The sequence below is a fragment of the Melanostigma gelatinosum genome, assembly GCF_949748355.1.
Source record: "Melanostigma gelatinosum genome assembly, chromosome: 12".
NCBI classification, from domain to species: Eukaryota; Metazoa; Chordata; class Actinopteri; order Perciformes; family Zoarcidae; genus Melanostigma; species Melanostigma gelatinosum.
The window spans coordinates 5,614,482-5,758,660 of record NC_136645.1 but is presented as its reverse complement, the minus strand read 5'-3'; the positions used below and the strand labels follow the sequence as shown (position 1 = coordinate 5,758,660).

The following is a 144,179-nucleotide window of genomic DNA, read 5'->3' as shown; positions in this document are numbered from 1 at the left end:
AGTGACACACCCACAGGTGTCATTGATGCTTGTTGCAACCAGAAAAGTAAAGGCAACAGGATCAGAACCTGGGTGGAGCTGAAATGAAAAACTGGAGCAGTGTTTTTTGCAACTTTTCATGGTGACTACCGTGGACAGTGATGTAATGGGCAGACACCATGTGACCATGATGCCCTGGGTTCAGCTCAGGTCAACCTCCGGTGCTGAGAAATGAAGCCAACACAGAAGTGCAAAGAACTGAAGTTCATCAAAAAAGCAGCTGAGACTGCCTCCAAAAGCAAGTCAATCCCCGCAGACCTCTTTGTTAAAATGTTCAACTCTACAGCAGAAGTAAACACGTTTACAGCCTGGTTTACGACAACTGCACGGGGAGTGATTTATATCTCTAACTTTCCATTTTATTTATATTTTGTACAGTCTATGGCTCAGAATCAATACCCTTTCTTGTGTTTTTTCTTTCACAACAGAGTAATGTCTCAGTCCCATAAGACTAAAACTAATTTGGTCTTTTTTTTATTTGTCAAACAATCCTTCAAACTGCAGACATTCCAGCTCTGAGCTCTGGGCTGTTTCCAGTGTCTTTAGTCCGGCCCTGAGGACCACACAAAGACCCATCACTCATCATCTTCACAAACCACCCTACGGCTCAGTTCCCATCCCCAACTATCAAAGCAATTGCTTTTTAAGTATTTCAGACACTATCCTAAAAATAGAAAATAAATCTTAATCAGTCATGAACATTTTGATATCATCACATCATCGTATTCAGTCTAAGGTTGTAGGATAGGCAGCACGCCATACAAACTACGTTCCATATCTACCTTTTTCCATGATATGTATTCAGGTTGTGTTTCATGCAGTACCTTGAAGCAGTGCAGTGGAAGCCACCATGAAATAGTTGCACTGAGTTGGATGGAAATGCATGGAATAAATTGTAAGGCTTTGAAGCATGTGGAGCATGTGGAGCATGGAGGCTGAAGCTGCGAGGTACGGAACAAATTTCTGCTCTCGTATGGAGAATTATTTTTGGGGAAAAAGTAGTGGATCAGGAGTTTGGTGTTGCTTTCTGTAAGCAGCTACAACTTTATTCTTGCAGGGCAAAGTGCAAGAAATGTCAGCTTCAATGTGGCTCAAGACATCAACATTTAATAGTTTGTGACTTTTATATGCACGCACAAAAACGTTTTAATTCCTTCTGCTAATGTCAACATTTTCCATGACAGTTGGGAATCATATTCAGAAGGAAAGCGCATGGAAAACATCGATAGATGCCATGGAACTTTGGAAAGCAAAGACTTACATGGATCATCTATAATCTCCAAATTATTGCAATTCACTCATTATAGGACTTTGAATCCTGTGTAAATAGTTCCAAGCTTGTCTGTAATTTATTCTCCTGCAAAAGTCCTTAAAACCAAAAGTCTGAATCACAGTGTGACATGATGTGACAACAGAAGACGAGTGTATAATGCCCTTGATACAGTAATCATGTCTGGAAGCCATTAAATGAGTCACTGCTTCCATGAATCCGATGATGGAAGAAATTATTCAGACATGTGAAAAAACAAAACACAACCAAAATCCTTCCCAAAATCCCAGGACCAAGATCAGGATCTACATCTGAAGCTAATCTCTTTTCCATTGGGCTGTGAACTAACTTTCCATCAAATTGAATCAAAATCTGTCGACGGGTTTTTAAAGTTATCCTTAAAGCAGACATCAAATGAGATGGAAACGATGGCTCCTGTCCTCACAGCACCTGTACTGGTTCCCAAGTACAGCGATGATATTTATTGGATATCAGCGACCGGTTGATTACATTGCCATTCGTTTCTTTTTGTGGCGATTTTTTTGACATTTGATGCTGCTAATTGAATGATCTGCCTCTAAAGAATGACTGAGAGCTTCAGCTCAGCAGGCAGCGGGCAAAGCGCTAAATCAAAGTGTACAGCGAGGAAAACCAGCGGGTAGAGCCTGAATATTTTCACATCAAACGCAGGGAATTAAGGGTTCATCATCAAACCAGAGTTGGAGATTGTTGAAACAGTGGGAAGACTACCCAAGACGGTTTTGGTGAGTTTCAATTTGTTTCCGTTGAGTTTGAATGAAGTGCGTTTTACGTTGAGTTAACAGTCTTAGTTTGGTGAAAGAGAGAAACTCGAATTCAGAAAGTGTACGGTTGTATTTTTCTCTCTTATAAGGAGAATAGATTTAAGAATATTTTCTTTCTTGACATTTTGTCAGTTTCTTTTGTTTTTCATGAGACTAAAATAGCTAAGAGAGCTCATGGAACACAGCAAACTCATAGAGAGTCAGAGCCGGAGGTTGCCGCCTGGCTGCAGCATGACCACTTGCTCCTTTGACTGTGACCACAGTGTCTGGTCTGAGGGGCGTCTCTCTGGACATTTCTGTTTCCTTTGTTCAGCTTTCATTCGGCAATCTCGAGCTGTACGGAGGATTGTGCTCCAGAGTAGGTGTCTCTGATACATTAAATCTATGCAATATGCAGTGGTGTGAGATAATCACCTTTCTGCACATTCCTCTGGATTTACACACAAAGTTAGTGGAATTAACATCAGATGACCTCTAAAAATGTATCTCACAAACACTTTTGGGCTCAATACAAAAGCAATAATGTCTCTCTGGAGACTTTCCCAGTCCTTTTTTAAATGAGTAACCAAAGTGGTTCGTGGTTAATTGAAGTCTCATTTCATGCCCCACAGCCAAGCTATAAAACCCAAACCGTCTCCATATTGGGAGGTTTAATGGAGAATTTCAAAGCAGACTAAATCAAATTAGATTCAGCGTGATACACATAATGACTGTTGTCTTCTGTTCTGCAGAGGAGTGCTGGTGTCTAAACTGTGGGTCCTAATGGCTTGGCACGACAGCAGTGCTAATTACCAATCTCTTCTCCCTCACGCTCTCTGTTTCTCTCACAGGGAAAGTCAGTTCTTTGAAAGGGTCAATATTAAGAGGAATTCAAATTTCCCGCCTCACGAGAGATATTTGTTCAGCACTTTTACATCAAAATACGAGTCGTTCGTTTAAAATATCCACATCGTGAGCATGGAGTTACAGAAAACCTTGTCTGAGACAGACTTGCAGGGGCTGAGGGGACTTGCCCTGTGGGCGGCATCCAACACAAACGCTGGCGTCTTTTCATTTTGTCTGTTTGCAATTCAGGCTGTGAATGTCATAATGTTGTGAATTGTATTTTTTTACCCCGGAGCACATGTGGAAACAAAGCTGTGAGAAGTAATTCAAGCAATTAGAAAATGTCTTTAAAACTCACCACGACTGATTGCACTACTTCTCATTTGATGACTATTAATCGAGCATGACAGAGGCACCGAATACAACAACTGCATGACAACCACCAACATGTTTTGACGGATTGGGATCACAAAATGTCTCCGGCAAGTATGACATCCACCGGCACTGCACTCCATGTCGATGGTGCACTAATTAGTGCTCTCAAAAGAAATGTATTGATGAAGGAAAATGAACAAAAATGGATTTTGTCAATGAGTTTTGTGAGTTTATTTTGTGGACAACAAACACAACTTTGGGGCTGGATAACAGTCACAAGTGTTCAAACACTGACACTAGTTGTGTGAATAGCATGTAAATAGCGCTCAACAAAAAATAAGGCTCCCTCTCTCACCCCCTCTCCTTCCATTCAGCCAACTAAACTACTGAACAGCTGACATCCCCATTGCTATCCCCAACACCACGTGACTCAACGACCGCAAGTGTACAACAAAGGGTACACAAATGACACGGGCCATACCTGCCCATACCAAAATGTCTATGTTGTCTTCATCATGATATATATATGAATAATTTACAGTATGCATAACTATTTGCCTCAAGGGCATCATGGGAAATGTTTAATGATTTAAAAAATGATAGGCCTCTGAACACGAGGATGGAGATAATTAGATTCTTACGTTAATTATATTTCAAAAGACAAGCACTTTCTCTTCTGTAGTTCCATCGTCCAGCTGTCTTCAGACCACTATTTTTCTTCACGAACACACTATAAAAGAAGTTCATTGGCTTTCATTAATGATGTCCTTCAAGGTAAATTGATGCTGTTTGTTCGTCGGGCACATTTTTCAACGTGAGTGACCACAATGGTCTTCTACTTTTCGGCTGCACTCCTCTTAAAATCCATATTGATGAGGCTGGGTGCACTAGACATTCTGCCCAGTGGCAACCTGGTTTGCATGCACAGATAACCCTGTGTGCACAGCTGGACTGATGGGTATCAGTTGTTTCTACACACACACACACACACACACACACACACACACACACACACACACACACACACACACACACACACACACACACACACACACACACACACACACACACACACACACACGGGTTCCCTAGCACTACTACAATAAACTTCTAGTGGGTGATGTTTATATTGTATTCTAGATTAAAAGCCTGAGACCCAAACAGAATTTACACGAGTGAAAACCAGAACTGCAGACTTGAGACTTGAACTTGAGCCACATTTAAATCACAGACATGAAGATTTGAGACTTGAGACTGTAAAAACAAGTCTTAGGTTCGTACCTGGTAAAAAAAAAAGGGAAAAGAATAAAACACAAATTTGTGCTGAATTCACAACATAATCACACACCCCAACAGAAAAGAACTAATAATAAAAAAGAGTGAACAAGAAGCAGTCAGATGTGTGTAACAAATGAACTTACGTCACATGAGCCGCAGTGAAAAGACAACACTGTGATAAGTTATGTTTTTCTGCTGCATAATAACTCACCTGAAAGGAGCAGGCAGCGATCCCTCCATGTTTTCATGTTAACCCACTCTGTGTTTCTTACCCAACCTTTGTTGATGAACGCCCTTTAACAACATTAACAACCACCTATGTTTACCCGCAAAGTTTGGCTCAGTAATGTCTCACAACTACAAAACCTCTTTTTCAGAGTTTCCCAGACTTTTTGTGTCTTTGCCTCTCTTGGTACAATTATCAAGTGATTTAAAAAAAGAGATCTGAATGTAATAACCATCTAATGGGATTCATACGTTTGAAGTATGGACATACAGTATGGAACTGAGTTTATGATGCCAATATGAGCACCAGAAGCACAACAACAAAAGAGCAAAGACACAACGTCGATTTAGTAAATAGAATTATTTTATCATTCAGATCCTGTCTTTGTGATTCCGTAATTGTTTCCCTAAAAACTGCTTCAATCATCTTCTGACAACAACAGCTGATCACTGTGTTTTCAATTTGCATGCTTGTTGATCCATAATCATCCATCTTCATCAAGCTATTGTTGTCTCCACCATGTCACAGGCTACACTGTGTGTCCCTCAGCCTCCTCTCTATAACCTTTAATGTATTCCTGTCCTGATTGACTTCATTAGTTTGTTCATTGATTTGATTGACACTGTTGATTGTAACATTTTGGTTCCTTCAATTTTGATTTTCACACTTTCAGTTTCGGAAATAAAGCTCAGTTGACAAAATTTCATTTAAATACATTTATTTGTGATTTGGCATTTCAGTTCTTGGCCAAATCACAAAGTTACTTTCATGATAACACAATTTGCTGAGTTGCTGTTATTTTTCTTGTCTAAATGATTTGAAGAACCATGAATTGGGATTTGGACAACTATGGTGCAGATAGAAAGCACAGAATAAGAGAAAATCAAAACATAATGATAGCAACAAAGGTCACTGAAAAGCAGTCTAAAAAGTACAAGGTACTGCTCCAGGATATGATTCATATTTCATTATTTAGGAAAGCAGGCCACTTTATGGCTCATGATAAGGTCTGGCTTACAGTCGGCGCTCCAGCTCAAAGCGATGCTGGATGGGGTTGAGGTCGAGGCTTTTTAAAGGCCAGGCCAGCTTTTTCACTCCAAACTGGGAAAACATTTTCATATGAAGGCTGGCTTTGTGCCCTACGGCCCAGTTGGAAGCACACTGGGGGTCTAAAATGTCTTTGTATGCTGTGGCATTAATATTTCCCTCAACTGGACCTGTGGCACTTAGCCCAGACCAGGAAAGTCCTCAGACCAAAAGTAGACAAAAGTGCTAGATGTGGAATTGTGTCCGCGTACGTTTGGTCATATAGTGTGATTTTTAAACACAAGAGCTGTTTCAACAGGCATGTTAGAACGGGGTCGGTCAACAGCTTGTCTGTTATTCGCTGGACAGTCGACAATGATGATGGATTTTTTACTATCTGCATCATTTATTTATTTTTTTCTCTGTGGCTCAGTCACTTCTTTAAACTTTTGAATTTAATGATTTGCATAAAAAAGAAAGCAAAATGTCACAGCATGTACACAGTCAACGTGTCAAGAATACACAGCTTTACTGCCCAACTTGATGAAATGACTCAGTGTGTCTGACAGAGTTGTTCATCAAATATTTAAGACTGATTTCAGCAGCAGCTGTTGATAGAGGTCAGATAACTTCATGCTCTTTTAATGCTGACTGATTCTGAGAAACTGAGAGCATGCCAACAATCAGTTTTCCAAGAAATAATCAGTTATCGCTATGAGTCAGTGGAGTCAACGTGTTGCACGCTGAACGCCAGCTGAATCTGTGCTTGTATTTACTCCAGCTGCCTCGTTTGTTCCAGCTTGTTGCACTTCATCCAGACTTCCCTCCGTCTCTATTTCAGCCCCTGCTGCCAACAAGTGCAGTGATGAGAGCTGAGGCAGAGGATGCTGTAATATGTCCATCTCAGCTGACAGGAAAATACTACGTGGCAACATGCTGTTTTGTTTTTTGACCCATCGTTATTCACATTTTCAAGAAGAACACAAAGTATTTTGACACAAGCCCTGATTACAATGACTAAAGTATAAAATAGCAGTGCCATAGCCAGCATTCTAGAAATACACAACTCCACTTCCCTCAGAAAAAATGTTCAGTTTGTACAGTTGCTGTAAAGTTTTTCTTCCTGTATGACAGTTTAAATGCACAGTCACCTTTAAGAACCTCTAAAGACTATTAGGATCCCACCTAACAGGAAACCGCATTGGGAGCAACAGCCCTGATTGCATTACAATGTGACAACTCAACCAAAGATACTCCTTCGTCAGTGAGATAAACATAGGAGGGGTAATATATAATACAACAGGGAAAAGGTGGCAGCTTAAGATCGAGTGGAGTACACTTTCAATTCCCTGAATGAAGTGAAATTGATGCATCATTCACTCTCATATTAGAGACCCTACATACTGCAAGTGCTTCACCATTATTGCTCTCCCAGAGGATCCCAAATAGACCATGTTTTCTAAAGAAGTCATCAGATTGAGCCAGAAGGGAATCTAACCGCTTGTTCTCTCTTCCACTGAGGTCATGAAGGCCTCGGGATGAATTTTTAAAATGCAAAGTTTTGGGTTAAGAGGGACCAGTTTACCAATAATGTAATGAATCAAAGCGAGCCGCTTCTCCCCAAAGCACAGTATCTTCTGACATGCAGTGGGACAAAGAGCCATTGTGCATGCTTCTGGAAACACGATACGAGATTGGGAGCGTTTCCCTGGTCTCTCAATGGTTCTCGACATGGCGTACCCGAGCTGACGGCTTGCAGCTAATGGTGCTCACAGTGCTTACAAAGTGCTGACAGAGCATACAGTGTTTACCTGAGGAGGAACCGGAGGGTGGGTACCAATTCACATTATCGTTTCTAATGTTGTCCGTGTGTGAGCGTTGTTTTTCACCTGACCACTGCAAACACTCTGAACCTGCTCCTCATCCACCACCGAGACAGTCCTGCTTCACAAAGACTGAAACTACTTGCACATTCAGGCTCTTTCTGACAACATGTAAAGTCAATGCTCTACTGAACAACGGGGCCGATGCACTTTGGTTTGTGAGTTACGCTAATTGTTGCCTTCCGGCAAAAGGAAACCCGATTTCTGAGATGCATTCGAAGGAGCCTCTGCGCTGAGAGACGGGCCTCGTCGGCTCCATTTGATGCAGGCAGTGTAGAAATGCAGCGACACGCTCGCTGCCGCCTCACTTCCTACGGGTAATTCAGAAAATGTTTCATCAAAAATGATGTCAATGTGTGTCTAAATATGGGACTAATTGAAATGAATCATAATTAAATGGATTGACAGCCTACGCATGGGCACATTTGTTACATCCGTTGTTGCATAATGACTTCCTCCTACAGTCCTGCTGGGTGACGTGTCTGGCTCAGGCACAGTTGTTGTTTTAACGTCCGGTCCTCTCTGGCAGACGTTGGCAGTCACACACATCCTGATGCATTTTGAGCGGGGATGAAGTTTTGTGGAGAGCGGGATGGTCTCTGCGGGGGCTTCAGACAAATGTCTTGAGATCACGTGGCTGTGAAGTACGAGAGCGTCTTGATGGATTGAGCTGTCGGCGTTCATTGATGACTTGCTCCAATTGACTTCAGCTGATGAAGACGAGTTGCTTTTTGCCTGATAGATGGTCGGTGTAAGATCGACCGACTGCAGACTGTTTTCACACAGTGGAGTTGGTAAGTGATTTGTTCGGTTGTAAATTCTTCAATACTAATCATGGGTGTATTATTAGTGAGGGAGATTTATTCCTGGATGTGAGCAAGTAATGTATTGGTACGTAAACGTGAAGTTACTGTATTTTTGTGTGAATCAGGGGTTTAAAATGATGCCGCTTTACTTGATTTTTTATTTTTGACTCAAGCACGAATTTTCCCATTTACACATTCGTCAATTTTCTGTAAATTATGTTGAATGCGGGAAAATAATATGGTGATGATTTAAGTGTTCTCAGATCCTGGCAGAGCTAGAATAGGAAGTCACCAACAACAGTAGTATTCATCTTCGTTGATTGTAGAAATGTGGAAGTCAAATAAGTGGTTACTATCATCAATATCTGTGACACATTTCATGTCAATCTGGCTGTCAAATGTTGAGATATTGTGCCAATGACGTGTCAAAAATGATGATTGCCTATTTGGGATCATAAAGGCACCAGAGATGTTTGTCTCGTGCAATCAACTCGCAATTCAGTACATCAGTACATATTTTGTTTAAACAGTTGTTTTTGTCATGAGTACTTTTGCACAGAACTCTAATATTGTGCGTCGAAAAAGCTTTATATATATAAAGGTATCAACCAATAAAGGTATCAACCAATCACGTCGTGTGGCACGGACATGATTTGAATGTATATTATGCAAACTTTATTGCTCCGTTTAACTTTAATAAAGGATTCAGGGATCAGTTACTGTCACTGTGCAACATGGCAATAAATGGTTGCTACAAGACAAACCTGACCAAACCAAAAAAAACAAAAGCAGTAGTGCATTACTGTCGTGCATTCCTGTTTTATTTGTCATCAGGAGGAACGTAAACAGCAGCATCTCAACATACCATGGGACAGAATTGAACAACTCAGAAACGCACCAGATATTCAATTCCTCGTTGCTGTGGCTGTAAACGGAATTATGCCATTCATGTAACAAAGCAATCTACCGGGAATTTAATCAACCCTGTATCCTTGAAATAATGTGTGTATACTAATTTACTTTCCCAATTATGTTTTGATTGGAAACATAATTGCTGCATGGAACGCTGCCTTGATGTAAAACGTTTTAGATTTAGACAATAAAAGCACTTTGAGTAAGGTTGGAGAAAGATCGTTGTTTCCATTCAATTAGAATAAAGTAAACACAGGGCTGCACGATCATGGCTAGATCACAATCACCATTATTCTGATCAATATTGAGCTGACTATTATTTATAAATATTAATTATTGATTTAAGTTGGCAGTTTTCGGGATTCGTTCCTATTGATGTTCTGTGCAGCCAAACAGCACATCGAGGATTTAAAAAACAGAATGAATAAATCCTTTACGAATACACTGATACCTAAACTGTGAGCCAGTTTCTTTTAGTATTTTCCGCTTCTGCTGTCATGTTAATCTAACGTTCAATAAGTTCATCTTAATAATGTTTCTCTACATTTTCTTTCTGGGATGTTCGTCTGATCTTTTTTTTCTTGTCTTTTGTTGTTGACACCCCTTAATGTTGATTCTCAGCCCACAGCACAGTATTTTCATATTTAAATAATGTGCACTGTGAAATCAGTCTCTGCCATGAAAGGATTATGTGCAGGAGATATGAAAAAAACAGCAAGTAGTCTGAACGTGAAGAGTTAAAAGAAAGGCTCGCTGATTGAGGTGTATGGGGATACTTGTAACCGAAGTTGTTCTTCTGACTTAAACTTAAGCACTGTTTCACCTTTTCCTACAACACACAAGGGGAATATTTTTGCTGTTGTCATATCAGAATCAGAATCAGCTTTATTAGCCATGTATGCATGCACATACAAGGAATTTGACTCTCCAATTTGGTTTGAAATTAAGAAAACAATAAGATGATGCAAAGGTGCAGAAAAGGGTACAGCTGATGGGAAATGCAGGAAAATAGAAAGACGTAACCATCGGCTGTTAATTATGGTGGAGAACAGTTAATGTTTTGAAAATATTGGAGCCTAAATTCCTCATTGTGTATTCAGTTCAGCCTATATGCAAGTAGTGAATACACACTTCAAGGGGTAAATTAGGCAACTGACTAACAAGGTCAGACCAGGTAAGCATAACGAAGCAGTAAAATGACAAATCCTCATCTTTTCCTGTCAATGCCTTCTGATACTGTATTGGTTGAATTTTATTGACTTAAAAATGGCAACAATTTAGAAGCTTTATGCAGAACGGAATGGACAATAGTTGCTGTAGATTGATATGTTCGCCTCTGTGTTATTGAAGTGTGGGTTCTGCTCTCACCTAAAGGATTTCCTGCCTGTGTGTCTCTCTGCAGGCGTCCTACTCAGGAGTATCTCAAATGCTTAAGGATTGCAATTCCATGCGGGGATTGTCGCTTCTTTTTCAAGGTATTAGCGCAAAACCGTAAACAGTTGATTGTTATTTTTTATTTTCCCCCTTAGCCAATTGTCCGTAATCCCAGTGGAGGAGCTCTAGAGTTAGATTTCTGGCATGCATGGCCTTATCTTTACATAACGGCCACAGACAAACAGAGGGTGTCTCATTTTGACGAAGCCACACAGCAGAGAAGAAACATTTATCAGACGTGTGTGTGACATCCAGTCGATACTACTGACACTTATTTCGGGAACTTATCAACATTGTCATCTTGTGAAATAATTCTTATTAACATCTGAGAGAGTAATGCTTCTATCAATATCCACAGAGGCGGATATCTCCTACCACGGTTCACCTGTTTATTTATACCCTCCCTTTTTTAATTTAAGAATTTATCTTTGGGATCTAAGATCATGACAAAGTTGCTTCCTTCTTTGGATAGTAGCTAAATGCTTCACCACGTTTGGTTCGGACTGGAGGCACAATGAACTGAGATAAAAGGGACCCGCTGAGTTTAAGCCTGTGCTTAAGAGTGGGATAAATATGTTCATCTCTCCAAACGTAAGCCAATTGTGTGAGCAGGGATGGACTGTAGGGATGCAGGCTTGTGCACACATACTGCTGTACTACTGTAGTTGCAAACCAACACAAGTTTGATTTGGTTTAGAGTGTCCAGCCAGTAGCGGCTTAAATGTCATAAAGCTACAAACCAAACATATTCTGGTGGCTGGATATCATCTTGCCTAAAGATCAGCTTGAATTTTTAGAGGCCGGGGTGATCTGGGATTTCTGCCAATAGAGAAGATCAGCGTTCTAACTCTTAACTGTTGCATTCGGTTTGTGTGCTACTGTGAAGGGCCAAAATACAGGATCACCGTGTTGGCTTTCAAACGATAATCAAACCTGGAAAAACAAGACAAGCAGAAACTACTGCCGAGGCTGCAGCTTTATAGGGCAATTTGAAAGTTCACTTTGATAACACTGATGTGTTTACTCGAGATTCTGAAGCAATATTAAACTGCTTCAATCTAATGCAAGAAGTCAACTTTACAACCCACACCAAGGGCCATATCCTCGACCTGCTCTGTTGTTCCGGTTTACACCATAAAATCACCTCTGCTGAACTACTCATCTCAAACCATAAAAGCTGTGCTATTCAACACCAAGCTACCGCTTGGTAAATGAAGGGTGCATTGTATCATGTCATAGCATCAGACATGTTAATCTAGAAGATGTCTCCAGTTTAATTACCTTGAGACCCCTTCCTGTTCCCACCCCCTCATTCCTGTATCTAATGGACTACTGCAGTGATACTTCATCTTCTGCATTGAACACTCTTGCCCCTCTGAAATCAGAGGTAGTCTTATTTGCCCGTACTGCTCCCTGGTACACACCTGAGCTATGTCAGCTCAAGGTGTCAGGTCATCGTCTGGAGACACTCTGCACTAAGACAGGACTTGCTGTTCATCAGAAAAATCATTTTGATCAGATACTCCACTACAGAAATGTTCTTTCAACAGCTAAAACGTCCTATCACGCACATGTCATCAGTACAGGTGAAGAAGCACTTCAACTCTCTTCTACACAGTGAAATGATCAAACCACCTGAAATCCACATGACCAGTAACCTCTCTAATGAGCAATACTCTGCTTATATTAGGTTGTTCAGCTCCAAAGAGGCAGCTGACCTATGCTCACATCATGCAGACTGATGGCAGGCATGGAACTGCCCCCATCCACTGTCTATGAGACTACAGTCCTCCAACTCCAACAGTTATTACGAAGTCCAACACATGTCACCTGGATCCAATCCCCCCAACCCTAGTTAAAGCATGCTTGCTCTCTGTCATTTCCCTGATAACCTCCATCATTGATTCCTCTCTGGTGCAGGTCCCTAACTGAGAGTAATCAGACCAACTTGGTTTGGACGCTAGTGACCGAAACAACTATCGGCCTCTTTCCAAATCAATATTTATCTCCACAGTTCTTGAAGTACCTTCACTGCCTGTCTCATGATCTACAGATATGGATGACAAACAATTACCTAAATCAACAAAGGTACTTCTCATTGGCTCTAAATCTTTCCTCTCAAAAAACTATGTTTCACTCCCCATCGCTGAAGCCACCAGTCTCCACACAGGTTAAGAGCCTTCAACTATAGCAATGAATATCACTCCATCAAAACAGTTTCTCTCGTTTGGGGTTTTGATGCTGGTGGTAGAGAGTTCATCTCACATTGTTGCTCTCAACTCTCCCATAGGTGTTCAGTTGGGTTGATATTTCATGAAGGCCATACTGTAGCATATGATCCTGTGACAGAAAGTTTCTGCTGTTTCGTCCGCCGCAGTGCTTCCGTGACATTGTTGTTATCCTGTCCTTGGATGAATGAACAGATCAGACTTGTCTTTGTGCGCGCCAATATCACACTACTACACACTTCTTCATCAGATTCACGTCATTTTCTCACTCATAAAACTATTCAGTGACCACTCAAACAAATGCATCGTTTATGTTTCTACACATTTATTCAAGCTTTTGGTCATACAACTAAAATTGTTATAGTTTGTGTTTTATTACAACATGAACGTATTCTTTTTGTATTTATTGAAAGTGTAGAGTATAGTGCCGATGGGGATGTAGGTTAGGCTCAACACCTACAGAAAGCTGCCAGGACATCACTATTTTACCTTTTTTATCATTAGTGCTCGGCAGTAAGATCATTTCATCACATTAATAAAAAAAGACGAAGTAGACAGACAAGAAGACAAATGAGTAATAAAACAGTGTGATAGATGGTGCTGCCCGAAACAGTGTGTCTGTGTGTATTTCTGTTTTAATTGGTTCAGCACATCCCCATGAACTGACAGTGAATGTAAATTAACGAAGACCGTTAGAAAGTACGTTAGAATGTATTGATATGAAAACAAACTGATTTCGAGAGATGACTCAGCAGTTTTAGTTCAGAAGTCTGACTTTGGTATATGAGTAGATCATTTTAATGGCATTTCTTGGAAATTAATTCTTCACTTTCAATCACATGAAATATTGAGGAAACGTGTTCAACATACGTTTAACATACTGTGAGAACATTTCCTATACTAGCTGACAAAAAGCATTCAGTGTCTACGTTCCAATTTACACGATAAGGCAGCAGTGCAGAACAGACTGCTCCACCGCTGAGCTCTTTCGCTGAACAAAAAACAAACTGAGCTGAGAATCTAACCGATTGCTCCCGGGAGAGACGATGCAGCATCTGGGGCCAATATCGGAGGGTCAGTCGGGGTCAAAACATGGTGTCGCTGTAGTTGTTCTGGCTCCTCTTTGACATTTCTCAACTTGTTTAGTCCGGGACGGATGGGTAAGAGGGCAAGACAGAGGGGTCAAACATGATGCATGGGTTAACCCGGCTGCTGCCCTCAGTCTGGTCCAGGTCTAATTCAGGTGGAACTGTTTGCGTGAAGCTCTTGATACGCAGCCATCGAGCCCTCCTGAGGCGACAATTTAAGCAGATATCAGCATGTTCTCATTGATCAACAGTTTGCCAGCGAAGTAATGTAAGGAGAAGCAGCCATTAAGACCTCTACTCCGGGAGGAGCTCACTAAAAGTTTATTTTCAATCCAACAATTTGAAACAATAGGAGCCAAAAACACCAGCAACAGTATTTTGCCTCAATTGGATTTTCAATCGTAGAGAGAAAACTTGAGGAGACTGAGGGGGATACTTTGAAACAATGGTCTCCAGTCTGAACTGAAACAAAGTTTACGGCCACATAGCATTATTCCCCAGACTACAACAACTACCCCTCAGAATCTTTCCTTCAGGCCATTTATTGCCATTACTCTGAGCTCTTATTCACTAATTTGACAACTTGTCGTCTGTTTTATTGGACATCACATCTTGGAACAGAATACCAGAAACATTCTGTAGCTTTTAACCCTCTTAGGTTTAATATTGTTTCTGTAAATTACCCATAGAGATGCACATTAAACGTCACGTGACGCACATCTGGCTGTGGTGGCGTTTTAGTTGAACATCAGTGTAGCGCAAACATCAAACCTAGTGAATCATCCATCCGTCCTCCCAGAGCACCGCTCCAGACCCAGTCGCTCCGTTGCACGCGTTCGCTCTCTCCTTACCGCTGACCTAGAAACGCTGAGGTATTTTCATGTGTCTGCACTATGAGTGGAGACTGTGTGTAATTATATCTGGTGGTTTTTTGTGTTAGCATGCTTTCATGAAACTTAAAAAACTAAAATAGACACAGCTAAAGGGTATTTTTGTTGACCATCACGGAAGATGTTACGTCACATTAAGTTGTGTTAATGTTCTTAAATCTTCTCGGTATGGTGGCATGTTGCAATATTTTGCAGCTGGAGCGTTTTTAGAGTTTGGAGACACTTTTTCCATTTGCATGTTGAGAATTATTGTAGTTTTTTTAGGTTGCACTTGTCCTGGTTGAGAATGAGCATCAATAACATAAATAACACATTCTTTATATGTTCAGTCAATGACATTTCAATCTGCTCGACGGCTGCATAACAACAACAATGACAAGAGACTTTACATGTGCGGAAGGTTTTGAATAAAAGCAATAGATTTAAGTTCAAGGCAACAATGTTATTGCACCCAGTTGGCAGTTCAAGAGAACTATCTCACATTATATCGTACACACAGAAAATCAATATATATGATTGAATGTCCTTATTTGTGGACTGTTGCCGTCACCACTGGATCAAGTGCTTCATGGGCTGATGATGAATCAGTGTAGCTGACCGCACGCCTTCGACTCACAATTACAATAATAGCAGTAAATGAGTTGAAGCAAACTACAATATAAGCTGCAAGAAACATCAACAACTGACTTCAGTCTGCGCTTTTAGAAACAACCACCTCACACCGTTTCTATTTACATTTCTGTGGCACTTCAGTGCCAGCGTTGCTCAGAGTTATCACCGCGCATGAAAAGGACAAAACCTGAGTGAAGTTTTGTAATAACTATGGCAGAGTTATTTTCCTTGTTCAGTTGTTTCATGTGAATCATCCATCTTCGTGCAGATCATTGTTGTCTTATCTTTTCACAGAAATCCTCCTGACTTTCTTTTTTTGTTTTTTGTTGACATTTGCGTGATAAAAGTGAAACCCTCTCCGAGTATTTTCTTTCTTGCAAGGCTTTCATCTGCTAACAGCTTCGATTCCATGTTGCAAGGGAAATTAATTTCAAATTTGCAAGATAAATCTTTTGTCTTGACATAATGAAAAGAATCTAATATTTCTGGTCACAGGATAATAAATTACTTATTTTTTTGTCGTGTTTTATGCACTTCCGGCATACTTCTCTATAAACATATTCAAATGCTGCTGAGGATAGATTTCAGAACAGTTTTCCTTCCGGGGGTAAAAGCCATTAATGAAAAAAGTTTCTATTGGTTTTGGTCTATGGGAGGTAAAAACTTGAATACTCATTACCACAAAACTACAATGAACCCCGCTGGAACCTTGTAGTTACAATGCTACAGTGTGACACGTCGTTCTCTCTCTTCCTGTCCCCCCCCCCTTTCTCGCTCTCATTTCCTCTATTCACTGGTTTCTGGGAGCCAGCACAGCACAAACACCATGCAAGTCATTTAGACCAACATGAATGAGTGCATCGGCCCAGAAATGGTTTGAACTGAAATTGTATGTGCATGTGATTCAGAGATAAGGTGAGACCCAGAAACAGAATGAGACATCCTTTCATCCCCATCGGGGACATGTTGTATCTGATACAGACGTATTATAAGTCTGTCTTTCTGTTCCCCAGCACGGGGCCATCGCCGCTCACGGCAGTGATGCTCGACCTCAACGCCTCGCAGATCCGTGAAAACGAAGCTGTGGTGAAATATTACCAACATTTGATTATTATCTCCTATTTACTTGCTGTGTTGATTACAACATACCACTCATCAAATCTGCACATATTCAAAGTATATGTCAACTGCATGTGGCTACAAATGTGTGTGATTTCATTCAAGCAAAAACATGAATTAGACACAAATCTTTGAAAGAAATGTCATTCAGATCACGTGCATTATATCACAGCCCCTCTAACATCTTCTCTCGGCCCCGGGGCTGAGAACCTGCTCAGGATTATCCCTCTGTCTCTGAGTTGTAGTGCCCCTGACCTTCATCAAAGTGTCATTTTAGTCTCCTCAGGCCGAATTCAAAGGTGGATATGAAGGTGGATTCACCCACTCACTCCTAAGGCACTCAAAAAAAATGAATACATGCAAGACAAATGAGGTCCTGTCATCTCTCTAATATGAGTCACAGTGTGTGGTGGTGCTATGCATGTTAATAACAATACCTCTATTTGAATCGCAGTAAGAATACTTCCTGTTGTGTAAACTCACTGGGTGAATAATGGTTCTATTTTAGTCGATGTTAAATATTTGAAAAATCAGGACAAATTTCCTCCTCAGCATAAAACGATACAGAAAAGTCCCATTTAGCTTCTGCATATTCTCAAACAAAACAGCAAATTGTCACGGAGAGTTCTACGGTGAAACATACAAGACACACTCAAACAAATTGCTTTTTGACGACTTTAGTCCGAGTCTGTAGAAGTCTTTGTAAACTTGTGGGATAAATGTTCCAACCTGCCGCCATCAGCCCAACAACCGACAATTGCCGTTCCGCTAGCTCTCTTAGTTTTAGTCTAATAAGTTGACAAAATGAACTCAAATCCAAATGTCAAGAATTGAAATGCTCTTACACCTAACTTCCAAAACTCTCTACATGCTGTTTTGCCCCACTGTCTCTCTCTCTGGCAGCTGAGCTGCAGCTCTCACTCGTTCTTCGGAAGCAGACTATTACATTTACGAGATATAATAACAAAAAGTATCCTTCGATGTTCTCAGCCAATCACAGAAAGTCCATATAATCATCCAATCGAGCCCCCTATTGTATACGTCATAGTATATGTTCAGCTCTGGTTGAACAGAGACACCATGCGTCTGTCATCACTGTCATGCCAAATAAAGAGCAATTAAATCCCTCCGCTTCTGAAATCTGCCCGAGACATGTACATGTCTTCTGTTTTGTTCCGATCAAAAGCTGACGATGTTCTAACTGCCATTGTGAACAGGTGGCAAGGGTTTAAAATACGTTCGAACAAATAGAATAAAATAAAAAATAAACTGTTGTCGACAGTGACTGAATGGTGGGCTGCTGGTCGATCTATTTGGTGTCTGCTTTCACAGTAACAACAATACAGCCACAATGATGGTGAAAGAACGGTCAGCTTTTGAAACCCTGATGTTACCATCATATAGTCAGCCGATCAGGGCCGATTGTGGCACACTGTGTTCCAGCACCAAAATCCATCAGGTTTGTCATCACTTCTACTCTGGATGGTAACAAAAAAGAGCTTCATGGCAGGTTGTCTAGAAGATGTTTTTCATGTTTGATGTGTGGAGCTTAGGGCGAGTGCGTGGCTTTGAGAAGGAACCTCTGCATTGAGGATCAGGGGATATTTTGTCCACGGGTGAGCCTCCTTTACTAAGAGTAGCACCTAACCCGGTCCTTAACCGTCTACATCCTCAAGATGATCAAAAGAGTTTGGTGGGGGGTTAGTAGACAATCTTCCAACCTTGGCAGGAATGCCCCTTCAGAGGATCAGTTGAGCCCCTCAGATGCTTAGTTCAGGGCAAAAACTAAATAGTGTTTAGTGTCTGAAAAATGAGATGTTATGCTGAAGTTACAGGAGGAAAGACGCTACAAATGGAGCTCAAATTCATACACTCATATGTTCACTGAAGTTTAATGTTATTTTATTGCAGGTAATTGTAAAATAATTGAAGTAAATTGATCCCAGCAGATTTGCTGCTTTCACTAATCCTCTCACAGCATCTGAGCTGAAAAGCCTCCAATTAGCAGCGTCTCATTTCAATTACCTGCTAACTTGAGTCTGATATTATGAGGAGTCAGTCTTCACATTCAGCTAATACGCCTTTTATTGTGATGATACAAACAATAAAAGGAACAAATATATAATGTAACATTAATTAACATTTATATCTTGAGCCACAGTGTATGTGAAACTGAAATTGGAATGTCATTGGACCTGTAAAACCTACAGCATTGAGGGATTCGTCTGCAACTACAACCATCAGATGGATCATCTCCTTAACATTGCAACCCCAAGGGACATTTTAAACTCTGTAGGTTGAATAGAAATGAAGAGTTTGAGGCAGTAACCCAATGGGGCTATCCCACTTTCATCCCCAGGTCTCCCACATTCAAACTACTGAACCTCCAGGTCCTGGAACTTGTAAATTATATTACAGGAGCATAGTCTCAACAAAGGTTGAAAAAGTTCCACCCTGATGTTGAGGTAAACCCCTTGTGAAAGGCCTACAGATGAAAAGGATGTGATTGAACATGAGTTTTAGTCCCCATGGACGCTCCCTCCCTCAGTGCTTCCTTCAGAGGGAGATAAGAGTGGAGAAGCAGGGCAAAGACAGAGGGGCAAAAAGATGCTGAAGACTGAAGAGATCCGACTTGAGTCAAGTTCATTGAATTCACGCTTGGAGTCATCCACCAAGGTGACGTTTGACCGCTAGGCCTCATATCTCAGATGAAAGAGGGGAAGAAAGTTGTCGAGCTGAGCTGGCGTCGGCTATTGATTTCTGTGGAGAATATACGAGCGCTGTAGCCAAGAGTCGCTTCCAAACAGGAGGGAAGAAATATGGAGCCGTTGCAGAAGCTCGTTGGCCAGAATGTGGATGAACCATTCCAACCATGCGAACATTAGCTTACTTCTGACACTCGGGTTAAAAACAAAACTATTTCATTCATGTAACAGTGCTGAAAAGAAATATCATGGGAGGTATGTTTGAAAGAGGTTCTTTTTCAAGGGTGGAACATCGGCGTTGCAGCATCATTTAGCCTGGGACATTCAAAAATGTATTATGTGTGAATATGCAGTCGTCTTTGTTACTGTTAAAGTAAATAAGTGTGTGTGTGTGTGTGTGTGTGTGTGTGTGTGTGTGAAGAGGGGGTACGACGGTCAGTGTGCAGAATGAACAACATGATAGAGTTCCAACACATTCAATGCATATGACAGAAATGATTCATATGAGTCAGTCATTTGCATTTCAATCAGGAGAGACAAGTGCATGATTGACGTTTATTATGAGAGATGCTGCGTTAATGAGTTACACAGAGATTCTTTGGCGCTTGAACTCGACGAGGAGATTTGTGATCGAGTTGTGATTGCCCTGAGTGGCAACAATATAAATCCCCCCCCGTGGAGTCCAGATGCTGATGGCGGCTGATGAGGTTGATAGAATGATGAGTTGATGAAGCTGATTAATCTGCAACGGTTGGGCAGAGATGGGGAGGTGGAGGGTTGCGTAACAGCTGCATTCAGAGAGACAGCAGCAAGATGATAGGCCAACGATGTCCTCGTGTCGTTGTGCTAGAGACCAGCTGATCTAGACAGCTGATATCATGATTGACAGCCCCAAACAATAGCAGCAAGGAAATAATGAGTGTGCCTGCATGAGGAGTGATGCAGATGCATGGTAAATAAGCTATGGGCTTAGGCATGCAAGAGTATCGTCTTCCTGTCTTAACTTACGCTAGTTCTTCATTAATGAGCATGAATGAACACAGAAGGCGAGAGAGAGAAGAGGAGAGAGGAGCAGTCCCCCGGCAGTCTAGGCCGAGCAGCTTGTCAAGTATCAGAATACTGCACCTCTGAACTCTATTTCATGTCACTCTCTTTATGTCCTATTTTCTTGTCGAGTTTTAAAAGCGCGTTCTCTATTCTGGAAGAACACTTGAGCTATTGTCTAAATAAAACCATGCTGCAATAGCTCCATTCCACAAAGGTCTGTACTTTGCAGATTTGTCAATTTGGCTGGCAGTGGCAGTTCAACAAAGGCAAATGATTTATTAGTGGTAACATGATTAATTAGAAGTGACATCAAGTAAACAAAGAGGGAATGCAGATTGGAAGCTTATCCCCAACGCCTTATTAACGACGACCTTCTCTCCATTTTGTGTGCTTCTGTTTGGAATTTCTGCGTGTGTGTGTGTGTGTGTGTGTGTGTGCGTGTGTGCGTGTGCGTGTGTGTGTGTGCGTGTGCGTGAGTGTGACATTGCATACTTATGTCTGTGCATGCGCTGATGAGCACGTCTGGAGAGACTCCATTAATGAGTTGCTGCTTAGTTGAGAGATCTGAGGCTCAGATACAGTAAGACAAACTGATTGCAGAGCTTTGGAAACCAACTCATCCTTAAAGCTCGGGTCAGGGAGGAAAAAATTCCATCTTGCCGGATCAGAGACGGTGGACTACAAAGAGAAAAAGCTGTAATTGCTCAGAGGGGGTAAGAGCCTTGATGTGTTTCTTTTTTCCTTTCCAGTCTAGTCAAACGACTTAAATGGAAATTAATTTTCCCTCAGAGGGACTTTATTTTGTATCCACGTGAGCTCAAATGTCATCCTCACTCTGATTCTCAAAGTGAAGTTTCTATTCTGTGTCTTTGTACAGAAAAAGAGGCAAAACGTTGTCTTGAAGTACCTGTGGAGTAGTGTCCCCTCTACTCGTAGGCTGCAGAGCAACTTGGTACTTATATTCAAAACTGCAGTTTTTGTAGCTCCGCCGCTTCTTCTCTGTCCTTTCGTGTGAAGTTATTCATGTTGTCATAGTCGTTCCGTGTATCAATCAATAGGACAAATATCAATATTCCCTCTGGATTCGTAGTTTATGTATTATTTATACAAGACGCTCTGGTTGTAAAAGATTTCCATGCTCGATAACCATTTAAGGCGGATTTAGGCATTCCTCCATCTATTTCATGACAATATGGGAATATACAAAGTGTAAACTAAAGTTTATTGGCAGGTTTCATTTTTCTCTTCAAAAATCCAGCATGACATTACACCAAAATCCCACTTTTCTTGACTTTAAACAGTCAATTACTTTGTCTATCTTTGTCTATTATTCTCTGCAATTACCAGCCAATACTAGTACAAACATACACTCATTCATTTTCCCGTTCAGGACAACCAGATCAAATAAAACCAATAACTTAATTATCCGGGCATGCTCTGGAGCTCCACTCCAGCATCGGTTCTGGCACGAAATCAACCAGAACCCAGGGCACAAATTGAAATGAAAGGATATTAAGTAAAACATATTCTATGCTGATGCTCATGGAAAGGCTCAGCTCACAGTTTACCACAGTCAGCAGCTTCAGTTTCGTCTCATATTGTAGTCACAAGGTGCCATGCTTTTAAAGAACCCATTGTTCAGAGACTTGCTGCTGCAGTGATGAATGTAATCCATCACTGTAAGTGAGGAGACTATTTGTCCTTACATGTGTGTGACTTTATGAAGCCACTTTTCTCTGCAGTTGCATTGAAAATAGTTACATTCTGCAAATATTAGCTCTCAAGAGTTGAAAGGCTGCTACAGAGGGTAAAATGGTGCACAGTGCTGGATTACAAATGTAAACGACTTCATTCTTGTGGGAAATAAACTTAATTATAATAAGTCATGTTAAGAAAACAAGGCACTGACAAACAACTTGTTTTGTTGCTTAGTTCTTGCCGGGAGTTTGAAGAAACCTTTCTTTCTTACTATAGTGAAGTGGTATCATCTTCAGTCGAGTTTTTAAAATCAGTAAAATGTCATTAACCCCACATTTTCCCATGCTCCACTATTTCTCTAAGAACATGTCAATAATGTCAAATTCAGTTCCCTTTATTTGTTAAAAAGGCCTAAATACACATCCCCCAGATATTCAGCCCTCTCTCTGAAAACATATGAAATCAATGAAATGATTTCATACAACTTTGTTTGCATGAGGCACACATCTCTATTGAATATCGTGCTCATTCTTTGAACTTTGAGGAGGTTTCATTTCCCCGCAGCCTTCCTGCCACCTCACTGCTCACACTGATCCCTTGAAGCTCTGAAGTGGGCAGTTAATTTACTGTCGTGGTGCACCAACTAAATGTGTTCATTAATGGCCCTTGAAAATACAATATAATACAATACTCTATGATAAAAAGTGTATTTGCTATGATTAATTCCCGTTATTGCGACGACTTTTCATTCGTACTTGAACTGAAATGTGTTTAGGTACATGTGTGCATCCTCATCCCTCCGCTCTTAGAAACTATTCAAGGGCAACACTGTTATTTTAAAATGACAATGAGGTGCTTTTTCCTGAATGAAGTGTTGCTTTATTGTGATTTAGCTGAAAAGGTTCATCGGTTTGAAAAGCCATCTCAGCATTAACAGTCATTTGTACGGTGGCAATGGCCTGGATTTACAATCCAAAGTGGTATATGGTGAACATTAAGCCAGGTATGGGAGAGCGTTATACCTTTTCATTACGTTCAGCAGTCTGGCCGAAACAGACTATTAATCTAGGCAGCTGCAACACACACACACACAGCAGCAGCAAGCCAATATCACATCCTTTAACAGGCCATAGAAAATGTCTGTTTGTTGACAAGTTGCCATTTTTAAACAGTAAAACGGTGACAGCATCATTGCGTCGGTGAGAACAGAAGGCCGAGCGAGAGGACGAACACACACCAGTGTTAGAGAGATGCTGATCATGGTGACAATGCAAGTGGAGATGAAAGTAGTCGCACACTCGTTGCAACGATGCACAAACGAATGATTAAATGGTTTCCCAATGTTTCGATATTAGAGTCTTCTTCCGGGTATTGATTGCATCATTGTGGGGCTGAGAACCGAAGGCTGTAGCTGGCAGCGGGTTAGGGTTAGGGTTAGGGTTAGGGTAAGAATACGCAAAACCCGATTAAACTGCTGAAGCTCTTAGGCCCAGTAGACGTAGCGCTGCTATCTTATAATCTGCATGTGTGTCAGCCAGAAAAACTCCCGCCAAAAAACTTTGAAGGGGAGAAAAGCCAACGTGACAAAATTACACAAATGTAAACGTAAATGAAAAAATTGGATCTGGAAGGATGTCAAGCAGCTTTTAAGGTGTGGCCAAAATTTAGGAACCCGAGCCACTGAAACCTCACCAATGAAAAACAGTTTCCCACAGTTGTGGTTTAACTGTAGTTGTATAGCGCTGAATAGCTCCTTATCAATGACATAATAATGACTCTGGGCTCTCAGGGACTCCTAGGACAACGATCAATTTTTATTTAAATTTTTGCCCATATTCGGTCACTTTTAACCTCCTGCATATACTGCATTACAAATGAACTGAGATTTGACGTCAGCGTTTCCATTCATTCAGTGTTTATTAACTCTTGGACAGAGGACATAAGGACGTAAGAACCCTCTTTTGCGCAAAGTTGCTCGAAAAAACTGTGGAAAAAATAAATGCATAAATGAATAAATCACCAATGCTGAAGAAATCAACTCTTGCGGTGTGGATGTTATCATGCAGCATATGACAAACAGATATGTTGTTCAAGCTCGAGAGTGACTGACATCCCTGCTGAAGCCACCGGCCCTCTGAAAACACCCCCAGGCCCAAAGGTTGCCAGAAGTTTTAAGAATGGCAAGAACCCTGCGTCCCTCAAACTTTTCCCCCTCAAGAGAAATCAAACTGAATGAGGTTTATCTTGTCCTCTGAATCCCTAAAGAGTCATGTCTGGATGACACATTCGGTCTGATTGCCTTCCACCTTTCAAACAGATGAACAAAGCAGCTGCCAGGCGAGCTCTGAAATAGGCATTCACCAGGCGTCGTATAGTGAGTGCAGTTCAGGGTGAAATCAGCCGTTGTTGCTTCAGTAAATGAGACGGAAGGAGTGCAGAGCTGACTAATCAGTTGTTGGGGTTATTTTTTAAGGTTTTTTAATGCGGAATGACAGTCGCATCACAAAATGCTGCGGTTTGTAAAAAGCAGGTCGTTTAATATGATTGCAGAGAAAAAGAGACATATTTGAGATTAACTGGTAAAAATATCGTCAAGAATGAATTCAGCGAAGGGCAGAAAAGCAGACTTCCACTCGTCAGCAGACTTCCACTCGTCAGCAGACTTCCACTCGTCAGCAGTCTTCCACTCGTCAGCAGTCTTCCACTCGTCAGCAGACTTCCACTCGTCAGCAGACTTCCACTCGTCAGCAGTCTTCCACTCGTCAGCAGACTTCCACTCGTCAGCAGTCTTCCACTCGTCAGCAGTCTTCCACTCGTCAGCAGACTTCCACTCGTCAGCAGTCTTCCACTCGTCAGCAGACTTCCACTCGTCAGCAGACTTCCACTCGTCAGCAGTCTTCCACTCGTCAGCAGTCTTCCACTCGTCCCCCTCTCGGATTCTCACCAAATGGTAAGCGTTGCGGAGATCGAGTTTGGAAAAAATGGTAGCACCTTGTAGCAGCTCAAAAGCAGAGGCAATACATGGAAGAGGGTACCTATTCTTTACAGTAATGTTATTGAGTCCTCTGTAGTCAATGCAAGGGCGCAGGGATTTGTCCTTCTTTCCGACAAAGAAAAACCCCGCTGGAGATGAAGCTGGTCGAATGATTCCTGTAGCCAATGAGTCAGTAATATATCTCTCCATAGTCTTCATCTCAGGAGCAGATAGGGAAAGAAGTCTACCTCTGGGAGGAGATGTACCCGGGAGGAGGTCAATGGCACAGTCATACGGGCGATGAGGCGGCAACGAGGTGGCCCGGGCTTTGTTAAAAACCTCCTTAAGGTCAAGATACTCCTTTGGAACCCCGGAGAGATCTGGGAACTCAGAAGAGACGGGCAGACTCGGGACAGACGATGAGGCAGATTTTAAACAGACAGCATGACAATGAACACTCCACTGTAATACAGTTCCTGACGCCCAGTCAATGTGTGGATTGTGTCTCCGAAGCCACGGATAGCCCAAAATGGCTGGTTGCTGTGGTGCATGGATGAGACAGCATGAAAACAAACTAATATGAAGGGAATTCGTGACAAATAGCACGAAAAGTGCTATGAGCACAGTATAATAAGAGATGTAGTTCAAGTGCTTCACAGAAAAAAGCAGCAAATTAGACGTTAAAAAGCAACTTAGATATATGTGTGTGTGTGTGTGTATATATATACATATATATATATACATATATATGTATATATATATATAAGTATATATATATATGTATATATATATGTATATATACATATATACATATATATATATATATACATATATATGTATATATATATATATGTATATATATACGTATATATATATATATATATATATATGTATATATATGTATAATATTTCTATTCTTGGAATAAACAGGTCGACATCAGGCTGCTCCGCTACATCTTAACATTGCAATGAGTTGTCTGGCTCTATTAATGCTCTAACTTCAGTATAACCTGGGTTCCCGTAGAACCTTTAAATTACTCGTTCACCTCACGTTCTCTCCAGCCATTTGCGGCTGGCCTTGAAAGACAGTATGTAAGGACATTGGACAAATAGGAGTTTTAACTCAAAGACCGAAGGCCTGTTGTCAGCCGTATGACACATTCCTGCTGCATTGTGTATCCCACTCATTTTAAGCTGTAAATCCAGCAGCAGGTGCAGACAGAATCCTACATTGGGACCGAAGATTTTCTCTATTTCTTTCCAAGAATTGACATTGTGGCTGTAATGTCCATGTGTCATCTCAGGAGGGTCGGTGTCTTGCCCAATTGCACATTAACGAGGAAAGAATCCAGCTGTGATCGAGTTCGTGAAAGTCTTTCTAACCAGCAGACGATCTCTACCGCAATTAAATGTTCCTACAAGTTCACCAGAAACGACCCTAACTGGGAATGGCGTTCAAACTAACTCATAGAGCTTAAACTCTTTGCTGTATTGAGTATTGATTTTCAATTTGCAGTGATGTTTAGCAGAGAAGAGAAGCAAATCCTCACATTTTAGGAGTGAGAAAGAGGAAAGTTTTGACATTGCTCCAGCACCTTCCTTCTCTCACTTCTTTCTCTGCTCTGCACTGGGACTGAGTGTTTGTCATTGCTCTGTCTCTCATTAAATATGCTGCTCAGCATGGTTTGGCGCAGTCTCTATTGGAAAAGACATTTGACTTCTCAATGGAGCTAACCTGGATAAATGAAGCTCGAATTAAATTGACAATGAATGCATGAATGTATCATCATCAACCTTTAGTTCCCAGTGTTATAAATGCCCGAACTAATTATCATTGACTACAGCTCTCCTCAAAACTCAGGAAGCACAAAATACTGCACAGGTCGTTTGTAAAACTCCAACCTGAACGAATACACTTGATACAATAAGTTAGTTATGAAAGGATTCGCTGATCGACTAAAACGAATCAAATATTTCTCATTCAACAGGATCTCTGACGACTAAACCATGAATTGATCCATTCGAACATAAATAATCAGTACTTCTATAGAATACACAACAAAATACAAGTTCATAAAGTGAACATATCTCATGCCACAAAAGAGCATTAAAACTGTGCTGTAGATACTGTGGAGAGAAAGCCATAGTCACCTTTGGTCAAGCTGCCATTGGTCAGGATGCACTACTCTGTAGTCTCTCTGCAGGACGATTTCAGGCACCGTGATTACCTGATCTGATCCAGTGACCATCTGGAAAGGCTAACCTTGTGCAGTCCGTACCTGCATAAGAACAGATAAATCATCACTGTTGGTGTAATGAATATTTCCGCTTGAAGAGACCACAAGCAGGGCTCTAGTCCTGGAGTCTTACATTTGTATTAGTCGGCTACCTAATACTTTCTCTTTTTGTGCTGTGTGTGCAGTATCTTAGTTTCGTTTTCACTGCCTCCCAGAAAGGATTTTTTATCATTTTCTACTAACTACTGGACTTAATAAGGGACTTGTCTTATGTGTGCAAGTCTGTGCCATAGACTGTATACAGGAAGTGGACGGAGCCACCGTGACGTCACACATTGGTTTGTGGACCACTGTTTTGATGCATTGAGTTTGGCATTTTGGCTGTCCCCGTCTTGGTTTTTGGACATCACCATCTTCTTGTTTTGCAACCAGAAGTGACACAAGAGGGTGGAGCTAAGTCCAACCGAACACTGAAGACATTTGAGGGTGATCAAAATGTTTAGTGATGTAGGGAATTGAAAACACACTGAAAGGGTTAAAGTTCGAAAACAAAAACACGTACAAATCCCAGACATGGTAAGAAGGTATTTACAGTCTATTTTACTCTAAATGGACCACACTTTATGAAATGAACATCATGTTGTATTGAAGAAGACTTGAAACTCGCGATTGAGACCATGGACTCACGTTTACAATGTTTACTGAGGTAATAAATCAAGAGAGAAGTACAGTCATTTTCCCGCCGACTTCTGTACAATCAGACTTCATTTTGAAAGAGAGAATTATTAGAAAGAATACAAGTTTCATGCAGTATCACACGCAGCTTCACTTTTCAAAACCGGAGGTTGACGCGCGATCTGTGCATGTGCATCGACTTTAATCGCCATCTTTCTTTCCGATCACAACCACAGTTTAGTTTGTTTCTATTTCCCTCTGTCTCCACACTCATCATGATGATGTAGGCAGCACAAGCACGTCGTGTGTGCATTATACCATTGGACAGATGGGCGCACTCCGCCAAAGACAAGAAATAACATAGACGTATTCGATAAGGATCTGACACCTTTTTAATGTGATGTTCTGCGAGTGTAAAAATACACTTTCTCACCCCACTCGAAGCAGCGTACGACACCTTTTATTCACGCCAGCAGCCTGCACTATTCTAGGGCAGAGACAGAAAAAAGGTCAGAGCTCAAATGAAATTGCAGTGATTGAATGCACTGAGTGAGTCACATAAACATTTCGTTTTTCCAAGGGAAGAGTTTTGTGGAGCGTGTTCAGAACCGCAAATTACTCCGATGGAGCTGCTTAAAGTTCATCAGCAGATGATTGAGAGAGGCTTCTTTCTTTCTTTCCACTGTGAAGCTGGATGTTGCATAAAACCAGCCAACTGCCCTGAGGAACATGAAGCTGCATGAACAGAACAAAAAGGAGGGAACCTAAAGTGTTTCGGGAAATCACACTTCAAGATATGTTATGCCTCACATAACATCATGTGACGGGGGGGAAATAAAGCGAGACATGAACATTCTACATTCGCTGACTTTGCTGATGAAATCTGAGGCCAGCTGCAACAACAGCAACAATAAAAGCAACCATTGCTTTTAAGATTTCAAGGGTCAGGTTTTATTCGACATATCTCACATTGCAACAACTGTACTGTACACTCACAATTACATTAAAAGGGACTTTTCTTCCGGACTTGTCAAGTTGATTTTTTTCACAATGAACACCAGTAAAAAAAAATTGTATATTTTCATATCGACTATATTCTTGTAAAAATCTAAAGATTTAACTAATTTGTCAGTACATATGAGACACTCAGCTCTGCTGCTGAATCTTAGCAAATACGACCAAACTATACATTTTATAACACACACTGATGCAGACTGGTGACCAGTGTGACCGACCAGGAGAGACGCTCTGTGGTTTTATGGATTTTATCGCTTCCTATGAGCAGGTCGCACGCTTCCTGTGACCGTGTGGAAATCTGATGTTTCACAGTAACTGACAGAAAAAAAATGTGATTCGTTAGATGTCACGGTGAAATACATAGCAGATGAACACTGAGGTCGTCTCATGGGTGAGGTTATTTGTGTGGAACACTGATGAACCAAACACAGGCTGAAGTTTCTACACCAACCCAAGCACCCGTGAAGGGCAGCGTGGGTGGTGAGTCAGATCGGACATTTCAGTGGAATTGGCTCTTAAGTTTGTGAGGGGAGCGTTGTCACAGCTGATTTCTCTGCGATCCCCAACCCAGCTGCTTGGGTTCCTTTCGCCAATGAGGAGCCCTAAAAAGAAGCAAATTACAAACGTGAAATATTCTGCTTGAGTATTATCTAATCATGTCTTTAATATGTGAGCTTTACTTTCCAAAGCAAACCAAATGACAGTCTAAAAAGTGTGTATGAAAGATGTGACACAAATGAGATGCTGCATGAAAGCCAAGTGGTTTTCTCAGTTTGTCTTTATATCATATCAACATAACGTGACTGTGAATCAAAGATGATACACAGATCACAGATATAGATGAACTCCAGAGTTAAATTGACAAATTGAGAAGTCAAACTTTTCAGCCGAGTTTCTGCTGAGCAGCAGGTGGTCTATCGGGCGAGGACTGTGCTAAGGTCCTGTACGAAGCAAATAAAGAGACAAATGCATCGTCAAAATCAACCTGAAGAGTTAAACAACAATCTACATCGAAATCCATGTACTACACTGCACACATATTTAGATTCGGAGTGTTTTCCTTCGTCTCATGCAAACTTTTCTTTCAGTTGTTTTTGTTACGAAACAAAAGTCAGACTTCAAACGTGCGTGAGTAAAGTAATCCATCAACCACTTCACAATCTATGGACATGTTGGCCGTTATTTAATCAGCTGATCACTTTTAGACATTGCAGAAACGGACAGAGTGAGCTGCAGGTGACAGGCTCTACTTCCAACATGTCATCAACCACTTCACACCTCTTACTTTGCAGTGCTATGGGGGACAAAAAAAGCAGGACGGCTTGAATAGTCGCGTTGCAAATGGCTCCTCTCCGTGAGACTGTCGCCATCCCTGTTCAGATATGAGCGTGGGTGTACACAGGAACCAAAGCACAAGCTCCCTGTCCCGGCTAGATACAAGTAGATATTCTGAGGATGAGGTCCAGCTTTCTATGGCTCCCATCAGAATGCTCATTTCATGTCCGTGCCTTCACCCGCTGATGACCACAATGCTTCAGGGCAGCATACTGTCGTTTCCCTCTACGTGACCTCCATTCCCATCGGTTTTCCTCCATAAAGAGTGTCCGTCCTACTCCAGGGAGCTTGAGAAAGGCTGTGAGGTGGGTAATGTTGGAGCAGACAGACAGATGGAGAGAGAAACGTCAGTGTGTCCGTCAGATGGTGAACTCAATGAGTCTGACAGAATTACATCTCATCCAAACTTCCAAAACATGTTGAAATATATAACAAATAGCAGCCTGTAATTTGAAACTTTTTACTACGATACAAGTGAAAGGGATAATAACTAAATGTTCTTCCTCACCATGTGACAAACTTGAATTTAGACTTTTCCATGGACTAATAACTCCCCGTTCAGTGAACTAATACCTTGAGATGAACTGCAATCGTGTGTAGAATGAGCTCAGTGTCCTCCGCAGTGGGCTGGGAGAGATGATTGACGGCAGGGGGAAATGAATGTGACAAAGGCTCTCTCTCTCTTTGCTGGAGTCGGTTGAGTTCTGCTGAATTCGACGACGTCGGGTTCAGGACAGACCTTCCAAAGACTCCAGTGTGTGTGGCTGATTAACACAGACGGACGGAGCTTCACAGTAGTCACAAATGAAAGTAATTGAGGGTGTCGTTTACATTTCCTCCGTAGCATTACTTGGAGGTCGTTGTCATAGAATGGATAATCCAATTAAGAAATGAAAAGTTTTCTACATTTCAAGACATTTCAGACTTGCAAACGCTAAAGACATCAGTAATGTTAACTCGGGGCCCTGCTGCGATCATTTTAGGGCTCCTCTGTGTTCATAATCCTGTGCAAACCTGCAATCAAAACTATACTTCAAATCATCTACAAGATTTGACCAAACACAGAGCTCGTCTGATGATATTAGTCCTGTTTGAAGCAGCATGAAGGCTGGATTACAGGGCAATGGGCCCAGAGTTTCAGAGAGGGCGAATAGGATTACATTTTTGGCGCCCCAACAGCTTCCGACGAAGGTTTAGGTTTGTCCGCATTCATCAGTTTAGTGTGGGAACATTTTGACTTTATACGACCCCAAACGAGCCCGTGCACGGGTCAGTTGTTGATTACGATGTCGGAACTTCTGCCTCAGCCACATCTATCTGGCAAATATTTGGGAAACTTGACTGCGCTTTAAAAGGGACTAACAGTTCAGAACTATGAGAGCTAGAGTGTCATGTGTTGGAGGCGTGGCCTACGTAAGCAAAAAACCGGCAGCAAGGTATCCTGTTGAAATGTAATGATGGACCAGGATGTGTCCGCTGACTCAATTGTTAGAATTACATCTTGGAGTGGATTATCTAAATTGTGATGATTAAAGAATGGACAATTCCATGCTGGCTATTTCAGCTGGTTGAAGTGCTTTGTTTTCTTTCATATGAGCCTATTAATAATACTGTTTTATAAAAATGTGTAAGTAACTAATCTCCTTAGTGTGCGTGAATAAATCACAATGTAGAGTCTACATTGTAGACGATAGTCCTCTATCCAAATTTGCGGGAACATCGAAGGAGCATCTTGGCGATGGCGTCTGAAGAGCTAAATAACAACAACATAAGGCCACTGTTTCAAAATCAAACAATACATTTATTAATCAGAGCACATTTCTGTCGTAAATGTCGCAGCCAGCTAGAACCGCAGCAGGTTGAGCGAAGCGAGCCGGGCTTCGCGCCTGTTTGTGGACCTAATTGGACCACTTGTGCACACATTTTACTGCAGTGCCTTTTCGTGAGAAGCTGGATTCATTTGTTGGCCTGCACACAGATACACGATTACCTTCTGTTCTATTTCTAACAAAGTAGCGGTGGTATTAAACTGCACTCGCTATTACCACGTAAGTCTGTAGTATTACACATGAAAACAGCTGTGTTGGACTTTGTAAAGTCAGCTCTCACTGTCCATGTAAGCAACCGATGAAATGTGATTCCAGAACAATCAACGGTTTGAAAAAATGGATTCAAAACACACACAAAGACCAATTAAATGTCGTTCTGCTCGTACAGATGTGAAAGATTGAATCATGACATACAAACACACGCTGATACTTTATCAACAAGCCGATTTAGTGCGGCCTGGTTGTGTGACAGCTCTCAAGGATTTTAAATCTGTCAATAATTGTCTTATACACACATTCAGACACGTGGACACTCGCAGACATTTCATCAATAAATCATTTTAATGTGGCTGGTTTGTCTGCAGTCAAAGATTTGACAGGCGATACTCTGTCACAAACACACACACACACGCACACACACACACACACACACACACATTCTCACACACACACACACACTCTGCCAGCCCATTCAGTGCAGCCAAATTCCAGGCCTGGTTGGTGGAAGAGACAACCATCTGGACCTGGATTCACTGCCGTCCCACATTCAGCTCTTGCCGCCAATTTCCCCGTCTGAGAGTATGAATAATTCAGAACTGTAAAGGGCTGCTACTTGAATGGAGGAGATCTCCCTTCTTGAAAAGAAATGAACAAAAATGACGCACCAAGACTTCAGTGAAGGGTGCTTCATTGGAATAACTGTCTTTCCCCGAAGCAGGATCTTGTTTTTCCAACATGGAAATCAGTAACGTAGTGACATACTTGTCTTTTATTGACAGCATCATTTGTTTTCTTTAAAGCAGAGAGGACATCCATGGTTTTGGGTGATGACTATTTGAATGACGGCCGGCAACTCTCCTGCGAGGGAACAATTTGAGTCAAGCCACTGTCATTGTTTTTCAGAAAATGTCGAAAATATGTGGGTTCTAATGGGATTGTCAAGCACCTCTTCCTCCATCTCTGCTGTGAGGCAGCCCATTAGAGAGCGGCACAGAAGCAGCACTGCTGGGGCGGCTGTGCAGTGCCACTTAGGCAGCTCGTTTTCTCCTGTACTGTGGTTTTTGTTTCACCGTGTGACAAAAATGTCTTTTGAGTTGCGGCACCAAAGAACGGCATCTTTTTAGGGACGCGTCTCTCCATCCACATTTCCAAATAAAGAATGTGGTAACAGGTCGGCGAGGCCTGTTGCGTAATAAAAGCTTCTCTAATTGCTGCTGAGAAATATTTTGCCGCCTTCTTTCGTTTGAATTTTGAGGACAAGTCAGCCCTCTGTAACCCATAACCAAAGGTACGCCGCTTACAGCTGGAAATTATAAATCGCTTTTCTGATTCCAATCCGGTTGTTGAGCATAGTTTCTGGTCACATCTTTCATACATCAGCATCAGGACCTTCAGATCCGACCATATGACGCTTGTGTCTTTCACTGTGCCAAACTATGTCAACATCGTGTCATCATTTCTGTGTTTGAAGAGTTCCACATCAGAGCCGCTGCCATGTCCTCTTCTTTCAAAGCATGTGTCGTTGGTAAAGAACACTTTGTGACAAACCTGTTAGGCTATGAATGAATCTGCTTCGATGCAGGCGTTCAGTGTATCAAATGTACCTTCAAAAACGCCGCCGTGGTGTTAGTCCCTTCTCCTGAATCTTTTAGACATTGTGCTTCGATGCAAATAACGGCCTCCTGTCTTCCCCTCAACATGTTGTAATGACACACACAGGCTACCTGTGGAAAAGACGGACTTCAAAGACTTGAAAGCACATTCAATTGAACATAATTTAAGTTTTATTCTAAATGTGAATGGCACATTTGTCACCAGGAAATGATGCTCAATCCCACCTTTATGTTTTAAAGAGAGGTGAAATAAGAGAAGAATGAAGGACCTGTGGCCTGAAACACATGAATGTCTCCCCCTGCTGAGTGTATTTTAACGTTGTTTTCTCCCCTCCTACGGCTTCCCACAAAACTTAAATCAAACAAAACTCCTCTCAAACAGAACGTGGTCCCTGTAGCTGTTGTGGTTAACTGCATAGTTATAACAATCAGCCTTAACTCAAGCCTCGCTCTATCAGCCCGAAGGTTTTTGTCCTTGTTTTTTTAAACTCTGAACTCATTATTTTGGGTGAATATGTTTGAGCTTGCATTTGATTACCAGGACTTACTTGTACAGGACATTTCTTTTTGTTGGGCGTGGTTTCACATTATATCTCAAACACTCTCATATCGATCTGAGTTTGCATTGTTGCTTTAATTATTCCGTATTTTATATTATTAATTATTTGCCTGCACTCTGTCATGAACCCACTTCTCTTAAATCAGGACCACTGGACAGAGTATCCATTGATCGTGAAAAAAAACTGGAAACATTAAATTGTCGGAAGTAACTCTGGCTGGCACCTTAATAATATATAGGCGATCCGGTGCACCCAAATCAATTGTTTTCCTTAATTTCCTTAATTAACTAACGTTAAAGCTATTAATTCTCTCAGCAAGTCAATACTTTATTCCCCAGATCCACTTTGTTTGAATCAATCGAACAGAATCCAATCAAGTTGCAGGAGAAAACAAAGACCTGAGCACTATAGTTGGGGCCACTTTCTTTGCTGTTAAAACAGTATTACACTTGGCAAAGGACCCATCTGACTCGTTTAGGACTCGAAACTCAAATTTTAGGACTTGGGGCGTGACTTGGGAAATGAGTGCTAAGACTTGAGACTTAATTGTGACTTGTAACACAATAACTACGTCCCAATGAAATGTATACTGAACTCCACACGTACACATCCTTGTTCCTATGGATAGTGCACAGAAAGGCCTGTTCAGACCGCACAAAAGGCCCAGCTGTGTGGGAAGTGATGACTAAAATTGCCTGATGGCAGCCTCTCCATCACTCACCGAATTGCTGGCAGCAATGTGACAAAGAGGCAGAAAAATGCAGACTGCAGCTGTTTCAAAACCCCATATCCATACCTTAATAATCACAGAACCACATGCTAATTTGTCCTCCTGCCACCGACAGTCTCCATAATGACAGTAGGTGTGTGCTTGATGACTCCGCAGTTTAATGTTCAAGCTGTAGTGTGTATCAGCCTTCATCCTGCCACTTGTCACTCCTTTTAATTGTCAAATGAAGTTTGTGATCATATAGTATTGAAACCGTTCACATTGTACCAAGATCAGATGAGATATTATGCATTTTTCTGGTGTTGTTACTTAACCTTTTAAACCCTATAGCCATATTTTTAGGCCTCTGCTCGAAAATTGCATACCCATACTAAAAATACTTTAATTCTGTAACTACAAGGTCTATTTTAATAACATCATGCTGGAATACAGGTAACCCTTGTGAGATGTGAAGGTATTGTGTATATGTTACTGGTTAATAGTGAACGAAGATGGCACACAGGTCAAAATGCCACACGATGACTGTCTTCCATCTGAAAATGTGCACCCTTATCCCCATATTCAAACAATATCAGCCGTTCAGAACAACCAATACCACCTCTGACTTCCAGCGTGGTCGGACAACACTTTGTACAAACTAGTTCTGAGAGTTCGGCCCTCACACACAACAGTACTGTATTGTAGTGGTACAACTCAATTCAGTGAATCACCAGTTTGAAGTTAACTCGTCGCTACTAAGAAGTAAGGAAGGACTTGGCACAAACGCAGCGATGGAACTCTGGTTTAACACACTCCAGGGTCCTAAACGTATGTTGTGTTGAGCTCCAACCTGACCTCTCTGGTCACTTCTTTCTCTTGGTTTAATAGTTTTCCTTGAACACTTTTCAATACTTCCTTACTGAAATATATTGTCTTTATTTGTGCCCACACACCGCAGCCACTCAGCAGCAGTCCACCGCCAACACAAGCCAGCCGGGGCTCCCGCTGTCAGCAGCAGCTCTCCTCACGTCTGTGTGCAGTGAGTGTTCTTAACTGCAGTTTCAACACAGAAATGTACGAGACAAAAGATGATGCCCAACTGCTACTGCTTGATTTGATTATCAATTATAATAATAAGGGAATAAAATATAATACATTACAACAATCTCGGAACATAAATAAATGCAACTTATCTTGCATTAAAAAACAACATGAAACAAAGAAAAACAGCGTTGTATTTTTATTTTGGAAATGACCAATAAGAGCCATAGAACAAAGGTATAAAAACAATATGGAACAACAGAGAAGTATGTAGTGACAATACAGAAAGGTGCACAATTTCAGAAAATTAGGAAAGAAATAAACTTAGATTTTTTAACAAGATAATTTGCTGAGAACAATGTAAGACATTTAGCAGCATTGTTGATCGCTTTCAGAAAGTAAATCAGTCAGTTGGTGGTTAAAAGATTTGATTTTAGCTTACTCACATACATCAAATAATCAAATATAAACAAGTGCACATCAGAATAAAGAAAAGGCCTCTTGGATGTAGCTCCGCACTGAGCGCACATATACACAACTGTACTTGTCCAAAATGTTAAACTTGAACTGCCATCTTTCCACACAACCAGCTGATTATTTGACCACCCTGGAGCGAAGACGCCTCTTCAGGACCTGATGGTCGCTCTCCTTCTCCTCCGGCCCTCTGCAGATTATCTACAAGAAAAGAACTAATCGTTAAAACATTGTGTGTTTGTTATTAGAGCCACAGACCCCAGCCAGTTGTCCAATCACGCCATCAAGAAATGAGTTTAGTGAATCAGCAAACATTAAAAAGTGCATCAACAATGTTTCGTCTTCTCAGTGACAGAAGTTTAAGGTTCGCACTGATCCGATGTCTACAGAAACACCGATTCCTTTCCTGTGAGTCAGTGAGTACTTCAGTACATTTGAAAGATAACGGGCTACTTTTACACAGGCAACATTTTGAATGCAGAACTTTTACTTGTAACAGAGTTCCTTTACACTGCGCACTGGTAAACGTCATCATAAACACATTGGTTGTTATTGATATTAAGGTGATGACATGGAACAGTAAACCGGGTAAAGAGAAAGGAGCAAAGCGGACACGACCGGAGTTGTTTGCCGTTAAAAGAGTGTAAACTATTTTTCAGCTCGTCATGAAACAGGGGCGGGACTAAATAGGCTTTGACGGCTGCTACAGTCCGGAAAAAAAAAGCTTCAGTGCCAATCTGGAGATGGGCATTAATGTTGTCTCGTCGGCCATCCCTGATATTGCTACACTGTGCACATCAAATGGGCAGGAAGCGAGCTAGTAACTTTAGCAGCAGCAGCTATCAGCTGTTATTATAACAGCTGTTCCATTCAGTTACATTACGGTGCATTCAGGCCTCATTCAGTAGAAACAAGTATGCAAGAAAGTGAATTACTGCTATCGTGATGTGTTCAAATGTAATCTTGTGAAATGTAGTTTTGATGAAAAACTTGAATAGAGTACATGTTATCACAGCAATATAAAACAGATATTAGGAGGTAATTATGACCAGTTTAATGTCCTACCTCTAAGCAGCTTATTGTACATAATTAGAACTGCCAATGCCAAGATTATTTATGAATATATATATATATATTTACATCCTACAAAGAGTTTTGAGTTACCCAGCTGAACTGGGCGTGTTGGCGTGATGAGCTTATGTTTCATGACACTTACTGGGTGTGAGGGCATGTCCATGGGGGAGGAGATTTCAGGCCTGAAGAGCTTCTTTTTGGTCTTCTTTGCTCTCAGACTGAGGGAGGAAGAGCAGGCTGCTGAGTCAGCATCACCCAGACCGCTCACCAGACTCATCATCTTCTTGGCTGCAGAGACGGAGACGATTAAAGACAAGAGGAACTTGATCAATATTTCATATTTATTACATAATTTCATGTCGGTTAACCATTTAATGTTGTTAACCATTAAAAGTTATTTTATCCTTCAATTTAACGTTCAGGTGGAGCAATCCGAGGAGGAGGCTGAAGGGTATAGGAAGGAAAGGACAGGAGACAGAAAGAGGGGACAGCGAGGTGGGATGGGATCAGCAGTGAAAGGGACGGACAGAGAGAACAATGGAGGAAGAGAAGGAGTGAGTGATGGAGGGAAAGGGAAAAGATTGACGTGTTGGTGGAAGTAAATAACGGAGATAAAAGACGATGAGGGACAGGGGGGAGAAACAGCAAGCAGAGAGAGTATCAGATGGCGACAGCAACCTTGAGTCGGACCCCCAGGGCAACAATTAATTGACCGAGTGAAACCGTCCCCGAGGGTAGAACTCAAGAGATGACTCTGGTTGATTCGTGTGTTCCCCGTCTTAACTTCCCCCTTTAAGCCATAATTAGTGTCCCAAACTCGGCTGCCCTTGCCCGGTTACTTTTTCCAACCCGTTGTTATCCTTCAACAAATTACTCCGACAAAACTTGTCCTTGTGTGTCCTACGTTGTGTTCCTGTGACATTCTAAAAACCCAGCTGAGATTACCTCCTGGACGCCATCAGTGATCGACTGAAGGCCAGCTAGACATATGCGTAATCGGCACTTATGGAAAGCTCTGCAACAATGTTCATTAGTCTCTCAACATTTTCTGATTTTCATATCCAGTCTGTGGCACTGAAGCCACGAAAGACATAAATCTTTAAAAAAAAACACAAATATATAGTTTCATTTTGTAAAGTTTTTTAAATGATTCAAAACTTGAGGACATAGTGAATTTGTTGGAGACTATTTTCAGTGGCAGTGACATGTGGTCCTCTATTGAGTATTTGTGGCAGCATCACAATGTGTGCGGGATTGAGTGAAAATAAACAACATTGTTTGTGTTCATGGTAATTAAGCAACATGTCACCCAGTGCAATGGACCCGAAGAAGCAAGTAATCAGCACTATTTTTAAATACTATAAGAAAAGTACTGTTGATGTTTTTAATATCATGATCACACTTATGTTGGAGAGCCTTTTCTGATTTTACTGAAGGTGTCTTCAATTTGATTTAAATGTATTTTGGTTTGAAATATGAACATGTATGTTGCTTTATCATATTTAAACGCCTCTTTATGCCTGAAATATATGTATCTGCTACTGCTACCCTTTACTCTCACAGCCAGATAAACGTTAGATACCTCACGCCGACACACTGACCTTTAGTGCCCAGCAGCGTGGGGGAGCTCTGCAGGAAGTCTCCGATCTTCTGCAGCGCTCCTTCCTTCCTGCTGCGGAGGTTGCTCTGGGAGTCATGGTGAGCCGCTGGAGAGGAGATCTGATCACAGACGACAGTAAACTGTGGTTAGTCCCTCCCGCATGTGGCCTCCAGTACAACCATACTGACAACATGACTGGTGGGGAGGTCTAGTTTCACTAAACCACAGATCATGAAAAGAAAACATTAAAGAAAAGGGGTCCCTTGGGAAAAGTAGGTTTAGCTACATCGAGGTGATGACCCCGAGTTAGTTGTCTTAGTACGTGTATAGGATGCATCACAGGACGCTTTGCATGGTTTTGCACGTGTCTGTGTGTTACTGTCTGGTTGTCACCTCCTCTTGGTGTGGGGTTAGCTTTGGCGTCATTTTGGTCCGTGTGTTCCTTCTGTTCTCTGCCTCTATCTCTTCCTATCAACACATACAGGACACACAAAATGAAGAGACACAAACAAACTGCTCGTCAGCCTCTTGCTAAATCTTCTGGTACCGATGACTCAGAGAGGTTAGAATGAGGCCAAGAGCTAAAAAACAACAAGCATAAAATGTTTCACAATGACAGAACTGTTTGAACGAGATGGTCATCAATACAAGGTAGACATCAGAAGAAAAGTGCTCAGACACTTTGTGCGCCGGCGTCGCTCAATTCCACTTTTACCATTTTGTGAGCTGGAATGATTGGAAAACAAGCCCCAATTGACCTGCCACAAGCTCAACCGCTACCATTCCAGATATAGCATGTGGATGTCTCAGAGAATTATTTTTTTTCACTTTGGAACAACATTCTGACGGTAGTGACGCGCACTATTGTCAACCATGTGTAGGAAACCTTTTATTAACAGCGTGATGCTTTCTGTTGTTCCCAGTCAACACAATGTTGGAGGGAAGTCTTTGACTATCAGGGAAAGTCAATTCTCCTTTTTTTTAGTTGAGACATACCGAGGATAACCACCTCGCCATCAGATCTTTGATATCAGGTGAAATATCTGACTTGATCCGAGTTGAATGACATCATGGCATATGAGTTAATGAATGATGAGGAGAATGATTCTAAAATCCTAAATTTGGACCCTTTTCACTTTGAAACCTTTATTTATTTTTTTACAAGAAACCTTCACTTCACATGTTTTCACACCCAGGGGTGCACAGCCTCCCAACAGAGGGACCTAGGTTATTCTTTCGAAATGTAAACTTTCTTCCTGTCACACACACACTGCAGCTCCATTATGTACTTTCTACACTTTTTTTTTTAATCTCTACTTCTGTTACAAGGTTTGGAATGGGACCTCCTCTCTACATCTTACGCAGAGTCAGCAGTGGCCCATGACCACAGGGGAACTAAGTGTTCAAAAACCATATCCAACAATAAGAAAACATTCACTTAATAATAAAAAACCAACAGTGCTTTCTTGGTATTTTCCTCAGCAGTCAGTTCAATACATCCCTGGACAGACTGCTGACTCACACCTAGCCGTTGGGGACGAGGCCGACCCGAGAGGGTGGCTAACCGGCCGGGCGGTGGAGTGGGCGCGGTGAACGGCGTAAACATGCTCCACTTTGAGGAGCAGAAACGGGGTCAAAACATGTGAAGTAATCAGTGATTCAGTGGACGGTTTTAAAAATAATCCGAGGGAAGGAAGACCGGAACAGAGAGAGAGAGGGAGAGAGGGAGGTACGGAAGTAGAGATCGGTAGAGATAAAAAAAATTTAAAAAAATCTGAAGAAAGTACTTAATGGAGCTGGAGTGTGTGTGTGTGTGAGGAAGACAGAAGTGGAAAGATAAAGATGAGTAGTGGAGTGATAAGTGATAGTGATAAACCGTAATTGGAGTGTGGAGAAAGTAAACAAGATGAAATGTGTGTCTGCGTGCGTGAGAGATGATAGAGGGAGCGTGTGGAGACAGTAAATGAGACGTGAGATAATATGAATCAAGACTCCAGACACAGTAAGCTGCAGTAAGATAGTGAGAGGCCGAGCTGTGCTGCAAGTATATAGTTTCTTTATAGATTTTGACTCCAATTATGTAGTGTTGAACAAATATAATAGTTTGTTAAAAAATAATAATATATATATATACATACATACACTTTGTATAGTCATAGCAATAACATTTTAGTCTCACTGGTATTAATCTTTCTAGCCAGAGTCACTAGTTTTAAAAATGATCCAGCCACTAAAGCGTCACGATATCCATTACATCATTGAGCCGTCTGCACTGCAATTTCTTGTTACTTGTTGGCAGACACATACACAATGCATATGTATTTGCAATAAGCTTAATATGTGCCAATATATTAGGTTAAAAGGAGCTGCAAAAATGTCAAATAACACCCAGCCAAATACACTTGTTGCCCAACGTGCTGACACGGCTAGTCCTCCAAATATAGATGGAATTCTTTACGAAGAAATTGAAATGACTAAGAGCAGAAGACAGTCACAATCATCATAATGGAATAACTGATGGCTGACTCATCTAAATACACTGGCATTTTGAGGACTAGACTACAGGCGGTGAGAATAAAAAAGGTAAAAAAGACTGCATGCTGTGCTGCAGGAAGAGACCAGATATAGAGTTGTATAGCAAGAGTATATCAGTGTGTCTGGTAGGTCGACTCCACGGACAAAAATTCAGATAAAGATTTTCTGGGACGGCAGCGATGTCTCCTCTAAAGAAGAGACGCAACATGATCTGCTGAAGAGACAGACGTGGCCGGCTGGGAGAGATGGAGGCTGGAGGGATGACGGACAGAGGTTAAAGGACAGAGAGAGAGAAAAGGATTGTGCGCAAAGAGTAAAAGCCACTTGTGTGTCTTCACATTGCGCCAGTTTACATGTTCCAGCCTGCCAACAGTCCATTATCTCAGCGAGGGGTTGAACGGTGCAGGAGTCTAAATGGCTGCTTGGTCACTGTCTACAGATGTCAAACCCATCAGATGGGAACCTACTTTAGCATGAAACTCGACAGCCGGCGGTTACACGGATGAAATCAGAGCACTCCATTTAAGAGGCACCAATTCGCTAAATCAACATTGTTCCATTGATTTTGACAGTGTAATTACTTCAGGAAAAAAAATACAAGATTGGAAGCATGTACTTTGCATTTAAAAAAAAATATGTATAAAAGCAGAAAGAGGAACACTGCTCATGTGACATGCATTTAAAAAGTAATCCCAATTATGAAATTATAATTAATATTGAATAGAAGAAAGATTACATGAATGTTGATTTAAGAAAAAACATGACAGGTATACAGGGTCATAACTCTGGAAAACACTAACCAAAGAACGCAGATGAAAATTAGCCTGCATGGCTCAATCTGGCACATTTACATGGCTCCCCCGGGGAAACGCAGTCGTACTAACCGGACTAAAAGATTCCATTAGCAGCTCCACACTCGGCTGGGAGCAGCGGGGCCTGTGGTCATACAAGCCACCCTGTAATAATAATTGTATGGTTTGACCCTGATTTATCTGCTCAAGGGTCCTTGAACAAGGAACTGAATCCCAAAGATTTCCAGGAGCGCTGCCCTGTGGCTCAACCTCAACTCTGACCTCCCAGTAGGAGGGACGAACAACAGGCTACAGCTAGATTTGCACTCCGCCCAAAATACCAAGAGTCACCGGCTACAACGGTACAAAGCAGACCTGAGTTCTGCTCATTTTCACACAGAGTGCCGCTCTTTGTGGCTACGTTATCATGCAGGCCAACAATGAAATGACCATGTGATCAAGGCAGAAACACAAGCACGGTGCAGCACATGTAAAAGCTAGAATATGATTAAAACTTAATGTGTGATTAACCTGATAGTTACAATGAGCATGATCACAGTGAGATGTGTAGAATACTTCTAACAGAGTTGCATGAACGGAATTTGAACCTGTAAACACTTACTCAACTATGAACTTTCAGTTAACACATTTTTCAACACACAGCAATTTAGCTGCTGAACAAATGCTGAGAAAGTTCTGCCACCTTCTACCAAAAACGATCCCCCCCCCCCCCCCCCCCATCTTATAGGAGAAAAATAAGATTGGACAGCGGGCCTATAGTGCAGCACAAGGTTGTAGCACATTAGCATCATGGGAGAAATGTGTTTTTGAAGGAAAATACTGGAGGGCATCGGTGACATTGCAGAATCATTTTGACAGCGGCATCTTGAGGCATTAGTCACTTTGCTCGGTAGCATGGAAACAGGTAAATTAACAGAACGCTCCAACAAGCAAGCCATGTAAACATCCTCATTGGTGCCATGCCTTACTCTGGATATTGGCTTGTCATAAGATTATATACAAGTAAATGTAGTCTCTCTCTCTCTCTCTCGAAGCGAGAGCAAGACAGTTATGTCATCTGTTTTCAAATAATTTCAGATGCCGGGGATGTTGGATGAACACATGCCGATCATATCCCCACTGTTATTCACGCCTGCATCTACTGTTGGCAAGAATCCAACGCACAAGCTGGAGGTGAAAAACAGTGTTAAAGGACAGCTACTCTGTCTCTGGAGCAAAGGTTCCCCCAGTACTCGGTTGGATGGAGATCAGGCCAGCAGCCTTCTGGTCAGAAGCACTTGTTGCTGCCGCTATAAAGGAAGTTGCTGAATAAATTTATTTACCAAATGATGGAACATATCCATGACGAGTTCGCAATTAGGCAGCACATTTTCTGACCCGGAAGTGAAAACTAACATAAAAAAAGATGATGAAGAATGTGATGACCGATGAGGAATGATTGACTGATTATGAGTACGGAGGAATGAGAACATGATGCTGTTTTGTAAAGTACCTCAGTTTTCGGTCGTCGTTTACTCCTCCTGAAAATGTGAAGCTTCAGAAAAGAAAACGTGGTTAAAATCAAGCAGTGCATTAAAAATACTAATTTGCAAAACCATTTCCTGAAAACCGACATGGTTTCATGTCATTTTGGAGGGAATCATTCAATTATAGAGCAGTTTATATAGTCCAGGTCCTGATGGGATCGGATATAAAGTGCCGCTGATGCACCGTGGGATGCGGAGTCTCTTTATCAAGCTCTGTTGGACCGTAAAGTGGCCCACTACCCCCTGCTGCATGCGTGTTTAATATTCAAAACCATTAGGCTCTGTGTGTTTGAAGATGCAGATCACTCGTACACTCGTATCATACTTGTTCACATTCAGCGGTCACAAGCTTGCCTTCTGTGACAGAGCCACTAAACACAGCTATTCAAGCGTCATCAGGAACAAAACCAAAACTGGACGTCAGCGAAGCATCGTTTTAGATTTCAGTGCTGGTGTGGTTTCTAGGACCATTAAGGTTTGTATCGTTTGAGGCCGCAAGATGTTTTCAGTTGTGCTCCATTCATGTTGAAAAGAGTATTCTGTACTGAAAAGGATGATTAGGTCATATTCTGCTTCGGAGAGTTACGGTCATCATAATATTCTTGTCCGCCTTTAGTGCGAGAGGTAAAGGGTGAGCCTAAAAACTAAAATGAATGTCTTAATTAAGCATCGTCTGTTTGGCCGGTACTTGTTACCATTTCGGCCTCACACATGTCAATTCTAATGCAAGCAGTCACCGAACTGTTCACAGCAGAAACAAAGCTCTCCGCACCGTCAAAATAACGCTTCACAAATGAAAAAATATGTGGAAGAACTATCGCAAACAGCAGTGATACTATCTTATTTTTAAATACTGGTGAATGGGCACATTTTTTGCTGGAGATTGCGAGGCAGCAGTGGTAGTTCCTTTGTATTCCCAACTTTACTGAGAACATACTTAACCGTGACCCTTAAACCTCCTCTACTGATTAAGTGGAAGGAGTGACGGGACATGGTGGAATCCAGGTACTTCAGTTGTACAATGTTTCCCCAATTCATCTTCACAGTAACCTGCTTAAGGTTGAACAGAGCTCTCCGACAAATTCCCTTTATTCCTGCAGAAGCACAGTCGTCATCAGTAGGATCTCAGATGAGAAGACGTCCCTGAAAGATCGTGTTCTAGATTGATGTCTGATGTCCAGCTGCCCAGCCCATACGGTCTCATATTCAAAGAATGATCTATTATGAACGACTGATGCAACAGCAAACAAAACCAAAAAGCTTCGTCAAAAAATACCGAACAAAAAACTATTTAAGCTCCAGAGCAACAAAAAGTTTATTTAACGGGACATACTTAAAAAGAAAACAAATGATTCAATGCAGTACATTCTCATGACTTTCCCCTACATTTGCGTTGATGCATCCACAACTACAGCCAATCAGAAACTCCCCCACAAACTCACCCACTCCATCCAATTAATGAAGAGCCAAACTGAACGAGATGGATGGCTTGTGGTTTATAGTTGACTGACCGGAGATATTGCAGATCTGCAATGCCTGCGAATAGCGCCGAGGACTTCACTGTTTGTCTGCATTCTCCGACTCCCACTCTCTCCCTGACCTGTGCGAGGCTCTATCAAGTGTCCCATTAATCAATGGGGAACCTGCTCTGTGCCCGTGTTCCTGCTGACTCTCGGCTGGATCAAGGATAGGCCAAGATCCTGCTGGCTGACAAGTCCACAGAGAGGGAGAGAGAGACTGGAATATGTTTTTCAGATCTAAAATGGCTTCTGGCCCACATACTGCACGTCTCTTACCTTGGAATAACATGGGCTTTGAGTATAGCTTAACACAATAAACATACGATGTTCGCTGTACAAATTCTCAGTATCCAAAGACGCCAATGAAAATATGTAGTTATTGTGGTTTCAATCCATATCCTTTTGGTAGTTTTTACACTCAGGAGAAGATCCATATTTCAGGAAACTCATGATCTTCAAACAACATTAACTCAATATGACAGTAGTAGCATTAAGCTGATTCTTTCACAGTTGCCTTAAGTTAGAGGGCCGAAGGACAAATGCAGACACACAGCCCTACATAGCCCAGGTATGTGTTAACCTGCTAACATTTTACTATTTCCACATTCAGCAGCCAGAAAGTCACATTATCATTCCTTTAGAGCAGCAGCTCCCAAACCTTTTAGGCCACGCACCCCCAATCCCCCACACCTAAAAAAAAAGAAGACGCAACAGAGCCTATTTATAGCCGCATAGAAATCGGTCTGGGATCAGTTTAATACAATGTGTGAGTTACAATTGGTCTTACAGAACATCCATAGTATCGACCAGTTCACAGGATGTTACTGCATTTCCAAATGGCACAGGTGGGACTGGCTTGTTGATCTTGCACTAGTCACACATTGCCTACCAGTATACAAACTGCATTGGTTGAGTGTTGAATGATCAATGTCCACATTAAGCCATGTCCTGGTGTAACCGCAACAACACCCTTTACAACTGCTGTTGCATTCTCAAAGGTAACTGTTGAGACAATCCTGCACTGCCGGTGCTGGATTGATAGTAGCAGAGGGAAAGGTTTCACAGGGACATTTTCTCCACAGAACGTGTGAAAAATGAACTACCATCTCCGAAAATAACTCAAAAAGCCCATCTCTGAGTCTCATGTTGTGCAGTTGTTCTCTAGTTATGTAGGGAAGATGTATTTTTAGGAAACCTAGAGGGTAACATTGTCTACAAATGCAGGATCTTACAGTGGGATGATTTCACGTGCACCATCTTTTGTACTTGGACACAGAGAGAGGGAACTGTATCCACGAAGGGCAAAAGACATGAGAATGTTCAATCGATTCGAAATTGCTAATGAATAAATTTCAATGACCTCTAACTTTGGATATGAAATAAAGTGTAAACACCTAGCGAAGGTGTGGGCAAGCTGCTTGTGTTTGATTGGCTCTTACCTTCTCCATCTCGCCGCTCTTCCTCTTGCGTGCCGAGCGCGTGATTTTGACGGTGACGGCGTTCTGCTCTCCCTGGCGCCGTAAAGCCATGCGGTTTGGCTGCAGAGGGCTGAAGGAGATCTCCAGCTCCGGCCGGGGGAAGCGGCTCATCCTGCCGTTCTCTGTGGAAATCTCAGAGGAGTCTAGCACTGACGGACAGCCAGCTGAGCTCTGTGGGGCCACACGTGATTTTAGATTAAACGGTCATTTCCTGGTCACGCAAGAGAAAAGATGTGTCTAGGTCTGAGAATACAGGATTGTCTGTGCGCTATGACAAGGTGTGGAGGTGAGCCACCACAAAAGCCAAAGTACCCACACGCACGACTGCATCCGAAAAGGTTCGGGCTGCCGTATGTTGACTGCCCACTCATCACTGGCAACCTCTAAAATACTCATGTACCCGTGTGTCTTATGAATGTAAAATAAAAAAAACTGATGCCTACAGAAAAAATACAAAACATACAGATACCTCTGAGCTGCAAAAGAATAAGGGAATTGGAAATCATATTCTGCTGTAAATGATTCAGCGTATTCTTTTTTTTGTCCCGAGTTAATATCTGGCCAGCTGCTGGCTCACTGGAGTATCTCCAAACAAGTCATCTGTAGACTGATAAAATGTGCAGACCAAAGTGTGAGACAACCGTATGTCAACTATATGAAGCATGACTTTAAATAGGATGTTTGGTTTGGTAATGTTGAAGAAATAAATTACAATAAAGACGATTGTTTCCTGAATATTCAGTAAAATATGTGATCTGCATTTATGCTTTTCTAGTCGCCAATCTTTGAAAATATGACATTGTAAAAAATCAATCTGTGTTTAAATTGACAGGAGGAGCTGTGCCGATGGCAGCATGAACGTTATATTTGCTCCCTTTGGTCTTTTGTGCTGATCCGATCCGTGACTTCCATATTCATATCATCTCATGGGCGTACCTGACTGCTGACTGACGCTCTGGCATCCCTCCTTCCTCCCGATTTCCTGTTAATGGTTTCACACTGGGGTTTCCCAACCAACGTGGCAGGGCTCACATTGCTTTTGATCTGTCACAGGCAGAATAACAAATAAAAAATCACATGAATCATGATTCCAAGAATAACATCCACAATGTGTTAATACATTCAATGCATTAATGAATGCTCTTCTACCTACATCTATATGCCAGGTGTCAAAGCTATACAAAAACATAGAACACAATCCGATGTATCTTAAAGTTCATCCTCTGTTTCTGGAGCTGAAGGTGTCTCACGTACAGATCCTCTTAAATCCACCAGACAGTCTGTCAAACAAGTTTAATACTAGCAATTTCAACACACAGTGAGAGATGACAAATCCTTGCTGTACCATGATTAACCATGATGCCGGAGTGGTTTGAGAAGCTTGCTCAGTTTTGATCAATTCCTATATAATCTTAGTTGTGCTTCATGTCAAAGATAAAATGCAAGATCATTCTGATAAGCTAGAATTGAACATCTCTCTTCGGACTCCTTTAAACTTGCAACATTTTGATCCACCCTGAAAACACAGCAAGAGGCATAAAGTCAAGAGGACCACCTTTCAAGCAAGCCTCGGTGCTTAAATGATGTTTGTATTCCTGTAAGACTGACCTGCGTGGCTGCATCCTCCTGTTCGGCATTTAAGGCCTTGAGCTGTTCCTTCAGTCGTGAGATGTCTGCCTCCCTTTCAGACAGAGCAGCCTGCAGCTCTGCCACACAGACGGCATTACCACCACCACTCTGTAACGGGAAGACACCGTGGACGTTTTCTGTTCAGTCCTCTAATGTTCTGCTTTTCAACCAACATGTTATCCAGAGCTTTCAACAATTAATGTGATAGATTAAAGCACCTATAATGGAAACTTTACAAGCAAACAATAATGAGTCATTTCAAAGGATTCTTTTGGACTAGACACTACATAACTTAAATATCAGTTCGAATCTACTAAACTAAAAGTAATTTTCATCTAAAAATTTCAACAGAATTAAAAAATGGCAGATTTAAAATATGTATGCAAAAATATCATTATTTATTATGACCGTGACAAGTTGCTACTTCACACTTTCTAATCATATTGTATACAAACAAAATAATATATTTCTTTCCTACACAAAGATGAGGTTGCCATTCACGATCGGAGATTCGGTTCAGACAGTTCATATTCAGGGAAAACCAAAAATAAGGCTCCTGAACATTTTGAGCGAGCAGTCAGTGGAACACTCTGGCAAGACTGAGCAGTACGTGAAACAAATGACGGAACTGCTTCTAATGCACCACGACTCCGGCTCCCAACTCTCATCGCTCCCTAAAAACATGAAATGCATGAGTGCTGACAGAAAGATCCTGGAGCAAAATATAGTGTTGGCACAGAGCGACGTATAGCTAGCATGAACGACAATAAAACACGTCTTTAAATGAAAGAACAAAATGACAACTCTGCTTCATTCGGCATGAAACTTCAAACGGTTTCCAAAGGTGTCTGAGCAGTAATGTTATGTGATGCTCAATATTAACTCCAAAAACTCCTTTTTTTTCAGTAATTAACTTTACTGATTATAAACCTATTTTTTGACAAAAAGGTTCAGTATATTTATGTCTCAACACTAATAGTTGCGTTTGGCCCCGGACCGGTTCAGAGAATGGACCAGCGGCACAATCCTGAAGTAGCCTTAAGATGGACTCCAGCTGGACAGAGGAAACAAGGGAGGCCAAAAACAACCAGGCGGAGACCTCTGACCTCGGAACTGAAATGGGCCGAGCTAACTTTGGGCCGAGCACATGTTGCACAGGATAGGACCAGATGGAAGCAGATAGACGCAGCATTATGTTCCACAAGCAACGAAGAGGATTACGGATGTAGTTAAGATTCACTCACCGACACAAACAAGACGGTGTCATCTTATGATCAAGACGATACACGATTGGGGACTCAAAAAATACTGAAGTCAACACTTTGTCTTTATAGTTACTGGTGTTTCTGCAGTGGACTGCATGATATGAAAAAGGTATGTACAAGTCCCACATTTACATAAATGAGAAGCAGAAATTAAAGAAACATTTCTCTTTATAATTCACATTTTAATCCTACAAGTTCAAATGTTATTTATTAATAACAAAAAAATGAATTAATCCTTTTAATAATGTGTGTATGATTAGCACTGCAGTTTGGATGTTTCATGTATCTATTCACTTCAAATCATTTGTGGTTTTTGGGATACAAAGGCTCCTTGCATAAAATTTGCTGCAATCTCTCAACCAAATTTTTAAATGAATATAGCTATACGAGAGATGGAGGCGAGCATCAATTTAATTTGGTGAATGGTTACAGCCTGCCCTTCACACTGCCTGTTCTGTGGTTATCCTGGGGAAGCTGTCTGGTCACAGTGTAAAATCGAATAAAAGCTCAGTGAGGACAGAAGGTGAGGGAGCAGAGTGCCATACACTGAAATGTCATGTGTGTGTGGAACAGAGATACGGCTCCAAGTTCACAATGCTACAAAACCACCTGCAATTCACCAGAGAGGAAAGGAAAGAAGGAACAACCAGCGCGAAGAAAGCTTAACAGGCCACTCAAAAGTGTGACAAAACTGGAAGAATCTCTTCCGCCAAGTAACCTCCCCTGTTGTGCAACATTACAGGAGCCAATTAGCAGAGAGGGTTATTATTTATCTTCATTAGTGGAATTATGTTACGAACTGGGTTCCAAAGCTGCCCTTTCCTTCCTTTCGGTAAAGTTGCTGGCTGAGAGATGTTTTCCAATCTCTTTCCCTGCACAACAGTCGGGTCTGCTCTCTGAGTAAACCCTATCTAAAGGGCAAACCAACACAGGATGAAACGGGGCAGAACACGGTTGATGCGGCTCAAACTGTCAGTGAAGTTTCACCTCTCTAAAAACCAATCAATGCTCTCACAGCAGGTGTTTTGTCTTGACAGATGATGGGAACAAATTGCTCTGACATTATTGATTGGAGTGTGTACAGAGGTGAAACAGACTACTGGGATGTCTCATATACAGGAGAATAGCCACTATCTTTAGTTTTTACTGAAGGTTGATTTAACCATTAAAATCCTCAGGACTTTATACACAAGAGGGACGCTATCTGACGAAGAGATGTGATACACTGATGTCCCCTCTAACTGAAGCAGATTTAGCATTATTAGACAGTTTACATCGTGAGTGTGTGGTCCCTGTAGCATGCGTTACTATCTTTATGTTACACTGACCTCTTGTGGTGGCTGTGTGGCATTTTGTTGGAGCTGTTGGATGAGTTTGTCCTTCTCTGCTTGGCTGGAGAGAAGCTTCTGGAGCTGGACCTCCAAAGCTGCTACCAGAGAGTCTCTCTCCTTCCTCCACTTCTCCATGATCTGCTCCTGCTCAGCCAGCTGGGACGATAAGGACTCCTGACAAAGAGGGAAACACAATATTATAGAGACACAATGTTGGTTATGTACAGTATGTGTATGAGTGAGGAGATTAAAAAAAAGATCTTATGTATTTATATATTAATATTAGAACACCACCAACTGTGCTTTGAGATTAATTCTTAACATATCTACATGTTACAGCTAGTGTTTCATATCATCCTTTTCCTACCAACTGGCTCTGCTGTCGGGTGTAGCGCTCTCTGTCTTCGACAAACTTCCTCATTTCCCGGTTCCTCTTGTCCTCCGCCTCTTTAGCTTGGCCAATCAGGGACAGCTTCTCCTCCAGCCACTTTTTGCGCTCGGCCTGGTGTTTCTCTGCACGCAGCTGTACACAAAGTGATTATTCTTTTTATTTATGAAGGGGATGCCAGTTTAAGTATCTGGAACACGTTTAAGGTGAAATCCCTGATAAAATGCATTTACCAACAAAAAGGTTGGTGCCCACTACAACTGTCTACGTCAAGATGAGCTACCCTGACCCGACCGTCCTAGTTCTTATGAAGGACCTCAGCACATGCATGTGATCAGGGTGAGTTGTCTGTTTACTGTAATTCCTTGTTGTAACAAAGTGTTGTTGGAAGATCTGTTAGAGGGATATATAAATACTGTTTTGCCAACTTGTCTGAGAATCTCTTAAATATTCGTCATCCATCAAATTGTTAACAAGGATTAACTAATTATCTATAATAACCAATATTCCTATTGGAATGTGAAGCTTTTTAATGTTAACTCAGAGAGAACACATTTCTGGTCCCACCATCTAAATCCACGTTTGAAGATAACTTCCCTTCATTACCTTCAAGCTTTCCTGCGCCTGGGCAGTTTCTTGTTTGGCCAGTTTGAGGTCATCTGATTGGCTGTCCACGTGAAGGCGAGTGTCGTTTCCACGCCGGTCCTGCAGCAACAGCATCCCCTTCAACTTCTCCACCTCTGTAATGGTTCAAACCAGAGAGACATTAATATTTGCATAGCATTCAAAGAAGTACTTTTATTGTTCATTTATATAACTTCCAAACATAACATTGTCCACACATCAATCCCCAGTTATTTTACACCCGTTTAGAATAAACAAGTAGGAGTTATTATCTTTGTCTAATGACAGACTTCTATGACTTCCATTTCTAGACTTAGAAATCCTTTAAGTAGTCCAGCCTCCAAATTAGAAATAATAAACCTGGGAGGTGGAGGAGACAGTCCACCGATACTTATGTCAGTTGATCTGGTTTTATGAGCCTGTGACCACATGAAGCTTGTTTATTTTATTGCTTCTGCTCCCATGTGTGCTATACTTCACACTCTGCATCCTGTTTCTGACCTCATAGTGACTCAACACTGACTGACTCACTGAACTGACTTTGGTATCCAATTTAAATGTGTTATTACTGTGAGGAAATACAAATTTACTCCAGTCTCAGTGTCCAGTCAGTTTCATTTAATGTCGTTTATGAACATTCTGGTTTCTCTGCAGCTTTCAAGCATAAGAGGATTAGACTAAGCGGCCCGTGGGCCAAACCCCTTTCAAGACAATAAAATACACATTCTTTTCACTATGTCTGTTTATGTTCTTTCTTTGATTTTTTTCAAATCCTTACCGCTAGAGAGTTCCTGAATGAGGTTAAGTTTCTCCTCCAAGACCTGCTCCATCTGGTCCTGCGTCTCCTCCTGCTCCGTCAGAGCTAAACGCATGTCCTCCACCACACGCTCCTTGACTTCAAGGTCTACAAAGCAACACACCCACACACACGTACAGGTTTACACGCAGAACGCCATAAACAACAAACACCAGGCCAGAGCGATATACTGTAATATGTTGATCCCTGAGGTACTCTTCTTTGTATTGCCCTTCCACAAACAGGTCAAAGTTCAGCCAGAGTTTTAGGAGAGATTCTGGGAAATTTGGGGGATTTGTTTTTTACTATTTCTAAATATGTTTGACAAAATGATTAATCTGATAAAAACAACAGATAGATCAATATTGACAATAATCATCTTGTGCAGCACTTTATAAGAGTGGCCACTCTTATAACACAGTGATTTAAACGGCAGATCACTTCGGACAAACAGAATGTTTTTCCTCTTGTGAAGCCAATGCAAAGACACACATTGTTTACCTTTACAGGCCTTCTGGTGGAGCGTCTGGTCAGACTTGGTGTCAGATGATTGTTCCTAGAGGAGGGAAGGAGAAGGAGAAACGAGGTGAACATGAAGATGGACAATCAATACACCAGTATGCAGGATATATAGAGTTATAGCCTTCAGAGATTTGGTCTGGTAAATTGATTATTTTACCACTTTGAGTTGCTGAATGGTTCTGTCTCTGTTGGCAACATCAGACTGAAGCTGCTTCTTGGCTTTCTCCGTGTCAGACAGCTTCTGCCTCAAAAGCTTCTCCTCTTCTCTCATGGCAGAGATCTTCAGGACAAAAACAAACCGTTATTCTAGAAAAACGTTATATAAGCTATCTGCTGTTCATATCAGCGTCCAATTAGTATCCAGCTATCCAGTGTTGAATTGATTCACTATTGGCCAATGACTTACTGACTTTGTCTGAAAGACATTTTGGGGGTTTTAGGTAGTGAGGCACAGAGACATAAGAGAATGCTGTGTACCTCCTTCTGGACCTGCTGGATCTGCTTCTTGTAGTCGGCTAGCTTCTCTCGGAGGTCTGAAGTGTCGTCCTCCTTCCTCTGGAGGTCGAGGCTGAGGCTCTTCACTTTGTCCGAGTCCTGCTTGGCGTTTTCTTTTAGTCTGGGAGAGTGAGACAAGACAACAATGAACTGCAACCGATTCTTTAAAACAAGACAGGACACAGTGCATTGTGGTCCAGAGCAACACCATTGCACTGTAGTACAGCGAGTGGACGGGTGGATTAATGCAGCTCTCCCTGGACCCAATGTACTAGCGGAGAGATGGCAGGCAAGGTAATAAGGAGAACATGTATTTACAGTGACAGAATAATGCAGTTTAGAACGGAACCACAACAAAAGGGAATTCGCAGCTCGGGGGGAATATTCTTAGACAGGGAGGATAGTAAACAACTCCAGGACAAAATACTCTACTTTAGAGAGACTGCTTTCTGATCGGCACATTACATTTAGATATTTATTCTTCTAAAAAGCTAGCATTGCAGCAATAATTGCTAATTGAAGAGCAACACTATTTCTTAATCACGGTCTTTGCTATTTTTCAACTTTACTAGACATCTTGAAGATGATTTTGATGCCAAATGTTAAAAAGATGATAAGTAACCGTTTCAATTACTTTTGCACAGAGACCTGTGACTGACTGGAGGGGAGAGACAAAAGACAATATAGAACAGCAATGAAATATATCTTAGTGACCAAAGAACCTTTGGGACGGCTGTAATAAACACATGTTTGGTTGATGAGTCTCATCTCCCGACTCTGTTTCAAAGTAGCATTGTCTCATCAAGGGTCTTGGAGGTGTTCAGCGGATACTCTTACCCTCAGAAACTTAAAGTAAGTTCTGAACTAGACAAGCATTGTTTTCCTACTTTACGTTTTCATTCATTACAGTAATAGTCTCATCTCTGGGCCGGCCTCAACCACTAAACCTGATCTAAGGTTTGTATTCGTTAACCCTGAATAAACAGTTAGTCCTGGGCGACACATACACCTGCAAAATCAAGGGACAAGTTGAACATACATCAGAATGCTGCAAGCACATGGATGTTGAGATTTGATCAGATATCAACCTGGAAGCATAACCCAAAATGTCATTATCTGGAAAGTCGTGTATGGGACAGAGCTCTTACAGAGCAGAGTAGTAGAATGTTGGGCTTAGAAAAGCCGGTTTCAGTATCTTTAAAGTCAAATTTAAGTTTTAAGACTTCTATGAACATGTTTTAATCTTTGGAGAATGTAATTTCCCGCCCTGATGTGCAAAGGAACTGATCGGTTACCTGTTGATGTCCTCGGCCTTCTTCTCCAGCTCTGCGTCCTTCTGAGCGATGGCCTCATGCGCCACAGCCAGCAGCTCCCGGCGCCTTTCCACCTCCCGGCGCCGAGCCTCCTCGACTGCCTGGCTCTCCTGCTCCTCCCGCTGCTCCTGTGCCTCCTGCAGGAGTTTTACCGTTGCCTCTTTTTCCAGCAACTTTTTGTGCAGCTCTGCAGACACTTCCGCCACCTCTGCTAGCTTCTCCTCCATCCGTTTGTTGTTTTCTTTTAGCATGCTTTCGAATACTGATGAGGCTTGCTGAGCTTCAGTTTGGTTGAAAACCTTTGACTTCAGGGATGCAATCTCAGTCTGGAGATCACAGTTGAACTTCTTGAGATCCTCTTCAGCAGCAGAGCTAGAAGAATTGTTTGAACCTTTAAACTTAGTTTCTTCTAATTCGGCCTTGAGCAGCTCTGCAGTTTGCTCCTGCTCACTGAGCTTTAGCCGGAGATCATCTACAAGTTTGCCGAAGGTTGCTTTTTGTTCACCAAGTTTGCAATTTAACTCCTCCAACCGCTGTTGTGATATCACTTCCTGTTCCTGTCGCTTCTCATTGAGCTCCTCTGAGGCCTGAGTTGGTTCCTCAAGTGTGTCTCTCAGCTGTTTTACTTCTTCTTTGGAAGCATGTTCTTGGCATTCGAGCTTGGACCGGAGTTCATCCAGTGTTCGCTGCGACATCTCTTCTTGCTCCTGAAGCTTCTTTCTTAGTTCTTCAACTTGCTGTTTTGAAGCTGCTTCCAGTTGATTCTGCTCGTCTGTAAACCGCTGCAGCTGCTGGTCGGAGATCTGCTGTTTGTGTGCCAACTGTTCTTTCGCCTGTCCTAGCTGGCGCTCCAGTTCCAGCCTCTGTCTGTCCTTGCTCTCATTTGTCTCCTTTTCCTCAGCCAAATTCTTTCTAAGCTCAGACACTTCCTCTCTCAGCTGATCATGAACAACATCAGATGACGATGCTGAAGTCTGCAATTCCTGTTTCAGGCTTTGAACTTCTTGCATCAGGGTGTGGATGTGGGACGTTTTCTCCAGGACCTCCTTGGAGTGTTTGTCCAGTTGTGCCTGAGCAGTTTGTAGTTGGGCTAACACTTGTTCAGCACTCTCTGTCTTGCCGGTCACCTGTGGTTATTTCCAAAGATATCACTTAAGTTCAGTCATCTAGCACCAATACCATTTAATTAAACACAAATAATAAAACAGTTTGATATAAAAGGTTCAATTTGACCAAAATATTTCTGTTGCCCACCTGGTGCTCTGAGGCTTCCAGTCTGACAGTCAGCGCTCTGACTTCTTGTCGAAGTGCATCACTGTCCTGTTGCCTCTTTTCTCTCTCCTCCACCAGCCTGCTGTTTTCCTTCCTCTCCACCTCCAGAACAGACCGAGCCTCCTCTTTGCTACTCCTCTCTTGACCAAGAGCAGCAATTATGTCCATTCTGCCTTGCTTCTCTTCTGAATGGGCTGCCATGGCATCCTCCTTGGCTCTCCGTTCAGCTTCGAGGGCTGCCATGGCTGTCTTGTTGCCTTCTCTCTCTTCTTTGAGGGATGCTAGCACCTCGTCTTTGCTCTGCTTCAGCTCACTGAGTGTGGCAAGGGCCTCCTCTCTTCCCTTAGTCTGGCACTCCAAAGCAGCGAGGGTGTCTTCTCTGCCTCTCTTCTCCTTCTCGAGGGCAGTAAACGCCTCCTGAGTGATACGAGTAATGGTTATTTCCTATTTTTATGTTTAAACAGCATTGAATAAACTTAAGCTTAAACTATATTTAAGTTCCATTTAGACAAATTAAAGAAAATCAGCTGTTGAGAAGCACTTCAGTTACTTGGTCATTTCTTGTTTTCCTGGTGAAACAGAAATGCACCGATTGTAATTTTCTTAAGTCTGCACAGCTGATTCCTGTTTTTGCCAATTCCACATTTCTTTCTAAGAATTATAATTAATAGCTCCAGAATAATGTTTTTACCACAAGTCAGTGTAAACCGTCAAAGATTATAAATAATATCCAAGTATTTTCTCTCCTAACAACAGGAATTATTCAAGTTTCGAGCCCAAAACTAAATTTTACAAGATTACATTTCAACACATAACAGCTTTACAATTTGCCTTCAGCCATTCCTCCTTTTAACTGAATAGAGCTTGGACGCATCACAATGTAAGGTAATGCAAACTCCGTTAATGTTAGCTTCCAAGCAGCGCTGTGCTAAGGAGGGAACCCATGCTGTGAGTAGTCGGAGCAGCATGCATGGTAATGAATTACAATATAATAACTGTCTGATTCAGTTAGTTGTTCCAAATGCTTTTAATGTTGTTCCTCCATGGCTTACTTTAGACTTGCTGTGCCAGCATAAAACTAGAATGTGGCGGAGGCACATGTATATAAAAGGTCACAAGTCACGAGTGATCAGCTGAAAACCGGGTTTTGATTGGCAGCTGATCGGTCGGTGCATCTCTGATTAATTTATTCATATTCCTGGTAACTGAGCAAAATGCTACATGCTAACCTATTTGTGAACTATATGAGTAAACCCATGACATATTGTAAAAGATAATGCTCAGCTTGCCCTTCACTAAAAACTGGTTCTACTGAGAATGATCAGGATACTGATGCCGGGGCATGGAGCTCCTCCCCTGGTCCTCCCTCCGTGTGCTCCTTTCCTCAGGGTTCTTACCTGCAGCCGCTGTCTCTCACGTGAACTCCCCTCCTCGAGCAGCGAGGCGCAGCTCTGCGAGCTTAGCTCTGCCACATTCTGCAGTTGTCTCACTTGTTTCTCCAGCCGGTCAATCTCTGACGACTTCTCCAGCAGCTGAGAGAGAAGCCTCCTTTTCTCTTCATCCTCTAATCCACTGGCTTCACATAGGAAATAACACCAAAAAAAAAAAAAGCTTTAAACTGGCAACCAGAATTTACATCAGTAAAGAATAAAAAACATTTTATATTGACATATGTGACTGCACAGTTTGTATTTTCCTCCTCCACTTGATGGATTCATACGCGGTTTTACCATTGTGTTTGTGAGGCATCTGCCCTTGGACTTTCGGCTGGTGCTCACTCTGTTCCAACGTCTTCCTCTCCAGCTCCTCTCCAGCCTCTCCCCTTTCTTCCTGAGCACCTGCTTGGACTGAACCCAGACATGCATGAGCGGCCTCAGCGGCCTTCTTTACGCCTGCCAATTCAGAGGAGTCCAGAGATGAGTCCAGAGATGAGTCCAGAGATGAGTCCTGAGGGAGGTGGGAAACATCAAATCAGTCAGGGAGATTAGTGAGCTCATCGTCACAACAATAACATCCAGCTGTGGTGCCCACACACATGTCAACACTATCCTGGAGCCAGATACTTCAAATTATACTTGCTTGAGTAAGCAAATACTTGTATTTCTGCTTGTGTGATACATACTGGATGTCAAGAACACTTTGTATGGAATGTTAGAAACCTTGAAATTACCTTTGCTCTGACAACTAAGAAAAATCATGATTATTCTATTTCTTACTGAGAACTTGTGTGATGAATGAACTTGACTTGATGTATGAAGTGTGAGTGTAGCATAAGAATCTTGTTACAATAGGATAGGATCAAATACAGCCTACACATAGTATCCTTTTCATTCATGTTTTAATCATTACATCATTGTTACCAAAAATCTGTTTTAGAATTTGTAACATTCACCCAACCAATAAGCTAACAAAACACACAATACATGAAGTGGGATCCCAGGAGAGGGGATGGTGTTACCATATTAGATTGTGAGTCTTGACTGGGTCCAGCGCTGGCCATTTTGCCCATGAGGGTCTTTAAGATCTCCATCCTCCTTTCTGCTCGCTCCTCTAAGAGTTCGCTCTCCCTCGCCAGGCGGTCACTGAAACAAACGCACACACAGACACACATTTGTACGACTTAATTATCGTGCCCAAAACATTCCTGGTAACATGATACAGGAATATAAATATATATTAAAAGTCTCACTTATAGTCAATCTGCATCTGGGAGAAGATCTCTGAGAACTCTCTGCAGATCTCCTCTCTGAGTCGCGCCTCCATGAGCAGACTCTCGGCTCGCTCCTTCTTCAGCTCTACCTGCAGCTGGTTAAACAACGCCAACTGCCTCTGAGGAACGGGACACAAAATAGTATCAAACAACAATGAAGAGTTGTTCATTCAGGAAATTCAAGATTGTTTCTCCAGTGTTGGACTGAACGTCCTTCGATGAGGAATTAGATGGAAACAAGTGATCATTGCTCAGATAATAAAACCTTGTGAATCACAGAAAATTTAAAAAACAAATGCTTACAATACAATTACAAATGGGAACTTTATAAAATAAAGTTTAGTAAAAAAAAATTAAATAAAGAAAAGTTCTTCAGCAAAACGTTTTGTAGCCACCTGAAAGAAGAGTCTACCTCCACAAATCAATATCTGTTTAAGTGAACACTATATTCTGACGGGGAACTGAAAATGAGCGAAGCCCTCTTCAAAGTCACAAGACCCCACGGACATCTCAAGTTACTAATCTGCCTGTTTGGAGAGCAAAAGCCGAAATGCAATCTCGGAACCCATCAGCTATCGTCTGACGATGATTTAGCTCAAAGTGGTATAAATGTAGCTTGTACACTGGCTACTTGGCATCTCACGTTAGTAACCGGAGTGTGAACAATGAGAAGTGTACGGAGAAGGAAGTCAGCAATCCTAGAAATATAGCCCCATGTCCCCGAGAGGCTCATCAGTCGACAGATTGATAGCCGATGGGATCCAATATTGTTAAGGGACTGACCTGGTGCGTCCGTTCACTGATGAGAATTTCATTGTCACTTTCATCGGCGTCGTCTTCATTGCCTGTCTGATCCATTGTGCTCTCCATCAGGCTCTCTTCTTCCTCATACTCATCATCCTCGTCCTCCTGGACAAAAGATTTAAACATAATGTTTACAAACTATTTCAAGTGATAATCCAAGTAAAGTAAAAAGAGCACTAAAATATTGTATGAACTGGAATAAAGTAAAGCAAACGCCTCATGATGTGACCCAGGCTCCACCCCACCTGCACATCTTCCAGGGTAGTATCCCAGCCAATCAGGGAGCTCCTCCTGCTGCGCCGCAGAGCCTTTCTCTCAGCATTGTTGATGATGAAGGATAGATCACTGGCAGACCTCTGGGGCATGATGATGGGAGCGGGCCTGGTGGACGTTAGAACAACAACCTGGAAACGGACAGGAAATAAAAAGAAAAAACACAAAAACATAAATGAAACATAGTATAATAATAACCAATTATACACTTGCTCTCAGAGAGCAAAGCAAGAGAGAAAATGAAAATGTATATGCACCTTCTGTGCCACAGCAGAGAATTTGAGGACGTTGAGCGTCTCATCGTACATGGAGGCACACTGGTTGATATTGACGATCATACAGGCTTTACCTCGACCAAGGAAGAAGCTCTGCAGGTAGTGGGTCAGCTTACTTTCCCTGAAGGGAACATGCTGACGCAGCCTGAGGGAGGGAACAGCTTAGTTGGCATTGATAACTTGTATAGAATTTCTTATTATAAAGCTTATTAAATTGTTACAACAAACATGTTTATACACTATGCAATTTAATTATTCTATAGAAGTTGGGTTTGTGTCCACTTGATGTTTGCAAGTCCAATGTTCATTCTCCTTTTCGCACTGATTTGGTCTCCACCAACTCCTGCACCAGAAAAATATCTGGATCTTTAGCTGCTAGATATCAATTTTTGTCCCCGGCCGTAAACTTTTTCCATCTGCTATAAGTTGTATAAAAGTAGGGTTTATCTTTTTTGTAGTTGCAGAAAATAATACAACCACAGTAAACCAAAACAGTGTGCTAAAGGAGGATAAAAAAAAAGAGTTTCACTCTCCTTTTAGAGCACTATGGAGTGACCCTTTCATATTCCATAAAGCATATGAATTAAGGAGAAAATGACGGATAGTTAAAATCTCACTTGGCCTGCTGATTGTGTCGTAGTGCGTTGATGCATTTTCCAAGGATGAGCAATGAGGTGTTGATGTTTCCGGCTTCTTTGAGGCGCTCTCCTTTATTCTGGGTCTTGGCGCATCGCTCCGAACCAGCCAGGTCACACAAACACAACCTGATGACAAACACACCAAGAAGTACACGATAACTCGGACACGCTGTACATCCAACTAAAGATTATATTTTACACACATGTTCAATGCAGCCTTGTTTTGCAACCAGACGGTTCCACATCTAAAACCATGTCTAAAGTGTCACTCACTCGCTGACTGCGTGGACCCTCGGAGTCCCAATATCTTCAATCCTCAATATACGAATGGAGAAAATACTGTGACTGCAGAAAGACAAAACAAAACATATGGAGCATACGTTTCAGTAACTTTGTATTAAGATGGAATAAACAGGACCTTAAAAGATAAATTACCACAAGAAATAAGCACAAAAACAGAGAAATAAAATGCATACAACAGTTATAAAGTGGAGGAATGTAATTTTTAAGAGACTTAGCTCCGATTTATTTTGCTCCCCTTTTTTATGTTGTGTTTATTTTAGTAAGACTATGACCACAATTGAGCAAGTGCACAGAAAAGTGAGCCTGCCTTACTCAACGGGCAAAAAACACATTTGACTTAAAGATAATAATGCTTATATGAAGGGGGTCAATAACCAAGATTAAATGAAATTACACTTTGAAAATGAATATTCTGTTCACAAAATCAGTGTGATGTACACTTGTCACTGCAACGCCACCAGTCAAGAATATTATCCAGGTACAAACCATGACATTCCACTAAATGTACCAATGGTTATTGCTGCAGGTAAAGCTGGTGATCTAGGAATGAATGTGGCTCTTTTGCACTCAGTGCTAAGTTGCGTATCTGTAACTGCTGCTGGCTGACGTCCTCACCTCCTACTGGAGAGCAGGTTGAGTCGGGTGGAGGAGAAGCTCTGGTTCTTCTTGCCCAGCTTCATCACCTTGTAAGCCTCTTCTGCACTATTCACCTGAATCCATCGCAGATCTAAATGCAAATGTGATAAAACAGCAGATTCATATAAAACGGACAGGTAACATTTCACTCTTTATCTTAACGTAGGAAGAGTTAAAGAATTCCAAAATGTTTCTGACTCTTAGTTTGAGCAACATGGCATTCATTTATTCATATGCATATTACTCAACGGGAAAAGTCCTAAATTACTTTATTTTAAGAAAATGAGTTCATTAGGCCAAAAAAGCAAAGTACACCAACCCATAAATACAGCACGGGGAGAAATTGTACTCATTTTAAACAAGAGCTGCAACGAATGTCACTAAGCATTATAGTGCATTAGAGTACATTCGGTGGGATGAAAAGTAACTTAACTTTGATGGGAACAGATCTATCAACTAGCAGACGGCTGATTTGTATTTTAATTTGCCACAGATCAAATCTATGCTTAAATTGTCAGCATTGTTTTAATATAGAAATAATGTGGTACGTATCGGTCTGCACCGCCCCCCCCTGACCCTTCACACCTCTGACAAAGGCATTGCCCTTGACGTCCTGGGACAGGCGCAGTGCGGTCCTCCTCGGTGCCCCGCTGGGTACCACCTCAAGGAGGTCGTGAATGTTCTCATTGTAGATTTCACAGAAAGAAACCCAAACAGAGAACTTAGTGTGGGCTTCCACCGCCAGGCTGATTTTGTCCTCTGTTGCTGCGGTCGTGCCCAACATGGAGGAGTCTGCAACAAAAACAAACGCTAAAAATCATTGACCTGTAGTCACGCGCTCTACAGCACTTAGTGACAGTAGCAATTCTGTGCTTTACTTTTCTGTAAAACAGAACTCAAAGAGATGTATTGGCATTCCTGCCCTCAGGTTAAGCAGTACATTCTGATAATAAAAACAAAGCCCGATAGTCCTATCAATCAGTATTAATGCAACATGATCAAAGTGCACAGGTGTTTTCAGTGTCAGATGTTCAGCTGCTGCAGAGTAAAAAAAATTAAAAATAGAAAAACAACCAACAATAGAATAAAATAAAAATCTAAATCTTGCCTTCAAGGAGAGTCCTCTGGCTGGTATTGCTCTTCTCACTCTAAAAGATTAAGTAAAAGGTAAAATGTTAAAAATGCATCAAACACACTTTTCATTTTAACAACTTACAAATAAATATATATATATATATATATATATATATATATATATATATATATATATACACACACACTGGTTTGAGAACATTTTAGAGCAATGTTATAAAGAGTAATTAGTAAAAAGTTTAGTAAAGAGTTTTTAAGGCATTCTAAGGCAGTACTAAACTGTCGCCTAAACTTCACCAGCTTAAAAGAAAGAAGGACCAAAAACCTACAGCCCTCTAAATGGCATGAAGTACATGCATTATGTAACAATGTGTAGGAGGCTATCTGACAATTTAAACCTCTAAAAAGTCTGTCCACGAATCCCACAGCACATGGGAGTATGCCTTAGGACTGTCTGCCAGAAAGGGTTTATTTTAACACAAACCAAGTGGTTTGTTGACTAAAACCTAAGTAGATGTTTGGCAGGAAGGGTTTTCTGGCAGAAAGCCCTGAAGCCAAACTTCTCTCGTGTGCAACTTAGGGAAGAACCGTTCCGTCTTTCAATTATTTCATGTAAATGAATCGGCGGTTACGCTGGTTCTGTGCCTGAATGAACCCCGTGCTGACATTGATGGAGGACTGGAGCTGCTGCTCTGCTAACTCTGCAGCAGGCTTGGACAGACTGGTTACCTCTTTAAATTGACTGAAGAACTTTCTCTTGAACGTCACTTCCTCGGCCTGCTGCTCCCTGGTGAGCTTCGTGGACTCTCTGCAACGTTGAGGTTTGACGCTCATCCCAGTGAACACCTGTTCCTCAATACTGCTGAAAATGACATCGAGAGACCTGGGCAGGATACCGGCATCAGCATCTGGACCTGGAGTGACAAGAGCAGATCATTACATTGTTAAGATACTTGTAGGGATGCAAGATATACATTAGGCCCGACAAATTATCGGTTGATAATGGGTAATTTATGAAGTATTATTCCTCCCAGATGCTTCAAATACATAAGAGCACATTTAACTTTCGTCATCAGTTTTAGCAAAGGCAGAGCAGAAATTCAGAGTTCACTCACTTATTGACAAAGTATCAGCCTGAGTCTCCTGATAGCTAGCCGAGCTAAGGTTTGTGGTACAAATACACCAAACAAAGCAGAATCTACAATAACAAAGAGGAACCCACCTAAGAATGTGAAGGTCTTCCCAGCGTTGGTGACTCCATAGGTGAAAACCAGAGAGTTCCCCCCTTCGAGAACATCTTTCACCAAATCCTTTACTGTGCCTTGAAAGAGCTCTTTCTGCATCGTCTCAGGACCATACACCTGTTAAAAGGGAGGTAATGAGTAGGGACTTAATAAGAGACATTGAAACACTTTCTTGTATATGAGGATTTCTCAACCTTTCCTTGCCTGTGGCCCTGTTTTTAGGTCCAGCAAATGAAAGGGGGCAGACCAAAATGCATTGCAATACACATCAATAAACTTTGTTGGCTCTCTTATCTGCCAGGAAATACGAACCTGAGAGAATTGAAAGCGCTGTCCAGTCTGTGGAAGTGATTTTTCAACGCTGAGCCTCGCTGAGAGAGACAACCTGGGAGGCTTCAGCAGAACGGTGCCAGGGGGCTCGATGGTAACACAGTGCTGGTCAAAACAAAAGAGGAAGGAAGAGAGACAGCCTGTTTTAGGGGGGTGGGTCTTGAAGTCATTATTTTCTGAGTAAATATAAACAAAGTTTTGACAACCACAAAACCAAGCATACTGTCATTTGTTTCTGATCAACTCTCTGTATGTTCTTCATGTTTACCTGTGACTCTCCATTAATGGTCTCTGCTGAGCTGAAGGGTCGGATCCGGAGGTAGACCTGAAGGTGTCCTCTCTCTCCAATGCTGGAATGCTGCACAACACATCAGGATTTAATCAAAAACAGCAAGAGAAAAGTGAAAGACTACATTCGGGCTAAAAACTCTAAAATGGAAAGGATAGGTTCACATTTCCTTGCTGTAATGATTCCTCTTTTTCATACAGGACATTGTAAGATCCCTTCATAATGCACTTTCAATGTTAAGTGATGGAGGGACAAAACCCACAGTCCTCGTTATGGGCAAAAATATATATTCCATATATACTATAACGTTAGGTATAATATACCTTGAATATGCTGACATTCGTATTGATAGCATCATTGTGAATTACAATGACTTCTCCAGGTTTACCTGAGGGTCTGGTAAGGTGCTGAATTCTGATGAGAGATCTCTCTTCAAATCGTCGACCTCTACCTGTTCCCGCCTGTCAGCCTGGTTGTTCAGGCATGATTCCATCATCCTGCCACAAATAAAACAGAAAAGTCAGCCAAAACAAAGCAAAAAATGCCAAGTCATCAAATGCTAGCTCGCTTTTAACAAAACGTTGCCTTACACCAAGACAAACTCAACGGACAGTAACGTTAAGTTAAGCCACGCCCTTCAAAAACCTGGCACAGTGATGCACTTGATAGCTTCCAAATGCTCATTATAGTGGCGCTTTGTTAACGTTATCTGTGTCTTGCCAGTTCATAAACGGTTTTCACGGTTTGTCTGCAAAAGTTTGAATCGTTACAAATTGTGTTCACCAACCGCTTAAAGTTTCTTGGACAAGCTATCAAACAAGCTAATGTTAGCCGTTTAGCTTGAAATATTCAGATGACTAGCAGCCGCACCTGTAACTACCGTAAGCCTGTAGCGTTGATTAACATAACATAGTTTAAAATGTCCGTTTACTTTTATGAAAATACGTGAACGACAATACCACAACTGAAACGTACTCAGAAGCACTTGCCTGGCAGTTATATGTGGGACATTAGTTAGGTGAGAAAAAATTGTATTGTTTTTTGTGCTAGCTAACTAAAGACAACAACACAACACAGCCGCGGTCTGAGTTTGAAACGCACCAGTCGGATTCAAACAGAAACTGCGCATGCGTCCTTTCGTTGTTCTTCTTCTTTTATTATGGTGGTTGGCAAACAACGTTACGGCGCATTACCGCCACCAACTGGTATGGAGTGTGATAGATAGATAGATAGATACTTTATTAAGTGGGTTCTGCATGTTCTCTGTGTGGGTTACTTAAAAACTCAACAAACTCAAGTTTAGGGCAAATGGTGGCAGCTGTACTTTCTCCCTCATTTCAGCCATGTGAACAGGATATAGCCCACCTACAGACAGTGCACGTCAAAGAACAGACTTGCTGCCAAAACCAGTTGGACTCCCACATGATGTCTTTCTTTCCCCCAATTTGAATACTTAAACATTGCAGCCGCTGACAAGCACCTTGGAAGAGTGTTGTCGTCTCACACTCAGGACACGAACATGGTAAATAGCTAACAGTAAACCATGCTGTCAAAATACAATTAATTTGTACAGTTACCTCTTAAAATGACACTGGTTATAACGTAGTTATTTGGCTTTGTATGCTGTTTTTAATTCTTAAATGTGCATGGTATGAGCCAAGTGATAAGACTAATGTAATATTAGAACTCAACTAAACCCTATTTGGACAGGATACATTTCCATCTGGGAGGTGGGGTGATTTAAACACCTGGTCTGTGATACTTCTCTTGAGTTGACACTTGATCACTTGGAAAGTTTTGTGGAATTGATGGCAGTTGACTTGCACAACAAGGTATCTCCAAACCAGCCCTTCTTCAGTTCATTGGTACCTCTGAACTGTCTTGTGTCAACAGCTCTCGGGTTGAGATCAAAACTCTGCAGTGGTCAATTCAAACAGTGGCCCTTCTTAATGTAATCCTGCTTTTTGGATACTTGGCTTGTTGCAGCACCGAACTTCTATCAGATCTCAGGTAACAGTCTACAACCTGGTATTTTTATGTGAAAAAAAGAGTATTTAAATTATTATTATTATTATTATTTTTAATCAGATTTTGTTCGTAACATAACTTTGTGTTTTACTTATTAGGGGAAATAAGACCACAATTTATTTATTTTTCTCGTTCATCTTAATCAAAACATTAAAATGCTAAGGGATTTAAAAGATCTCACTGATTCTGCAAACCTCAGATCTTCAGGCAGGGGCACAGCCGAGGAGCCCCGACTGCAAAGGCCCGCTCACCTTCAGTTTTGAGTCGGCACAACAGCCAGCAGAGTCCTGCCTGAGGCTGCGCTCTGATGCATAGGGGAGCAGCAATCCAGCAATGTAAGCACTTTTAAGGTTACCAGTAAAAATATCTCTTTCATTTTGTCATGACTTTGAGCTGGCAGTCTCCAGCACACATGCCAGAGGTGAAAGCCAGCCAAGATGGGGTGTTCAGACGTGAAGTGATGAGATGATAGACATGAGTTAACAATCAGAACTTCAAAGGACAAGCCACAACAAGGTGCAGATCAGCCGGGTTCACACAGAGAGAGGCTGGGTGCAGCAGCCAACATCAATATAGCAATACCTGGGGAATTTATTTCTTCAATGGACTGCATTCACCATGTTAAAAGTAACTGACTCGTTGCTACCGTCACTAAGAGTTCAGAATGAAATATATTTTCTTTTGAAACTTTGGATGAATTCAGGATATTTCTTAAAAAACTGTTGAGAATAAAACTCATGTTGAGGAGAAAACTCAGGTGAACAGACTTAGGTCGAGGCGTTAGCTCAATTCAAGCAATAAGGTTTATTTGTAACAGAAGTATTATGTCCAGCAGTTAAACGTGCACGGACGAGACGGAGTATTTGACCTTCGTGCACTAGAACTCACATATCCGCGTATAAGCTGTGTTTAACATTGAATGAATGTATATTTTATTTACAAAACACATAGAAATACAATGAAGTATATGATGTTGACACAATTACATAGCAGTCTTACAGAATATAGTGCACGTCAAAGAACAGACTTGCTGCCAAAACCAGTTGGACTCCCACATGACGTCTTTCTTTCCCCCAATTTGAATACTTAAGCATTGCAGCCGCTGACAAGCACCTTGGAAGAGTGTTGTCATCTCACACTCAGGACACGAACATGGTAAATAGCTAACAGTAAACCATGCTGTCAAAATATAATTAATTTGTACAGTTACCTCTTAAAATGACACTGGTTATAACGTAGTTATTTGGCTTTGTATGCTGTTTTTAATTCTTAAATGTGCATGGTATGAGCCAAGTGATAAGACTAATGTAATATTAGAACTCAACTAAACCCTATTTGGACAGGATACATTTCCATCTGGGAGGTCGGGTGATTTAAACACCTGGTCTGTGATACTTCTCTTGAGTTGACACTTGATCACTTGGAAAGTTTTGTGGAATTTATGGCAGTTGACATGCACAACAAGGCATCTCCAAACCAGCCCTTCTTCAGTTCATTGTGTCTTGTGTCAACAGCTCTCGGGTTGAGATCAAAACTCTGCAGCGGTCAATTCAAACAGTGGCCCTTCTTAATGTAATCCTGCTTTTTGGATACTTGGCTTGTTGCAGCACCGAACTTCTATCAGACCTCAGGTAACAGTCTACAACCTGGTATTTTTATGTGAAAAAAAGAGTTTTTAAATTATTATTATTATTATTATTTTTAATCAGATTTTGTTCGTAACATAACTTTGTGTTTTACTTATTAGGGGAAATAAGACCACAATTTTTTTTTTTTCTCGTTCATCTTAAAGAATTTATTTTTCCCTGTCAAACAGTTATACTGTTTGCAGCAGTCTTCAGGTTCAGCATGGCTGTCAATATTCCCGGACTGATAGCAATGGTGTTCTTCTACCTGCTGGTTCTCGGAGTCGGCATCTGGGCTTCTATCAAGTCCAAAAAGGAGGAGAACAAAAGTGCGGCTGACAAACTGGAGATGGCTCTGTTGGGAAACCGAAGCATTAAAAAGGTGGTGGGGATCTTCACAATGACAGGTACAGCGTTACATTGTAGATAGGTAGAGGAGGTGGCACTTTAACTGGATTTTGTCCAACCTTTACAGCCTGCAAGCGGTTTTGCAAATTCCTTTCACTGGAAATTAGCTAACGCCTGCTTAAACATGTGTGAATGCATTGCAACTTGCCATCACGTTTGCTACCACAACATAAATGGGAAAACAATTTGGTATTATATCAACGGGAATTGTAGAAGACGGGGTTGGTGACGAACTGAATTATCTACAGCACATGTGTCAAACTCAAGGCCCGCGGGCCGAATTCGGCCCGCCACGTCATTTTATGTGGCCCGCGAATCCGCCAGCAAAAAAAAAAAAGAATTCTTTTTTTTTTGGAAAAATAATTAAAAGTTAGACTTGATAATAAAAGTATCCCCATGGTCGAAATTATGAGATATAAAGTTGAAATTATGAGATAGCATGTTGTCTGTGTACCGACATTAAAACTATCACAACAGGTGGACAGGAGAGGCAACAGCCCGAAAAGCGGTTTTCCAACAATTGAAAAAGGTCGACAAATAATCACAAAATGTCCACGAAGAGAAAAATTGATGCAGAGGGAAGAAAATGTAATGAAAGATGGGAAAGCGAATACATGTTTGTGCTTCAAAGAGAACAACGGGTCTGTCTTCTGTGTTATGAGGCGTGTCGGTGATGAAGGATACAATTCACGTTGGCATTTTGACACCAAACACGGAGCTAAATTTAGCCTCCAAGAAAAACATCAAACTGTCCAAGAATTAAAAGGCAGACTGCAATCACAGCAGAATATATTTACACAGCTACAGCCCAGTGCATGCTGAAGGTATGTGAGCAGAGCTCCGACCAGATACAGACTTTTACAACTGTCAGTTTGTGAAGAAACACCATCGCAGACCGAGTTCATGAACTAGCAGCAATCTAACAACACAGCTAGCTAAGAGACGAGCAGGTACTTGTGTTTCTAATGAACTGTTGATGAAAGCACAGACAACACGGATACAGAGCATCTATCATGTTCATCAGACCTGACTCTCAGTGAGCAGCTCTTGGATGAAGCTGCCATGCACAGGACGACGACAGGGAGGAACATTAGTGATGCAGAGAGGTGACACAAACAGCTTTGAACAAAGTTAATGTAATAACTTGTGTTTGATATTTGTCTTTGTTATTTTCTTTAATAGTTTGATCTTTGATAGTAATGTGGGTTTCTTAACGCTAAATTAAAATGATTTATGTTATATTAACAGAAATGTGTTTAAATATCATTTTTAATTCATATAACTGCATGTACAATATTTTTACACTTGAATAAACAATAATCAAATGCAGAGAGTTTTTTAACAATATGTTAGGGAGAAGTTAGTTATACAGTCTTACAGTTACAACCGGCCCTTTGAGGGCGACCGTGATGCTGATGTGGCCCAGAGTGGAAATGAGTTTGACACCCCTGATCTACAGCATCAGAAAACAACATTTGTTTTTGTATGCATGTACTTTTCTCTATACTGGTTTCTCTTGTGAACTAATTTCTGTGTTTGTATGCGTCTGTCCATCCTGTAGCCACATGGGTTGGAGGCTGCTTCATCATGGGCCTAACTGAGATGCTATACACCCCCTCTATGGGACTAATGTCGGGGGTAAACTTCATAGCAGCTTTTTGTTTTACCTTTATTTTGGGTAAGTATTACAATCAAGAGAAGTTTGATCATGTTTGCATATTTCATACAACAAAAACACGAAATGAGAGAGAGAAAGAAAGGCAGAAAGGGGATAAAGCACATAACATAACAGGCCCACAGAGGCCTTCTCTGGATGAATTAGTTGACTTCATCTTGTCTGCTGCTTCAAGAATTTTGAAATTTTGTCAGACCTCAATAATGAAATGAAATTATAATCATATATATATATATCGTAAATTACAGGTGTTTGTGAGATTCATTGATCTTATAATTATCATTGTACAGCCATTTATTTTGTAATGACTGTATGTATCGGGAGAAAAAGTATTTTAGGGCCCGTGTGCATCATGTGATCCTGTGGGCTTGGTTTGGGTGTATTAAGAGAGCTGGACACAGCACTGCCACAGAAATAAGTAGAACCAGCATTGCTTCAGGATACTTTTAAAGGAAAGAACCAGGGTTAATAGACCAACAGGGATAGCTGAGTGAGCATGACTTCCTCTGTAAGTAAGGTTAGCCTAGTTAGCAAGGCTGAAGGTAACCAAAGAAGGTAACCTTCTACTGCCTGTCACATTGTGCCTTGAGTCCCACATAGCTTCACTTGACTTGAGACTTGAGACCATGTTTGATGAAGTCTGCCTGATCTGCCACTTAATGAAAGCAGGTGTGAATGCAAGGCTGATGATCAGATGTTCATGTAATGTTCAAATAGATCAGATGTTCATATAACATATTCAGACGACGCTCTGCATGTGAATACCAGGGAGGTAGGGGTGTAACGGTTCACAAAATTCACGGTTCGGTTGACTACGATACAGTGGAGCCACGGTTCGGTACGTTTCGGTACAGTAGAAAACTATAAATGCCAGAGAAATGTACTTGATTTTAAAATATATGTATTCATTACAACTAACAACATGAAGTTATTCTTTGACTTTGAACAATGATGGAACTATACCTGAGTGACTCATCTTCTGAGGTGTCTTCTGAGCAACACATAAGCATAAAAAACAAAAACTGCTCCTTAATGTTATGTAGTATTGTTACTTACATCTTCTCCATCATCATTTTAGTATGAACAATGATGGAACTAAACCTGAGTGAACGTGGCTCTTCATCAATAAAGGTTTGAACGTGGCTCTTCATCAATAAAGTAAAAAAAAAAAAAAATAAAGTTTTTATTTTATTCAAACGTATTGTTCGGTTCGTCATGCGTACCGACCCGTGAGCCTCGTACCGAACGGTTCAATACGAATACGCGTATTGTTACACCCCTACAGGGAGGTGATGTGTGTTTTTGCTGTTTTTCTTTTGACTGTCTGCATCTTGCATTTGATAAATCTATCCGTCTGTTTTAATATTCAGGTGGCCTTGTGTTCATCAAGCCAATGAGAGACAACAAATATGTGACCATGTTGGACCCTTTCCAGATCAAGTATGGAAAAGCATTCACAGCCATTCAGGCACTGGGTTCACTTCTCAGCGATATTTTGTGGTTGGCTGGAACACTAATCAGCTTAGGTACGGTATACAAGCACTTTACCTACAACATCTTTATAGTTTCTATTTTGACAACAGGTGCATGTGTGTGTTTCAGGTGCCACCATGAATGTGATTTTGGATTTGCCCTACTCTGTGAGCGTCTGGATCTCTACTGCTGTGGTGATTGTCTACACACTGCTGGGCGGCCTCTACTCTGTGGCATACACAGACATCATACAGGTCATCCTCATTTTCATCACCATGGTGAGGATACTATACTTTTATGCGATACGTTTTAGGAAAACAGGAAACAACAGTCTCTTGACTGTGTTTGGAACAACCTGTGACTAATCATACTTCATTCGTGCAGATAAAATTGTGACGAGAACAAAGTGTTCTAATGAAATCCGATACAGTAGTTGTGCAATTAATGAATGGTCCTACAGTGTGTGGTGATCTAGTTGGTTGATTCATGTTGTTCTTTAATGATGCTGACAACATATTCTAATAAAAAACAATTCTGTCCTCAAAAATGATTTATTGTTACATTATGAGCTTTGCCAGGGTATTTTCTGGGCTTGTTGTACTTGATTGCATTGGAATGCAGGTGCACCTATTATACGAATATTAAAAGGTTTGCTTTGTCTTCAGGAATTTGTTTCTCATATTGAAATGTACACACACACACATTTTCTGTAGCTTATCTTGCCTTATTTAGCTGTTTAAATGATTTATTTTTGCTTTAGTTGCTGTCATGTGTTCTTTGTCTTTGCAGAGTGTCTGTTTACCGTTTGTCCTGATAAACCCCAACCATGTGGACATTACTCAGACGGCCCTGAACAACACTTTCCAGGCGCCCTGGATTGGTAAACTGGAGAGGAAGTTTGCTTGGACCTCTATCGATACCTTCTTGTATCTGGTGAGCTCAAGACATTTGAGGATGGTTTGCTCCAGTGTAAATAGATCAGCCTCCATATAATGGTGCAGCTGGTTACATACAATAAATGGCTATATTGATTTGTATAATGTTGGCATAACAGTTTCATAGGTTTTTCAGGAAAACTCACAGGAATATGATTCAAATTGTATCCTCGTCATTTGATTAAAATGGTCACTTTCAAGTTGCAGTCAATGTAAAGCATGGAAGGTTTACTGTAAATGTCCCACTATGGTCTAAGTGTTTCTTCAGACCATCTCCACCCTGAAAAACAACATTCAGTGAACTTGTTGTGAAAAAAACCCGACATAGTTCTAGATTGGTTGATTGGGAGTCCTGCTTCGGTCCAGTTTTGGGGACTGATGCACCTGGATTGATAAAAGGACATTGGGAGATGTTATTTTCATTTCTTCTTTCTCCTGTTTATTGAACCCACAGCACACCTAGATTTGATCAATTTCTAACCATACCCATGCACGCACATTAAGAAATCCACCTAAATGTGATGTGTGATTGACGATCTCAACTCTCACAGATTCAATAGGACAATTCAATAACAATTAATATGACTGTATTACTTCCAAGTCACTGGGAAACCTTGGATTCCAAGCCTTCCACCAGAGGATCTTGTCTGCTACTTCCACATCGGCGGCTCGGGCCACATGCTTTATTGGGGCTTTCGCTGTTATCATATTTGGAATACCTCCTATACTGATCGGGGCAGTGGCTGCTTCCACAGGTAATAAGAGCTTCTAAAGACATAAACTGATTTTTATTGAAAACATGCAAAGATGGTAACTAAAGTATAAGTACATATGTGTGTGACTGCATTAAACCAAATCCCCCAGAAGCTATTACATTTAATGCTGTGCTTCTCAACGTTTGAGTAAGAATCCTGAGCATAGTCAATTGAAGATTGCATAGATTTGATCAGAGGAGATGTTTGAGACAAAACAATTAACAGTTTAAGAACTGCTGAGACATTTGAGTTCCCAAAGGTAGCTGAAACGAGTAACTGTGTGTTAAGACAGAATAGGAAGTCATTTAAATCAGCAGAGACAAGTGAATGGAGAAAAGATAATTGTTCAGTATAACAGATGATGTGTGAGTTGTGTGAGATGATGAGTCTTGATTGACAGCCCCGAACAATGACAGCATGGAGATAAGAGTGAGCATGTCTGAACTTTATGAGACATAAACGACAGGCCTAAGCATGCTAAAGGGAAGTCTTCCTGACTGGACTTAGTCTAGCGTTTCATTTGGCGGACAACATTGTATACAAAGTTAATGGAAAGACAGGATTAGGTGCAAATGCGCCCTGGCTAATTGCACAATTGCAAATTGAAGCACATACTTGAAAATTGCAAAATTTGAGCAGTCAATTTGTGCGAATTCCGAGGCTTTGTGAATCTGCTTCATTAATGCACAGAGATTAGTGGAAGAGGGAGAGAGACATGGAGACAAATGGGAGAAGGAAGCGGAGCTCCTGGTGAGATCATTTAGAGGCTGAACGGAACTCAAACACAAAAATGGTCAAGCTGTTAAATTCCTGTGAACATATCAGAAATATGCTTCATTCTCTCTTTGTTTATCATATCTGTCGACACGCCAGACTGGAACCTCACTTCTTATGGTTCTCCGTCTCCGTTGGAACGTGGGGAGGGAGCTATGATCCTGCCTATCGCCCTGAACTACCTCACCCCAACCTTCGTCGCTATCACCGGCACCGGAGCCATTTCTGCCGCTGCTATGTCATCAGCCGACTCTGCTTTGCTCTCCGCAGCCTCGATTTTCACTTGCAACATCTACAAGACTATCCTGAGGCCTCAGGTGTGAACAACTAAGAATGTTTCTTAAATTGCTACATCTCAAAAAAAGAGGAGGCACTCCTTCCTTTTCCCTTTTCAAAGATTTGAAAGACTTGAATGAGAAACTGAAAAGAGTTAGAAGCGACTGCAAGTGACATAAAAGTAATGAATGGGCATTATGGAGAAAAGAGGCAGTAGATAAAGTAGAAGGGTAGAATGAGAAAAGATTGAGAGAATGTGAAACCTTAGCTCCGTTACTTCTCTGAAACAAATTTGTCTCTGCTATTTCCTTTCTATTCAGGCATCACAGACAGAAATCCAGTGGGTGATCCGTGCTACTGTGGTTGTGACAGGCTTGATCGGTGCAACACTCACCAACCATAAAAATAGTATCATGTGGATGCTGTTCCTTTCTTGTGAAGTGTGCTACATATTGATCTTCTCTCAGCTCGTCTGTGTCCTCTTCTTCAACATATCCAACTTCTACGGGGCTGTTATGGGCTGGTCGACAGGGTTGGTGTTAAGAATGCTCAGTGGAGAGCCATCACTAGGGGTAGCACCAGTCATACACTTCCCAGGATGCACTCTCGAGGATGGCATTTATGTTCAGTACTCCCCAGTGAGGACCATCGCCATGCTGTCTGCCATCGCTGCCAACTTGTTGTTCTCCTACCTGGCTTCTGTGCTTTCCAACAAAGGGTTGCTTCCTGAGAAATGGGATGTGTTCAAAGTGAAAGCCCAGCACTCAGCACAACCACCGACACCAAGCGATGACGGCAAAAGATACAATGAGGAGATGCTTGATGAAACGGAATCTCACCAAGATACATTAGAGCCAATGATTACCACCACATGTTAAAGATTGTATGTGCAGTACTTTAATGTAATAATAATTATCACTGTCACATACAAGCAGTTTCTTTTGGAGTATTCAAGCTACTGTATTTGGGTTTTTCATAAACGGGGGCTTATCCTCTGAGGATGAGGAGGACTGGAACCAAGAACTGGACCAGGGAGGATCACATTGCTTGTGATATGGATGAGGTGATGTAGCCAGACCCTGAGAGAAGGCAGGATCCATTGTCAACATTTTTAAAAATTGTTTATTTGTTTTGGTTTTTGACGAGAGGTTTTCAAATTTGATAATAATGCCACTTAATCAAAAAATTGCATTTATTTAGTGTACAGCAGCATTTACACTATTATTAACAGGAAATATTTTATAAAGGAAGCCATCAATTAAATATTGACTTTTCTTTTTTTTTAAATGCCTTTAAATGCCTTTTGGTGGCTAAATGAGTGAGACAGCATGGAGAGCCCATGCTGTCTCACTCATTTAGCCACCGGATCATCACAATCCGGTCCCATTGCCATCCGACTACATAAAAACAGTGGAGACCACAGACTCATTACTCTCCATCTTTTTTGACTCTCTGTTGGGCTGATTTATTCATATACTTTCTACACTATAGGAGCTTTAGTTTATTGTATACTATACCATACATTGCCGTAGTTCATTTGATGTTCTGTTACACTGCTATATTCTGTAAGACTGCTATGTAATTGTGTCAACATCATATACTTCATTGTATTTCTATGTGTTATGTAAATAAAATATACATTCATTCAATGTTAAACACAGCTTATACGCGGATATGTGAGTTCTAGTGCACGAAGGTCAAATACTCCGTCTCGTCCGTGCTCGTTTAACTGCTGGACATAATACTTCTGTTACAAATAAACCTTATTGCTTGAATTGAGCTAACGCCTCGACCTAAGTCTGTTCACCTGAGTTTTCTCCTCAACATGAGTTTTATTCTCAACAGTTTTTTAATAAATATCCTGAATTCATCCAAAGTTTCAAAAGAAAATATATTTCATTCTGAACTCTTAGTGACGGTAGCAACGAGTCAGTTACTTGTAACATGGTAAATGCAGTCCATTGAAGAAATAAATTCCCCAGGTATTGCTATATTGATGTTGGCTGCTGCACCCAGCCTCTCTCTGTGTGAACCCGGCTGATCTGCACCTTGTTGTGGCTTGTCCTTTGACGTTCTGATTGTTAACTCATGTCTATCATCTCATCACTTCACGTCTGAACACCCCATCTTGGCTGGCTTTCACCTCTGGCATGTGTGCTGGAGACTGCCAGCTCAAAGTCATGACAAAATGAAAGAGATATTTTTACTGGTAACCTTAAAAGTGCTTACATTGCTGGATTGCTGCTCCCCTATGCATCAGAGCGCAGCCTCAGGCAGGACTCTGCTGGCTGTTGTGCCGACTCAAAACTGAAGGTGAGCGGGCCTTTGCAGTCGGGGCTCCTCGGCTGTGCCCCTGCCTGAAGAGCTGCGGTTTGCCGAATCAGTGAGATCTTTTAAATCCCTTAGCATTTTAATGTTTTGATTAATGCCAGCACATCTCTTATCTGTATTTTACTCCATTATTTTAACTGTCTGATGACCTCTTTTTGTTGCCTGCAGTCCCGACATGTTTTAATCCTGGTTAAACCATGTAAAGCACTTGCAACTTTATTTTGAAAAGTTATGAAGTGATGCACATTCTTGCAGGCCTAATTCGGCCAGTACAAGTATCTAACAATCTGGACATTTGTGTGACCTTTTTAGGACAGGTAAATCCTTCCTCATGAAGAATGAACATGCACAGCTTCTCACTGAAGACATCTTATTTCAAACCCAAACTCTTTGTTTTCTAGATTCAGTGTATTTGTTTGCAAACTACAATACTTGATGGTAATGTCTGTGCATTGTAGAGAAAGGATAGCCTATGTGATGTGGCAGACAGACAGCCAATGCAGTCTGAAAGAATAAGTATCACCCTATAACTTATGCTAGGAGAGTAGAACTTCAGTTCAAGGATATTCGGCATGATCTGAAATATATTATTATTTGCTTAACAAAGTAGATGTCCACTACATTTTTTTTTACATTTGATATTTTTTACTTTTATTGTATATACTGTGCATTTTTGTACTCAATATTCTTTCATTTTTACTCTGTTACTTTGATTGCTTATCCGTATCATAATGCTGCTGTAGCGAATACATTTCACCCTGCGGGATTAATAAAGTATCTCTCTATCTATCTATCTATTCACACTCCATACCAGTTGGTGGCGGTAATGCGCCCTAACGTTGTTTGCCAACCACCATAATAAAAGAAGAAGAACAACGAAAGGACGCATGCGCAGTTTCTGTTTGAATCCGACTGGTCCGTTTCAAACTCAGACCGCGGCTGTGTTGTGTTGTTGTCCATGCAGTCAAATGCATGGACATTTATACTCAGCCAGCATGCCGTTATCTTGCCTCGCAAACAAGAATAAACAATGAGACAGAAGAAGAAAACAAGTCAAAGCAGATGTTTTCCTTTGAAGCATAGTGTCCTGTCTTTACGATACCCTGAAGGCGCTTTATGGCCTGTTTACAAATCCCTTTGTTATCAGTTTGCCCCACAATAAACCATGGAGACACCCAGCCAGATGCTTCCTTTGATGTCACTGTGACCTGGTCAAAGAGTTAAGTCACAGTATGCAGAGACGGAATAAACCTGTGAACCATCACACATCATAAATACCTAAAGAGGGTCATGCCCTTCCTCTAATGCTCATCAAGGAAATACTGTAATCAAGGCCTCTGTGTGTGTCCCCGTCTTTGAAGACAGAAACAATGCACAGGATAACAAGATAACAAGACACCTGGCTTTAACCCTAAAGCATAAGACTCTGACATATTTTCCCATAACAGTAGCAACTTGAGTAGCAACTTGAGATGCACAAATTGGATTTGAGAGACGACTTCTACAACCAGGTTGTTTCACAAGACAGCTGCTGCCATGGTGGCAAAACCTGCTACCTTCTCCCTTGATGTGAACATGTGAGACTTTGTTTCCACCTTTGTATTTTGGCGGTGAGTTAGATGTGTCCTGAATGTTTCCACAGAGTGGCTTAGAATAGACACAATGAAAGTGACTGACTGCTTAAGACAGATTTAGTTTTTTCGTCGTTTTGCCATTTACATGTAAAGTTTGTATCATTTCCCTTGATTTTCTTGATTTGTCTTTCTATCACTTCACATGTGACATCATGGAAAACAAATACATCGTGTTGCATATGATATGAGGTAAAACAAAAAGAACACATCCTACTTGTGTAAGCTAAGGACAGAAAGAAAACAAGCACATCGTTTCAGCACTGGTGTTTAAAATGATGTGACATCAGTACACTTGGAAACGAAAACCATCCAATTAGGACCAAACAATACTTAAAGGCGACAGAGAATTACCTCAATAATCTCTTCTCATTTCAACTCAGGGTTCCTCAAATCACCTCATTTCATTGCTTAATTACCTCTTACTTTGGAAGCTTAGGGGATGGGCTGCTTAATTACAACTTAACTTAGATAAAGGTAAGAATCTCATTCAAGTCCTTTGCCCATCACTGTTGTTACTGCACATTTTATCTTAATATTTCTTTTTTTCTTCATATCTTAACTGAGGGGTCATGACTAAGCGTTAAATAAAAAGAGTCACAGACCATAAGCAGTTTGAATGATTACACGAGCACTTCAATAACTGGAGATACAAACAGTTGAGTTTAGATTAAGACATTAGTCTGGGAACCTTTTTTCTGTCATGACTCAGGCTCGGAGTGGACAACATCTCCATCTCTTCTCTCCCTCAGGTGTCCGTTAAGAGGTCAGAGGGCAAAGAGGCCGACCACTTCCAAGGGGGCGTGTACGAGGCGGCTGTCAATCAAGAGAAGCAGGATGACCGCAGGTCCCACAGGGAGCAGGTGGACGGAGGTCTGTCAGAGGAGAGTGACAGTGGCAACGAACAGGAGCAAGTCAGTGTTGCAGCTCTCCATGTAAGAACACACACACAAAAACACGGACATATAGTACCTTTTATCAAGTTGTTTTGAGACTTCTTCTTTTCTGGGAACTACTGTGAGGGGTCACACAAATAAAAAGTCTAAAAACAAGATTTGAAATGACAATTTTAACTGGTAAGTTGAATTGATTATCAGCTAAATGTACTCACAGTAGAAAATATAAGGACACATATTGTTATACTGTTGGATCAATAGTATTGAAACATTAGCAAATAAGAAGTACTACTGCTTTATATTACAAAGTTCAATATTTTCCGCTGTAAAGGGAGGAGGAAGAGTTGTAGCTTTAACATTAAGTGAAGATTCTCAAGTAAAGTACTTAAAACAAACATGTACTTAGTTACATTTCACCACTTGTAGTAGTCAGTTACATTGCATGGAATGCCTGGCCCACATGGACTAATAGGCTGACGTTAGTCTGTGGTTACCTCTTCTGAGTTTGTCTCTTGGTCCATGCTGCCACCTGAAGGCGTTGGCAGTATAACACATCTTGATAGCAGTTTACTCAGGAGTGCGTCGCTTATAAACCTCATCATTTTGGTCTTTACATTAGCGTTTGCATTGAACGTTTATGAGACTTAAAAAAAATTAGGTGTCATTCTTCAGTATTTGCATTATGTAAAATAAAATAAACCCAAACACCATGTTCATTGCATATCTATATAATTCATCTTCTATGATCCTGTTTCCACACATATTTTCCATATACCCACAGGGTAAAACGTCAGCATGTGACAGATCTTTAGTGATCATTCAGTCTGAAGATACAGCTGTATGAACGGAGCATAATAGAGTAATGCAAATAAAACGAAGAGCAGTAATTTAAGTACAATTGTGAGGCTTTCTTCCAATAATTTACTTTATTTCCGATGGGAAATATTGCATGCCATTACTTTGATTTGCAGAATATTATGTTACCTGCAAAGCAAATGATCTCTAAAAACGAACAATCATTACCTGGACAAGCTGCGGAATTAAATACTGTTTCCAAGTTAACATTCACAGTATCATTAATTCACTCTGATATCTCTACTCGTGTGTGCCTTTACTTTTGTTATTTAAACCCATTTTACTGCCGAGTACTTGGAAAGCTTTTAAAGCAGGGCTTGATGTGTTCTGTGCCCTTTCACTTGATTGCTATTCAGTGAACATGTAGCAAAATAAAAGCTGTTTTTTTAATGTTTTGATTAAGATGAACGAGAAAAAAAAATAAATTGTGGTCTTATTTCCCCTAATAAGTAAAACACAAAGTTATGTTACGAACAAAATCTGATTAAAAATAATAATAATAATAATAATTTAAAAACTCTTTTTTTCACATAAAAATACCAGGTTGTAGACTGTTACCTGAGGTCTGATAGAAGTTCGGTGCTGCAACAAGCCAAGTATCCAAAAAGCAGGATTACATTAAGAAGGGCCACTGTTTGAATTGACCACTGCAGAGTTTTGATCTCAACCCGAGAGCTGTTGACACAAGACAGTTCAGAGGTACCAATGAACTGAAGAAGGGCTGGTTTGGAGATGCCTTGTTGTGCATGTCAACTGCCATCAATTCCACAAAACTTTCCAAGTGATCAAGTGTCAACTCAAGAGAAGTATCACAGACCAGGTGTTTAAATCACCCCACCTCCCAGATGGAAATGTATCCTGTCCAAATAGGGTTTAGTTGAGTTCTAATATTACATTAGTCTTATCACTTGGCTCATACCATGCACATTTAAGAATTAAAAACAGCATACAAAGCCAAATAACTACGTTATAACCAGTGTCATTTTAAGTGGTAACTGTACAAATTAATTATATTTTGACAGCATGGTTTATATTTACCGTGTTCGTGTCCTGAGTGTGAGACGACAACACTCTTCCAAGGTGCTTGTCAGTGGCTGCAATGTTTAAGTATTCAAATTGGAGGAAAGAAAGACGTCATGTGGGAGTCCAACTGGTTTTGGCAGCAAGTCTGTTCTTTGACGTGCACTGTCTGTAGGTGGGCTATATCCTGTTCACATGGCTGAAATGAGGGAGAAAGTACAGCTGCCAACATTTGCCATAAACTTGAGTCTGTTGAGTTTTTAAGTAACCCACACAGAGAACATGCAGAACCCACTTAATGTGAGGCAGCAGTGGTAACCATTGTATCATTTTACCACCCGTGATCTGCAATTTTGACTGCTTGACATACTCAACCCTACTCAACTGGCCCGGAGTGAAAATGAGTTTGAGACCCCTGCTCTAGAATGTGCTTACTCGTCACATTTGTTAAGTCTGGTTTGTCCGTTGGCTTTGGTTAAGTTTAGGCTGGTGTGATAGCTGTCAGAAAAACAACTAGATCAATTGAAAGAGCTATTCTTAAATCAATCTGCTTATCCAATATTATCAAGAAAATGATCTTACACGATGAGTATGAATAATGTAGACATTCATGCAAGATCTGGGTTCCATGAGTTGCTGTGGTGAAACCAGAGATATTGGATGAATATACAATTTGTTATAAACACATGGAGACTGATTGTGTTTTTCTGTTGATAAAAAATAATCATGAAGTCAATAGGGAATAAGTTGCACAATGCTCCAGTGTTTTTAAATCTGCATACATATTACGGCTTTACAATTGTAAGGAGGGAGACAATTCACTCTCCCTGGCCTCTATCTCAAGACAGCATGAGACATGTTAAGCTGGAAAGCTGGATCTGGTTAAAAGCCAGCGGCTGTATCTGTGTACACGATACCATCCGAGAGAACCTGTAAGACAGAAACTCCATTGCTTCCAGCCGAGTATCATCGTCACAAAATGCCAAATCTATTGGTTTTGTGGACATGGACATGAATTGTCTTTTCTTTTTTTTTGTCGCTTAGGAGGAAAACAAGGCCGATTAAAAGTCAATTAGGATCCTTTATTTGTGATGGACACATCAATTAAATTCATGCAACATTCAGAGCAAGAGAAGTAGTTTTTAATACCAAAGTGGGCAGATGGGGAGGAGAGACCAGACACCTTGTTGTGGTTTTGTTGCCTAAACCTAACTGTAGTGATTTTAAGCCCACGGTTTTGTTGAATAAACCTAACTTTTGTTTCGTCGTCCCAAAAGAAAAGTAATTCAGAGTGACGCGCAAAATACGGACCATTTGTGTCCCTGTATTAGTAACTAATTGGTGCTCTAGCTTGAATAATTTGTGTGCTCTCGATATAATATTGGCTCAGTCTCATGCTCTCTCACTCTGAATCAATATTAAAATCATGAGCACACATGACTAATTCCTCCTTCCGGACTCTGTAGAATTCTTCTGTTTATTCAGAATACTTGGTGCACTCGGTGAGTAAGTGGAGGTCTGTCTCAACAGCTTGCATTTTTCTCAGTGAGAGCAAAGCTTGTGTTGGTAGCCATGTTTGTCTTTGTCTGTGTTTCATGCAGGTTGTGTTCTCCCTCTCTCTCTCCCTCGCTCTCTCTCTCTCTCTCTCTCTCTCTCAATAAAGAAAGCTCAAATTCAAAATCTGTTTCATTTAAACACTCCATAAATACAAGGCAAAATGCACATACATCTTTGACAACAAAAAATAAATCTTATTTCCAGTCATATATCAAGACCTGTTTCATCCACATAAACACTTGTCAAACATCCTCTGAACCAACACAGACTTTTCAGCTTCTTCCCTCTCGCACTCTGTGTGTGTCTGTGTGTGTGTGTGTGACAAAATGGGCCAGCAGCTGGGATGTCAGCTCGGGTAATTTGAAGCATTTGTATCACTGAGGTGACCTTCGATAAGGTATATGTGCCCCAGATGCTCAAAATTAGCTCTGGTAGGAGAAAATCTGAAAAAGATCAACTTTTGTCTGAAGGGTGTCGAGACTAAACCTCCAAACAAATGCCGAATCAATGTTGTGGGTTGACTAAGAGGGTTGTAGGATTGATTTTGGGAGCGCAAATTATAAAATTTAACTCATTTTCACAATGATTAGTGGTGTTTGAAAGGAGAACAAAAGTAACAAAATTACAGCCAAGATTAAGATGAGTCAAAATAACTTGACTTGACTTTATGCGGAAAATGTGTGAATATCAAGCACCCTTGTTTGTTTAACTTACAGCTTACTTATGATGTTGCTGCAGGAGAAAAGGCCAGTATAGGTATTTGCGCGTGTCTCGAGAGAGTAAGTGGAGAGGTTCTTTTCATCCTAATCCAAAAACTTTCTTCATCCTGTCACATCTCTCAATCTTAAAATGCATATAAGACCAAATAACTTGGTTAAACTCGTCTGAATGTTGAAGTATAACACACAAAATCTGCCAGCAAGGCGAGGCTCAGTCATTTCACACTGAGCTGGAGTCATTTTATACAAATAAATAACTTCAGTTTTACACTTGGATCGATCCACGGACTGTTGATCCAATGGAACTGTGAGGAAAATGTTAACCAGGTTAAATAAATAAAGTCTAAAGTCTAACCATGGCAAATGTTCAAAAGATCTAACTACAGTATAACTCTAGATAGTCACTTGGTTATTAATTGGAGATAAACCTTAGCTGAATTTTAGGAGCAGGGCCACACCTCCACGGGGCCACTCCCGGCCACACCCTACAAATACCCACGGCCACCATAGCTCAGCCTGCTACGCCTTTCGCACCAAACCGTAAGGCTGCTACACCTTCAGAAAAGAGTCAGGCTGCTACGTCGTTCGCACCAAAACGCAAGAATGCCCGCAGCAACGCAAAACCAACGAACAGGAAAGGAAAATAAACCCCTTACCTCGCCAGCATGGACCTGCTACTAACCGGGCCTCCCGATGATGACGAACCGTTTGCCTCCCCAGCCGCCACCCGCACAGCCCGGGGCCGCACTCCACCGAGGCAGGGCTTCCAGACACCACCGATCGCCTCCGGGAGCGGCCCGCCGGCCCAACGCAGCCGAACCCGCCGACCGGCCACATCCATCGACCGGAATCCCTCCCTCCGGGCAATCTGCCAGTACGGGGACCCAGACCGACCGTCATCGTCCAGCGAACCAAGTCCCACACCGGCACGCCTCCGTGGCAGACGGCGATCCGCTGCCCCCGAACGCGGGCAACGGACACGGAAGTCCCCCCCTTCCTCCTCCGCTCGCTCCGGACGCAGCGCTCGGGGACAAACCTCCGACAGCCCGGCTTCCGGCGACTCCAGCATCCCAGCACGCCGCGCTCGAAGCCACCGGCACGGCGCTGGCGCCCCGACCGCTTCTCCCAGCGGAACCGACCCGCCCAGGATCGCCGCCTGGACCGTAGCGCGCCTGTTAACGGAGCTGCAGGAGAGGGGAATCCCCCACAAGCGCCGCGACAAGAAAGTGACACTGCTCCAACTCCTCGCAGCCGCCATGACACCTCGCCACGCAGCGACGGACTTTCCAGCAACACACGGGCGCGCTGTCAGTGACGCAATCACGCACCACCAAGCCCCGCCCCGCTGGCCTCGACGTTCCAGGTTGCCAGGTTCACAGCGTCCCCCTCCACCATCCCATGCAAACCCCCCAGTTCATGGCCGCTCCGGAAGGCCAACTCTCCCTCCCTCACTACTTCCGCAGGATCCTACTGCCCCTTCCAACTTCGTTCCTTCGGCCTGTACTTTCACTTTCCCCTCTCACCACACTTCCCCTGCTCCCCACCCTGGCACCGGGGTGCCGGATTTCCGCTCCTGTGTTCCTCCCCCCTATCCCACTTTCCCACCACACATGCCTTTCCCTCTATACACATCCCTAGCACCGGGTTGCCAGGCTCCCTCTCCGCCGTCCCCCCCCCCCCTATCCCACGTTCCCCACCACACATGCCTTTCCCATCACGACGGGTCCGGGCACCGAGTTGCCAGGCTCCCTCTCCTCTGTCCTCTTCCCCTATCCCCCTTTTCCCACCACACTGTTTCCGGGCACCGGGATGCCAGTTCCCACCTTTTCTCTTCCTACTCTCCAACTAGCCCATCCGCGGCCTCTCGGCACCACACTGCCCCCCCCCCCCCCCCCCCGAACGCAGCAGGCAACGGGACGCAGCAACAGGAACAGAATGCAGCAACGAATCGCAGCAACGCAACAATGCAGCAACGGACCGCGGCAACGCAGCCACGGAGTGCAATGACGCAGCCACGTAAGGACTCAGCCATGCCACGTAACGCAGCAACGCCGGAATGGAACGGAACGCAGCAACGCCGGAACGGAATACAGCAACGGCAGAACGCAGCAGCCACGCATTGCAACGACGGACCCCAGCAATGCACCCCAGCAATGTACCCCAGCAACGTAACGCAGCAACGCAACGACGCAGCAAGCAACAACGGGATGCAGCAACACAGTGCAACGGACGCAGAAAGTAACAACGCAGCAAGTAACGACTCAGCAATGCAGCAAGCAACAACGGATCACATCAAGCAACAACGGAACGCAGCAACAGAACGACGCACGACGCAGCCACGCAACGCAGCAGGCAACGAGACGCAGCAAGCACGGAACGCAAAGCAACAACGGAACGCAGGACGCCAGTGCCCCCGCCGCCTACTTCAGAAAACACAGCAAGTGACCATTGGCCAACAACGATGCCGCTCCCTCTGCCGTCTTTTGGGGGGTTTTCACGACGGACGACATTGCCGGAGACCAGCCTTGAAGAAAGAGAAGAGAAGAGCCGGTCCCCGTACTATATTTCAAATTCAACTCACACCTGAGCCCCTACGAACCCCTCATGCGCTAACTACAAACCAGGAAAACACAGCAAACCGCCCCCCACGAACCACTGTTCACCACAGAGACTGGCCGCATCGCCGACCGATCCTGGTTCCTCTGGCACTTCAGGGGAATCCTAACCATCTCCGGGATCAATCCGGGCTCCTTCCCTGGCCACTCCTCCCGCGTAGGAGCCGTCACCACCGCAGCGAGCAGAGGAGTCCCAGACCACCATCAAAGCCTGGGCCGCTGGCCCTCCCCCGCCTACCAACTCTACACTCGCCACAGCGCCACCGACATGCGCAACAGGCAGGCGGCACTGCTCCCGTAGGCAGGCTTTTGGGGGTGTGCAAGGCCCGGGAGCCGCAGTGGACCCTCAAACTAGCCTTTCCCCAAACCGCTTCGCTCAGGCTACCCTCCACCAACCATCCCTAAAACTCTCCAGCCGGCCAAATCACCGAGGTGGGGCCCTAAGCTAGTGAATTGGAGATAAACCTTAGCTGAATTTCAGGAGCAGGGCCACACCTCCACGGGGCCACTCCCGGCCACACCCTACAAATACCCACGGCCACCATAGCTCAGCCTGCTTCGCCTTTCGCACCCCACCCTCCCGCCCCTCTTTAAAACTACTCCCGGAAGGCCACCTGCCTCCACAGCCACTACTGTCCCACATGGACCGGGGGGGGTGTGCAAGGCCCGGGAGCCGCAGTGGACCCTCAAACTAGCCTTTCCGCAAACCGCTTCGCTCAGGCTACCCTCCACCTGAAATAATGTGCTTGTTTTCTTTCTGTCCTTAGCTTACACAAGTAGGATGTGTTCTTTTTGTTTTACCTCATATACCACGATGTATTTGTTTTCCATGATGTCACATGTTAAGTGATAGAAAGACAAATCAAGAAAATCAAGGGAAATGATACAGTCACTTTCATTGTGTCTATTCTAAGCCACTCTGTGGAAACATTCAGGACACATCTATCTCACCGCCAAAATACAAAGGTGGAAACAAAGTCTCACATGTTCACATGAAGGGAGAAGGTAGCAGGTTTTGCCACCATGGCAGCACCTGTTAGTGCAAATGTGAAATGAGGAAAACTTACCTGACAAGCCGACAAAGATGTATTGTCTGCTGTGTGAAGAGGATCACAGATTGGAGTTGTGCCTAGAAATTGAGGAGAAATTGCACGGCGAGAAAGTTGACTTGCTAAAAGTGTTTGTTTTGGGTGTTTATCTATTGGCCACGTGAGCAAAGACTGTCGTGGTCATCTGTCTTGCAAGTTGTGTAACTTGGAATGTCCTACCAAACAAGCTGTTTGAGCAGCGCGGCTCGGCTGCATGTCGACTTCTTGACGGTTGCGTATCTTCAATAGATTCAGAATCTCACCCGTTGTTTCTGCGTGAGTCAGCACATGCTTCTTATTATTTATTTCTAAAGTATGTCGAAAATACATATAAATGACATTCATAATGAAACGGCCATTATGAAAAGTATACGTCCCAAGTGAGAGTTAGTGCTCTCTTGATCATAGACCCCAGACCTCTGGCCTCGTGGCCAAAACCAACAGCCAAAGTGACATGGGGTGATGAGTCCGCATCCAGCTGGTACCATGAGCGAAGGAAGGGAGATAGAATGACTCTTGATGCTACTCCTTCCTGGCCACAAAAGATGTGTAGACACTGAATGGTGGGTCTAAGGTGAGACATGTTTTCATTCCAGTCCCAGTAGGGGTCGTCGGGATCTGGTGTGACATTTAGAGTGCAATGGACGTAGTCCAGGGGAGTTTTTTATGGGAAAAGCTGAGTGATTTTTGGTTTGAGAATGTTGAACCAATATTGGATGGCAGGGGTTTGGGGGCCAGTTTGGAGACAGCGTAGCCAGAAAACCTCTTCGTCTGTGGGGGACACCGTCTCTGTAACGGGGGCAAGGGAGAGAATGCGTACTGGCATGGACAACGTACTAGTTGGTGGGTTGGACGAGACATGGACACGGTCTTGGTTCATCCAGATGATCAGATTGAGGCGAGCCATCAGATCGCGTCCTAGCAGGTTGACTGGGCAGTTTGGAGCAGAGAGAAAGCTGTCCATGAGGGTTGCATCTTGAAATGTGATGGGGAGAGGGGTGGTGTAAAATTGTCGAACTGGAGTGCCAGAGACTCCCACCACTGACACAAACCGGTCCGACAACGGCTGCGTAGTCATCACACTCGAATAGGTGGCTCCAGTATCGACGAGGAAGATGTGATCCTGTCCATTTACTGAGCACCTGATTAAGGGTTCGCTGGTGAGGCTGAAATGTAGAATGTGTGACGCCAGTGATTGAGGGGCGTATCAATCGGGAGGACTGTTGTAACCTCCGGGCCATTGTTGTTGGCTACTTGCCTGTGTGGCATGGGCCCCGCCTTGGGGACCATGTCCCTCGTCCCAAGGAGCCTGATGGGCCCCTTGCTGTGGTCTTTGTCCGTCATAGCCCCGTCCGCCTCCTCCCCTGGAGTATTGTCCTCTTCCTCTCTGTGTTTGCTGCGGTGCTGCCCTGCAGTGTCGTGCGAAGTGACCCGGTCTCCCACAGTTGTAGCAGAAATAGGACGCTTCTCTGTCTCCAGGCGCTCCTTTTCCTCTGGCTCCTCCTCTTCCACCCCATTGGCCCTGAGGGACCCATGGGCGTGACCAATGTTCCCTCTAATTTTTCATGTGTCTGGGCATACACACAAGCTCCCTGAGCACACTGAGGACCACTGTGAGCAACATCAGATGTGCACGCTGTGGCCACACACCAGTATCACACCTGTTCAAAACCTTGGATCATAGCAAGTTACATGGCTTATTAAAATAATCAAATTACAGCAGCAATTTTCACTAGTTTACTTTTAATATAAGTGATTTGACAAACTTTAAAGGAAAAAGACAAAAATCTTGTTCATGAGATGTGTAGTATGTTTTATGTGAGAGTCCTGCTTGGCCATGGGAAGAGTCCTGCTTTGGCCTGTGTGAGGTCCTGTTGTGGCCTGTGTGAGGGTCCTGTTCTGGAAGAAATTATACATATACACCTTTCAGACATAACATTTTGTTCACATTAAAACATTCACATTTTGCACAATGACGTGTGCTGTAGCTTGTGATACAGTGTAAATTCCTGTAACTCTGTCTGTAAAATATGTAATTACTCAGTTTTTTATTATCATTTCTACTACCCATAAATGATCTAGTAGTAACATAATTTAATGATTAATATCCATAAGTAAAAAATCTTAATAAATGTCACTAGAATATGCACAAATCTGACTTAAATTTTACCTTATTTTTCACGTCTGTCCTTCTCACTTCTCCAATGGTTGTACACTTTGTCCAGGTTGATGGCTTCGTCTGCTTCTTGCTTTGACTTTATGTCGCTGCCCGTTCGTTTCGCCATGATAAGACGCATTTGCGTCTCGTAACTCCGCCGCACTGTTGTTAGCTAGCTAACCTGCATGGCGCGAATGGGCAGGGCAATAGTGTCAATGCTATGATTGGCTGCGTAGCGTAAGTGAACCGAATCGTATCATTGGCTGGACACCTGTCACTCACTGAGTTACGTTGCAAAATAGTACAGAAAACAAAATTATTATTATTATTATTATTATTGGTTTAATTGATTAGATAAGATTAGGACTAATATTAGATATTAATTAATACGTTTATGTTGAATTTTATTTTATGCGCTGCATAGATTTTCTTGTGCGCTGAGAATGTGCGAGCAGTGCGCGATTGCTCAAGCGCGCAGCTTAGAGGGAACATTGGGCGTGACTGTTCACTGCCTGCTGACATCATAGCCATCATGACCTCCAGTGGGACAGAGGGAGTAGGTGCCGTTGGAGGTGGAGCCGGTGCAGGTTGGACTACCAGCTGTTGTTGCTGTTTAGCCTTAGATTTCATGGTGGCCTCAGCCGCGTCGTGTTCTTTGAGTTGTTTCTTGAGTAGGGCCTTCTGCAAGGTCTTAATTTCTGTGTCGGTACCAGCCTCAGTTTGAATGTGCTTAGAGAGGTAATGTCGGAGCTGGGCATTCCACATGTCTTGTGTCATTTCTTCTAGGCCAACCACTGCGTCCATGCACTGGCGAGGTCCATCAGGGAGGCCTCGTTTTACCATTGTGCGCCATAGTGCCACTGTGGTAATGCTTGCATCATGTGGCTCTCTGAAGGCCTGGCACCACACTTGTTCTGCTCTGGCCAGATACAGGGGCGGGGGCTCTGCCGGGGCCCAGATGAATGCTGCCACTGCGCCTTGGTTCACTGGAGTGGGGAACTTAGTTCTGAGCTCCTGCCACAACGCTGTACGATATCGATCAAAGGGGTCGGCATCTGGTGCCACACCGGCGCCTGCCATGTATAGTAGGGCAGTACACTGGGTTGGGTCCAGACAGCGGGAGAGAAGTGCTCTCAGGTCGTCCACTGCCAGCTGTTGGCCAGCAGTCAAAGCTTCCGTGAGCTCAATCCATGGATCGGCTCCTGCATGGAGGGATGGAAGCTGTTGTACCATGCTGGTCATGTCTGCAAACCCAAAAGGCACAAATTGGACATGCAGTGGGTGTGCGAGAGTGGGGGCTGCTCTCAGGGGATATTCACCGGCTCTCTCCTCTGTTTCTCCTTTGGGGGCCGGGCCATGGGACCGAAGGTGATACTGGGGGGGAGGAGCTCCAGTCCCTGCCTTGAGGGGGGTGACTTTTCCGTGTAGAGTGCCCGTCACCTTATATGTTGACCGCTCCACCGGTGCTTCTTGGTTGCTGGTCTCTCTGCCGTAGCCCATAACTGAGGCTATAGTCTGTTCTAGTTCTTCAGCCCGTGATCACACGACAGAGAGCTGCTCCATTGTAGTTGGTCTGGACCGGAGGGAGTGCTGGATACAGGCCAGTTGAGGGCGCCAAGTTTGTTGAGGGCGCGGCAGGGGCCGAGGCCAGAGCTGCCTGGCCCGGTTCCTGTGCAGTCTTTTCCAGACCTACCGGGGCTTGTGTGGTAGGGGTGATGTCGAGTGACAGATGGGGCCTGGTTTTTCCTTTTCCGGTCGGCATGTCCACCTTCATCCGATCCGTCATGGCCGCTTCTAATGCCATCATCGCCACTCGATGTTCCTCTTCTCTGTCTTTGCGGGCTTGCTTCAGGGGGTTAACAAACACATGTCGTTTGGTTTGACTATTCTCTGCTGTTTGTGCGTAGGCCACTCGTTTTGTCAAATCTTTGGCAAAGAATCGGAGGTTGTTGACTGATGGAGGCAGTGGACTAGCCGCCTTCCACCATCCCTCCTCTTTCCATTGTTTCATGCAATTATCCCAATGAATCTTGTCTCTTTTCCATGCTGTTTTGCCTCCAGTCTCTGTTACTGCTTTTTTCAGTTTTGCACGCAGTACTCCTGAATAGCCACCAGATGGAGCCACAGCTCCAGCCATGTCTTCTTGTGTTCTTCTTTCTTTTTTTTTCAATTCAAATTTTTCTGGATGCAGTACTCCCGAATGTCCACCAGATGGAGCCAAAGCTTCTGTCAAATTTTCTTCTGCCTTGCTACCTTGAATGAGAATCCACTTGTCTACTATCTCTCACCCTCCCTACAGCTGCAGCTGGCCGTTATCTACAATTTTCACTCCCTTGTTCAGTGCCTGTGCCTGACTGTGTTTTGCTTTAAAAAAAATTCCAACCCCTAACCAACACAATTCCCAATAAATCTGTAATATGTCCACACTGCAAGTATAACTGACACATATATCCCTCAGCTTTCCTCAGTCAAACCTAGTGTTCGTGTTTCTGTGGTGAGTGCAAGGCTTGTGTCTCATGCGTGTACTGCTCCACTGACCGTCAAAAACTGGCAACACACGAACCTGGTGGAAATACTTCAACTCCAAAGTCCGTCACGAGATCTATCGCCTACTGATCGTTAAAACCATTCTCTGCTACCATGTTGAGAATAAAACTCATGTTGAGGAGAAAACTCAGGTGAACAGACCTAGGTCGAGGCGTTTAGCTCAATTCAAGCAATAAGGTTTATTTGTAACAGAAGTATTATGTCCAGCAGTTAAACGTGCACGGACGAGACAGAGTATTTATGAAAAACCCAAATACAGTAGCTTGAATACTCCAAAAGAAACTTTAGGTATTTATGATGTGTGATGGTTCACAGGTTTATTCCGTCTCTGCATACTGTGACTTAACTCTTTGACCAGGTCACAGTGACATCAAAGGAAGCATCTGGCTGGGTGTCTCCATGGTTTATTGTGGGGCAAACTGATAACAAAGGGATTTGTAAACAGGCCATAAAGCGCCTTCAGGGTATCGTAAAGACAGGACACTATGCTTCAAAGGAAAACATCTGCTTTGACTTGTTTTCTTCTTCTGTCTCATTGTTTATTCTTGTTTGCGAGGCAAGATAACGGCATGCTGGCTGAGTATAAATGTCCATGCATTTGACTGCATGGACAACAACACAACACAGCCGCGGTCTGAGTTTGAAACGGACCAGTCGGATTCAAACAGAAACTGCGCATGCGTCCTTTCGTTGTTCTTCTTCTTTTATTATGGTGGTTGGCAAACAACGTTAGGGCGCATTACCGCCACCAACTGGTATGGAGTGTGAATAGATAGATAGATAGAGAGATACTTTATTAATCCCGCAGGGTGAAATGTATTCGCTACAGCAGCATTATGATACGGATAAGCAATCAAAGTAACAGAGTAAAAATGAAAAAAATATTGAGTACAAAAATGCACAGTATATACAATAAAAGTAAAAAATATCAAATGTAAAAAAAAATGTAGTGGACATCTACTTTGTTAAGCAAATAATAATATATTTCAGATCATGCCGAATATCCTTGAACTGAAGTTCTACTCTCCTAGCATAAGTTATAGGGTGATACTTATTCTTTCAGACTGCATTGGCTGTCTGTCTGCCACATCACATAGGCTATCCTTTCTCTACAATGCACAGACATTACCATCAAGTATTGTAGTTTGCAAACAAATACACTGAATCTAGAAAACAAAGAGTTTGGGTTTGAAATAAGATGTCTTCAGTGAGAAGCTGTGCATGTTCATTCTTCATGAGGAAGGATTTACCTGTCCTAAAAAGGTCACACAAATGTCCAGATTGTTGGATACTTGTACTGGCCGAATTAGGCCTGCAAGAATGTGCATCACTTCATAACTTTTCAAAATAAAGTTGCAAGTGCTTTACATGGTTTAACCAGGATTAAAACATGTCGGGACTGCAGGCAACAAAAAGAGGTCATCAGACAGTTAAAATAATGGAGTAAAATACAGATAAGAGATGTGCTGGCATTAATCAAAACATTAAAATGCTAAGGGATTTAAAAGATCTCACTGATTCGGCAAACCGCAGATCTTCAGGCAGGGGCACAGCCGAGGAGCCCCGACTGCAAAGGCCCGCTCACCTTCAGTTTTGAGTCGGCACAACAGCCAGCAGAGTCCTGCCTGAGGCTGCGCTCTGATGCATAGGGGAGCAGCAATCCAGCAATGTAAGCACTTTTAAGGTTACCAGTAAAAATATCTCTTTCATTTTGTCATGACTTTGAGCTGGCAGTCTCCAGCACACATGCCAGAGGTGAAAGCCAGCCAAGATGGGGTGTTCAGACGTGAAGTGATGAGATGATAGACATGAGTTAACAATCAGAACTTCAAAGGACAAGCCACAACAAGGTGCAGATCAGCCGGGTTCACACAGAGAGAGGCTGGGTGCAGCAGCCAACATCAATATAGCAATACCTGGGGAATTTATTTCTTCAATGGACTGCATTCACCATGTTAAAAGTAACTGACTCGTTGCTACCGTCACTAAGAGTTCAGAATGAAATATATTTTCTTTTGAAACTTTGGATGAATTCAGGATATTTATTAAAAAACTGTTGAGAATGAAACTCATGTTGAGGAGAAAACTCAGGTGAACAGACTTAGGTGGAGGCGTTAGCTCAATTCAAGCAATAAGGTTTATTTGTAACAGAAGTATTATGTCCAGCAGTTAAACGAGCACGGACGAGACAGAGTATTTTACCTTCTTGCACTAGAACTCACATATCCGCGTATAAGCTGTGTTTAACATTGAATGAATGTATATTTTATTTACATAACACATAGAAATACAATGAAGTATATGATGTTGACACAATTACATAGCAGTCTTACAGAATATAGCAGTGTAACAGAACATCAAATGAACTACGGCAATGTATGGTATAGTATACAATAAACTAAAGCTCCTATAGTGTAGAAAGTATATGAATAAATCAGCCCAACAGAGAGTCAAAAAAGATGGAGAGTAATGAGTCTGTGGTCTCCACTGTTGTTATGTAGTCGGATGGCAATGGGACCGGATTGTGATGATCCGGTGGCTAAATGAGTCAGACAGCATGGAGAGCGACCAAAAGGCATTTAAAAAAAAGAAAAGTCAATATTTAATTGATGGCTTCCTTTATAAAATATTTCCTGTTAATAATAGTGTAAATGCTGCTGTACACTAAATAAATGGAATTTTTTGATTAAGTGGCATTATTATCACATTTGAAAACCTCTCGTCAAAAACCAAAACAAATAAACAATTTATTAAAATGTTGACAATGGATCCCGCCTTCTCTCAGGGTCTGGCTACATCACCTCATCCATATCACAAGCAATGTGATCCTCCCTGGTCCAGTTCTTGGTTCCAGTCCTCCTCATCCTCAGAGGATAAGCCCCCGTTTATGAAAAACCCAAATACAGTAGCTTGAATACTCCAAAAGAAACTGCTTGTATGTGACAGTGATAATTATTATTACATTAAAGTACTGCACATACAATCTTTAACATGTGGTGGTAATCATTGGCTCTAATGTATCTTGGTGAGATTCCGTTTCATCAAGCATCTCCTCATTGTATCTTTTGCCGTCATCGCTTGGTGTCGGTGGTTGTGCTGAGTGCTGGGCTTTCACTTTGAACACATCCCATTTCTCAGGAAGCAACCCTTTGTTGGAAAGCACAGAAGCCAGGTAGGAGAACAACAAGTTGGCAGCGATGGCAGACAGCATGGCGATGGTCCTCACTGGGGAGTACTGAACATAAATGCCATCCTCGAGAGTGCATCCTGGGAAGTGTATGACTGGTGCTACCCCTAGTGATGGCTCTCCACTGAGCATTCTTAACACCAACCCTGTCGACCAGCCCATAACAGCCCCGTAGAAGTTGGATATGTTGAAGAAGAGGACACAGACGAGCTGAGAGAAGATCAATATGTAGCACACTTCACAAGCAAGGAACAGCATCCACATGATACTATTTTTATGGTTGGTGAGTGATGCACCGATCAAGCCTGTCACAACCACAGTAGCACGGATCACCCACTGGATTTCTGTCTGTGATGCCTGAATAGAAAGGAAATAGTAGAGACAAATTTGTTTCAGAGAAGTAACGGAGCTAAGGTTTCACATTCTCTCAATCTTTTCTCATTCTACCCTTCTACTTTATCTACTGCCTCTTTTCTCCATAATGCCCATTCATTACTTTTATGTCACTTGCAGTTGCTTCTAACTCTTTTCAGTTTCTCATTCAAGTCTTTCAAATCTTTGAAAAGGGAAAAGGAAGGAGTGCCTCCTCTTTTTTTGAGATGTAGCAATTTAAGAAACATTCTTAGTTGTTCACACCTGAGGCCTCAGGATAGTCTTGTAGATGTTGCAAGTGAAAATCGAGGCTGCGGAGAGCAAAGCAGAGTCGGCTGATGACATAGCAGCGGCAGAAATGGCTCCGGTGCCGGTGATAGCGACGAAGGTTGGGGTGAGGTAGTTCAGGGCGATAGGCAGGATCATAGCTCCCTCCCCACGTTCCAACGGAGACGGAGAACCATAAGAAGTGAGGTTCCAGTCTGGCGTGTCGACAGATATGATAAACAAAGAGAGAATGAAGCATATTTCTGATATGTTCACAGGAATTTAACAGCTTGACCATTTTTGTGTTTGAGTTCCGTTCAGCCTCTAAATGATCTCACCAGGAGCTCCGCTTCCTTCTCCCATTTGTCTCCATGTCTCTCTCCCTCTTCCACTAATCTCTGTGCATTAATGAAGCAGATTCACAAAGCCTCGGAATTCGCACAAATTGACTGCTCAAACTTTGCAATTTTCAAGTATGTGCTTCAATTTGCAATTGTGCAATTAGCCAGGGCGAATTTGCACCTAATCCTGTCTTTCCATTAACTTTGTATACAATGTTGTCCGCCAAATGAAACGCTAGACTAAGTCCAGTCAGGAAGACTTCCCTTTAGCATGCTTAGGCCTGTCGTTTATTTCTCATACAGTTCAGACATGCTCACTCTTATCTCCATGCTGTCATTGTTCGGGGCTGTCAATCAAGACTCATCATCTCACACAACTCACACATCATCTGTTATACTGAACAATTATCTTTTCTCCATTCACTTGTCTCTGCTGATTTAAATGACTTCCTATTCTGTCTTAACACACAGTTACTCGTTTCAGCTACCTTTGGGAACTCAAATGTCTCAGCAGTTCTTAAACTGTTAATTGTTTTGTCTCAAACATCTCCTCTGATCAAATCTATGCAATCTTCAATTGACTATGCTCAGGATTCTTACTCAAACGTTGAGAAGCACAGCATTAAATGTAATAGCTTCTGGGGGATTTGGTTTAATGCAGTCACACACATATGTACTTATACTTTAGTTACCATCTTTGCATGTTTTCAATAAAAATCAGTTTATGTCTTTAGAAGCTCTTATTACCTGTGGAAGCAGCCACTGCCCCGATCAGTATAGGAGGTATTCCAAATATGATAACAGCGAAAGCCCCAACAAAGCATGTGGCCCGAGCCGCCGATGTGGAAGTAGCAGACAAGATCCTCTGGTGGAAGGCTTGGATTCCCAGGCTTCCCAGTGACTGGAAGTAATACAGTCATATTAATTGTTATTGAATTGTCCTGTTGAATCTGTGAGAGTTGAGATCGTCAATCACACATCACATTTAGGTGGATTTCTTAATGTGCGTGCATGGGTATGGTTAGAAATTGATCAAATCTAGGTGGGCTGTGGGTTCAATAAACAGGAGAAAGAAGAAATGAAAATAACATCTACCAATGTCCTTTTATCAATCCAGGTGCATCAGTCCCCAAAACTGGACCGAAGCAGGACTCCCAATCAACCAATCTAGAACTATGTCGTGGTTTTTTTCACAACAAGTTCACTGAATGTTGTTTTTCAGGGTGGAGATGGTCTGAAGAAACACTTAGACCATAGTGGGACATTTACAGTAAACCTTCCATGCTTTACATTGACTGCAACTTGAAAGTGACCATTTTAATCAAATGACGAGGATACAATTTGAATCATATTCCTGTGAGTTTTCCTGAAAAACCTATGAAACTGTTATGCCAACATTATACAAATCAATATAGCCATTTATTGTATGTAACCAGCTACACCATTATATGGAGGCTGATCTATTTACACTGGAGCAAACCATCCTCAAATGTCTTGAGCTCACCAGATACACTGTAAAACAGCACAGCCCTGTTTAGTTATGTCCACTTACTTCTTCTCTTTAACTCAAAGAGCTCTGACACATTTTACATTTTGAACTCAGCTGTTCAAGTTCTTGAAAGGTAAACTTACAGTAATTCATTGTGTTGACTTTTTGAGATTTTGAAGTTTTGATTGAACTTGTGATTTTAAGTTATCAGTAAAAAAAAAAAAGAGACAGAAGGCGGGAGTGGGGGATGAAAAAAAACATTTGCTGCAATGTTTGAGTTTTAGGGAAACTTTCTTTTTTAAACCATGGCCAGGTTGAAGCTTTTACATAATCTACTGGTTAAACACTGCAGATAAGTCATATACTTAAATTCCAATAAAAATATCGGCATTTTGTGGTAAACAAGAAAGGACTCTTGCTACCGGCGGAGGGGCACTATATACCTGACAACGGCTAATGACTCGAGGCGGAGGAAGAGTACGTTACTTTCTGCCTGCAACAAGAAGAGCGGACAGAACAGAGCGCAGTGAGGATTTTTTTCGCTGGGCTTCAGCACACAGAGGTGAGTTTAAATTATGACTTTGAGTATTTTTCCTAATTAATATCATGTGTAACGTTCGTAATGTAACACAGTTGTGTAGGTCGGGCTTTTTAAAGGCTAAATGTGTGGTCTTGATGTTTAGCTAACGTAACGATGGCCTGCCTCGGTCGGCGCTAGCTGCTATTGGCCTGTCTCGAACGATTCCGTCGTGACGCCCTTTCCGGTCATTACGCTGTCATTTTCTTCGGCGATCGCCAACCAAACGTAAATAATATTAATTCATACATATCAATGTTAGCATCGTTTTAACGACTCTGGTAAAGGCAAAGCTAACTGTAATAATTACAACAATATTTTTCTTGAAAGGTACGAAGTTTAACTTCAGTTTAACACCATTAAATCAACTGAAAACATTACACGATCATTTTTATCAACATTGTAAGTGAATTGTATTGAAACATTTGCTAAAAACTGTCCGGTTTGAGGTACAACTCCGTTAGTTTAACAGTTTCCCCGGTCTGTTTTGCCCGCGAACTTTTAAAATGATAAATGGTGGACCTATTTAATCTGTAGTGCTTTTAATAAAACATATTTAATGTAGAAGTATAAACTATTGGTTAATTCTTAATGTGACCGCAATATTATTTTTTATTCATTATTATATGTGCCACTGAAGTTTTTCGCTGAACACCTCCATCCCCCCCAAGTGAAAAACGAGCTAGCTAGCTAGCTAACATTAGTCAGCAAGTTTGCTAGCCTCCACTAACGTTACTGTCTTAAATTAGCTCATGCCTGCTGGATTCACATTGAATGGCTGAGTCACTGCCTATGCTTTGCTCCTCGTTATATTATATTTTAATGCCAGTAACGTTACTTAACGTTATATTAATGCGGAGCATGCCGCTCATTAGGAACGCAACTGCATTCAGAGCAAAGACTGGAAAGCGGACATTTTGATCCCCCCCCCCCCCTCTCTCTCTCTCTCTGCTGTGTGTGTGTGCGCACGTGCATGTTTGTACGAGAGTATGCTGAACTCCGCGGACAGCAGAGTAGAAACGGCACAGAGATGAAGAGATGGACTTTTAGTTGTAGTTTACTCCTGTCGTAGAGTAAAAACATTAATTTAAAATGACAACAAATCCTCCAGTAGAGACGATATGAATTATTCAGACACGTGTATTTGACCGCTCCCTCTGCAGTCAACTCGCTTCATCACTGGTATGTTTACACAGACAAACGGAGCTGGCAAATGGTTGAATTAACTACGTCGAAAGCCAATTGTAGGTTAAACGCAAATAGTTGAGCCTTGTTCAGTGAAGGGTCTCCAAACAGTTGACATTTTGTTACAACCAGCCCCTCCTATTACCAGCAGTGTGTCTCCACATCAGCAGACAGGATCAGTGAGGCCATAGTGCTGTTAGCCAGTGTTGGGGTTCTGGCGCCACCTCCTGGCTGGTTGAGTCCCTCACATGGGCCTCCCCTCCTCACAAATGACCTGGGGTCTGATCCTTGCCCCCTGGAGATGACCACACCTCCACCTTCGGTCCACCACGGAGGTGGACCTTTCATTGGCCGACAAGCCATCTCCCGCTGTGCGCAGAGACCCGCTTATAAGCGGCAACGCAGCCCAAAATCGCTCTCTTCGCTCTGGACTTCCGTCTAGTCTCTAAGAAGAATCACCAGAGGACCCGATCGACCTCAACCCCCACTCATCTCAGCACGCACGTGCCATTTCGCTGGACGAAATCGACCACGTCTATTCTGAGTTTAAGGCCTTGGTCCGCTGAAAGCATCCTTCCTCCCACGCACCACTCCCCACCTTCGTGTACACGCTACGGTACTAGGGAGACCAGACAATCTTCCTTCACCGACCATTACCGGGAGATACGAACCGACACGTGTCTCAGCCGACGTTGGAAACCACAGGCCCTCCTCTCTGCAGCGAGCCGGGCAGAAACAGCAGCCGCTCACCAGCGACGCCGAAACAGCAGCCGCTCACCAGCGACGCCGAAACAGCAGCAGCCTCACGCTTTTCTTTTCCTCCTGGAGGAGGAAGGACCATTCATCGACAAACACTCTACAACCTTGCCACGAAGCATCTCATAGTAAGAGTCACGGTGTCTGGGCGTAGTTTAGCTTAAATTAACTTAAGTTTAATTCAGGCCATTCATTTATATGTTATTATTCCCGTGTTTGTGTCGTGTTGAAGTCATTGTTTTCGTTTTGCTGAGAGATTGCGCAATCGTCGACGGAGCCCCGAGGCCCGTCGTACTGTGCGTTTCCTGTTTGACTGTTTGCTTTTGGGATTATTTGATTTCATTTTTGTTCTTGCTCTATTTCCTTGAATCGATTCTGTGAGTGAAGTGTGGAAACGCGACTATCGGGCATAAGTGTCGTCAGTTCGCGAAGCGACAACGGCAACTTGTGTGAGATACGATCGGCGATCCTCATTTTCACTACGACGCGACACTGCACACAGAAACTCTGATTCCTCTCTCTGCCCTTTTATTCCTCTTGTTTTCCGTAACTTGCACACACATAGAGCTCCGGATTGTGGGTGAAACTCTCACCTATTGTTCTAACACACGTGTGCGCCGACACACGCAACCACATATAGCTGACTTCCCCCCCTCCGCCATTTGGTCTAAGTCAGGGGTTCTTAACCTTTTTGACCTCGGGGCCCAACTTTTCAAGTACAAAGTGTCCCGGGGCCCACTCTGACTATATGCATCAAAAGTGTCAGACAACCTGTAGGTCATACAGAAACAGAGCAGTGGGCCTTTGGAGTCAGTAAAAATTTAAGATTTTTGTCCGCATAAAATAAAAAAGTATCTTTCAGTATAAATAACTGCCGGTGGCTGTATCTGTACAGGTAAAGGACAGTATAGGGCTGTAACTACACTATCAGTGAACAACTGCCTCAAATTTGAAGAAGATTGGACAAAGTATGACCATTCTACAGTGTTTCTTCCATGAAGAGATCCAGGCGGAGCTCTAAAAGGACATTTGGAAACCCAAATGGACACATGGTAACCACATGATATTCTGACACACTAAAGGTGTTTCTCCATTTATATTTTGATATTATATTATTTTCCTTTTATTTTTAGCCTTTGCAAATTGCAAAAACTATGTATATATGGTCGAAGACATGGTGTGTGAGTAGCGGACTTGCTGTGCTTAATGGCTGCGACCGAGAGCACGACCGAGAATGAGAATAGCTCAGTTACGCAAACGTTGGTTGACGGCTTATGGATGAGGAGGATAAGGTTTGTACTATAAGTACTAGCGTTTTCTGAAGGCAGTAGCTCCATGGTAACATCCGCTAGCACGTTGTCGGGTCTGTAATGTGTCTTTTTCCGTCGAAATGCTGCAAGATACAACTTGCAGCGGTTATGGCGACTTTGGACAGTGTGTGTGTGGGCTCCTTTTGTGGAGAAACCATAAGAAATTTTGGGCATGCTGGGATACCAAACACGGACATGTTTTGTGACGTATTTGCGCAAACAAGCCGTAGGAACGGAAGGGGAGGGGATCGAGGATGCCGCCGTTGAACAGGCAAAACCCTTGTTAAATAAATGAGATGATACAATGATCATCACAAAGACATTTATTATCATGTGTATGTAAACCTGCATACGCAACAATAAGCCCAACAGACTTTCCCAAGAGCGTTGGATGTTTCGTCGCTTGGTGTCGCTTTATTTTTGAAGGCTTCAGAGCTTCGTTTGATAGCATTAGCTCACATTCCACACACTGAGCACTCGGCTCTGCCTCGTTGCCTCCGTTCACAAAGCCGTACTTAAGAAAGTCAGGGTTGTACTTGCGCACACATTTAGACTTTTGGGGGGTATGGCACCACTGTCGTCTTCATTTTTTCTTTTTAATAACTTATCCATAACGTTCGCTACAGGCTAGCGGCTAGCTGAGTGTCTTCTTCTGCTTATTGCAGCTTGTTAAACAACTGACTGACACATTACCGCCACCAGGTGGTGGGAAGCTATATTGTAACTGAGCGTCTCATGGATAACAGTAATATCTCTGGTGTCTTCAATTGATAACCTATGCGGTCCCGCGGCCCTCGCGGCCCACAGGTGCAAAACTGAAAGTCTTTCGCGGCCCTCTAGGTGGCGCTCGCGGCCCAATGGTTATGAATCACTGGTCTAAGTCACTCGACTCCGTCATCTGGTGGTAGGTTTTAGCTATAACGCTTTAAGGCCCCTCCCTGTTTGTCTGCGTCACTCGACGCCGCCATCTTTGTAGTCTTCAGCGATAGCTTTAAGACCCACCTTCCTTTCCACACACAGACCCACACACACACACACACATACTTGTCATACATCATCACCCATTTTATTCATTTGTTTAGATATTAGGCACATACAATTGTATGATAGCGTTGTTGGTTGTGATATTAATTGAGCTGATCACTTATTATTTCGATTTAATAAATTCTGTTATATTTTAAAGAGCAGTCGTTTGTGATTACTTGTGCATATTTGTGTAATAAGATCTGTATGTAGTAGTCTTGTGTACGAACTTAACCCTTCACTGTCACTTCGAATGTGTAGTCGCACCCGACTATTGACATTACGAGTGGCCACTAATTATGAGACTTAGTTTATCGTTTGGTTATTAGTCCATGTTTACAGGGTGGTGCCCCGTTGTTATTAATAATCATTAATAATTGTTACTTACATTAATAATTCTATTGATGTCAAGAATTCAGTTTCTAAAATGCTGATAACCCAAACACGCCCCTCTACGTTCCCAACACCAGTTTAATGTTAACTGTTGAAAAGTACAACTTTATGTAGTTTGTTTTTGTAATGTTTAGACTTGACATACATAATGAGATATATTATGCAGGTTAGGGCCTGGCACTAAATGTTCTACAAACAAGTTGATATTAACAATTCAACAATAAATTATATACGTATTATTCTAGTAATCTTTGACAGGTTGGAGGGTTTCAGAGACTTCCTTTACTCATTCCTGAGACTTGCGCTGTTGAATTGGATTATATTGAGAGGCGGTTCTCGTACTCTCGACAAGTAAATGTAATACATTTCAACATCACAATCTATTGTCTCACTTATAACAAAGCTAAAACTGAATATTTTAACCATCATCAAGTTTGAAACTCTTGCAGGGCTATTATTATACTGCACACGATTTAGCTAACTCAATAAACTGAATAAGTGTATTTGAAAATTAGATGTATGAATCGGTTTATCCTTTTTTTCTAATCTCGAGGATGTTTGCTTCAAAATCACTTGATCCCTGTTTTTGTTTTAAGTATTTTGAAATTGTAAAGATTGATAATTTAATCATAAAGGAAATAAATGTTGTATTTGTGTTGAATACATATATTTGCTTTTTTCACGAAACATGCAATTCATTTATTTTTTTTCTGTTTCCAGATATCAACAATGTCCAGTTCATGACGTGGAAATGTAAGTTTTGTGCATTCTCCTCCAATGGACAAGGAAAAATAATCCAGCATTATAAACAGCATCATGGACATCATCGTAGGTGTTTAGGCCTTGTCTGTATTTATGATGAATGTTTGAAGACATTTCAAAACCAAGCTGAACTTAAAATACATTTTAAGGAACATCTGAAAGAAGGTCATACAATTGTGAATAAGTTGTCCTGCGATTTGTGTACATTCTCAGAGCCAAGTAACATTAACACATCTTTTGCTCATCTGAAGACTCATTTGAGGAACAGGGAAACTGTTAAGTGTCCATTTGCAGGTAGCTTATTTAAGTCTAGTGTACTGTCAACATTTACTGCTCATAGAAGTCGCAATCATAAGTTTTCCACCCTAAATAGTTTAAGACCAGAGCTTTTTGTACATCATACGCTTACAAATGCAATAGAAGAGGATTCTGTTTCTGATACTGAGGCATCACCTTATGATTCTGTACCTGTGGCTGAACCCACTCTTCAAAATGGAGAGGCCATTAATGGCCGCAATCTAGTTCCTTCAGAGGGTCATTATGAACATTAAACCGGACCAATGCTCAGCAAGAGTCCATGGGCTCAGAAACAAACTGCTCAGATATCGCAAGTAAACAAATGAAGGCACATCTGAAGTCCCTGCTTGGAGGAGGCTGTTATTCTGGACTCTAACTTTGTTGTTCATACAAACACTGTTCATGGTTTAACAGGAGTTGCATATTGGGTATAGACAAAGCAAGTGAAGTTTTGTTGAAAAATGTAAAAGTGAAAAACCTTACAGACTGTTCTGAACTGTAGGTTGGTTGTTTAAACATTAAAAAAACTTTCGCGATACACTAACTGTTATAATGAAAACACAAAAAAAATCTTAAGAATTGTTTTATAAAGTTCCCAGTATCCAACATTTTACCTCTGCATCTCTTCTCTCATTCCCCCTTTCTCAAAGTATGCGATTAAGTCATGCCCTTTTTCTGTGTTTACAATGTTCTTGTTTATATTGAGATTTTATGAAACTATTCATTATCTCACATTTTGCCTCATAGTACCTTACCTCAACACTACTAGTTGTCAACATAAGTTATATGTTAATATTATGTGTTGAACATGACTGTATTGATGTTATGGCCTGTTTAAGGTAGTATGCAACATTTTTGTGGATGATTTTATGAACCTATTTTAATTATCTCACAGTTGTATAGTGACAAATGTGAGATAGTTAAAAGAGGTCCATAAAATGTCCACAACCCCACCTTCTGTCTGTCTCTCCACAACCCCACCTTCTCTCAGTCTGTCCACAACACCACCTTCTGTCTGTCTGTCCACAACCCCATTCTCTCAGATTGCCTCCACTTGTATGTGGTAACATTGTTTTAAACACAGCTATTTAGTGTCGGCATGTGTGAGATGTACTTAAACACAATGTTCAAGCTTGTGTATCTTTTCATCAAATAAATGCTATATTTTTAAATCAGAAGTAAGAATTATGGGTGATTTAATTTTTTTTATTTTCTGACAAAGCAAACTTGCAGTTAACTTTTATATGTAAGTTGAAACCAATTCATAATTTAAATCCTCTTAACTTGAAATGGCAAGTTGTATACACATGGTTAAGTTATTTTAACTTGAAACTGTGAGCTACAATAATGCAGAAATGCGTGTTGGTTTCACTAGGTAAGGAAAGTTTTCTTGACCTGATAATGTAAAACAATTCTTTGTTTTAACTCGCTGTATCAAGTTCAAACAACAAGTGAAAAAAAGTTCAGTAATGTTAACAGTAATGTTGAGACAACTAGAACATTGCAGTTAAATCAACTTGATTAACTTTAATTTCTGAGTTGAATCAAAAGCAGTCTTCAAGTTAACTCACATTTTCAAGGCAGCAGGTGAACTTTTGTTTGCAAGTTTAACTGACTTGAAATGTCTTACAGTGTATAAGAAGGTATCGATAGAGGTCCAAGCAAACTTCCTCTCCAGTTTACCAATCCAGGGCGCCTGGAAAGTGTTGTTCAGGGCCGTCTGAGTAATGTCCACATGGTTGGGGTTTATCAGGACAAACGGTAAACAGACACTCTGCAAAGACAAAGAACACATGACAGCAACTAAAGCAAAAATAAATCATTTAAACAGCTAAATAAGGCAAGATAAGCTACAGAAAATGTGTGTGTGTGTACATTTCAATATGAGAAACAAATTCCTGAAGACAAAGCAAACCTTTTAATATTCGTATAATAGGTGCACCTGCATTCCAATGCAATCAAGTACAACAAGCCCAGAAAATACCCTGGCAAAGCTCATAATGTAACAATAAATCATTTTTGAGGACAGAATTGTTTTTTATTAGAATATGTTGTCAGCATCATTAAAGAACAACATGAATCAACCAACTAGATCACCACACACTGTAGGACCATTCATTAATTGCACAACTACTGTATCGGATTTCAATAGAACACTTTGTTCTCGTCACAATTTTATCTGCACGAATGAAGTATGATTAGTCACAGGTTGTTCCAAACACAGTCAAGAGACTGTTGTTTCCTGTTTTCCTAAAACGTATCGCATAAAAGTATAGTATCCTCACCATGGTGATGAAAATGAGGATGACCTGTATGATGTCTGTGTATGCCACAGAGTAGAGGCCGCCCAGCAGTGTGTAGACAATCACCACAGCAGTAGAGATCCAGATGCTCACAGAGTAGGGCAAATCCAAAATCACATTCATGGTGGCACCTGAAACACACACATGCACCTGTTGTCAAAATAGAAACTATAAAGACGTTGTAGGTAAAGTGCTTGTATACCGTACCTAAGCTGATTAGTGTTCCAGCCAACCACAAAATATCGCAGAAAAGTGCACCCAGTGCCTGAATGGCTGTGAATGCTTTTCCATACTTGATCTGGAAAGGGTCCAACATGGTCACATATTTGTTGTCTCTCATTGGCTTGATGAACACAAGGCCACCTGAATATTAAAACAGACGGATAGATTTATCAAATGCAAGATGCAGACAGTCAAAAGAAAAACAGCAAAAACACACATCACCTCCCTGTAGGGGTGTAACAATACGCGTATTCGTATTGAACCGTTCGGTACGAGGCTCACGGGTCGGTACGCATGACGAACCGAACAATACGTTTGAATAAAATAAAAACTTTATTTTATTTTTTTTTTACTTTATTGATGAAGAGCCACGTTCAAACCTTTATTGATGAAGAGCCACGTTCAAACCTTTATTGATGAAGAACCACATTCACTCAGGTTTAGTTCCATCATTGTTCATACTAAAATGATGATGGAGAAGATGTAAGTAACAATACTACATAACATTAAGGAGCAGTTTTTGTTTTTTATGCTTATGTATTGCTCAGAAGACACCTCAGAAGATGCGTCACTCAGGTATAGTTCCATCATTGTTCAAAGTCAAAGAATAACTTCATGTTGTTAGTTGTAATGAATACATATATTTTAAAATCAAGTACATTTCTCTGGCATTTATAGTTTTCTACTGTACCGAAACGTACCGAACCGTGGCTCCACTGTATCGTAGTCAACCGAACCGTGAATTTTGTGAACCGTTACACCCCTACCTCCCTGGTATTCACATGCAGAGCGTCGTCTGGATATGTTATATGAACATCTGATCTATTTGAACATTACATGAACATCTGATCATCAGCCTTGCATTCACACCTGCTTTCATTAAGTGGCAGATCAGGCAGACTTCATCAAACATGGTCTCAAGTCTCAAGTCAAGTGAAGCTATGTGGGACTCAGGGCACAATGTGACAGGCAGTAGAAGGTTACCTTCTTTGGTTACCTTCAGCCTTGCTAACTAGGCTAACCTTACTTACAGAGGAAGTCATGCTCACTCAGCTATCCCTGTTGGTCTATTAACCCTGGTTCTTTCCTTTAAAAGTATCCTGAAGCAATGCTGGTTCTACTTATTTCTGTGGCAGTGCTGTGTCCAGCTCTCTTAATACACCCAAACCAAGCCCACAGGATCACATGATGCACACGGGCCCTAAAATACTTTTTCTCCGGATACATACAGTCATTACAAAATAAATGGCTGTACAATGATAATTATAAGATCAATGAATCTCACAAACACCTGTAATTTACGATATATATATATGATTATAATTTCATTTCATTATTGAGGTCTGACAAAATTTCAAAATTCTTGAAGCAGCAGACAAGATGAAGTCAACTAATTCATCCAGAGAAGGCCTCTGTGGGCCTGTTATGTTATGTGCTTTATCCCCTTTCTGCCTTTCTTTCTCTCTCTCATTTCGTGTTTTTGTTGCATGAAATATGCAAACATGATCAAACTTCTCTTGATTGTAATTCTTTAATACTTACCCAAAATAAAGGTAAAACAACAAGCTGCTATGTAGTTTACCGCCGACATTAGTCCCATAGAGGGGGTGTATAGCATCTCAGTTAGGCCCATGATGAAGCAGCCTCCAAGCCATGTGGCTACAGGATGGACAGACGCATACAAACACAGAAATTAGTTCACAGGAGAAACCAGTATAGAGAAAAGTACATGCATACAAAAACAAATCTTGTTTTCTGATGCTGTAGATCAGGGGTGTCAAACTCATTTCCACTCTGGGCCACATCAGCATCACGGTCGCCCTCAAAGGGCCGGTTGTAACTGTAAGACTGTATAACTAACTTCTCCCTAACATATTGTTAAAAAACTCTCTGCATTTGATTATTGTTTATTCAAGTGTAAAAATATTGTACATGCAGTTATATCAATGAAAAATGATATTTAAACACATTTCTGTTATTATAACATAAATCATTTTAATTTAGGGTTAAGAAACCCACATTACTCTATCAAAGATCAAACTATTAAAGAAAATAAGAAAGACAAATATCAAACAAGTTATGACATTAACTTTGTTCAAAGCTGTTTGTGTCACCTCTCTGCATCACTCATGTTCCTCCCTGTCGTCGTCCTGTGCATGGCAGCTTCATCCAAGAGCTGCTCACTGAGAGTCAGGTCTGATGAACACGGATAGATGCTCTGTATCCGTGTTGTCTGTGCTTTCATCAACAGTTCATTAGAAACACAAGTACCTGCTCGTCTCTTAGCTAGCTGTGTTGTTAGATTGCTGCTAGTTCATGAACTCGGTCTGCGATGGTGTTTCTTCACAAACTGACATTTGTAAAAGTCTGTATCTGGTCGGAGCTCTGCTCACATACCTTTAGCATGCACTGGGCTGTAGCTGTGTAAATATATTCTGCTGTGATTGCAGTCTGCCTTTTAATTCTTGGACAATTTGATGTTTTTCTTGGAGGCTAAATTTAGCTCCGTGTTTGGTGTCAAAATGCCAACGTGAATTGTATCCTTCATCACCGACACGCCTCATAACACAGAAGACAGACCCGTTGTTCTCCTTGAAGCACAAACATGTATTCGCTTTCCCATCTTTCATTACATTTTCTTCCCTCTCCATCAATTTTTCTCTTCGTGGACATTTTGTGATTATTTGTCGATCTTTTTCAATTGTTGGAAAACCGCTTTTCGGGCTGTTGCCTCTCCTGTCCACCTGTTGTGATAGTTTTAATGTCGGTACACAGACAACATGCTATCTCATAATTTCAACTTTCTATCTCATAATTTCGACCATGGGGATACTTTTATTTTCAAGTCTAACTTTTAATTATTTTTCCAAAAAAAAAAGAATTCTTTTTTTTTTTTTTGCTGGCGGATTCGCGGGCCACATAAAATGACGTGGCGGGCTGGATTCGGCCCGCGGGCCTTGAGTTTGACACATGTGCTGTAGATAATTCAGTTCGTCACCAACCCCGTCTTCTACAATTCCCGTTGATATAATACCAAATTATTTTCCCATTTATGTTGTGGTAGAAAACGTGATGGCAAGTTGGAATGCATTCACACATGTTTAAGCAGGCGTTAGCTAATTTCCAGTGAAAGGAATTTGCAAAACCGCTTGCAAGCTGTAAAGGTTGGACAAAATCCAGTTAAAGTGCCACCTCCTCTACCTATCTACAATGTAACGCTGTACCTGTCATTGTGAAGATCCCCACCACCTTTTTAATGCTTCGGTTTCCCAACAGAGCCATCTCCAGTTTGTCAGCCGCACTTTTGTTCTCCTCCTTTTTGGACTTGATAGAAGCCCAGATGCCGACTCCGAGAACCAGCAGGTAGAAGAACACCATTGCTATCAGTCCGGGAATATTGACAGCCATGCTGAACCTGAAGACTGCTGCAAACAGTATAACTGTTTGACAGGGAAAAATAAAGTCTTTAAGATGAACGAGAAAACAAAATAAATTGTGGTCTTATTTCCCCTAATAAGTAAAACACGAAGTTATGTTACGAACAAAATCTGATTAAAAATAATAATAATAATAATAATTTAAAAACTCTTTTTTTCACATAAAAATACCAGGTTGTAGACTGTTACCTGAGGTCTGATAGAAGTTCGGTGCTGCAACAAGCCAAGTATCCAAAAAGCAGGATTACATTAAGAAGGGCCACTGTTTGAATTGACCGCTGCAGAGTTTTGATCTCAACCCGAGAGCTGTTGACACAAGACAGTTCAGAGGTACCAATGAACTTAAGAAGGGCTGGTTTGGAGATACCTTGTTGTGCAAGTCGATTGCCATCAATTCCACAAAACTTTCCAAGTGATCAAGTGTCAACTCAAGAGAAGTATCACAGACCAGGTGTTTAAATCACCCCACCTCCCAGATGGAAATGTATCCTGTCCAAATAGGGTTTAGTTGAGTTCTAATATTACATTAGTCTTATCACTTGGCTCATACCATGCACATTTAAGAATTAAAAACAGCATACAAAGCCAAATAACTACGTTATAACCAGTGTCATCTTAAGAGGTAACTGTACAAATTAATTATATTTTGACAGCATGGTTTATATTTACCGTGTTCGTGTCCTGAGTGTGAGACGACAACACTCTTCCAAGGTGCTTGTCAGTGGCTGCAATGTTTAAGTATTCAAATTGGAGGAAAGAAAGACGTCATGTGGGAGTCCAACTGGTTTTGGCAGCAAGTCTGTTCTTTGACGTGCACTGTCTGTAGGTGGGCTATATCCTGTTCACATGGCTGAAATGAGGGAGAAAGTACAGCTGCCAACATTTGCCATAAACTTGAGTCTGTTGAGTTTTTAAGTAACCCACACAGAGAACATGCAGAACCCACTTAATGTGAGGCAGCAGTGGTAACCACTGTATCATTTTACCACCCGTGATCTGCAATTTTGACTGCTTGACATACTCAACCCTACTCAACTGGCCCGGAGTGAAAATGAGTTTGAGACCCCTGCTCTAGAATGTGCTTACTCGTCACATTTGTTAAGTCTGGTTTGTCCGTTGGCTTTGGTTAAGTTTAGGCTGGTGTGATAGCTGTCAGAAAAACAACTAGATCAATTGAAAGAGCTATTCTTAAATCAATCTGCTTATCCAATATTATCAAGAAAATGATCTTACACGATGAGTATGAATAATGTAGACATTCATGCAAGATCTGGGTTCCATGAGTTGCTGTGGTGAAACCAGAGATATTGGATGAATATACAATTTGTTATAAACACATGGAGACTGATTGTGTTTTTCTGTTGATAAAAAATAATCATGAAGTCAATAGGGAATAAGTTGCACAATGCTCCAGTGTTTTTAAATCTGCATACATATTACGGCTTTACAATTGTAAGGAGGGAGACAATTCACTCTCCCTGGCCTCTATCTCAAGACAGCATGAGACATGTTAAGCTGGAAAGCTGGATCTGGTTAAAAGCCAGCGGCTGTATCTGTGTACACGATACCATCCGAGAGAACCTGTAAGACAGAAACTCCATTGCTTCCAGCCGAGTATCATCGTCACAAAATGCCAAATCTATTGGTTTTGTGGACATGGACATGAATTGTCTTTTCTTTTTTTTGTCGCTTAGGAGGAAAACAAGGCCGATTAAAAGTCAATTAGGATCCTTTATTTGTGATGGACACATCAATTAAATTCATGCAACATTCAGAGCAAGAGAAGTAGTTTTTAATACCAAAGTGGGCAGATGGGGAGGAGAGACCAGACACCTTGTTGTGGTTTTGTTGCCTAAACCTAACTGTAGTGATTTTAAGCCCACGGTTTTGTTGAATAAACCTAACTTTTGTTTCGTCGTCCCAAAAGAAAAGTAATTCAGAGTGACGCGCAAAATACGGACCATTTGTGTCCCTGTATTAGTAACTAATTGGTGCTCTAGCTTGAATAATTTGTGTGCTCTCGATATAATATTGGCTCAGTCTCATGCTCTCTCACTCTGAATCAATATTAAAATCATGAGCACACATGACTAATTCCTCCTTCCGGACTCTGTAGAATTCTTCTGTTTATTCAGAATACTTGGTGCACTCGGTGAGTAAGTGGAGGTCTGTCTCAACAGCTTGCATTTTTCTCAGTGAGAGCAAAGCTTGTGTTGGTAGCCATGTTTGTCTTTGTCTGTGTTTCATGCAGGTTGTGTTCTCCCTCTCTCTCTCCCTCGCTCTCTCTCTCTCTCTCTCTCTCTCTCTCTCAATAAAGAAAGCTCAAATTCAAAATCTGTTTCATTTAAACACTCCATAAATACAAGGCAAAATGCACATACATCTTTGACAACAAAAAATAAATCTTATTTCCAGTCATATATCAAGACCTGTTTCATCCACATAAACACTTGTCAAACATCCTCTGAACCAACACGGACTTTTCAGCTTCTTCCCTCTCGCACTCTGTGTGTGTCTGTGTGTGTGTGTGTGACAAAATGGGCCAGCAGCTGGGATGTCAGCTCGGGTAATTTGAAGCATTTGTATCACTGAGGTGACCTTCGATAAGGTATATGTGCCCCAGATGCTCAAAATTAGCTCTGGTAGGAGAAAATCTGAAAAAGATCAACTTTTGTCTGAAGGGTGTCGAGACTAAACCTCCAAACAAATGCCGAATCAATGTTGTGGGTTGACTAAGAGGGTTGTAGGATTGATTTTGGGAGCGCAAATTATAAAATTTAACTCATTTTCACAATGATTAGTGGTGTTTGAAAGGAGAACAAAAGTAACAAAATTACAGCCAAGATTAAGATGAGTCAAAATAACTTGACTTGACTTTATGCGTAAAATGTGTGAATATCAAGCACCCTTGTTTGTTTAACTTACAGCTTACTTATGATGTTGCTGCAGGAGAAAAGGCCAGTATAGGTATTTGCGCGTGTCTCGAGAGAGTAAGTGGAGAGGTTCTTTTCATCCTAATCCAAAAACTTTCTTCATCCTGTCACATCTCTCAATCTTAAAATGCATATAAGACCAAATAACTTGGTTAAACTCGTCTGAATGTTGAAGTATAACACACAAAATCTGCCAGCAAGGCGAGGCTCAGTCATTTCACACTGAGCTGGAGTCATTTTATACAAATAAATAACTTCAGTTTTACACTTGGATCGATCCACGGACTGTTGATCCAATGGAACTGTGAGGAAAATGTTAACCAGGTTAAATAAATAAAGTCTAAAGTCTAACCATGGCAAATGTTCAAAAGATCTAACTACAGTATAACTCTAGATAGTCACTTGGTTATTAATTGGAGATAAACCTTAGCTGAATTTTAGGAGCAGGGCCACACCTCCACGGGGCCACTCCCGGCCACACCCTACAAATACCCACGGCCACCATAGCTCAGCCTGCTACGCCTTTCGCACCAAACCGTAAGGCTGCTACACCTTCAGAAAAGAGTCAGGCTGCTACGTCGTTCGCACCAAAACGCAAGAATGCCCGCAGCAACGCAAAACCAACGAACAGGAAAGGAAAATAAACCCCTTACCTCGCCAGCATGGACCTGCTACTAACCGGGCCTCCCGATGATGACGAACCGTTTGCCTCCCCAGCCGCCACCCGCACAGCCCGGGGCCGCACTCCACCGAGGCAGGGCTTCCAGACACCACCGATCGCCTCCGGGAGCGGCCCGGCGGCCCAACGCAGCCGAACCCGCCGACCGGCCACATCCATCGACCGGAATCCCTCCCTCCGGGCAATCTGCCAGTACGGGGACCCAGACCGACCGTCATCGTCCAGCGAACCAAGTCCCACACCGGCACGCCTCCGTGGCAGACGGCGATCCGCTGCCCCCGAACGCGGGCAACGGACACGGAAGTCCCCCCCTTCCTCCTCCGCTCGCTCCGGACGCAGCGCTCGGGGACAAACTTCCGACAGCCCGGCTTCCGGCGACTCCAGCATCCCAGCACGCCGCGCTCGAAGCCACCGGCACGGCGCTGGCGCCCCGACCGCTTCTCCCAGCGGAACCGACCCGCCCTGGATCGCCGCCTGGACCGTAGCGCGCCTGTTAACGGAGCTGCAGGAGAGGGGAATCCCCCACAAGCGCCGCGACAAGAAAGTGACACTGCTCCAACTCCTCGCAGCCGCCATGACACCTCGCCACGCAGCGACGGACTTTCCAGCAACACACGGGCGCGCTGTCAGTGACGCAATCACGCACCACCAAGCCCCGCCCCGCTGGCCTCGACGTTCCAGGTTGCCAGGTTCACAGCGTCCCCCTCCACCATCCCATGCAAACCGCCCAGTTCATGGCCGCTCCGGAAGGCCAACTCTCCCTCCCTCACTACTTCCGCAGGATCCTACTGCTCCTTCCAACTTCGTTCCTTCGGCCTGTACTTTCACTTTCCCCTCTCACCACACTTCCCCTGCTCCCCACCCTGGCACCGGGGTGCCGGATTTCCGCTCCTGTGTTCCTCCCCCCTATCCCACTTTCCCACCACACATGCCTTTCCCTCTATACACATCCCTAGCACCGGGTTGCCAGGCTCCCTCTCCGCCGTCCCCCCCCCCCCCCCCTATCCCACGTTCCCCACCACACATGCCTTTCCCATCACGACGGGTCCGGGCACCGAGTTGCCAGGCTCCCTCTCCTCTGTCCTCTTCCCCTATCCCCCTTTTCCCACCACACTGTTTCCGGGCACCGGGATGCCAGTTCCCACCTTTTCTCTTCCTACTCTCCAACTAGCCCATCCGCGGCCTCTCGGCACCACACTGCCCCCCCCCCCCCCCCCCCCCGAACGCAGCAGGCAACGGGACGCAGCAACAGGAACAGAATGCAGCAACGAATCGCAGCAACGCAACAATGCAGCAACGGACCGCGGCAACGCAGCCACGGAGTGCAATGACGCAGCCACGTAAGGACTCAGCCATGCCACGTAACGCAGCAACGCCGGAATGGAACGGAACGCAGCAACGCCGGAACGGAATACAGCAACGGCAGAACGCAGCAGCCACGCATTGCAACGACGGACCCCAGCAATGCACCCCAGCAATGTACCCCAGCAACGTAACGCAGCAACGCAACGACGCAGCAAGCAACAACGGGATGCAGCAACACAGTGCAACGGACGCAGCAAGTAACAACGCAGCAAGTAACGACTCAGCAATGCAGCAAGCAACAACGGATCACATCAAGCAACAACGGAACGCAGCAACAGAACGACGCACGACGCAGCCACGCAACGCAGCAGGCAACGAGACGCAGCAAGCACGGAACGCAAAGCAACAACGGAACGCAGGACGCCAGTGCCCCCGCCGCCTACTTCAGAAAACACAGCAAGTGACCATTGGCCAACAACGATGCCGCTCCCTCTGCCGTCTTTTGGGGGGTTTTCACGACGGACGACATTGCCGGAGACCAGCCTTGAAGAAAGAGAAGAGAAGAGCCGGTCCCCGTACTATATTTCAAATTCAACTCACACCTGAGCCCCTACGAACCCCTCATGCGCTAACTACAAACCAGGAAAACACAGCAAACCGCCCCCCACGAACCACTGTTCACCACAGAGACTGGCCGCATCGCCGACCGATCCTGGTTCCTCTGGCACTTCAGGGGAATCCTAACCATCTCCGGGATCAATCCGGGCTCCTTCCCTGGCCACTCCTCCCGCGTAGGAGCCGTCACCACCGCAGCGAGCAGAGGAGTCCCAGACCACCATCAAAGCCTGGGCCGCTGGCCCTCCCCCGCCTACCAACTCTACACTCGCCACAGCGCCACCGACATGCGCAACAGGCAGGCGGCACTGCTCCCGTAGGCAGGCTTTTGGGGGTGTGCAAGGCCCGGGAGCCGCAGTGGACCCTCAAACTAGCCTTTCCCCAAACCGCTTCGCTCAGGCTACCCTCCACCAACCATCCCTAAAACTCTCCAGCCGGCCAAATCACCGAGGTGGGGCCCTAAGCTAGTGAATTGGAGATAAACCTTAGCTGAATTTCAGGAGCAGGGCCACACCTCCACGGGGCCACTCCCGGCCACACCCTACAAATACCCACGGCCACCATAGCTCAGCCTGCTACGCCTTTCGCACCCCACCCTCCCGCCCCTCTTTAAAACTACTCCCGGAAGGCCACCTGCCTCCACAGCCACTACTGTCCCACATGGACCGGGGGGGTGTGCAAGGCCCGGGAGCCGCAGTGGACCCTCAAACTAGCCTTTCCGCAAACCGCTTCGCTCAGGCTACCCTCCACCTGAAATAATGTGCTTGTTTTCTTTCTGTCCTTAGCTTACACAAGTAGGATGTGTTCTTTTTGTTTTACCTCATATACCACGATGTATTTCTTTTCCATGATGTCACATGTTAAGTGATAGAAAGACAAATCAAGAAAATAAAGGGAAATGATACAGTCACTTTCATTGTGTCTATTCTAAGCCACTCTGTGGAAACATTCAGGACACATCTATCTCACCGCCAAAATACAAAGGTGGAAACAAAGTCTCACATGTTCACATGAAGGGAGAAGGTAGCAGGTTTTGCCACCATGGCAGCACCTGTTAGTGCAAATGTGAAATGAGGAAAACTTACCTGACAAGCCGACAAAGATGTATTGTCTGCTGTGTGAAGAGGATCACAGATTGGAGTTGTGCCTAGAAATTGAGGAGAAATTGCACGGTGAGAAAGTTGACTTGCTAAAAGTGTTTGTTTTGGGTGTTTATCTATTGGCCACGTGAGCAAAGACTGTCGTGGTCGTCTGTCTTGCAAGTTGTGTAACTTGGAATGTCCTACCAAACAAGCTGTTTGAGCAGCGCGGCTCGGCTGCATGTCGACTTCTTGACGGTTGCGTATCTTCAATAGATTCAGAATCTCACCCGTTGTTTCTGCGTGAGTCAGCACATGCTTCTTATTATTTATTTCTAAAGTATGTCGAAAATACATATAAATGACATTCATAATGAAACGGCCATTATGAAAAGTATACGTCCCAAGTGAGAGTTAGTGCTCTCTTGATCATAGACCCCAGACCTCTGGCCTCGTGGCCAAAACCAACAGCCAAAGTGACATGGGGTGATGAGTCCGCATCCAGCTGGTACCATGAGCGAAGGAAGGGAGATAGAATGACTCTTGATGCTACTCCTTCCTGGCCACAAAAGATGTGTAGACACTGAATGGTGGGTCTAAGGTGAGACATGTTTTCATCCCAGTCCCAGTAGGGGTCGTCGGGATCTGGTGTGACATTTAGAGTGCAATGGACGTAGTCCAGGGGAGTTTTTTACGGGAAAAGCTGAGTGATTTTTGGTTTGAGAATGTTGAACCAATATTGGATGGCAGGGGTTTGGGGGCCAGTTTGGAGACAGCGTAGCCAGAAAACCTCTTTGTCTGTGGGGGACACCGTCTCTGTAATGGGGGCAAGGGAGAGAATGCGTACTGGCATGGACAACGTACTAGTTGGTGGGTTGGACGAGACATGGACACCGTCTTGGTTCATCCAGATGATCAGATTGAGGCGAGCCATCAGATCGCGTCCTAGCAGGTTGACTGGGCAGTTTGGAGCAGAGAGAAAGCTGTCCATGAGGGTTGCATCTTGAAATGTGATGGGGAGAGGGGTGGTGTAAAATTGTCGAACTGGAGTGCCAGAGACTCCCACCACTGACACAAACCGGTCCGACAACGGCTGCGTAGTCATCACACTCGAATAGGTGGCTCCAGTATCGACGAGGAAGATGTGATCCTGTCCATTTACTGAGCACCTGATTAAGGGTTCGCTGGTGAGGCTGAAATGTAGAGTGTGTGACGCCAGTGATTGAGGGGCGTATCAATCGGGAGGACTGTTGTAACCTCCGGGCCATTGTTGTTGGCTACTTGCCTGTGTGGCATGGGCCCCGCCTTGGGGACCATGTCCCTCGTCCCAAGGAGCCTGATGGGCCCCTTGCTGTGGTCTTTGTCCGTCATAGCCCCGTCCGCCTCCTCCCCTGGAGTATTGTCCTCTTCCTCTCTGTGTTTGCTGCGGTGCTGCCCTGCAGTGTCGTGCGAAGTGACCCGGTCTCCCACAGTTGTAGCAGAAATAGGACGCTTCTCTGTCTCCAGGCGCTCCTTTTCCTCTGGCTCCTCCTCTTCCACCCCATTGGCCCTGAGGGACCCATGGGCGTGACCAATGTTCCCTCTAATTTTTCATGTGTCTGGGCATACACACAAGCTCCCTGAGCACACTGAGGACCACTGTGAGCAACATCAGATGTGCACGCTGTGGCCACACACCAGTATCACACCTGTTCAAAACCTTGGATCATAGCAAGTTACATGGCTTATTAAAATAATCAAATTACAGCAGCAATTTTCACTAGTTTACTTTTAATATAAGTGATTTGACAAACTTTAAAGGAAAAAGACAAAAATCTTGTTCATGAGATGTGTAGTATGTTTTATGTGAGAGTCCTGCTTGGCCATGGGAAGAGTCCTGCTTTGGCCTGTGTGAGGTCCTGTTGTGGCCTGTGTGAGGGTCCTGTTCTGGAAGAAATTATACATATACACCTTTCAGACATAACATTTTGTTCACATTAAAACATTCACATTTTGCACAATGACGTGTGCTGTAGCTTGTGATACAGTGTAAATTCCTGTAACTCTGTCTGTAAAATATGTAATTACTCAGTTTTTTATTATCATTTCTACTACCCATAAATGATCTAGTAGTAACATAATTTAATGATTAATATCCATAAGTAAAAAATCTTAATAAATGTCACTAGAATATGCACAAATCTGACTTAAATTTTACCTTATTTTTCACGTCTGTCCTTCTCACTTCTCCAATGGTTGTACACTTTGTCCAGGTTGATGGCTTCGTCTGCTTCTTGCTTTGACTTTATGTCGCTGCCCGTTCGTTTCGCCATGATAAGACGCATTTGCGTCTCGTAACTCCGCCGCACTGTTGTTAGCTAGCTAACCTGCACGGCGCGAATGGGCAGGGCAATAGTGTCAATGCTATGATTGGCTGCGTAGCGTAAGTGAACCGAATCGTATCATTGGCTGGACACCTGTCACTCACTGAGTTACGTTGCAAAATAGTACAGAAAACAAAATTATTATTATTATTATTATTATTGGTTTAATTGATTAGATAAGATTAGGACTAATATTAGATATTAATTAATACGTTTATGTTGAATTTTATTTTATGCGCTGCATAGATTTTCTTGTGCGCTGAGAATGTGCGAGCAGTGCGCGATTGCTCAAGCGCGCAGCTTAGAGGGAACATTGGGCGTGACTGTTCACTGCCTGCTGACATCATAGCCATCATGACCTCCAGTGGGACAGAGGGAGTAGGTGCCGTTGGAGGTGGAGCCGGTGCAGGTTGGACTACCAGCTGTTGTTGCTGTTTAGCCTTAGATTTCATGGTGGCCTCAGCCGCGTCGTGTTCTTTGAGTTGTTTCTTGAGTAGGGCCTTCTGCAAGGTCTTAATTTCTGTGTCGGTACCAGCCTCAGTTTGAATGTGCTTAGAGAGGTAATGTCGGAGCTGGGCATTCCACATGTCTTGTGTCATTTCTTCTAGGCCAACCACTGCGTCCATGCACTGGCGAGGTCCATCAGGGAGGCCTCGTTTTACCATTGTGCGCCATAGTGCCACTGTGGTAATGCTTGCATCATGTGGCTCTCTGAAGGCCTGGCACCACACTTGTTCTGCTCTGGCCAGATACAGGGGCGGGGGCTCTGCCGGGGCCCAGATGAATGCTGCCACTGCGCCTTGGTTCACTGGAGTGGGGAACTTAGTTCTGAGCTCCTGCCACAACGCTGTACGATATCGATCAAAGGGGTCGGCATCTGGTGCCACACCGGCGCCTGCCATGTATAGTAGGGCAGTACACTGGGTTGGGTCCAGACAGCGGGAGAGAAGTGCTCTCAGGTCGTCCACTGCCAGCTGTTGGCCAGCAGTCAAAGCTTCCGTGAGCTCAATCCATGGATCGGCTCCTGCATGGAGCTGTTGTACCATGCTGGTCATGTCTGCAAACCCAAAAGGCACAAATTGGACATGCAGTGGGTGTGCGAGAGTGGGGGCTGCTCTCAGGGGATATTCACCGGCTCTCTCCTCTGTTTCTCCTTTGGGGGCCGGGCCATGGGACCGAAGGTGATACTGGGGGGGAGGAGCTCCAGTCCCTGCCTTGAGGGGGGTGACTTTTCCGTGTAGAGTGCCCGTCACCTTATATGTTGACCGCTCCACCGGTGCTTCTTGGTTGCTGGTCTCTCTGCCGTAGCCCATAACTGAGGCTATAGTCTGTTCTAGTTCTTCAGCCCCTGATCACACGACAGAGAGCTGCTCCATTGTAGTTGGTCTGGACCGGAGGGAGTGCTGGATACAGGCCAGTTGAGGGCGCCAAGTTTGTTGAGGGCGCGGCAGGGGCCGAGGCCAGAGCTGCCTGGCCCGGTTCCTGTGCAGTCTTTTCCAGACCTACCGGGGCTTGTGTGGTAGGGGTGATGTCGAGTGACAGATGGGGCCTGGTTTTTCCTTTTCCGGTCGGCATGTCCACCTTCATCCGATCCGTCATGGCCGCTTCTAATGCCATCATCGCCACTCGATGTTCCTCTTCTCTGTCTTTGCGGGCTTGCTTCAGGGGGTTAACAAACACATGTCGTTTGGTTTGACTATTCTCTGCTGTTTGTGCGTAGGCCACTCGTTTTGTCAAATCTTTGGCAAAGAATCGGAGGTTGTTGACTGATGGAGGCAGTGGACTAGCCGCCTTCCACCATCCCTCCTCTTTCCATTGTTTCATGCAATTATCCCAATGAATCTTGTCTCTTTTCCATGCTGTTTTGCCTCCAGTCTCTGTTACTGCTTTTTTCAGTTTTGCACGCAGTACTCCTGAATAGCCACCAGATGGAGCCACAGCTCCAGCCATGTCTTCTTGTGTTCTTCTTTCTTTTTTTTTCAATTCAAATTTTTCTGGATGCAGTACTCCCGAATGTCCACCAGATGGAGCCAAAGCTTCTGTCAAATTTTCTTCTGCCTTGCTACCTTGAATGAGAATCCACTTGTCTACTATCTCTCACCCTCCCTACAGCTGCAGCTGGCCGTTATCTACAATTTTCACTCCCTTGTTCAGTGCCTGTGCCTGACTGTGTTTCGCTTTAAAAAAAATTCCAACCCCTAACCAACACAATTCCCAATAAATCTGTAATATGTCCACACTGCAAGTATAACTGACACATATATCCCTCAGCTTTCCTCAGTCTAACCTAGTGTTCGTGTTTCTGTGGTGAGTGCAAGGCTTGTGTCTCATGCGTGTACTGCTCCACTGACCGTCAAAAACTGGCAACACACGAACCTGGTGGAAATACTTCAACTCCAAAGTCCGTCACGAGATCTATCTCCTACTGATCGTTAAAACCATTCTCTGCTACCATGTTGAGAATAAAACTCATGTTGAGGAGAAAACTCAGGTGAACAGACCTAGATCGAGGCGTTTAGCTCAATTCAAGCAATAAGGTTTATTTGTAACAGAAGTATTATGTCCAGCAGTTAAACGTGCACGGACGAGACAGAGTATTTATGAAAAACCCAAATACAGTAGCTTGAATACTCCAAAAGAAACTTTAGGTATTTATGATGTGTGATGGTTCACAGGTTTATTCCGTCTCTGCATACTGTGACTTAACTCTTTGACCAGGTCACAGTGACATCAAAGGAAGCATCTGGCTGGGTGTCTCCATGGTTTATTGTGGGGCAAACTGATAACAAAGGGATTTGTAAACAGGCCATAAAGCGCCTTCAGGGTATCGTAAAGACAGGACACTATGCTTCAAAGGAAAACATCTGCTTTGACTTGTTTTCTTCTTCTGTCTCATTGTTTATTCTTGTTTGCGAGGCAAGATAACGGCATGCTGGCTGAGTATAAATGTCCATGCATTTGACTGCATGGACAACAACACAACACAGCCGCGGTCTGAGTTTGAAACGGACCAGTCGGATTCAAACAGAAACTGCGCATGCGTCCTTTCGTTGTTCTTCTTCTTTTATTATGGTGGTTGGCAAACAACGTTAGGGCGCATTACCGCCACCAACTGGTATGGAGTGTGAATAGATAGATAGATAGAGAGATACTTTATTAATCCCGCAGGGTGAAATGTATTCGCTACAGCAGCATTATGATACGGATAAGCAATCAAAGTAACAGAGTAAAAATGAAAAAAATATTGAGTACAAAAATGCACAGTATATACAATAAAAGTAAAAAATATCAAATGTAAAAAAAAATGTAGTGGACATCTACTTTGTTAAGCAAATAATAATATATTTCAGATCATGCCGAATATCCTTGAACTGAAGTTCTACTCTCCTAGCATAAGTTATAGGGTGATACTTATTCTTTCAGACTGCATTGGCTGTCTGTCTGCCACATCACATAGGCTATCCTTTCTCTACAATGCACAGACATTACCATCAAGTATTGTAGTTTGCAAACAAATACACTGAATCTAGAAAACAAAGAGTTTGGGTTTGAAATAAGATGTCTTCAGTGAGAAGCTGTGCATGTTCATTCTTCATGAGGAAGGATTTACCTGTCCTAAAAAGGTCACACAAATGTCCAGATTGTTGGATACTTGTACTGGCCGAATTAGGCCTGCAAGAATGTGCATCACTTCATAACTTTTCAAAATAAAGTTGCAAGTGCTTTACATGGTTTAACCAGGATTAAAACATGTCGGGACTGCAGGCAACAAAAAGAGGTCATCAGACAGTTAAAATAATGGAGTAAAATACAGATAAGAGATGTGCTGGCATTAATCAAAACATTAAAATGCTAAGGGATTTAAAAGATCTCACTGATTCGGCAAACCGCAGCTCTTCAGGCAGGGGCACAGCCGAGGAGCCCCGACTGCAAAGGCCCGCTCACCTTCAGTTTTGAGTCGGCACAACAGCCAGCAGAGTCCTGCCTGAGGCTGCGCTCTGATGCATAGGGGAGCAGCAATCCAGCAATGTAAGCACTTTTAAGGTTACCAGTAAAAATATCTCTTTCATTTTGTCATGACTTTGAGCTGGCAGTCTCCAGCACACATGCCAGAGGTGAAAGCCAGCCAAGATGGGGTGTTCAGACGTGAAGTGATGAGATGATAGACATGAGTTAACAATCAGAACTTCAAAGGACAAGCCACAACAAGGTGCAGATCAGCCGGGTTCACACAGAGAGAGGCTGGGTGCAGCAGCCAACATCAATATAGCAATACCTGGGGAATTTATTTCTTCAATGGACTGCATTCACCATGTTAAAAGTAACTGACTCGTTGCTACCGTCACTAAGAGTTCAGAATGAAATATATTTTCTTTTGAAACTTTGGATGAATTCAGGATATTTATTAAAAAACTGTTGAGAATGAAACTCATGTTGAGGAGAAAACTCAGGTGAACAGACTTAGGTGGAGGCGTTAGCTCAATTCAAGCAATAAGGTTTATTTGTAACAGAAGTATTATGTCCAGCAGTTAAACGAGCACGGACGAGACAGAGTATTTTACCTTCTTGCACTAGAACTCACATATCCGCGTATAAGCTGTGTTTAACATTGAATGAATGTATATTTTATTTACATAACACATAGAAATACAATGAAGTATATGATGTTGACACAATTACATAGCAGTCTTACAGAATATAGCAGTGTAACAGAACATCAAATGAACTACGGCAATGTATGGTATAGTATACAATAAACTAAAGCTCCTATAGTGTAGAAAGTATATGAATAAATCAGCCCAACAGAGAGTCAAAAAAGATGGAGAGTAATGAGTCTGTGGTCTCCACTGTTGTTATGTAGTCGGATGGCAATGGGACCGGATTGTGATGATCCGGTGGCTAAATGAGTCAGACAGCATGGAGAGCGACCAAAAGGCATTTAAAAAAAAGAAAAGTCAATATTTAATTGATGGCTTCCTTTATAAAATATTTCCTGTTAATAATAGTGTAAATGCTGCTGTACACTAAATAAATGGAATTTTTTGATTAAGTGGCATTATTATCACATTTGAAAACCTCTCGTCAAAAACCAAAACAAATAAACAATTTATTAAAATGTTGACAATGGATCCCGCCTTCTCTCAGGGTCTGGCTACATCACCTCATCCATATCACAAGCAATGTGATCCTCCCTGGTCCAGTTCTTGGTTCCAGTCCTCCTCATCCTCAGAGGATAAGCCCCCGTTTATGAAAAACCCAAATACAGTAGCTTGAATACTCCAAAAGAAACTGCTTGTATGTGACAGTGATAATTATTATTACATTAAAGTACTGCACATACAATCTTTAACATGTGGTGGTAATCATTGGCTCTAATGTATCTTGGTGAGATTCCGTTTCATCAAGCATCTCCTCATTGTATCTTTTGCCGTCATCGCTTGGTGTCGGTGGTTGTGCTGAGTGCTGGGCTTTCACTTTGAACACATCCCATTTCTCAGGAAGCAACCCTTTGTTGGAAAGCACAGAAGCCAGGTAGGAGAACAACAAGTTGGCAGCGATGGCAGACAGCATGGCGATGGTCCTCACTGGGGAGTACTGAACATAAATGCCATCCTCGAGAGTGCATCCTGGGAAGTGTATGACTGGTGCTACCCCTAGTGATGGCTCTCCACTGAGCATTCTTAACACCAACCCTGTCGACCAGCCCATAACAGCCCCGTAGAAGTTGGATATGTTGAAGAAGAGGACACAGACGAGCTGAGAGAAGATCAATATGTAGCACACTTCACAAGCAAGGAACAGCATCCACATGATACTATTTTTATGGTTGGTGAGTGATGCACCGATCAAGCCTGTCACAACCACAGTAGCACGGATCACCCACTGGATTTCTGTCTGTGATGCCTGAATAGAAAGGAAATAGTAGAGACAAATTTGTTTCAGAGAAGTAACGGAGCTAAGGTTTCACATTCTCTCAATCTTTTCTCATTCTACCCTTCTACTTTATCTACTGCCTCTTTTCTCCATAATGCCCATTCATTACTTTTATGTCACTTGCAGTTGCTTCTAACTCTTTTCAGTTTCTCATTCAAGTCTTTCAAATCTTTGAAAAGGGAAAAGGAAGGAGTGCCTCCTCTTTTTTTGAGATGTAGCAATTTAAGAAACATTCTTAGTTGTTCACACCTGAGGCCTCAGGATAGTCTTGTAGATGTTGCAAGTGAAAATCGAGGCTGCGGAGAGCAAAGCAGAGTCGGCTGATGACATAGCAGCGGCAGAAATGGCTCCGGTGCCGGTGATAGCGACGAAGGTTGGGGTGAGGTAGTTCAGGGCGATAGGCAGGATCATAGCTCCCTCCCCACGTTCCAACGGAGACGGAGAACCATAAGAAGTGAGGTTCCAGTCTGGCGTGTCGACAGATATGATAAACAAAGAGAGAATGAAGCATATTTCTGATATGTTCACAGGAATTTAACAGCTTGACCATTTTTGTGTTTGAGTTCCGTTCAGCCTCTAAATGATCTCACCAGGAGCTCCGCTTCCTTCTCCCATTTGTCTCCATGTCTCTCTCCCTCTTCCACTAATCTCTGTGCATTAATGAAGCAGATTCACAAAGCCTCGGAATTCGCACAAATTGACTGCTCAAACTTTGCAATTTTCAAGTATGTGCTTCAATTTGCAATTGTGCAATTAGCCAGGGCGAATTTGCACCTAATCCTGTCTTTCCATTAACTTTGTATACAATGTTGTCCGCCAAATGAAACGCTAGACTAAGTCCAGTCAGGAAGACTTCCCTTCAGCATGCTTAGGCCTGTCGTTTATTTCTCATACAGTTCAGACATGCTCACTCTTATCTCCATGCTGTCATTGTTCGGGGCTGTCAATCAAGACTCATCATCTCACACAACTCACACATCATCTGTTATACTGAACAATTATCTTTTCTCCATTCACTTGTCTCTGCTGATTTAAATGACTTCCTATTCTGTCTTAACACACAGTTACTCGTTTCAGCTACCTTTGGGAACTCAAATGTCTCAGCAGTTCTTAAACTGTTAATTGTTTTGTCTCAAACATCTCCTCTGATCAAATCTATGCAATCTTCAATTGACTATGCTCAGGATTCTTACTCAAACGTTGAGAAGCACAGCATTAAATGTAATAGCTTCTGGGGGATTTGGTTTAATGCAGTCACACACATATGTACTTATACTTTAGTTACCATCTTTGCATGTTTTCAATAAAAATCAGTTTATGTCTTTAGAAGCTCTTATTACCTGTGGAAGCAGCCACTGCCCCGATCAGTATAGGAGGTATTCCAAATATGATAACAGCGAAAGCCCCAATAAAGCATGTGGCCCGAGCCGCCGATGTGGAAGTAGCAGACAAGATCCTCTGGTGGAAGGCTTGGATTCCCAGGCTTCCCAGTGACTGGAAGTAATACAGTCATATTAATTGTTATTGAATTGTCCTGTTGAATCTGTGAGAGTTGAGATCGTCAATCACACATCACATTTAGGTGGATTTCTTAATGTGCGTGCATGGGTATGGTTAGAAATTGATCAAATCTAGGTGGGCTGTGGGTTCAATAAACAGGAGAAAGAAGAAATGAAAATAACATCTACCAATGTCCTTTTATCAATCCAGGTGCATCAGTCCCCAAAACTGGACCGAAGCAGGACTCCCAATCAACCAATCTAGAACTATGTCGTGGTTTTTTTCACAACAAGTTCACTGAATGTTGTTTTTCAGGGTGGAGATGGTCTGAAGAAACACTTAGACCATAGTGGGACATTTACAGTAAACCTTCCATGCTTTACATTGACTGCAACTTGAAAGTGACCATTTTAATCAAATGACGAGGATACAATTTGAATCATATTCCTGTGAGTTTTCCTGAAAAACCTATGAAACTGTTATGCCAACATTATACAAATCAATATAGCCATTTATTGTATGTAACCAGCTACACCATTATATGGAGGCTGATCTATTTACACTGGAGCAAACCATCCTCAAATGTCTTGAGCTCACCAGATACACTGTAAAACAGCACAGCCCTGTTTAGTTATGTCCACTTACTTCTTCTCTTTAACTCAAAGAGCTCTGACACATTTTACATTTTGAACTCAGCTGTTCAAGTTCTTGAAAGGTAAACTTACAGTAATTCATTGTGTTGACTTTTTGAGATTTTGAAGTTTTGATTGAACTTGTGATTTTAAGTTATCAGTAAAAAAAAAAAAGAGACAGAAGGCGGGAGTGGGGGATGAAAAAAAACATTTGCTGCAATGTTTGAGTTGTAGGGAAACTTTCTTTTTTAAACCATGGCCAGGTTGAAGCTTTTACATAATCTACTGGTTAAACACTGCAGATAAGTCATATACTTAAATTCCAATAAAAATATCGGCATTTTGTGGTAAACAAGAAAGGACTCTTGCTACCGGCGGAGGGGCACTATATACCTGACAACGGCTAATGACTCGAGGCGGAGGAAGAGTACGTTACTTTCTGCCTGCAACAAGAAGAGCGGACAGAACAGAGCGCAGTGAGGATTTTTTTCGCTGGGCTTCAGCACACAGAGGTGAGTTTAAATTATGACTTTGAGTATTTTTCCTAATTAATATCATGTGTAACGTTCGTAATGTAACACAGTTGTGTAGGTCGGGCTTTTTAAAGGCTAAATGTGTGGTCTTGATGTTTAGCTAACGTAACGATGGCCTGCCTCGGTCGGCGCTAGCTGCTATTGGCCTGTCTCGAACGATTCCGTCGTGACGCCCTTTCCGGTCATTACGCTGTCATTTTCTTCGGCGATCGCCAACCAAACGTAAATAATATTAATTCATACATATCAATGTTAGCATCGTTTTAACGACTCTGGTAAAGGCAAAGCTAACTGTAATAATTACAACAATATTTTTCTTGAAAGGTACGAAATTTAACTTCAGTTTAACACCATTAAATCAACTGAAAACATTACACGATCATTTTTATCAACATTGTAAGTGAATTGTATTGAAACATTTGCTAAAAACTGTCCGGTTTGAGGTACAACTCCGTTAGTTTAACAGTTTCCCCGGTCTGTTTTGCCCGCGAACTTTTAAAATGATAAATGGTGGACCTATTTAATCTGTAGTGCTTTTAATAAAACATATTTAATGTAGAAGTATAAACTATTGGTTAATTCTTAATGTGACCGCAATATTATTTTTTATTCATTATTATATGTGCCACTGAAGTTTTTCGCTGAACACCTCCATCCCCCCCAAGTGAAAAACGAGCTAGCTAGCTAGCTAACATTAGTCAGCAAGTTTGCTAGCCTCCACTAACGTTACTGTCTTAAATTAGCTCATGCCTGCTGGATTCACATTGAATGGCTGAGTCACTGCCTATGCTTTGCTCCTCGTTATATTATATTTTAATGCCAGTAACGTTACTTAACGTTATATTAATGCGGAGCATGCCGCTCATTAGGAACGCAACTGCATTCAGAGCAAAGACTGGAAAGCGGACATTTTGATCCCCCCCCCCCTCTCTCTCTCTCTCTGCTGTGTGTGTGTGCGCACGTGCATGTTTGTACGAGAGTATGCTGAACTCCGCGGACAGCAGAGTAGAAACGGCACAGAGATGAAGAGATGGACTTTTAGTTGTAGTTTACTCCTGTCGTAGAGTAAAAACATTAATTTAAAATGACAACAAATCCTCCAGTAGAGACGATATGAATTATTCAGACACGTGTATTTGACCGCTCCCTCTGCAGTCAACTCGCTTCATCACTGGTATGTTTACACAGACAAACGGAGCTGGCAAATGGTTGAATTAACTACGTCGAAAGCCAATTGTAGGTTAAACGCAAATAGTTGAGCCTTGTTCAGTGAAGGGTCTCCAAACAGTTGACATTTTGTTACAACCAGCCCCTCCTATTACCAGCAGTGTGTCTCCACATCAGCAGACAGGATCAGTGAGGCCATAGTGCTGTTAGCCAGTGTTGGGGTTCTGGCGCCACCTCCTGGCTGGTTGAGTCCCTCACATGGGCCTCCCCTCCTCACAAATGACCTGGGGTCTGATCCTTGCCCCCTGGAGATGACCACACCTCCACCTTCGGTCCACCACGGAGGTGGACCTTTCATTGGCCGACAAGCCATCTCCCGCTGTGCGCAGAGACCCGCTTATAAGCGGCAACGCAGCCCAAAATCGCTCTCTTCGCTCTGGACTTCCGTCTAGTCTCTAAGAAGAATCACCAGAGGACCCGATCGACCTCAACCCCCACTCATCTCAGCACGCACGTGCCATTTCGCTGGACGAAATCGACCACGTCTATTCTGAGTTTAAGGCCTTGGTCCGCTGAAAGCATCCTTCCTCCCACGCACCACTCCCCACCTTCGTGTACACGCTACGGTACTAGGGAGACCAGACAATCTTCCTTCACCGACCATTACCGGGAGATACGAACCGACACGTGTCTCAGCCGACGTTGGAAACCACAGGCCCTCCTCTCTGCAGCGAGCCGGGCAGAAACAGCAGCCGCTCACCAGCGACGCCGAAACAGCAGCCGCTCACCAGCGACGCCGAAACAGCAGCAGCCTCACGCTTTTCTTTTCCTCCTGGAGGAGGAAGGACCATTCATCGACAAACACTCTACAACCTTGCCACGAAGCATCTCATAGTAAGAGTCACGGTGTCTGGGCGTAGTTTAGCTTAAATTAACTTAAGTTTAATTCAGGCCATTCATTTATATGTTATTATTCCCGTGTTTGTGTCGTGTTGAAGTCATTGTTTTCGTTTTGCTGAGAGATTGCGCAATCGTCGACGGAGCCCCGAGGCCCGTCGTACTGTGCGTTTCCTGTTTGACTGTTTGCTTTTGGGATTATTTGATTTCATTTTTGTTCTTGCTCTATTTCCTTGAATCGATTCTGTGAGTGAAGTGTGGAAACGCGACTATCGGGCATAAGTGTCGTCAGTTCGCGAAGCGACAACGGCAACTTGTGTGAGATACGATCGGCGATCCTCATTTTCACTACGACGCGACACTGCACACAGAAACTCTGATTCCTCTCTCTGCCCTTTTATTCCTCTTGTTTTCCGTAACTTGCACACACATAGAGCTCCGGATTGTGGGTGAAACTCTCACCTATTGTTCTAACACACGTGTGCGCCGACACACGCAACCACATATAGCTGACTTCCCCCCCCTCCGCCATTTGGTCTAAGTCAGGGGTTCTTAACCTTTTTGACCTCGGGGCCCAACTTTTCAAGTACAAAGTGTCCCGGGGCCCACTCTGACTATATGCATCAAAAGTGTCAGACAACCTGTAGGTCATACAGAAACAGAGCAGTGGGCCTTTGGAGTCAGTAAAAATTTAAGATTTTTGTCCGCATAAAATAAAAAAGTATCTTTCAGTATAAATAACTGCCGGTGGCTGTATCTGTACAGGTAAAGGACAGTATAGGGCTGTAACTACACTATCAGTGAACAACTGCCTCAAATTTGAAGAAGATTGGACAAAGTATGACCATTCTACAGTGTTTCTTCCATGAAGAGATCCAGGCGGAGCTCTAAAAGGACATTTGGAAACCCAAATGGACACATGGTAACCACATGATATTCTGACACACTAAAGGTGTTTCTCCCTTTATATTTTGATATTATATTATTTTCCTTTTATTTTTAGCCTTTGCAAATTGCAAAAACTATGTATATATGGTCGAAGACATGGTGTGTGAGTAGCGGACTTGCTGTGCTTAATGGCTGCGACCGAGAGCACGACCGAGAATGAGAATAGCTCAGTTACGCAAACGTTGGTTGACGGCTTATGGATGAGGAGGATAAGGTTTGTACTATAAGTACTAGCGTTTTCTGAAGGCAGTAGCTCCATGGTAACATCCGCTAGCACGTTGTCGGGTCTGTAATGTGTCTTTTTCCGTCGAAATGCTGCAAGATACAACTTGCAGCGGTTATGGCGACTTTGGACAGTGTGTGTGTGGGCTCCTTTTGTGGAGAAACCATAAGAAATTTTGGGCATGCTGGGATACCAAACACGGACATGTTTTGTGACGTATTTGCGCAAACAAGCCGTAGGAACGGAAGGGGAGGGGATCGAGGATGCCGCCGTTGAACAGGCAAAACCCTTGTTAAATAAATGAGATGATACAATGATCATCACAAAGACATTTATTATCATGTGTATGTAAACCTGCATACGCAAGAAGAAGCCCAACAGACTTTCCCACGAGCGTTGGATGTTTCGTCGCTTGGTGTCGCTTTATTTTTGAAGGCTTCAGAGCTTCGTTTGATAGCATTAGCTCACATTCCACACACTGAGCACTCGGCTCTGCCTCGTTGCCTCCGTTCACAAAGCCGTACTTAAGAAAGTCAGGGTTGTACTTGCGCACACATTTAGACTTTTGGGGGGTATGGCACCACTGTCGTCTTCATTTTTTCTTTTTAATAACTTATCCATAACTTTCGCTACAGGCTAGCGGCTAGCTGAGTGTCTTCTTCTGCTTATTGCAGCTTGTTAAACAACTGACTGACACATTACCGCCACCAGGTGGTGGGAAGCTATATTGTAACTGAGCGTCTCATGGATAACAGTAATATCTCTGGTGTCTTCAATTGATAACCTATGCGGTCCCGCGGCCCTCGCGGCCCACAGGTGCAAAACTGAAAGTCTTTCGCGGCCCTCTAGGTGGCGCTCGCGGCCCAATGGTTATGAATCACTGGTCTAAGTCACTCGACTCCGTCATCTGGTGGTAGGTTTTAGCTATAACGCTTTAAGGCCCCTCCCTGTTTGTCTGCGTCACTCGACGCCGCCATCTTTGTAGTCTTCAGCGATAGCTTTAAGACCCACCTTCCTTTCCACACACAGACCCACACACACACACACACATACTTGTCATACATCATCACCCATTTTATTCATTTGTTTAGATATTAGGCACATACAATTGTATGATAGCGTTGTTGGTTGTGATATTAATTGAGCTGATCACTTATTATTTCGATTTAATAAATTCTGTTATATTTTAAAGAGCAGTCGTTTGTGATTACTTGTGCATATTTGTGTAATAAGATCTGTATGTAGTAGTCTTGTGTACGAACTTAACCCTTCACTGTCACTTCGAATGTGTAGTCGCACCCGACTATTGACATTACGAGTGGCCACTAATTATGAGACTTAGTTTATCGTTTGGTTATTAGTCCATGTTTACAGGGTGGTGCCCCGTTGTTATTAATAATCATTAATAATTGTTACTTACATTAATAATTCTATTGATGTCAAGAATTCAGTTTCTAAAATGCTGATAACCCAAACACGCCCCTCTACGTTCCCAACACCAGTTTAATGTTAACTGTTGAAAAGTACAACTTTATGTAGTTTGTTTTTGTAATGTTTAGACTTGACATACATAATGAGATATATTATGCAGGTTAGGGCCTGCCACTAAATGTTCTACAAACAAGTTGATATTAACAATTCAACAATAAATTATATACGTATTATTCTAGTAATCTTTGACAGGTTGGAGGGTTTCAGAGACTTCCTTTACTCATTCCTGAGACTTGCGCTGTTGAATTGGATTATATTGAGAGGCGGTTCTCGTACTCTCGACAAGTAAATGTAATACATTTCAACATCACAATCTATTGTCTCACTTATAACAAAGCTAAAACTGAATATTTTAACCATCATCAAGTTTGAAACTCTTGCAGGGCTATTATTATACTGCACACGATTTAGCTAACTCAATAAACTGAATAAGTGTATTTGAAAATTAGATGTATGAATCGGTTTATCCTTTTTTTCTAATCTCGAGGATGTTTGCTTCAAAATCACTTGATCCCTGTTTTTGTTTTAAGTATTTTGAAATTGTAAAGATTGATAATTTAATCATAAAGGAAATAAATGTTGTATTTGTGTTGAATACATATATTTGCTTTTTTCACGAAACATGCAATTCATTTATTTTTTTTCTGTTTCCAGATATCAACAATGTCCAGTTCATGACGTGGAAATGTAAGTTTTGTGCATTCTCCTCCAATGGACAAGGAAAAATAATCCAGCATTATAAACAGCATCATGGACATCATCGTAGGTGTTTAGGCCTTGTCTGTATTTATGATGAATGTTTGAAGACATTTCAAAACCAATCTGAACTTAAAATACATTTTAAGGAACATCTGAAAGAAGGTCATACAATTGTGAATAAGTTGTCCTGCGATTTGTGTACATTCTCAGAGCCAAGTAACATTAACACATCTTTTGCTCATCTGAAGACTCATTTGAGGAACAGGGAAACTGTTAAGTGTCCATTTGCAGGTAGCTTATTTAAGTCTAGTGTACTGTCAACATTTACTGCTCATAGAAGTCGCAATCATAAGTTTTCCACCCTAAATAGTTTAAGACCAGAGCTTTTTGTACATCATACGCTTACAAATGCAATAGAAGAGGATTCTGTTTCTGATACTGAGGCATCACCTTATGATTCTGTACCTGTGGCTGAACCCACTCTTCAAAATGGAGAGGCCATTAATGGCCGCAATCTAGTTCCTTCAGAGGGTCATTATGAACATTAAACCGGACCAATGCTCAGCAAGAGTCCATGGGCTCAGAAACAAACTGCTCAGATATCGCAAGTAAACAAATGAAGGCACATCTGAAGTCCCTGCTTGGAGGAGGCTGTTATTCTGGACTCTAACTTTGTTGTTCATACAAACACTGTTCATGGTTTAACAGGAGTTGCATATTGGGTATAGACAAAGCAAGTGAAGTTTTGTTGAAAAATGTAAAAGTGAAAAACCTTACAGACTGTTCTGAACTGTAGGTTGGTTGTTTAAACATTAAAAAAACTTTCGCGATACACTAACTGTTATAATGAAAACACAAAAAAAATCTTAAGAATTGTTTTATAAAGTTCCCAGTATCCCACATTTTACCTCTGCATCTCTTCTCTCATTCCCCCTTTCTCAAAGTATGCGATTAAGTCATGCCCTTTTTCTGTGTTTACAATGTTCTTGTTTATATTGAGATTTTATGAAACTATTCATTATCTCACATTTTGCCTCATAGTACCTTACCTCAACACTACTAGTTGTCAACATAAGTTATATGTTAATATTATGTGTTGAACATGACTGTATTGATGTTATGGCCTGTTTAAGGTAGTATGCAACATTTTTGTGGATGATTTTATGAACCTATTTTAATTATCTCACAGTTGTATAGTGACAAATGTGAGATAGTTAAAAGAGGTCCATAAAATGTCCACAACCCCACCTTCTGTCTGTCTCTCCACAACCCCACCTTCTCTCAGTCTGTCCACAACACCACCTTCTGTCTGTCTGTCCACAACCCCATTCTCTCAGATTGCCTCCACTTGTATGTGGTAACATTGTTTTAAACACAGCTATTTAGTGTCGGCATGTGTGAGATGTACTTAAACACAATGTTCAAGCTTGTGTATCTTTTCATCAAATAAATGCTATATTTTTAAATCAGAAGTAAGAATTATGGGTGATTTAATTTTTTTTATTTTCTGACAAAGCAAACTTGCAGTTAACTTTTATATGTAAGTTGAAACCAATTCATAATTTAAATCCTCTTAACTTGAAATGGCAAGTTGTATACACATGGTTAAGTTATTTTAACTTGAAACTGTGAGCTACAATAATGCAGAAATGCGTGTTGGTTTCACTAGGTAAGGAAAGTTTTCTTGACCTGATAATGTAAAACAATTCTTTGTTTTAACTCGCTGTATCAAGTTCAAACAACAAGTGAAAAAAAGTTCAGTAATGTTAACAGTAATGTTGAGACAACTAGAACATTGCAGTTAAATCAACTTGATTAACTTTAATTTCTGAGTTGAATCAAAAGCAGTCTTCAAGTTAACTCACATTTTCAAGGCAGCAGGTGAACTTTTGTTTGCAAGTTTAACTGACTTGAAATGTCTTACAGTGTATAAGAAGGTATCGATAGAGGTCCAAGCAAACTTCCTCTCCAGTTTACCAATCCAGGGCGCCTGGAAAGTGTTGTTCAGGGCCGTCTGAGTAATGTCCACATGGTTGGGGTTTATCAGGACAAACGGTAAACAGACACTCTGCAAAGACAAAGAACACATGACAGCAACTAAAGCAAAAATAAATCATTTAAACAGCTAAATAAGGCAAGATAAGCTACAGAAAATGTGTGTGTGTGTACATTTCAATATGAGAAACAAATTCCTGAAGACAAAGCAAACCTTTTAATATTCGTATAATAGGTGCACCTGCATTCCAATGCAATCAAGTACAACAAGCCCAGAAAATACCCTGGCAAAGCTCATAATGTAACAATAAATCATTTTTGAGGACAGAATTGTTTTTTATTAGAATATGTTGTCAGCATCATTAAAGAACAACATGAATCAACCAACTAGATCACCACACACTGTAGGACCATTCATTAATTGCACAACTACTGTATCGGATTTCAATAGAACACTTTGTTCTCGTCACAATTTTATCTGCACGAATGAAGTATGATTAGTCACAGGTTGTTCCAAACACAGTCAAGAGACTGTTGTTTCCTGTTTATCCTAAAACGTATCGCATAAAAGTATAGTATCCTCACCATGGTGATGAAAATGAGGATGACCTGTATGATGTCTGTGTATGCCACAGAGTAGAGGCCGCCCAGCAGTGTGTAGACAATCACCACAGCAGTAGAGATCCAGATGCTCACAGAGTAGGGCAAATCCAAAATCACATTCATGGTGGCACCTGAAACACACACATGCACCTGTTGTCAAAATAGAAACTATAAAGACGTTGTAGGTAAAGTGCTTGTATACCGTACCTAAGCTGATTAGTGTTCCAGCCAACCACAAAATATCGCAGAAAAGTGCACCCAGTGCCTGAATGGCTGTGAATGCTTTTCCATACTTGATCTGGAAAGGGTCCAACATGGTCACATATTTGTTGTCTCTCATTGGCTTGATGAACACAAGGCCACCTGAATATTAAAACAGACGGATAGATTTATCAAATGCAAGATGCAGACAGTCAAAAGAAAAACAGCAAAAACACACATCACCTCCCTGTAGGGGTGTAACAATACGCGTATTCGTATTGAACCGTTCGGTACGAGGCTCACGGGTCGGTACGCATGACGAACCGAACAATACGTTTGAATAAAATAAAAACTTTATTTTATTTTTTTTTTACTTTATTGATGAAGAGCCACGTTCAAACCTTTATTGATGAAGAGCCACGTTCAAACCTTTATTGATGAAGAACCACATTCACTCAGGTTTAGTTCCATCATTGTTCATACTAAAATGATGATGGAGAAGATGTAAGTAACAATACTACATAACATTAAGCAGCAGTTTTTGTTTTTTATGCTTATGTATTGCTCAGAAGACACCTCAGAAGATGCGTCACTCAGGTATAGTTCCATCATTGTTCAAAGTCAAAGAATAACTTCATGTTGTTAGTTGTAATGAATACATATATTTTAAAATCAAGTACATTTCTCTGGCATTTATAGTTTTCTACTGTACCGAAACGTACCGAACCGTGGCTCCACTGTATCGTAGTCAACCGAACCGTGAATTTTGTGAACCGTTACACCCCTACCTCCCTGGTATTCACATGCAGAGCGTCGTCTGGATATGTTATATGAACATCTGATCTATTTGAACATTACATGAACATCTGATCATCAGCCTTGCATTCACACCTGCTTTCATTAAGTGGCAGATCAGGCAGACTTCATCAAACATGGTCTCAAGTCTCAAGTCAAGTGAAGCTATGTGGGACTCAAGGCACAATGTGACAGGCAGTAGAAGGTTACCTTCTTTGGTTACCTTCAGCCTTGCTAACTAGGCTAACCTTACTTACAGAGGAAGTCATGCTCACTCAGCTATCCCTGTTGGTCTATTAACCCTGGTTCTTTCCTTTAAAAGTATCCTGAAGCAATGCTGGTTCTACTTATTTCTGTGGCAGTGCTGTGTCCAGCTCTCTTAATACACCCAAACCAAGCCCACAGGATCACATGATGCACACGGGCCCTAAAATACTTTTTCTCCGGATACATACAGTCATTACAAAATAAATGGCTGTACAATGATAATTATAAGATCAATGAATCTCACAAACACCTGTAATTTACGATATATATATATATGATTATAATTTCATTTCATTATTGAGGTCTGACAAAATTTCAAAATTCTTGAAGCAGCAGACAAGATGAAGTCAACTAATTCATCCAGAGAAGGCCTCTGTGGGCCTGTTATGTTATGTGCTTTATCCCCTTTCTGCCTTTCTTTCTCTCTCTCATTTCGTGTTTTTGTTGCATGAAATATGCAAACATGATCAAACTTCTCTTGATTGTAATTCTTTAATACTTACCCAAAATAAAGGTAAAACAACAAGCTGCTATGTAGTTTACCGCCGACATTAGTCCCATAGAGGGGGTGTATAGCATCTCAGTTAGGCCCATGATGAAGCAGCCTCCAACCCATGTGGCTACAGGATGGACAGACGCATACAAACACAGAAATTAGTTCACAGGAGAAACCAGTATAGAGAAAAGTACATGCATACAAAAACAAATCTTGTTTTCTGATGCTGTAGATCAGGGGTGTCAAACTCATTTCCACTCTGGGCCACATCAGCATCACGGTCGCCCTCAAAGGGCCGGTTGTAACTGTAAGACTGTATAACTAACTTCTCCCTAACATATTGTTAAAAAACTCTCTGCATTTGATTATTGTTTATTCAAGTGTAAAAATATTGTACATGCAGTTATATCAATGAAAAATGATATTTAAACACATTTCTGTTATTATAACATAAATCATTTTAATTTAGGGTTAAGAAACCCACATTACTCTATCAAAGATCAAACTATTAAAGAAAATAAGAAAGACAAATATCAAACAAGTTATGACATTAACTTTGTTCAAAGCTGTTTGTGTCACCTCTCTGCATCACTCATGTTCCTCCCTGTCGTCGTCCTGTGCATGGCAGCTTCATCCAAGAGCTGCTCACTGAGAGTCAGGTCTGATGAACATGATAGATGCTCTGTATCCGTGTTGTCTGTGCTTTCATCAACAGTTCATTAGAAACACAAGTACCTGCTCGTCTCTTAGCTAGCTGTGTTGTTAGATTGCTGCTAGTTCATGAACTCGGTCTGCGATGGTGTTTCTTCACAAACTGACATTTGTAAAAGTCTGTATCTGGTCGGAGCTCTGCTCACATACCTTTAGCATGCACTGGGCTGTAGCTGTGTAAATATATTCTGCTGTGATTGCAGTCTGCCTTTTAATTCTTGGACAATTTGATGTTTTTCTTGGAGGCTAAATTTAGCTCCGTGTTTGGTGTCAAAATGCCAACGTGAATTGTATCCTTCATCACCGACACGCCTCATAACACAGAAGACAGACCCGTTGTTCTCCTTGAAGCACAAACATGTATTCGCTTTCCCATCTTTCATTACATTTTCTTCCCTCTGCATCAATTTTTCTCTTCGTGGACATTTTGTGATTATTTGTCGATCTTTTTCAATTGTTGGAAAACCGCTTTTCGGGCTGTTGCCTCTCCTGTCCACCTGTTGTGATAGTTTTAATGTCGGTACACAGACAACATGCTATCTCATAATTTCAACTTTATATCTCATAATTTCGACCATGGGGATACTTTTATTTTCAAGTCTAACTTTTAATTATTTTTCCAAAAAAAAAAGAATTCTTTTTTTTTTTTTGCTGGCGGATTCGCGGGCCACATAAAATGACGTGGCGGGCTGGATTCGGCCCGCGGGCCTTGAGTTTGACACATGTGCTGTCGATAATTCAGTTCGTCACCAACCCCGTCTTCTAGAATTCCCGTTGATATAATACCGAATTGTTTTCCCATTTATGTTGTGGTAGCAAACGTGATGGCAAGTTGGAATGCATTCACACATGTTTAAGCAGGCGTTAGCTAATTTCCAGTGAAAGCAATTTGCAAAACCGCTTGCAGGCTGTAAAGGTTGGACAAAATCCAGTTAAAGTGCCACCTCCTCTACCTATCTACAATGTAACGCTGTACCTGTCATTGTGAAGATCCCCACCACCTTTTTAATGCTTCGGTTTCCCAACAGAGCCATCTCCAGTTTGTCAGCCGCACTTTTGTTCTCCTCCTTTTTGGACTTGATAGAAGCCCAGATGCCGACTCCGAGAACCAGCAGGTAGAAGAACACCATTGCTATCAGTCCGGGAATATTGACAGCCATGCTGAACCTGAAGACTGCTGCAAACAGTATAACTGTTTGACAGGGAAAAATAAATTCTTTAAGATGAACGAGAAAACAAAATAAATTGTGGTCTTATTTCCCCTAATAAGTAAAACACGAAGTTATGTTACGAACAAAATCTGATTAAAAATAATAATAATAATAATAATTTAAAAACTCTTTTTTTCACATAAAAATACCAGGTTGTAGACTGTTACCTGAGGTCTGATAGAAGTTCGGTGCTGCAACAAGCCAAGTATCCAAAAAGCAGGATTACATTAAGAAGGGCCACTGTTTGAATTGACCGCTGCAGAGTTTTGATCTCAACACGAGAGCTGTTGACACAAGACAGTTCAGAGGTACCAATGAACTGAAGAAGGGCTGGTTTGGAGATGCCTTGTTGTGCAAGTCGATTGCCATCAATTCCACAAAACTTTCCAAGTGATCAAGTGTCAACTCAAGAGAAGTATCACAGACCAGGTGTTTAAATCACCCCACCTCCCAGATGGAAATGTATCCTGTCCAAATATGGTTTAGTTGAGTTCTAATATTACATTAGTCTTATCACTTGGCTCATACCATGCACATTTAAGAATTAAAAACAGCATACAAAGCCAAATAACTACGTTATAACCAGTGTCATCTTAAGAGGTAACTGTACAAATTAATTATATTTTGACAGCATGGTTTATATTTACCATGTTCGTGTCCTGAGTGTGAGATGACAACACTCTTCCAAGGTGCTTGTCAGCGGCTGCAATGTTTAAGTATTCAAATTGGGGGAAAGAAAGACGTCATGTGGGAGTCCAACTGGTTTTGGCAGCAAGTCTGTTCTTTGACGTGCACTATATTCTGTAAGACTGCTATGTAATTGTGTCAACATCATATACTTCATTGTATTTCTATGTGTTTTGTAAATAAAATATACATTCATTCAATGTTAAACACAGCTTATACGCGGATATGTGAGATCCAATATTATCAAGAAAATGATCTTACACGATGAGTATGAATAATGTAGACATTCATGCAAGATCTGGGTTCCATGAGTTGCTGTGGTGAAACCAGAGATATTGGATGAATATACAATTTGTTATAAACACATGGAGACTGATTGTGTTTTTCTGTTGATAAAAAATAATCATGAAGTCAATAGGGAATAAGTTGCACAATGCTCCAGTGTTTTTAAATCTGCATACATATTACGGCTTTACAATTGTAAGGAGGGAGACAATTCACTGTCCCTGGCCTCTATCTCAAGACAGCATGAGACATGTTAAGCTGGAAAACTGGATCTGGTTAAAAGCCAGCGGCTGTATCTGTGTACACGATAGCATCCGAGAGAACCTGTAAGACAGAAACTCCATTGCTTCCAGCCGAGTATCATCGTCACAAAATGCCAAATCTATTGGTTTTGTGGACATGGACATGAATTGTCTTTTCTTTTTTTTTGTCGCTTAGGAGGAAAACAAGGCCGATTAAAAGTCAATTAGGATCCTTTTTTTGTGATGGACACATCAATTAAATTCATCCATGTGATGCAACATTCAGAGCAAGAGAAGTAGTTTTTAATACCAAAGTGGGCAGATGGGGAGGAGAGACCAGACACCTTGTTGTGGTTTTGTTGCCTAAACCTAACTGTAGTGATTTTAAGCCCACGGTTTTGTTGAATAAACCTAACTTTTGTTTCGTCGTCCCAAAAGAAAAGTAATTCAGAGCGACACGCAAAATACGGACCATTTGTGTCCCTGTATTAGTAACTAATTGGTGCTCTAGATTAAATAATGTGTGTGCTCTCGATATAATATTGGCTCAGTCTCATGCTCTCTCACTCTGAATCAATATTAAAATCATGAGCACACATGACTAATTCCTCCTTCGCCGACCGATCCTGGTTCCTCTGGCACTTCAGGGGAATCCTAACCATCTCCGGGATCAATCCCGGCTCCTTCCCTGGCCACTCCTCCCGCGTAGGAGCCGTCACCACCGCAGCGAGCAGAGGAGTCCCAGACCACCATCAAAGCCTGGGCCGCTGGCCCTCCCCCGCCTACCAACTCTACACTCGCCACAGCGCCACCGACATGCGCAACAGGCAGGCGGCACTGCTCCCGTAGGCAGGCTTTTGGGGGTGTGCAAGGCCCGGGAGCCGCAGTGGACCCTCAAACTAGCCTTTCCCCAAACCGCTTCGCTCAGGCTACCCTCCACCAACCATCCCTAAAACTCTCCAGCCGGCCAAATCACCGAGGTGGGGCCCTAAGCTAGTGAATTGGAGATAAACCTTAGCTGAATTTCAGGAGCAGGGCCACACCTCCACGGGGCCACTCCCGGCCACACCCTACAAATACCCACGGCCACCATAGCTCAGCCTGCTACGCCTTTTGCACCCCACCCTCCCGCCCCTCTTTAAAACTACTCCCGGAAGGCCACCTGCCTCCACAGCCACTACTGTCCCACATAGACCGGGGGGGTGTGCAAGGCCCAGGAGCCGCAGTGGACCCTCAAACTAGCCTTTCCCCAAACCGCTTCGCTCAGGCTACCCTCCACCTGAAATGATGTGCTTGTTTTCTTTCTGTCCTTAGCTTACACAAGTAGGATGTGTTCTTTTTGTTTTACCTCATATCATATGCAACACGATGTATTTGTTTTCCATGATGTCACATGTTAAGTGATAGAAAGACAAATCAAGAAAATCAAGGGAAATGATACAGTCACTTTCATTGTGTCTATTCTAAGCCACTCTGTGGAAACATTCAGGACACATCTATCTCACCGCCAAAATACAAAGGTGGAAACAAAGTCTCACATGTTCACATCAAGGGAGAAGGTAGCAGGTTTTGCCACCATGGCAGCAGCTGTCTTGTGAAACAACCTGGTTGTAGAAGTCGTCTCTCAAATCCAATTTGTGCATCTCAAGTTGCTACTCAAGTTGCTACTGTTATGGGAAAATATGTCAGAGTCTTATGCTTTAGGGTTAAAGCCAGGTGTCTTGTTATCTTGTTATCCTGTGCATTGTTTCTGTCTTCAAAGACGGGGACACACACAGAGGCCTTGATTACAGTATTTCCTTGATGAGCATTAGAGGAAGGGCATGACCCTCTTTAGGTATTTATGATGTGTGATGGTTCACAGGTTTATTCCGTCTCTGCATACTGTGACTTAACTCTTTGACCAGGTCACAGTGACATCAAATTAAGCATCTGGCTGGGTGTCTCCATGGTTTATTGTGGGGCAAACTGATAACAAAGGGATTTGTAAACAGGCCATAAAGCGCCTTCAGGGTATCGTAAAGACAGGACACTATGCTTCAAAGGAAAACATCTGCTTTGACTTGTTTTCTTCTTCTGTCTCATTGTTTATTCTTGTTTGCGAGGCAAGATAACGGCATGCTGGCTGAGTATAAATGTCCATGCATTTGACTGCATGGACAACAACACAACACAGCCGCGGTCTGAGTTTGAAACGGACCAGTCGGATTCAAACAGAAACTGCGCATGCGTCCTTTCGTTGTTCTTCTTCTTTTATTATGGTGGTTGGCAAACAACGTTAGGGCGCATTACCGCCACCAACTGGTATGGAGTGTGAATAGATAGATAGATAGAGAGATACTTTATTAATCCCGCAGGGTGAAATGTATTCGCTACAGCAGCATTATGATACGGATAAGCAATCAAAGTAACAGAGTAAAAATGAAAAAAATATTGAGTACAAAAATGCACAGTATATACAATAAAAGTAAAAAATATCAAATGTAAAAAAAAATGTAGTGGACATCTACTTTGTTAAGCAAATAATAATATATTTCAGATCATGCTGAATATCCTTGAACTGAAGTTCTACTCTCCTAGCATAAGTTATAGGGTGATACTTATTCTTTCAGACTGCATTGGCTGTCTGTCTGCCACATCACATAGGCTATCCTTTCTCTACAATGCACAGACATTACCA

General features: G+C 42.3%; 4 protein-coding genes across 4 annotated transcripts; 1 reads left to right on the top strand and 3 right to left on the bottom strand.

Annotated features, from left to right (window-relative positions):
* Window positions 1–36,674: 36,674 nt before the first annotated feature.
* LOC306785376 (kinesin-like protein KIF20B) lies at window positions 36,675–66,217 on the bottom strand (the record flags this gene model as incomplete). The annotated part of the gene is made up of 33 exons (XM_079279732.1): window positions 36,675–37,148; window positions 38,164–38,309; window positions 39,623–39,740; window positions 40,015–40,089; window positions 44,461–44,502; window positions 47,454–47,663; window positions 48,429–48,536; window positions 49,101–49,229; window positions 51,715–51,891; window positions 52,085–52,240; window positions 52,712–52,845; window positions 53,508–53,633; window positions 54,027–54,081; window positions 54,205–54,327; window positions 54,525–54,663; window positions 55,838–56,982; window positions 57,110–57,544; window positions 58,525–58,703; window positions 58,858–59,074; window positions 59,586–59,709; window positions 59,817–59,956; window positions 60,621–60,746; window positions 60,887–61,045; window positions 61,172–61,334; window positions 61,807–61,953; window positions 62,101–62,172; window positions 62,746–62,857; window positions 63,352–63,558; window positions 64,581–64,772; window positions 65,081–65,219; window positions 65,415–65,537; window positions 65,701–65,790; window positions 66,110–66,217. The coding sequence occupies 33 exons, from the start codon at window positions 66,215–66,217 to the stop codon at window positions 37,068–37,070; spliced, it is 5,697 nt and encodes a 1,898-aa protein (XP_079135858.1). The 3' UTR covers window positions 36,675–37,067.
* Window positions 66,218–69,248: 3,031 nt separating this feature from the next.
* LOC306785465 (high-affinity choline transporter 1-like) lies at window positions 69,249–76,813 on the top strand. The gene is made up of 9 exons (XM_079279851.1): window positions 69,249–69,380; window positions 69,566–69,781; window positions 71,344–71,460; window positions 72,828–72,983; window positions 73,060–73,208; window positions 73,720–73,863; window positions 74,467–74,620; window positions 75,494–75,711; window positions 75,991–76,813. Exons 2-9 carry the CDS (start codon window positions 69,598–69,600, stop codon window positions 76,546–76,548), a joined length of 1,680 nt encoding a protein of 559 aa, XP_079135977.1. The 5' UTR covers window positions 69,249–69,380; window positions 69,566–69,597; the 3' UTR covers window positions 76,549–76,813.
* Window positions 76,814–95,319: 18,506 nt separating this feature from the next.
* On the bottom strand, window positions 95,320–110,979 carry LOC306785795 (high-affinity choline transporter 1-like; the record flags this gene model as incomplete). The annotated part of the gene is made up of 8 exons (XM_079280293.1): window positions 95,320–96,631; window positions 96,911–97,128; window positions 98,002–98,155; window positions 106,677–106,820; window positions 107,332–107,480; window positions 107,557–107,712; window positions 109,114–109,230; window positions 110,796–110,979. The coding sequence occupies 8 exons, from the start codon at window positions 110,977–110,979 to the stop codon at window positions 96,074–96,076; spliced, it is 1,680 nt and encodes a 559-aa protein (XP_079136419.1). The 3' UTR covers window positions 95,320–96,073.
* A 13,595-nt stretch (window positions 110,980–124,574) lies between these two features.
* On the bottom strand, window positions 124,575–140,560 carry LOC306785521 (high-affinity choline transporter 1-like). Its single transcript, XM_079279939.1, has 9 exons — window positions 140,453–140,560; window positions 140,051–140,266; window positions 138,371–138,487; window positions 136,812–136,967; window positions 136,587–136,735; window positions 135,931–136,074; window positions 127,257–127,410; window positions 126,166–126,383; window positions 124,575–125,886 (listed from the first exon to the last, which is right to left on the bottom strand). The coding sequence occupies exons 2-9, from the start codon at window positions 140,232–140,234 to the stop codon at window positions 125,329–125,331; spliced, it is 1,680 nt and encodes a 559-aa protein (XP_079136065.1). The 5' UTR covers window positions 140,235–140,266; window positions 140,453–140,560; the 3' UTR covers window positions 124,575–125,328.
* Between the last annotated feature and the right edge of the window lie 3,619 nt (window positions 140,561–144,179).

Excerpts from the sequence above, each read along its gene's own strand:
- LOC306785521 (XM_079279939.1), bottom strand. The coding sequence starts at position 140,234 with ATGGCTGTCAATATTCCCGGACTGATAGCAATGGTGTTCTTCTACCTG. Across the intron at positions 138,488-140,050 it reads GGGGATCTTCACAATGACAG|CCACATGGGTTGGAGGCTGC; the intron begins GTACAGCGTTAC and ends TCCATCCTGTAG. Across the intron at positions 125,887-126,165 it reads AGACTATCCTGAGGCCTCAG|GCATCACAGACAGAAATCCA; the intron begins GTGTGAACAACT and ends CTTTCTATTCAG.
- LOC306785465 (XM_079279851.1), top strand. The coding sequence starts at position 69,598 with ATGGCTGTCAATATTCCCGGACTGATAGCAATGGTGTTCTTCTACCTG. Across the intron at positions 71,461-72,827 it reads TTGTTTTACCTTTATTTTGG|GTGGCCTTGTGTTCATCAAG; the intron begins GTAAGTATTACA and ends TTTAATATTCAG. Across the intron at positions 72,984-73,059 it reads TGGAACACTAATCAGCTTAG|GTGCCACCATGAATGTGATT; the intron begins GTACGGTATACA and ends TGTGTGTTTCAG.